Below are 144,179 nucleotides of genomic sequence, written 5' to 3' on the forward strand. Positions count from 1 at the left end.
AACATCACAATTCAAGGAAAATAATATCCTTAATTTCACGGCAAAGATCTATTTATACGGGTTTCAATATCCGCCGAATAAATTGCTGAAAGAAAATTGGTTTCTTTATTACAAATAAATTTATACCTAAGAATTTAACCAATCAAAATATTTTTAAAAATTTCAAAGTGTAAGTTAGAATTAAAAATGTGTTAAACTATTAACATTAAACTTAAATTCTCTTTTAACGTTTAATCCAATTATATTTTCTTCCTTATGAAGCTTAATTTCAAGATCTAAATAATTGGCGAATTTAGCATCTAAATTAGTCTTTATTAAATTAACTTATTATTTTTGATTGAGATATTTATCCTAAATAAGTTTAAGCCGAATTAATAAATTATGCTGTAAAAATGTATGTTAAAAAAATGGTAGAAAATATAAGGAAATGCAATTAAATAACAATATACCATCGAAAAACCTTAATTTTTTTTTTGTAAAAACCTACCATTAATTTTTCGTATTGCTGTGTACCACTAATTAAAAAAATGAATGTATTTCTTACTATAAAAAATTGCCCAAAAGTTAAAAATCAAAACTGGCTGTTGATACCACTCATTATTAACTGTTAACTCTGCAAAAAATAGCCAATAGAAAAATATGTAATCTTAAATTTTCCTAGCTAGCTTTATTTTTAAATAATATTTTTTTAAATTTTCGTTTGTTGCAAGATATTTCGCATAAGAACACGTACCCCGCTAAAATGTTCCCGTACAGCTGGGGGTACGCGTACCACACTTTGGGAAACACTGCATAAAACAAATAACTTTCACAAAATTTTATATTACTTCAATTAATCCAATATTTCCTAATAATACCATCATTAATCAAATATTTATCAAAAGTTTCTAAGCAAATATTCGTCGAATTATTGTATTCTCGCAAAAAAAATTTTCAAAATCACATGTAAGAATACTATTAATTTATTTTAATTTTAATATTTAGTAATGTAATATTTTGTAATTTATAATAAAATGTCTATCATTAGAAATAATTTTACTTAAAATGTTTAATTATTTCAAAAAAAAATCCAAAAACAGAAATATAACATTCAATAATGCGGGTAACAAATCTAGATTTGAACGGGTTTTTGTGGAGTTTAATTATCCTTATTTATTTCCAACAGTTAAAGCTATTGATTTCTAAAACAATTTTCTAGAGAAAAAAAAACTTAAATTCGATTGTCAAGTTTGTTTTTAGAATTATAATTTAACCAAAGTATCATTCTTTACACATTAAATGTATAAGAAGTTTTTTTCAAATGAAGCAAAAATTATTGGATGGTTAGTCAACAACTAAAATTACATATTTCAAATCCTTAATAGATTTAATAATATTAGAATTTTAATAAAAGTCCTGGTATTTTATATTATGGTTCAGAAAAATTTGATTTAAAATTACATAAAACATAAAATTTCCATTCACTAATTACCTCTACAGGCAAATTAAATTTTCTTAAACATTCTGCAATAAAATAATTCAAATCTTCACAAATAGAACCAAGAATAAAATTTTAATTATATTTCTTTTTCTTGTTCTAAACTTATTCCCCAAGTTCCATAATAAATCTTAGATCTTCATTTCTGATTAAGTTAAGGTTACAATGTGTTCAAAGTCTTTGTTTGCAAAATCCTTATAAGGCTCTAGTTCACGTAAACACATATCTTCTAAATCAATTTCATTTTTACTGTGGTAATTACAATTGCAAATACTTTTCTTTAAAGTTTTGACAAAATTTAAAACAAGTAGAAAACCCTATTTTTTCCCCTTTAATTGTGAAACAATAAGTTTATTTAGTCATAGGCAATAAACCTCTTTCAAAATCTTCATCAATAAAATTAACACAAAATTAGTTTTTAATTTTCAAAAACATTTAAAAAAAATCAAAATTTTTTGATTGCAAGTTTTAATTTAATAAAATCTAATACAATATATTTAATCTCTGGTGCAGAAAATTTTATAATACTCAAATATTCTTTAATCATCCATTTCAACAATGATGTTTTATTGCTAAAAATGAAACTCGCAATCTTAATATTTTCATTTCAGTTTTAAAGTATTTTTAAAGCTTTTAATTTGCGAATTAAAAAATATTTTCATAATCTCATCTTAAATTTAAATCTTAAATATTTTTAAAAATATTGATCTCTTTAAAAGAATATTTTTGAAAATGTACAATTTCGATACCAGAGTCCTTACGAAAGTTCTTTTATGACTGATTTATGATTTTTTAATTCGTTTATTTAACTCAGTACCTGTTTTCTTAATATATTTAACTGAAAACATTACTTTCAATAAGATAAATGTTTTTGTTCTTTACAAAAAATAAATTTACTAAAATTTGAGATTTGGTGCGAATGGGACAATTTTGATGTTTTTTAAAAGTGTTTATAACAAAGCAATTGATCATGTAGCCTATTAAACAGACCCTTATTAAGTCTAACTACAGAACCCCTTGTTAACCCATGAGGTATAAAAAAATGTAACATAAATGCATGAATTATTATTTAATATGAATTAATATATTAATTCGTATCAAAATAAATTAAACCTGAAAAGAAAAATTTAATACGTAATGACAATCAATTAAAAAATATTTTTAGAAAAACTAGCCATTACGGGGACATGACCAGAAACTGCATTAAAATATCAATAATTTTAATTTCCTAACAAAATTTGCTCATTGCAGCTTATTCAGATACGAAAATATGAATTCCAATATAAGTATGAAATTGATTTAAACAAATTTTCAGAAAGGCTCCAATGTGTTAGCAGTCCCATGATGAAGGGATGTTTTTGGTAACATACATATCTTTAAAATTTCGCTTGTTTTTGGTTTCGAACTTTTTATTTAAATAGTTAAGAGATATAGTTCAGCCTGTGACTTGGACATCTTCATGGATGAAAAAGTTTGTCTTCTAGTGAAGCATAAATATCTTTAAACGGTGAACAAAGTTTATCAGAGTAGTAGATTTAAAAAAAGAAAAAAAAAGAAATTCCATTTTGATTAAAGATGAGATATCATACTACGAGAAATAAAAGTGTTTCTATTTTTAGTTGAGATAAAAAGGAACGTGTAAAAGATTTTTCCCATTCAGCTCACTCCTGGGGGAAATACGAGATAGAAAACTGGGATTTCTCCCTTCAAGGGGGTCATTGCATTTTTCTTGTAAGTAAAATTCTTAATCAGTGCCATCGATAGGAATTCAATGAGCCATGAAAAACTTCAATTTTTGCTTCCATCTACTTTTGATGTGCATTTACTTTTATTTCATTTAGATTGTTCATTTCTTCTATTACACATTTAATCCAGCAAATGGGATTTTTACTTCATAAAGGATAATTTGAAGCTTACGCATTAAAGAATCACATTTCTCTATACAATTTAACAACTGTTGTGAATCGTTGTTTATTCTTCTTTGGGGGGATATTAGTAGTTCTGATTTTCGATATAGCAAAACATATCTGAAATCTTTGACTCTGGCGCAATTTTGTATCGCAGCTTTATGTGGTTTTTATATAAAAATAAATCTGACGATCAATTGGATGCCTGTTCGACCAACAATCGGACACCCGCTTGACCAACATTCGAAAGCCTAGTTTGGGATAAGAAATGCGTTGAAACATTGAGGCAAAGAAAAAAATTTATTTGAAAAAAAAAATTAAGGAATAATTTTTTTTTCTGAAAGTTTCGATTTCCATACTTTAGATTCACTTTGGAATATAAATCGTTAAATCATATAAAACGATTTTGAAGGATCTTGCTATTTTAATAATTTTGAGAACACATAAAATGCATTCAACATTGTTTCAAAACATTTTTTGTTTGATTATTAGATTTGCGGTGACAGGATGTTTCAAATGTTTTCATGTTTCATAATTGTACAAGTCGAACTTTCAGCTAAAATCTCATCTGTTGTTGAAAGAATAAACACCGTTTTTAGGAGAACAAACAGAAAATGAATTTCGAATGAGAAAACAAGGAAAGCAAATCTTAGTGAAGCCGGAAAATGTCAATGTTGAAAAATAATTCCATTTTTAAAAATTAGTATTAAAAATTTATAACTGTTGACAGCTGCTTCTATAAAAATTTATCAGATATCGCTTTAAATGAAAGCTTCCGAAAGAAAAAGAAAAAAGAGAAAAGAAAATACATTACAGAAATGATTAAGAGTTTTCTGCTCTGATGATTTTAAGTGATTCAAAGTGAAATTTGAAATGCTTTTCAGCGAGATTTAGGGAAAAAGAGAAAAAAAATCAAATTCAATTTAAGCGACCCCACTTTTGTATTCAAAATCACGGCCTCTACTGGAAGGGGAAAAAATACACAAAAAACAAATTCTCCCTACCGTTAATTTAATTGAATTCTACAGGATCGTCTAAGAAAAAACAAAGCAATATAACATGTAACGTTTCATATTTTTCAGTTTTTTTTACCTCCTTCGAGAATCTTATTGTTCGTGCAGAAATCTGCTTTAAGAAGAACAAAGATGGGAGCAAGAAAATTGAACCATTTTTCCTAGCACACATTTGACTTAAAAAAAAATCTCTTTAATTAACGAAATTAATTACGACAGCCATGGATCGTAATTAAATAAGAGGTTCCTCCAAACGAAGGAAGAAAAAAAAAAGTGAAGAAAATGGCGATTTAAAAATTCGTGGCTTGTTGTTTGAAGATGCAAATATCGGATTAATTAGTAAAACACGAGTAATTATTTCAAAAAAGATCTTCTGAGCGCACGGTTTTAAAAAGAAACAATAGAAATGCGTGAACGATGATGTCATGCAATCAGAACAGTAAAAAGAATGAAACCTAATTAGGATAGCTGTGCATATGATATTACTTTTCAGATAACACATTTGATCTTTCTCTCGAAGTTGGCAAACAACCGTATATCAATGTTTCGCGTACAATTTTAGCAAAAGAATTGTTTTCACTTTAACACGCAGATGACAACCCCCTCATCTAAAGAGAATTGTATGTAGTTCGATAATACAGAATAAAATATATTAAGTTCAAAATTTTTATTGCTGTTATGGATGGTTGGCTGAATGTAAACAAGAACAAACTTTCTTAAACCGGAAGAAATTTACATGGAAAATTCACTTCCGCTTACTTACAAAATTTTCTAAGAAATTTACTTCCGGTGTATTCCTCCGCTTCACGAGGCGATGTGTGAGCAGGCTGAATATTCCAGGAAGTTTTAGTATTGTAATTTGTGATTCAATTTACGCGTAATTTCACTCGTCGTAAGGCAGGTAGGTAATTTACGTCACACTAGAGCAGCACGATAGGCTAATGGTTACGGTCCGGGAAGCATCCCTGAAGAATTTTGATCCTCTGCAGGGGGGATAGCTCCCCTACTTTGGTAGTCCGACGAGCGAAGTAGAGCACTTTACGGTAGCTTAACGAGAACAGATACCGCACACCCTCTGTCCCTACGCAGGCTGATCATCAAAGTGGTCACCCTCCCTCTTATTGACCGCGCAGCCAGTTGCTTCGGTATTCTTACTGGGATCTTAACGATCCAATCCACTGCCATTTATAAGAGTTTCCTGCAATTTACAACTGGTTGTGAGTTCAAAACAAGAAAATATATAAAGGTTTGACATGTTGTCCCTTATTTGGCTTTACCTGGGTAAAATCTTTTTGGGTTGCATCATAGCTTACGAATTCATTTGTTGTCTGTTTTGTTGAAAATTAAGATTGATAGAACGCTTTATATTGTGAACGTGATTAGTATAATAATACTGGATGCCCCACTTTTTCAAGTTTAGGCCTAAAAATCAAGCGGAAGTATTTTCAATCTCAGCGTCATCTATGCTTAGCCGTCAACCATCCATATATTTAGACGTTGTGAGTTATATATAAAGCGGGCAACAAAAAGAAAACGGACCACCCTGAATAGTTTTTGATCTAATGATCAGATCTTCACGTTCTAGCACTTTATTTTTTCCTGCTTTAATGTTTGTTTGAATACCTAACTTAAAGATGCCAATTAATACAGAAGACATTTTAAATACTTTAATAAGCACTGTATGCTGATCTGTATAGGAAATATAGAAGTATGGGGAAAAACTCATTCGCATAAAAAGCTAAAAAATCACTTAAAATCGTGGTAGGGAAGATTTTTAAGAAGTTATGGCTACTCAGGGGGCAAAAGTAAAATTCATCAAAAGGTGAGGATATGAGTACTTAGATGAGAATGAAAACACTCACATACCTTTTATTCTAATTTGCTAAACCCTTCCTGTTACGATTTCAGGAAATGCTTACTATGGTCATTATAAGGGTTACCATACTACCTCGAAGGGGGGAATTATTTTAGTCTTCTATTCCTAGATCTCAACATAGTTTTTAAAAAATTTCATATCATTATTAATTATATTCTTCTCAATTTTCCATTGAAATACTGAGATACATTTCCTGAAATATATACTGACGAAAACTCCTCATACTTAATTCTTCGATTCTATTGTAGTTACAGATTTTGTAGGAAGTTGCTTCTAATTTTCAAGCATGTCATCACAAATTTTCTAACACGAACAAAAAACTATGAAAAAAAAGATATGCAAAAAAGAAAGACTTCTCAGTTTTTTTTTTCCTCGGAAAAAAAATTTGTTTGATAAATGCGGATTCATGTTCAGCATCCCCCAAATATACAGTATACTCGATATCTGAAAAGTTGAAGGGGCAATAAAAAAAAAATTAAAGACTGCTAGTTTTCGCTATAAGTTCTGAACTAAATATGCTCTAAAAAGTTGAAAATATATTCTAAAGTATCTCTCTTAAAAAGTAGACTCCTGAAACATAATAAATATGTATGTAATGACAGTTAACTATAAGTCTAAATACAACAGCAAAAATTTTATTTTTAAAAGTTCAGACACAAATAACTATGCATGAAATAGAAAAGATTTAGAGTACAATCAGATTTTTCCAAAAAAAAAAAAAAAAATTAAATTCCTATTTCGAAAAAACTTTTGACGTAACAAGGTTTTGAGAAGAAAATCTTCGACATAGGAATTCAGATTAAAATTAGATTTATACGGGCGAATCTCAGGAATCATTAACCTATATGTCTTCAAACTCTTCTTATAAATATATAACATAATAAGCGAAAATTAATTCTAATAAAATTACAGGAATAACTATGCATTACTAACTTTAAGATACGTACAGTTTTGATCGCGAGTAACTTGTTTTTGGCTTTCATTTCTCACTTCAATCCGACATTTGACAACTTTTCATGAGTGTCGCTTAGAGTGTTTAACACACTTATTTTTTTTTTCAATATGTATTCTGTTTAAAAAAAACTGAAAATCACTAAAAACATAATTTAGTAGCTTAGCTGTACTATCATATTTTCTTGAATGATATTCTTCGTGAATATTGACGTTTGCAAGCACTTAAAGTTTGTCGCAAATTTTGGCACGTCAAACCGTAACCATCGAAAATTGGAAAAAAATGTATACAATCCAATTCTGCGCTTTTTATGTAAGTGATATCCCAAAAGCTTATTTAAAGTAGAACAAACTTGTATCATTATTATAGATAAATATTTTTATTTGCAGTAATTATAAATTAATCGAATTTATCACAAACTGTTATTCGGTGAGGTAACAGTTACGATGTCAAGACCGTAATCAGACGCAGATCTAAAAAGTAAATGTTAAAATCAATCAAAATTTTGATCACACGTTTGTCATTGCCTAATTTATTTTCTGTGTTGTGTGCATCGCATTGCGTTGCATCTGAGTAAAGTTTTCGATCTATTCCCTAGGTTGTACAGACCGTAACCTTGTCAAACCGTAACCACAGGATTAATTAATTGAATTTAACATATCGGAACTTTTGACTGAAAATAATTAAAGTAAGCCGTTTTATACATTTTATAACAATTTAACTTAATATTAAAATTTTTCAATTCATTTATGATACTAATACTTTTTGATGAAAAATAAAGGGTAAATATGGATAAAATTATTAAAAAGAAAAAAATTGCTCAATAAAAGAAAAATAGGTTCAATAAGTTTATATGTTTATTAAATAAATGATACTTTTGTCGTTTTTATGATTTTTAATGAAACGTATAAACCTAGAAAAATTCGTTCAAAAATTTTAATTTTTTGTTTATACTTATAAGGGCATCAAAATTTTCAATGTTCACGATTATTTTCTGATATTTTATACATTTTTAAAGCAATTCTGGAGGATTAAAAATTGCGCCTATTATTTTTATTATCAAAAGTTTAAAGATTTCAGAGATCTGTCCATATATCATGCCAAGGGAAAAAATATTTTTCTGGTGTAGTATGGTTTTCGAGAAATCGAAGTTCGACTGTATGAACAAAAACTGCTAATTTTTCCATGTGGATTCCTATTTCTTAGACCTAGCAGGGAACTCAATATTTTGACCCACAAGTGTGGTAAGCTCATCAGTTTTCAATACACTTCTGATCTCTTCAAGTTCTTCGAACGAACAATAAATACTTGCATCATTTGAATACTGTAATAAATTACTGAAAACGTAAGCAGGACAAAATAAGTTTTTCTTAAACCTATGACAATCACGCGGGTTTTTCTTTTCAGTTTTCTAGGGCAGAAACGGCAATGTTTCTTCCCAGAGCATTAATAATAACCTAAGAATAACGAATGAAATAATGGAATTATGAAGCTTATAATTTCATTCAAATAACGATAGAAGATTATGAACGTTTTATAATATACTAGTGAATAATAACTAGTCGCGTAGCTCGTAATTTTGCAATCTTCGAGAAATTTTTGTAATTTAATGGATAGATAAAAAAAAAATATTGCTCAAAGATTGCAAAATTACTCGAAACGTAAGCAAGACGAAATAAAGAATTTTTTAGAAGAACGGCAAAATTGGTCCATTTGTGAGTTGGACAGGTCGGCATTACAAAACGTTAGCTTGAGGTGAGCACTGACCCCTGATGGATCCATTTGTGAGTTGGACAGGTCGGCATTACAAAATGTCAGCTAGAAGCGAGCACTAACCCCTGATTGTTCCATTTGTGAGTCAGATTGAATACGTCATCGAACGTTCAGCTTGAACGACGACTGACGTCCGAATCAACTGTAGTTGGATTACAACGTAACGTTAACGAAGAAAGCAATAGCGGACGACCTGATTGGTCCATTTGTGATTAGATAGGTCGGCATTACAAAACGTCAGTTTGAGGCGATCCCTAACCCCTGATGGATCCATTTGTGAGTTGGACAGGTCGGCATTACAAAATGTCAGCTAGAAGCGAGCACTAACCCCTGATTGATCCATTTGTGAGTTAGACAGGTCGGCATTACAAAACGTCAGCTTGAAGTGAGCATTAACCCCTGATTGTTCCATTTGTGAGTCAGATTGAATACGTCATCGAACGTTCAGCTTGAACGACGACTGACGTCCGAATCAACTGTAGTTGGATTACAACGTAACGTTAACGAAGAAAGCAATAGCGGACGACCTGATTGGTCCATTTGTGATTAGACAGGCCGGCATTACGAAACGTCAGCTTGAAGCAAGCACTAACTCCTGATTGATCCATTTGTGAGTTAGACAGACCGGCATTACGAAACGTCAGCTTGAAGCGAGCACTAACTCCTGATTGGTCCATTTGTGAGTTATACAGGTGGGCATTACAACACGTCAGCTTGAAGCGAGCACTAACCCCTGATTGATCCATTTGTGAGTTAGACAGACCGGCATTACAAAACGTCAGCTAGAAGCGAGCACTAACCACTGATTGGTCCATTTGTGAGTTAGACAGACCGGCATTACGAAACGTCAGCTAGAAGCGAGCACTAACTCCTGATTGATCCATTTGTGAGTTAGACAGGTGGGCATTACAAAACGTCAGCTTGAAGCGAGCACTAACCCCTGATTGATCCAATTTGTGAGTTATACAGGTGGGCATTACAAAACATCAGCTAGAAGCGAGCACTAACCCCTGATTGATCCATTTGTGAGTTAGACAGACCGGCATTACGAAACGTCAGCTAGAAGCGATCACTAACCCCTGATTGATCCATTTGTGAGTTAGACAGACCGGCATTACGAAACGTCAGCTAGAAGCGAGCACTAACCCCTGATTGATCCATTTGTGAGTTATACAGGTGGGCATTACAAAACGTCAGCTAGAAGCGAGCACTAACCCGTGATTGATCCATTTGTGAGTTAGACAGGTCGGCATTACAAAACGTCAGCTTGAAGCGAGCATTAACCCCTGATTGACCCATTTGTGAGACAGATTGAATACGTCATCGAACGCTCAGCTTGAACGACGACTGACGTCCGAATCAACTGTAGTTGGATTACAACGTAACGTTAACGAAGGAAGCAATAGCGACTCGCTTCGACACAGCTTCCTCTTCATTTAACTAAGCTATAATGTGTTTTTTCTCGGACAAAGTCATTATTTGTTCTCTAAAGCACCGGTCAGCAATTACAAAATCAATACAAATTCAAAATAAATATTTGTTTACGTTATTAACGCGTGCGCAATGAGAGATAATGTCTACATTGGACTGACTGCACACGCTGAGCTAACAAAACAGAATTTTGATTGCGTAAGTCAACACCTGATGACGCCCAGAGAAAACGCTCGTCCTATAAAACCAGGCCTTTAGTTTTTTTTTAGTTTCTGTTTTGCTTCCGCTCAGTTTTTTTCCCAATGATCATTGTCACCGAACATTGACTATTTCTGATCATTGATTTTAAATCAGCAAGTTCGAGAATGAACCCTGAGACGGCCATTTTAATTCGAATTAAAATGGCAATTTCTGGAGATGTTGCGACTTTGCTATCTCGTGATCAATGTTTTAAATTGTGCGTTCAGCTGCTTGTTATTACTACTGCTATAAGAAAAAAAAGGACGAGTATCAATTTGTTGACGTGTCCATGGATGAAAGTTGTACACTAGATGCCATTTAAAGGAGCGTTTAACTGCAACAGGCAGCTCTGGTGCCCCGAAGCTATAAATTTTAATGGACAATGCAATTTGATCCTATCGCTAGTGTGACGTCATCTGAAACGTCATCATGGAGTGAAGTGACCACTTTACCTAAGTGGCAATACTTTTTGAAAAAAGCTTAAAATCTAATTTTTAATTCTTTTTGAATGAAAAGTTTGAATCTGCAATATTTTTGCTTCGTTGAAAAAATACAAATAAATTATGGAAATTTAATGAAAATTGCTTTATGGCTAAGAGTAACAGCGATGTTTCTTTAATACGTATCCATTTCAGCGTCATTGCTCAACTAAATTAATCTAAAAATCCGTTCTTTTCTTAATCTTTTAAATGACCATTAATAAAACATTAAACTTCCCATTAATTTTTTTTTCAAACTTTTGTTATATCTCATTAAAAGCTCATCATTATAGTCACAGGTGTCGCGATTGTTTCGTCATCCCCTGCAGTAAACTTTCAAAAATAGATATTTCTGAGACACTTTGGAACAAACTTTTGGGAATGCTACGCAATTTCCGAACTTATTTTTAGTAAACATGGAAAAATTGGTACAACGTCAATTTACCGCTAAAGAAAGATTACGTTAAATATTGGATCATTAGTAGAAGATCATCAGTAATGAAACAACGATGTTAAAAAGATGCAACGATCTTAAGTTTTCCGTGAACCAAATAAAAAAAAACTTTATCCTTAATGATTTTAAATTATAGGATTGAACAAGCATCTGCTGCAAAATATATAAGGAAAAATAAACTTATTGCTTATAATAGAAATACGAACACCTTTAAAGTTTTAAAACATTCTGCGAAATTCAGGCAAAAATATGAAACTGCAAGAATTATGACGATCTGTGTCTAAGAACATTTTGTATGAAATGGCAGAGTAATGTGTTTATATTGATGCTGTCAATGAAGGAATAAGATAATTGAACTTCAGAGTATTTCCAAGTAAAATCATTTCAAAATTTCAAATCAATTTGAAATTTATTCAAACAACAATTTTAATTTTCTAAGTACCAGCAAAATTAAAAATTTTCTAATTACAAATAGTTTGAAAACTTTCCTAACTTTAAACTTCTGCGATTCCTTATGTACAGGATTTTTCCAAGTAACTGAAAAAGCTAAGCAAAAACTGATTTAAATTATTGAAAATAATGGAAATATATTTTATGTCACAGAAATGATTTTCTGAGGAGAAGAAATCATAATAAAATAAATATGTAAATTAATGAAATAAAATTTCTTCAACCAAAAAAAATTATTTTTTTTTATGAGCAAACAGTTTCAGAATATTTCTAAAACCAACAGATTCGGAATTTTTCAACGTCAAAACATTTTTAAAGTTATTCAAAGTGCAATCAATTTCAGATATTTTGTAAGTACAAATGGTTTGGAAATTTTTCTAACTTCAAATTAACAACCAATCAAAAAAATTTTGGTACACACGTGATTAAAAACGAGATATAGTTATCAAAAATTACATTTATAGAGTGACGCAATGAGTTTACTTAACATTTTTAGGTTATTGTGAAAGGCGCCAATATTTCCAAACTATTTCTTAATAAAACTAATTTTAACGGAAAATTGTTAATGGGTTATAATTACACTATATTACTGATAATGAGTATGCAAATTCATCAAGTTTTATCAAACTCATAAACCATTTTATTCAACTGAATATATATAATTATCACTTGGAATGATTATTACAGGTTTACTATATCAACTAATTAAATATAAACATTGTGACTATGAAATTATTTTAACAGTTTAGAATTATTAGACACATCATTTAAAGTTAATACAAATATATTTAAAATATATTAAAAATATAATAATTGTATTTTAAGTTTTATTTCTCCTACTGCGGCGATAGCCGAATCTGAAATAATTTTATTAAAATCATTATTTACAAACGCATTGTTTGAACACAACTAATACGTACAATCAATCAACCTCCTCTAGAATGATAATTTTCCATTAACCACCAGTTGTTGATAAAATGCAAAAGCTAAACATAAACTGTTAAATTATATCAAGATTATTGAAAATTATAAAATAAATTTCATATAGAAAAATATCTTAAGTCATAGAAATGATTGACTGAAAATAGACATCGCCTGACAAAAGCACCGGAATCACTAACAATTATGTAACATGCAAATCAGGCTGCAGAATCTGAATCAGTCAATCAATCTGAGGTAAGTTACTAAAAAAATAAAGTAATTGAATAATTGTCTAAACGTATTTAGGTATCTCTTAAATTTATATAAATTTTATTTAAAGCTTACGAAAATAAAAACAGTTTCTTCCTCAATCTATTTAGTAAATTAAGACTCCATTACTTCCAACTCTAAACTTAAATTCTAAACTTCAATGATTACAATCATTATATTGTACATACAAATAACTTTCTCTACTTGTTAATTCTTCAAAAATTTGCATATTCAAAGCAATTTGAAATTTATTCGAAGAACAAACAACTTTAGTTTTCTAAGTACCAAAAACAAATTTATATTAAGTTGAAATATTTTTTGCTCATGTTCTTAACTCAAAGATATATCCCCTGAGTGAATGCTAATAATTGATTAAATATTTATAACAGTACCATATGATGCATTAAATAATTATACTGACAATTGAAAGTTCATTTCAGTCAATTTAAATTTTAATTTGGTAGTAGCATATTGTTTCTTTAAATATCTAATTATGATCGATTCATTATAAATACGGATTTAAAGAGCCGAATCGAACATTGCTTTTTTTTTAAATAAAACATTATTAAAGAATTTAATATTTTATTGATGAACATTCCGAAAATTGCAATAATTTTAAGCTGAGGTTCACAAACCAAAGCTTGGTTAAAAAGGTTACAGATATTTATTTAGTAGAGATATATAAAAAAAATTCTTTGCTTACTTACAAATGACTTTATTTGAATTTTTGTTTGAAAAAAATGTTATTGAAATGTCATTATTTTAATCTCCTAAACTGAATACAGTATTACAGACACATCCTGAATTAGAGAAAAAAAACCGCGAATATATCAAAGATAAAAGTGCATAAGCATCAAATTTTAATGAAATTAAATCAACAAATTAAGAAATAAATTTAAGACTATTTAAATGCCCGGTTTTAAATTCCATATTAAACACTGAAATATTTTTAAAAAAATTTGCAATAAGTGGAATTTTGAATTGAATTGAATGAAAATAAATACGATTATTTGTAATAGAATGGTTATATTAACCATATTAAAAGTCAATAAATGACATCGAAAAGTACGACTTAAGATAGTTCTCCTCGTAAACTCTATAACAGTTGTTTGCAGTTTATCATTTGTGAACCGAATTAGCTTTCAAAAATATTATCTTGCGCTTTCTGGCATAAAATGTTACATTGGTAAAAAAATATTTCGGAGAAAATTTTAACTTATTGTTTTCTCTCACAAATAAATATTCTTTTATAAGAAGTGCCGTTTCACAAAAAAATGGTGCCAGACCAAAAGTAATAGCCCAAACAAAATTAATAAACCGAATAATAATTATACACAAAGTAATAAAAAAAAAGTTTAAAAAAAGATTATATTGAAAAATAGAATGTTATTCGAACTTAAAATACATTAGCATGATTAATTGCAGAATAGAAGATAAACTTCAGGAAACTGGAATTTTCTAAGCGGCAGCATTATATTGCGTCTATATCATGCTAAATACCGCTTTGCCTACTTGGGAACTGAAGAAATTATTTTTTTTTAACACCAGCCAAACCTCAATTTAAACAATGAAAAATAAACTTTAAACATGATTCAATGATATGACGTTTTCAGTTTCAACGTTTTTGAAAAGCATGGTGCTATAGATTCATCTGCAGCTAACCGCTTCTTTAAATGGCATCTAGTGTACAACTTTCATCCATCGACACGACAACAAATTAATACTCGTCCTTTTTTTCAGCAGCAGTAACAAGCTACTGAACACATAATTTGAAACATTTATCACGAGATAGCAAGGTCACAACATCTCCAGAAATCAATATTTTATTTCGAATTATAATGGTCGTCTCAGGGTTCATTCTCGAACTTGCTTATTTAAAATGAATGAGCAGAAATAGTCAATATTCGGTGACAATAACACGAAATTATCTTTAACACCGAAATAGCAAAGCAGACAAATACTAATAAGACTATAAGAATACTAACAGTAAGTCATACTAATAATAGTCCAGTAATAAGTCATACTAATAAGGGTAAATACTAGACTTCCAAGGGATAAAAACAAGCTATTAAGCTTTTTAGGTCGCTAATTAATTTTCTCAATTTTAATCAAAATATTGATTAAAGTCTGGCGCTAAAAATAGGAATATCATATGGAAAATCATGTCGTCAAATCTATTCAAACCAGAGACCCTTTTTAAAGTTAATTGTGTTTTTAAGCTTGATGTTAATGGCTATAAACAAATTCATGTGCCACCTTAATGTATTCACAATACTTGTCAGGCTGAATACATGCAATACATAAAATAACAAACACATATAATCCATTCACCTTGAAGCTCTGACAAATCTGTGCTAAAATGGGTCCCTGAAGTGTAGGACAAAATCACTATAGAATAGAAACACGATATCTCATCAATACTACGCGAAAGAAAAACAAAAAGACGAAGATGTCACTCACCCAAATCAACGATGACATCATGAGACGAGTCTTTTTAAATTTGTGTTTATAAAGCGGCTGTACTGTCCATAAACACCGAAAATAAATTAGCACAAATAGTCAATATTCGGCGACAACGACCCTATCTGTTTATATGTAGATAATGAAAGCAGTTCTACTGGGCACTTCTTAAGAGCAGTCTGTGCAAACTCTCAATGCATCCCAATTGTTTACTCTCTTTCATGCACTTCCTCTTGTATGTAGCTTCCAAGCATTTTCACGCGAGAATGACACCTGCACTATTGCGAAAACTGATGGAGTAGCAATATTTAAAATAATGAAAACAAAAATTCATCGCAAATGAAGGAAAACCAAGAAAAAAAGGATCTTTATTGGTTAATGATAAATCCATAGAAAAATATTGAGTAATAGTAGTAGTACATTCAAGTCTCACTAGAGCTGCACAATTGGCTATTGGTGACAGTCTGGGAAACATCCCTGAGGATGATCCGAAGACATGCCATCACAATTTTGATCTTCTGCAGAGGGGATGGCACCCCTGCTTTGGTATCTCGACGACCTGCATGCGAAGTCGAGCACTTTACGGTAAAACAGTTTAACGAAGACCAACACCGCACAGTCCCTACCCAGACTAATCCAAGTGGTCACCCACCTTCACACTGACCGCAAACAGAGATGCTTGACTTCGGTGATCTGCTGGGGAGACGTGTCTTAACGATCAGCCCACTGCGGGACAAATGCGTCACCGGAGTAGATGCTCAAAAGACTAGTGAGTCTTCTTTGTCAAATTTCAATTTGATTTTATTGAAATTACATACATTTGCTGACTTGTGTGCTCAATATAGGCTTATAAGTCATTGTCAAGTAGAAAGTACAGATAGAACAATTCAGAGAAAGACATCACAAAGAATACATGCAGGGTTACGGCGGGATTCGAACCCGCTACCTCCACGCTTAACAGAGCGTTTGGACCGGCGATGCCGCTCGGCCAGGGAGGCCCCTCAAATTTCAAGAACAGATTGTACAAACTAAAGAAGCTGATCGGAAGAATATATGAGATCAGGAGATGCTTCCTTGAATCAAATATCTTCAGTGATCACGGAGAAACGAACCAGCAACCCATTTTGTTGCATTTCGAGTTTCACCCACCCATGTTCCATATGTTTGTTATTGAATTGAGAAAACTACGATTTTAAAAAGGACATCGGGACACAAATTTAGGGACCTAAATCGTAGATTCCATTCTATTGCCCACTCAATCAGTAAAATAATATTGAATATTTTAAGTTGTTCTTATTTTAGAAAACTTTTAACTAGAGTACATTTAAAAGCTTCAAAGCCTTGCCTTCCTAAAGTAGAAAGTGCAGAACACTTTATGATTGAATTAGAACTATTTATATTAAAGTTAGGCGTTTAATTTTTTTTTAATTTTACATTGAGTAGAATGCTCTATAGCATGGAGGTTAGCAAGTTCGAATCCGAAATCAAGTAAGGAAGTATCCTTGCGATATTTTTTTCTACATTGTGCTTCAACTTGATAAGCTTATATAAGCCGTTCTTTATATTAAGAACACAAACCTCTAATGCATTGACTTTCAAAATGCCAAATGTTTAAAACTTACTTTTTAAATCAACCATATAAACATGTAAGTTTGTGCACAGTTTATTCTTCTTTAGTTATGCTTTGCTCTGTACACTTTCATTTAAATATTTACGTATCAAACGTAATGAAACTAAGCAACATAATAAGCTAAAACAAACTAACATACTAAGCTAACAAACTAAAAACGTATCAACGTAACAAAATGCAATATAAAAAAGTCCCGCAATGGACTGATCGTTAAGACACGGAACCCACCCACCAGATTACTGAAGTCATGCATCACTGACTGCGGTCAGTGTGTGGATGGGTGATCACTTGCATCAGTCTGCGAAGGGACCGAGGGTGTGCAGTATTGGTCCTCGTTACCGTAAAGTGATCGACTTCTCTCGCAGGTCGATTTGAATTAGGCTTGCGGCTCTCCCAGACTCCAGTTCTAACGTAAAATATCCTCAGTCGTACTCAGTGGCTTTAATTAGTAAAGCGTATGTTCAAGGGATAAAGCACTTGCCTCTTGGTTAGGTGACTCGAATTCAAATCCCTGAGATGATGATGACCTGGTCGATTTCAATTAGGCTTTTGGGTCTCCCAGACTCCAGTTCTAAAATAAAGCATCCTCAGTGATAAAAGGGATCATGGGTCAGAATCCCTTTATCAGGCTACCAATTGTAGATTTACGTTTCCTTTTTGTCCATTAGCGAATGCGGGTAACTTTACTGTAACGTTAAGACTTAACAAAAGTTCGGTTAGTTCTTCAAAATTTCGGTTAGTTATCACCCAAGACTATTTCAGTGGTTGATAAGCGTTTGTCTTTTTGGTTTGATTCAAAATTACGAGGCTACAAAGTTTAACATTGATAATTAAAACCCCAAAAATTTCATTAAGTGAAATTAGTAACTGAAATTAATAAATTAAACAGTGAGAGTTTTTTTTAATTTTAGTTGGAACACAATCGAAATATCACTTTTCCCTGAGTTAAATTAATAAATTTAGACAATAAAAATTTTTTTTTAATGCATAGAAAACTTGCAATTTATTTTTACTAATATATGTTTAATTCGAAAAAGTGTGAAAAAAAATTCATTTAAATAGATTTTTTTTCTGTTCCCCGAATTTTAGTTTTTGAACGAACTTTAAATTTTAGTTCTTATAAATTAATGGAAAGTAATAAAGTTTCTCCCTAATGATCAGGTATATGTAGTAATGCTAAATTTCATCAAAATTGCATGCAACACTAAATTAGTATTTACTGAGGCCCGGATTTTAAATTAATTTACCTAAATGGAATTTATTGCGACCTGATTTTCATTTTATTTTTTTTTACTCTTTCCTCCTCTAAAACAAAACAAAAAACTTAAGAAGATACAAACCCATGAGCAAGATACCAAAACAGCAAGTATGCAGTTCTTCTATTGCAAGCTGCCACGTAACCATACATAATCGTACATAGTGTTAAACAGCTGACCCAATTTTTGGGTTTACGACTACTAATGCTCAACTGCGTAACCTTATAACTTTGAACCCGGTCCGGAAGACAAGGGAACTCCAGGATCAAGAAATGGGAGAATTTTTTCCTACGTAAGTGTTAGTCATTGTTTCAAATTTTACTATGAATTTTACATTCAGTTTTTCTAAAATTTTAAAAATATCATTTGTGATAATTTCTAACTTATTGAACAAAAATAGTATATTGAGCACATATAAATATTTAATTATTTTATAGTCGCTGTGTCAGATGAATTCAATGAAGAACATGACGTGGTAGCACGTGTGGTCCACTTCACCCAATTGATACTTTTACAGTTGCCCGATACCACGCGGCGTTTTTTTTTCTTAAAATTCCAACTATTAGTTCATCATACTATCCCTATATATTTGTATATCTTGTTCACATTTTCAATCGTTAATAAAATACTATTTATTCAAATACATTCTTTTTTTAAAGTTGTACTGGATGACATTTGATGTTTATATAGTTTTGTTTTTTCACATACTAAATGATTCATTAATTTCAGTTTTATATGGGAGAAATTTTTTTTAAATTATTTAATAAAAAGTAACTTAAATTATATATTTCTTTGTTGAACTAAGTAGGAATTGACTTTATTATTATTACTTGTTTTTATTGTAGGGTTCATCACCCGGTAATCCTTGCATTGATGTTTTATTAAGGTAAAGCGTCCGGTGAACACTTGTCTTCCCGGTATTCGTTACACTGATGTCTTTTTAGTGTAATTGCCATTTGACCGATATTTCTTAGATTATCATTTTTGTTCTAAGAGTATCTACATCCGGAGAAAAAAACATCCCCACTTCAGATGAAAGATAAGTAATTACAAAGAAAGGTAAACTCAAATCGCTTTTGAATACAATTTGGTTTGGAAAGGTAATATTTTATTTTCGCAATTCTGAAATTCGAACCAAAATGACGAAAGATCATCGGACAGAATGGAGTTCATTTTTTGTATAGAAAACAAGTAAAATAAATTTAAAAAAAATTTAAAGTCGATTCCTACTTAAGCACCTTTATTGCACTATGTGAAATTTTTTTATTTTTTCAATACACAGAGTGGTGAATATTGATTTTTCTTTAATAATTGTTTTCGTAAATTGATTTTCTTAATAATAATAATACAAAGCATGAAAATAACTCAGCTTTATGAGTCACTCCTATTGATTACGGCTGAAAATTTGTATTCATTATATGAAACACAAGATTGCGTGTAGACAAACAAAAGAATGTCTTCAAGACAATGAATAATCAAATATTGCTATAAATACTATAACTACTTTGTTTCAAAATGTTTGTTTCATTTATGGCATTCTGGAAATAATTATAGAGTTAAATATTTATTTTTTACAACTTAAATATTAACTGAAGATTGCTATTCAACGAATTTGATAAAGTTATTTTATTGTTTATAAAAATGATTAGAAGTAATTTCAGGCCCCTTGATTTTAACTGATGTGTTTTTAGACATTTACGAACATTCACACTTAAGCGAAACATTTAAGTAAACTTTTAAGCGAACATTTCTGTGACTCTGATATTTTAAAGAGTAATCCTTTGCGAAGAATAGTTGTTTATTGTTTTTTTATTAATAAATTTATTAATGATTAACAATTTTAAGGCAAATAAATATTTAATACATTATGCAGTTAGTAATAACAAAATACAAAATTTCAAAAAGCTGCCTTTTTTTCTAATATCTCAATTAAATTTATATTTTATGATTAAAAATTAAGTCACTCAAGATACTTTTAGTGCAACTATTTCAGTGTAAGAAACATAATTCGAACAAGTGAAAATTTATTTTAAAACAATTTCAGAACACGGCCATTATGTGAAGAAAAAAAATTATTTTTTAAAAAATTCTAAGTGAAACGGAAACTACGATTTTGTAGTTTTAAAAAATTCAAAACAGTATCTAACATGGGTGGGTGTTGTTTGTTTTTTCACCCTATGACAACAACAAGTTTTATGGGTACTTTAAGAAATAAGTTTTAAACATTGCATCATACAAGTGTTCATTTTCTAATTTTTTTTTTAATTTGCAACATGATGAAGCAAAGATTAAAATGTCGACAGTAACATAAAAAAAACTCTTTAAGATAAGTGTATCACCATTGTTTTTTAAAAAATCCCTTTTTCTTATAGGATTCTGCTGTTTTGCTTCCCTTTTAAAGCAAATTTCAAAAGTTAAAGGAATGAGTAGATCAATCAAAAATACATAAATAAATAAACACACAAGTAGATAAATGAATAAAAATTTAATAAATAAAGGATAAAAATGGAAGAATTCAAATCAAGAAACAACAGATCAGTCGATTAATTTTTATTTTATAAAATTAATCACTTTTATTTTATTTTGTAACCTGTGTTGAGTATCGTAAACAATTTTCAGCTGATGACTATCAATGTTCAACTGAGGAATCTTGTAATTTTTAACCCAACCGAGAAGACAAGGGAACTCGTGGATCAAGAATAGGAAGAAACTAGCCTTAGTGGAGGACGTTTTGGAGGGAACTAACAGTACTTTGCAGTACTAACAGTACTCATATTTGCATTACTTTGAGAGGAAAACCACGAAGACGACGCTTAGTTAACCCGACGGCAACGCATTCTAATCCATGAACCGTCCTCTACTGATGATATTTTTTCGTCAGCGCTCTAATCAATGCGTAGAATTCATAGTAATCAGCAGTCGCTTGGATTCGAACCTGAGTTTCTTCATTTGAAGGCGAGTGCTCTATCAAATGAGCCACAGCGGCTCTAATTTTATTACATTTTATGGCCGTCGTTGAACAGCCGATCCGATTTTGGGTTTACGAGTAACAATATTTAACTTCGTATCCTCGTAATTTTGATCCCAATTCTGAAGACAAGAAAACTCCTCTATCAAGTATTGGGAATTTGCCTTCGTACTGGACATTTTGATGGAACTAACCCGCATTTGCGTTGCATGGTGAGGAAAACGCCGAAATCCTAACACAATTAGTCTGACGGCAAGGGAACTCTAACCCATAATCCGTCTACTACTGAGGATATTTAACGTCTGCCCTGTAGTCGGTGCGTGCCGGGTGCGGTATTCGGACCAACCAGCCATTTCCGGGATTTGAACCCGGCTCATCTCATTGGGAGGAGAGTGCGCTATCCCCTGAGTCACTACGTCTCGAGCTCTAATTAATGGATTTAAAAATTTCGTCTGTATTAAATCATGAAAACTGTGTGAGCAAAATTTTACAACAAAATCTATTACAATGGTCGATTACCTACCTATGCACGCCTAAACACTCCGTAACACACGCCTGCGGGAAGCATAAATTCTCACTAATATAACGTAAAGAAATATGAAAAGTCGATATAACAAAAAAAGAATTGAGAAACATGAATAAATCATTTTAATTTATATTTTGCTTTAAAATGCTGTTCTTCACAGTTTCAGATCAGTGTAATATTTTAATTTAAAAAAATTTATTAGCAATTCGTTTCGTTTTAGAAGAAGAAACTTTTATAAATGAAGTTCATTGGCGCTTTAATTGGCTAACACAACGCTAATTAATAATAACAAATAGGCTTGATGTTAATAAAGTTGTTAATTTGTTTTCATCAAAAGCGTAATTTATTAATTTTTTTTTTAAGTTAGCTTACGTTATACACAACATTTTAATAACAAATTCCACACGATATTCATTTTTTTGTATTATGTATCTGATTTTTGTCGCATCTGAAAAATGTTCTCAAATACCTTAAAAATCTGAAAGTGCGTACATGTAAGTGACAAAAATTTGAATTCACAGTCATTTGCGCAATATGAGTATACTTTTATTTTTTCAAAAGCGCTATTTACTTATTATTATTTTTTTAAGCTAGGTTATATTATACACAACATTTTAAAAACAAATTCCACACGATATTCATTTTTTGTATTATGTATCCTATTTTTGTCGCATCTGAAAAATGTTCTCAAATACCTTAAAAATCTGAAAGTGCGTACATGTAAGTGACAAAAATTTGAATTCACAGTCATTTGTAGTACAATATGAGTATACTTTTATTTTTTCAAAAACTTTATTTACTTATTATTATTTTTTTAAGCTAGTTTATATTATACACAACAGTTTAATAACAAATTCCACACGATATTCATTTTTTTGTATTATGCATCTGATTTTTGCCACATCTGAAAAATGTTCTCAAATACCTTAAAAATCTGAAAGTGCGTACATGTAAGTGACAAAAATTTGAATTCACAGTCATTTGTACAATATGAGTATACTTTTATTTTTTCAAAAGTGCTATTTACTTATTATTATTTTTTAAAGTTAGTTTATATTATACACAACATTTTAATAACAAATTCCACACGATATTCATTTTTTTGTATTATCAATCTGATTTTTGTCGTATCTGAAAAATCCCCTAAATTGCCTCAAAATCGGAAAGTGAGTGCATGTAAATGACAAAAATTTGAATTGTCACTTGTCATTTTCGAATGTACGTTTTTATATCTCGAAATGCTTCACAGTCAAATTGTTAGACGCGTTACAAGATTCTATGTAAAATCGTAATTATCAGATTGATATTGACTATTATTTTTACGCGGTTTGTGCTTGTTTACGTTAGTGTATCTATTGGTTAACATTGCAATGCTATACCTTAAAAATAAATACGAAATAGGAAGTATATAAAAAATCTCTTGAATAAAAAATCATTACATGCATGTTTAAATATAAAAGTATTGCCTATAAACTCGTGCAAAACATGTCATCATTAAGAAACTGCAGTACGTCTAATAAATGGATCTAATTATTATACAGTCGAACCTCTCTAACTCGAACTTCGATTTCCCGAATTTTTTCGATATCCCGAAAGAAAAAAAAATTCCCTTCAAATTTCCTATACACTCAATGTTAATAGAAACTTGATTTCTCGAACTTTTTTTTTCTAATCCATCGATAATTTGAATTTTTTCCCCATAAATAGTGTAGATTTTTTTTCTGAAAATGGAAAAATATTCCGATGAAAATTTTGAGATAAGAAAATCAATTCTCATAATCATAACCAATTCTCAAAAAAGCACTTTCTGCTGTGGACACTGTAAGGAGATTTACTGAGAGGCAGCCGAATATATCAGTGGAGACATTTAAAGCTATACTTGGAAAGTGTTATAGATAAACTCTCTAAAGCAAACAACAATTAAATCTTTTCAAGTGTAAAAATTGTTTTGAGAATAAATACGGAATAGTAAATAAGATATCTAAAGAGCATTTTTCTTTATTCTACCATCGATTACACGCGATTTTCGATAATTCGAATTTTCGGTATCTCGAATTTTTTTTCCTGTCCCTTCAAGTTCGAGATATCGAGGTTTGACTGTAATATACTAATATAATACCTGATCTAATAAGTATTCTAAATTTATATAATATATGGTCTCATTTATCCAATTGTCAAATTTATATTAGATATCGTCCAATCTAACCAATTGAAACACGGACGTAAACAAAATCAAACAGCCACATAAAAAACAATAAAGCATTATAGTATCGCCTGATAATTAAGATTTTACATAAAATCTTGTAGGGCTTCTAAGAATGGGAAATGTAAATAGTTCTTTATTTAAAAAGACCAACCAGCCGGTCGTTTGTGCCAACAAGTGAAATACATAAAAGTATTCTGATAAAAAATGCACCAATTTACAGTAGAATTTTTATTCAGTGCTTTTTTTTTCCGTCATCCACCCTTTGTGAACGAATTTTTGTCTTCAAAGAGAGATTATGTGAGGCAGGGAAACCAACTATTAAAATTTTCATTCAAATCTATAATTAGTGTTCTCTAATGATATCGATTTTGAATGAAAGGTTAGAGAAGAGATTTTAGAGTATAAAAGGCGACGGAATATTCCCCGATAATTGGTGGAAGAGAGAGTGGCAATTTGTTCGCTTTTTGTGCATTACTTCGCATGAAACTTTTACAGTTAGGAAAGGGGGTGTAGCAGATCTTGTCTCCATTTCGGAGCTGAAATTCTTGCTCTATAATCAGCTGTCAGGCTCTCCCTATCCATGTTGTCTATCGAAATCACGCCCACCACTCAAGGGACCGTCTATGAAAATACACACTCCTATTTATAGTTCGGAATCCTCTGTTATAATTCATATAATCAGGTGACGCAGGCAGATCCACGTATTTAATATAAAACTTTCAATAAAGAGACTGAAAAATAATAGACATATTTACCCTTTCATTCAATTCCTACTTTCACACTCTCTCTATATATCTCGTTCAAATGATCAATCATTCATAAAATAATTTTTATTCATCCATTTAAGTGAAAATACATTTTCTTAAAATTGTAGTTCAGGACACGAGATGTTAGAAAATTTTTTTTCAAATATTAATTCATTCATTAAAAAAGGGATGAAGGAAAAACGAAATGGTATTTTCTGATTCGTTAAGCGTTAGTCATTGTTTAAAATTATTTTACTAAAAGCGATTCAGTTTCTCACCTATTTTAAAAATAACATCAGTGATTTCTAACTTATAAGTCTATTTGAATAACAAAACAAAACAAAAAGCTTATTGCGAGCATTTAAATATTTATTCACTTTTAAAGAAATACACTTTAGTGCACTTTGCAAATATTTTAATAGAATAATTTTAAAAGAAATACACTTTAGGACACTTAGGAGGAGCACTTTGCAAATATATTAATGGAATCACTCTCAAAGAAATACACTTTAGGACGCTTCGCAGGAGCACTTTGAAAATATATTAATGGAATCACTTTCAAAGAAACACACTTTAGGACACTTAGCAGGAGCACTTTGCAAATATATTAATGGAATCACTTTCAAAGAAACACACCTTAGGACACTTAGCAGGCACACTTTGCAAATATATTAATGGAATCACTTTCAATGAAACACACTTTAGGACGCTTAGCAGGTGCACTTTGCAAATATATTAATGGAATCACTTTCAAAGAAACACACTTTAGGACACTTAGCAGGTGCCCTTTGCAAATATATTAAGGGAATCACTTTCAAAGAAACACACTTTAGGACGCTTAGCAGGAGCACTTTGCAAATATATTAATGGAATCACTTTCAATGAAACACACTTTAGGACGCTTAGCAGGTGCACTTTGCAAATATATTAATGGAATCACTTTCAAAGAAACACACTTTAGGACACTTAGCAGGTGCACTTTGCAAATATATTAAGGGAATCACTTTCAAAGAAACACACTTTAGGACGCTTAGCAGGTGCACTTTGCAAATATATTAATGGAATCACTTTCAAAGAAACACACTTTAGGACACTTAGCAGGAGCACTTTGCAAATATATTAATGGAATCACTTTCAAAGAAACACACTTTAGGACACTTAGCAGGTGCACTTTGCAAATATATTAAGGGAATCACTTTCAAAGAAACACACTTTAGGACACTTAGCAGGTGCACTTTGCAAATATATTAATGGAATCACTTTCAAAGAAACACACTTTAGGACACTTAGCAGGAGCACTTTGCAAATATATTAATGGAATCACTTTCAAAGAAACACACTTTAGGACACTTAGCAGGTGCACTTTGCAAATATATTAAGGAAATCACTTTCAGAGAAACACACTTTAGGACACTTAGCAGGTGCACTTTGCAAATATATTAAGGGAATCACTTTCAAAGAAACACACTTTAGGACACTTAGCAGGTGCACTTTGCAAATATATTAATGGAATCACTTTCAAAGAAACACACTTTAGGACACTAAGCAGGTGCACTTTGCAAATATATTAATGGAATCACTTTCAAAGAAACACACTTTAGGACGCTTAGCAGGTGCACTTTGCAAATATATTAATGGAATCACTTTCAAAGAAACACACTTTAGGACACTTAGCTAGAGCACTTTGCAAATATATTAATGGAATCACTTTCAAAGAAATACACTTTAGGACACTTAGATAGAGCACTTTGCAAATATATTAATGGAATCACTTTCAAAGAAATTCACTTTAGAACACTTAGATAGAGCACTTTGCAAATATATTAATGGAATCATTTTAGAAAAACTCTTTAGGACACTTAGATAGAGCACTTTGCAAATATATTAATGGAATCACTTTCAAAGAAATACACTTTAAGACACTTAGAAAGAGCACTTTTCAAATATATTAATGGAATCACTTTCAAAGAAAAACACTTTAGGAAACTTAGACAGAGCACTTTGCAAATATATCAATGGAATCACTTTCAAAGAAATACACTTTAGTATACTTAGCATTTACACTTTGCTAATATATTAAAGGAAATACTTTCAAGGAAATACACTTTAGGACATTTAGATAGAGCACTTTGCAAATATATTAATGGAATTACTTTCAAAGAAATACACTTTAGGTCATTTCGCAGGTACACTTTGCAAATATATTAATGGAATTACTTTCAAAGAAATACACTTTAGTATACTTAGCATTTACACTTTGCTAATATATTAAAGGAAATACTTTCAAGGAAATACACTTTAGGACACTTAGCTAGAGCACTTTGCAAATATATTAATGGAATCACTTTCAAAGAAATATATTTTAGGACACTTAGATAGAGCACTTTGCAAATATATTAATGGAATCACTTTCAAAGAAACACACTTTAGGACACTTAGCAGGTGCACTTTGCAAATATATTAATGGAATCACTTTCAAAGAAACACACTTTAGGACGCTTAGCAGGTGCACTTTGCAAATATATTAATGGAATCACTTTCAAAGAAACACACTTTAGGACGCTTAGCAGGTGCACTTTGCAAATATATTAATGGAATCACTTTCAAAGAAACACACTTTAGGACGCTTAGCAGGTGCACTTTGCAAATATATTAATGGAATCACTTTCAAAGAAACACACTTTAGGACACTTAGCAGGAGCACTTTGCAAATATATTAATGGAATCACTTTCAAAGAAACACACTTTAGGACACTTAGCAGGTGCACTTTGCAAATATATTAAGGGAATCACTTTCAAAGAAACACACTTTAGGACACTTAGCAGGTGCACTTTGCAAATATATTAATGGAATCACTTTCAAAGAAACACACTTTAGGACACTTAGCAGGAGCACTTTGCAAATATATTAATGGAATCACTTTCAAAGAAACACACTTTAGGACACTTAGCAGGTGCACTTTGCAAATATATTAAGGAAATCACTTTCAGAGAAACACACTTTAGGACGCTTAGCAGGTGCACTTTGCAAATATATTAATGGAATCACTTTCAAAGAAACACACTTTAGGACACTTAGCAGGTGCACTTTGCAAATATATTAAGGGAATCACTTTCAAAGAAACACACTTTAGGACACTTAGCAGGTGCACTTTGCAAATATATTAATGGAATCACTTTCAAAGAAACACACTTTAGGACACTAAGCAGGTGCACTTTGCAAATATATTAATGGAATCACTTTCAAAGAAACACACTTTAGGACGCTTGGCAGGTGCACTTTGCAAATATATTAATGGAATCACTTTCAAAGAAACACACTTTAGGACACTTAGCTAGAGCACTTTGCAAATATATTAATGGAATCACTTTCAAAGAAATACACTTTAGGACACTTAGATAGAGCACTTTGCAAATATATTAATGGAATCACTTTCAAAGAAACACACTTTAGGACACTTAGATAGAGCACTTTGCAAATATATTAATGGAATCACTTTCAAAGAAATACACTTTAGAACACTTAGATAGAGCACTTTGCAAATATATTAATGGAATCATTTTAGAAAAACTCTTTAGGACACTTAGATAGAGCACTTTGCAAATATATTAATGGAATCACTTTCAAAGAAATACACATTAGGACACTTAGCAGGAGCACTTTGCAAATATATTAATAGAATCACTTTCAAACAAATACACTTTAGGACACTTAGCAGGAGCACTTTACAGATATATTATCGGAATCACTTTTAAGGAAATACACTTTAGGACACTTAGATAGAGCACTTTGCAAATATATTAATGGAATCACTTTAAAAAAAAACACTTTAGGACACTTAGATAGAGCACTTTGCAAATACATTAAAGGAATCACTTTCAAAGAAATACACTTTTGGTCATTTAGCAGGTGCACTTTACAAATATATTAATGGAATCACTTTCAAAGAAATACATTTCAGGACACTTAGATAGAGCACTTTGCAAATATATTAATGGAATCACTTTTAAGGAACTACACTTTAGGACACTTAGATAGAGCAGTTTACAAATATATTAATGGAATCACTTTCAAAGAAAAACACTTTAGGACACTTAGAAAGAGCACTTTGCAAATATATTAATGGAATCATTTTCAAAGAAATACACTTTAGGTCATTTAGCAGGTGCACTTTGCAAATATATTAATTGAATCACTTTCAAGGAAATACACTTTAGGACACTTAGCAGGAGCACTTTGCAAATATATTTATGGAATCACTTTTATGGAAATACACTTTATAACACTTAGCAGCAGCACTTTGCAAATATATTAATGGAATCACTTTTAAAGAAATACACTTTAGGACACTTAGCAGGAGCTCTTTGCAAATATATTAATTGAATCACTTTCAAAGAAACACGCTTTAGGACACTTAGCAGGTGCACTTTGCAAATATATTAATGGAATCACTTTCAAAGAAACACACTTTAGGACACTTAGCAGGAGCACTTTGCAAATATATTAATGGAATCACTTTCAAAGAAACACACTTTAGGACGCTTAGCAGGTGCACTTTGCAAATATATTAATGGAATCACTTTCAAAGAAACACACTTTAGGACGCTTAGCAGGTGCACTTTGAAAATATATTAATGGAATCACTTTCAAAGAAACACACTTTAGGACACTTAGCAGGAGCACTTTGCAAATATATTAATGGAATCACTTTTCAGGAAATACTCTTTAGGACACTTAGCAGGTGCACTTTGCAAATATGCAAATGGAATCACTTTCAAAGAAATACACTTTAGGACACTTAGATAGAGCACTTTGCAAATATATTAATGGAGTCACTTTCAAAGAAACACTCTTTAGGACACTTAGCAGGAGCACTTTGCAAGTATATTAATGGAATCACATTCAAAGAAATACACTTTAGGACACTTAGATAGAACACTTTGCAAATATATTAATGGAATCACTTTGAAAGAATGCTCATTAGAACACTTAGCAGGAGCACTTTGCAAATATATTAATGGAATATCACTTTTAAGGAAATACACTTTAGGACACTTAGCGGGTGCACTTTGCAAATATATTTATGGAATAACTTTTAAGGAAATACACTTTAGGACACTTAGCAGGAGCACTTTGCAAATATATTAATGGAATCATTTTAAAGGAAATACACTTTAGGACACTTAGCAGGAGCACTATGCAAATATATTAGTGGAATCACTTTTAAGGAAATACACTTTAGGACTCTTAGATAGAGCACTCTGCAAATATATTAATGAAATCACTTTCAAAGAAATACACTTTAGGACAATTAGATAGAGCACTTTGCAAATATATTAAAGGAATCACTTTCAAAGAAATACACTCTAGGACACTTAGATAGAGCACTTTGCAAATATATTAATGAAATCACTTTCAAAGAAATACACTTTAGTATGCTTAGCATTTACAATTTTGCTAATATATTAAAGGAAATACTTTCAAGGAAATACACTTTAGGACATTTAGATAGAGCACTTTGCAAATATATTAATGGAATCACCTTCAAAGAAATACACTTTAGGACACTTAGATAGAGCACTTTGCAAATATATTAATGGAATCACTTTCAAAGAAAAGCGCTTTAGGACACTTAGAGCACTTTGCAAATATATTAAAGGAAATACTTTCAAGGAAATACACTTTAGGACACTTAGCAAGAGCACTTTGCAAATATATTGATGGAATCACTTTGAAGGAAATACACTTTAGGACACTTAGTAGGTGCACTTTGCAAATATATTAATATAATCACTTTGAGGGAAATGCACTTTAGGACACTTAGGAGGAGCTCTCTGCATATATATCAATGGAATCACTTTTATGGAAATACACATTAGGACACTTAGCAGGAGCACTTTGTAAATATATTAATTGAATCACTTTCAAAGAATGCACTTTATAACACTTAGCAGGAGCACTTTGCAAATATATTAATGGAATCACTTTCAAAGAAATAAACTTTAGGACACTCAGCAGGAGCACTTTGCAAATATATTGATGGAATCACTTTTAAGGAAATACACTTTAGGACACTTAGCAGGTGCACTATGCAAATATATTTATGGAATCAATTTTAAGGAAATACACTTTAGGACACTTAGAAGGATTACTTTCCATATTTATTAATGGAATCACTTTTTAGGAAATACACTTAAGGACACTTTGCGGGTGCACTTTGCAAATATATTAATGGAATCTCTTTCAAGGAAATACACTTTAGGACACTTTCCAAGAGCACTTTGCAATTTTATTAATGGAATCACTTTTAAGGAAATACACATTAGGACACTTAGCAGGAGCACTTTGCAAATATATTAATGGAATCACTTTTAAGGAAATGCACTTTAGGACACTTAGGAGGAGCACTTTGCAAATAAATCATTGGAATCACTTTTAAGGAAATACTCTTTTGGACACTTAGCAGGTGCACTTTAGAAATATATTAATGGAATCACTATTAAGGAATTGCACTTTAGGACACTTAGCAGGAGCACTTTGCAGATATATTAATTGAATCACTTTTAAGGAAATGCTCTTTAGGACACTTAGCTCGTGCACTTTGCAAATATATTAATGGAATCACTTTTAAGGAAATACACTTTAGGACACTTAGCAGGAGCACTTTGCTAATATATTAATGGAATCACTTTTAAAGAAATACACTTTAGGACACTTAGCAAGAGCACTTTGCAAATATATTGATGGAATGACTTTGAAGGAAATACACTTTAGGACACTTAGCAGGTGCACATTACAAATATATTAATGGAATCACTTTCAAAGAAACACACTTTAGGACACTTAGCAGGAGCACTTTGCAAATATATTGATGGAATCACTTTTAAAGAAATACACTTTAGGATACTTAGCGGGTGCACTTTGCAAATATATTAATGGAATCACTTTTAAGGAAATACACTTTAGGACACTTAGTAGGTGCACTTTGCAAATATATTAATGGAATCACTTTGAAGGAAATGCACTTTAGGACACTTAGGAGGAGCTCTCTGCAAATAAATCAATGGAATCACTTTTATGGAAATACATATTAAGACACTTAGCAGGAGCACTTTGTAAATATATTAATTGAATCACTTTCAAAGAATGCACTTTATTACACTTAGCAGGAGCACTTTGCAAATATATTAATGGAATCACTTTCAAAGAAATAAACTTTAGGACACTCAGCAGGAGCACTTTGCAAATATATTGATGGAATCACTTTTAAGGAAATACACTTTAGGACACTTAGCAGGTGCACTATGTAAATATATTTATGGAATCAATTTTAAGGAAATATACTTTAGGACACTTAGGAGCACTTTGCATATTTATTAATTTAATCACTTTTAAGGAAATACACTTAAGGACACTTAGCGGGTGCACTTTTCAAATATATTACTAGAATCACTTTCTAACAATTTGTATTTCTTAGAGTTTCTGAATGTGTATTTAACAAAAATTAATGTGTAAAAAATATTTTTTGCGTATTAATTCTATTTTTTGCTTATTAAAATATATTCCAAACATAGTATGTACCATATATGATTTTAAGGTACTTAGATTTAATGGTAATTTAAGTTGAAAACATAATTAGGCTAAAAAAAAAAACTTTGCAGGTCAAAAATAAACAGTAAGCACTCTATAATACCAAAAAAATTAGAATACGCTAACCTTTTAAAATTTTATTAAAAAAAAATAGAATCTAAAATGATTTATTTTGTTTTTTTATTTAGATTATTGCTAATATTCGATTATAAACCTTCAACAAATTTAATAAAACTGTATTTCTGGAATTTTTACATCATTTTCAACATAGGATGGTAATGACACTTTCCTACAAATTTACTAATTTAAACCTCATTTTTGCCAAAATAAATGAAGATGTTTCATGGATATTAGTATTTTTTGAAAAATACATATATTATCTTGTTAAAAAATGCCAAACTGCACCCTTTGTGGAAAGTTGAAAAATTAAAAAATTGGAAGTGCAAAATCACACCTTCCCAGATAATTGCCCAAATACACTTTAGTACGCTTAGCAGGTGCAGTTTGCAAAAATATTAATAGATTCACTTTTAAGGAATTGCACTTTAGGACACTTAGCAGGGGCACTTTGAAAATATATTAATGGAACCACTTTCAAAGAATGCACTTTAGAACACTTAGCAGGACAACTTTGCAAATATATTAATGGAATCACTTTCAAAGAAATACACTTTAGGACAATTAGCAGGAGCACTTTGCAAATATACTAATGGAATCACTTTCAAAGAAATACACTTTAGAACACTTAGCAGGAACACTTTGCACATATATTAATGGAATCACTTTTAAGGAAATACACTTTAGTAAACTTAACAGGTGCACTTTGCAAATATATTAATGGAATCCCTTTTAAGGAAATACACTTTAGTGCACTTAGCAGGTACACTTTGCAAATATATTAAAGGAATCAATTTAAAGGAGATACACTTTAGTACACTTAGCAGGTGCACTTTGCAAATATATTACTAGAGTCACTTTCTAACAATTTGTATTTCTTAGAATTTCTGAATGTGTATTTAATAAAAATTAATGTGTAAAAAATATTTTTCACACAACCAGCATTCTGTATTAATTCTATTTTTTGCTTATTAAAATATATTCCAAACATAGTATGTACCATCCTTCCTTCCATTTCACTGTGATTACCATCCTTCCTCAATCATTACCATCCTTACCAAAGAATTTGCTGTCCTTAATTTATGTTTGAATATTTAAATATATGCTTTTAAGGTACTTAGATTTAATGGTAATTTAAGTTGAAAACATAATTAGGCTAAAAAAAAACTTTGCAGGTCAAAAATAAACAGTAAGCACTCTATAATTCCAAAAAAATTAGAATACGCTAACCTTTTAAAATTTTATAAAAAAAAAAATAAAATCTAAAATGATTTATTTTGTTTTTTTATTTAGATTATTGCTAATGTTCGATTATAAACCTTCAACAAATTTACAAAAACTGTATTTTTGGAATTTTTACATCATTTTCAACATAGGATGGTAATGACACTTTCTGACAAATTTACTTATTTAAACCTCATATTTGCCAAAATAATTGAAGATGTTTCATGGATTTGAGTATTTTTTGAAAAATACATATATTATCTTGTTAAAAAATGCCAAACAGCACCCTTTGTGCAAAGTTGAAAAATTAAAAAATTGGAAGTGCAAAATCACACCTTCCCATATAATTGCCCAAATACACTTTAGTACACTTAGCAGGTGCACTTTGCAAATATATTTATAGAATCACTTTTAAAGAAATACACTTTAGCGTAGATTCAGAATCCATGAATTCCCGTTAAATATTTAGTAATAAAAAAATATATAAATACACCTTGTAATTAAAATTCTAATGAGCGTGGATCAGAAGCCATGTTCACTTTGCAAATATATTAATATATTAATAGAATCAGTTATTAACATTGCAAAAATATTAACCAAATATTCTAAATAATGCAATTAAAATAAGTACTTACTTGAATTTCTTGATGTATTCTTTTTAATAATCCTCCCATAATGGAACAACAGAGAAAGTAGAACGAGAGTTAAACTAACAGAAACCTTTAAACTTAAATAATGAAATTGTTACTAATAATACAAGCTGATAAGGATAATAGTAAACACTAATAATAGTCAAGACTTCCGAGGGGAGAAAGACAAAACTGTAGATATCTGCTTATTAAGAGGCTGTACTGTCCTGATCCAGCAGAGATAGTCTGAAATCCTCCCACTGAACACACGACACTAAGAAAAATAGCACTTTACAAAGTAGGCGGCAAAATGATATTTTGAATTGATAACGGTGAAAATAAGTGGAGTTGAGTTGTAGTCGGGATGATGAAGAGAGATCTGTGCTATTCGCTTTAAACCCCTGCGTCACGATGAAAATGATGACCGTGAAACAAACTTTCACTTTAATACCAGCAACCAATCAGACGAAATCTCGATGCCAGTGGCCTTCACAGAAAGCAGTTCTACTGGGCACTTCTTAAGAGCAGTCTGTAGAAAATCACAATGCATCCCAATTGTTTACTCTCTTTCATGCACTTCTTCTTGTATGTAGCTTCCAAACATTTTCACGCGAGATAGACACTTGCACTATTGCGAAAACTGATGGAGTAGCAATATTTAAAATAAATAAAAATTCATCGCAAATGTGGGAAACGCAAGAAAAAAAGGATTTTTATTAGTTAATGGTAAATCCATAGTAAAATATTGAGTAATAGTAGTATTAGTAGTTCATTCACGTCTCACTAGAGCTGAACAATTGGATATTGGAGACAGTCTGGGATACATCCCTGAGGATGATCCGAAGACATGCCATCACAATTTTGATCTTTTGCAGAGGGGATGGCATCCCTGCTTTGGTATCTCGACAACCTGCATGCGAAGTCGAGCACTTTACGGTAAAACAGTTTAACGAAGACCAACACCGCACAGTCTCGGTCCTTACCCAGAGTAATCCAAGTGGTCACCCACCTTCACACTGACCGCAAAAAGAGATGCTTGACTTTGGTGATCTGCTGGGGAACCGTGTCTTAACTACCAGCCCACTGCGGGACAAATGCGTCACCGGAGTAGATGCATGCATCGATGCTCAAAAGACTAGTGAGTCTTCGTCAAATTTCAAGAACAGATTGTACAAACTAAAGAAGCTGATCGGAAGAATATATGAGATCAGGAGATGCTTCCTTGAATCACATATCTTCAGTGATCACGGAGAAACGAACCAGCAACCCATTTTGTTGCATTTCAAGTTTCTCCCACCCCTGTTCCACATGTTTGTTATTGAATTGAGAAAGTTACGATTTTAAAAGGACATCGGGGCACAAATTTGGGGACCTAAATCGTAGATTCCATTCTATTGCCCACTAAATCAGTAAAATAGTATTGAATATTTTAAGTTGTTCTTACTTTTGAAAACTTTTAACTAGAGTACATTTAAAAGCTTCAAAGCTTTGCCTTCCTAAAGTAGAAAGTGCAGAACACTTTATGATGGAATTAGAACTATTTATATTAAAGTTAGGCGTTTAATTTTTTTTTATTTTACATTGAGTAGAATGCTCTATAGCATGGAGGTTAGCAAGTTCGAATCCGAAATCAAGTAAGGAAGTATCCTTGCGATATTTTTTTCTACATTGTGCTTCAACTTGATAAGCTTATATAAGCCGTTCTTTATATTAAGAACACAAACCTCTAATGCATTGACTTTCAAAATGCCAAATGTTTAAAACTTACTTTTTAAATCAACCATATAAACATGTAAGTTTGTGCACAGTTTATTCTTCTTTAGTTATGCTTTGCTCTGTACACTTTCATTTAAATATTTAAGTATCAAACGTAACGAAACTAAGCAACATAATAAACTAAAACAAACTAACATGCTAAACTATCAAACTAAAAACGAAATGGACTGATAGTTAGGACACGGAACCCACCCACTAGATTACTGAAGTGATGCATCACTGACTGCGGTCAGTGTGTGGATGGGTGATCACTTGCATCTGTCTGCGAAGGGACATAGGTTGTGCAGTATTGGTCCTCGTTACCGTAAAGTGATCGACTTCTCTCGCAGGTCGATTTGAATTAGGCTTGCGGTTCTCCCAGAATCCAGTTCTAACGTAAAATATCCTCAGTCGTACTCAGTGGCTTTAATTAGTAAAGCGTATGTTCAAGGGATAAAGCACTTGCCTCTTGGTTAGGTTACTCGAATTCAAATCCCAGAGATGATGATGACCTGGTCGATTTTAATTAGGCTTGCGGTTCTCCCAGAATCCAGTTCTAACGTAAAATATCCTCAGTCGTACTCAGTGGCTTTAATTAGTAAAGCGTATGTTCAAGGGATAGAGCACTTGCTTCTTGGTTAGGTGCCTCGAATTCAAATACCAGAGATGATGACCTGGTCGATTTGAATTAATCTTACGGCTCTCCCAGACTCCAGTTCTAACGTAAACTCTCCTCAGTCGTACTCAGTGGCTTTAATTAGTAAAGTATGTTCAAGGGATAGAGCACTTGCTTCTTGGTTAGGTGATTCGAATTTAAAATACCAGAGATGATGATGACCTGGTCGATTTGAATTAGGCTTATGGCTCTCCCAGACTCCAGTTCTAACGTAAAATATCCTCAGTCGTACTCAGTGGCTTTAATTAGTAAAGTATGTTCAAGGGATAGAGCACTTGCTTCTTGGTTAGGTGACTCGAATTTAAAATACCAGAGATGATGATGACCTGGTCGATTTTAATTAGGCTTACGGCTCTCCCAGACTCCAGTTCTAACGTAAACTATCCTCAGTCGTACTCAGTGGCTTTAATTAGTAAAGTATGTTCAAGGGATAAAGCACTTGCTTCTTTGTTAGGTTACTCGAATTTAAAATACCAGAGATGATGATGACCTGGTCGATTTGAATTAGGCTTACGGCTCTCCCAGACTCCAGTTCTAACGTAAACTATCCTCAGTCGTACTCAGTGGCTTTAATTAGTAAAGTATGTTCAAGGGATAAAGCACTTGCTTCTTTGTTAGGTTACTCGAATTTAAAATACCAGAGATGATGATGACCTGGTCGATTTGAATTAGGCTTACGGCTCTCCCAGACTCCAGTTCTAACGTAAACTATCCTCAGTCGTACTCAGTGGCTTTAATTAGTAAAGTATGTTCAAGGGATAGAGCACTTGCTTCTTGGTTAGGTGCCTCGAATTGAAATACCAGAGATGATGATGACCTGGTCGATTTTAATTAGGCTTACGGCTCTCCCAGACTCCAGTTCTAACGTAAACTATCCTCAGTCGTACTCAGTGGCTTTAATTAGTAAAGTATGTTCAAGGGATAAAGCACTTGCTTCTTTGTTAGGTTACTCGAATTTAAAATACCAGAGATGATGATGACCTGGTCGATTTGAATTAGGCTTACGGCTCTCCCAGACTCCAGTTCTAACGTAAACTATCCTCAGTCGTACTCAGTGGCTTTAATTAGTAAAGTATGTTCAAGGGATAAAGCACTTGCTTCTTTGTTAGGTTACTCGAATTTAAAATACCAGAGATGATGATGACCTGGTCGATTTTAATTAGGCTTACGGCTCTCCCAGACTCCAGTTCTAACGTAAACTATCCTCAGTCGTACTCAGTGGCTTTAATTAGTAAAGTATGTTCAAGGGATAGAGCACTTGCTTCTTGGTTAGGTGCCTCGAATTGAAATACCAGAGATGATGATGACCTGGTCGATTTTAATTAGGCTTACGGCTCTCCCAGACTCCAGTTCTAACGTAAACTATCCTCAGTCGTACTCAGTGGCTTTAATTAGTAAAGTATGTTCAAGGGATAAAGCACTTGCTTCTTTGTTAGGTTACTCGAATTTAAAATACCAGAGATGATGATGACCTGGTCGATTTGAATTAGGCTTACGGCTCTCCCAGACTCCAGTTCTAACGTAAACTATCCTCAGTCGTACTCAGTGGCTTTAATTAGTAAAGTATGTTCAAGGGATAAAGCACTTGCTTCTTTGTTAGGTTACTCGAATTTAAAATACCAGAGATGATGATGACCTGGTCGATTTTAATTAGGCTTACGGCTCTCCCAGACTCCAGTTCTAACGTAAACTATCCTCAGTCGTACTCAGTGGCTTTAATTAGTAAAGTATGTTCAAGGGATAAAGCACTTGCTTCTTTGTTAGGTTACTCGAATTTAAAATACCAGAGATGATGATGACCTGGTCGATTTGAATTAGGCTTACGGCTCTCCCAGACTCCAGTTCTAACGTAAACTATCCTCAGTCGTACTCAGTGGCTTTAATTAGTAAAGTATGTTCAAGGGATAGAGCACTTGCTTCTTGGTTAGGTGCCTCGAATTGAAATACCAGAGATGATGATGACCTGGTCGATTTGAATTATGCTTACGGCTCTCCCAGACTCCAGTTCTAACGTAAAATATCCTCAGTCGTACTCAGTGGCTTTAATTAGTAAAGTATGTTCAAGGGATAGAGCACTTGCCTCTTGGTTAGGTGACTCGAATTCAAATACCAGAGATGATGATGACCTGGTCGATTTGAATTAGGCTTACGGCTCTCCCAGACTCCAGTTCTAACGTAAAATATCCTCAGTCGTACTCAGTGGCTTTAATTAGTAAAGTATGTTCAAGGGATAGAGCACTTGCCTCTTGGTTAGGTGACTCGAATTCAAATACCAGAGATGATAATGACCTGGTTGATTTGAATCAGGCTTACGGCTCTCCCAGACTCCAGTTCTAACGTACAATATCCTCAGTCGTACTCAGTGGCTTTAATTAGTAAAGCGTATGTTCAAGGGATAGAGCGCTTGCCTCTTGGTTAGGTGACTCGAATTCAAATCCCAGAGATGATGATGACCTGGTCGATTTGAATTGGTTGATTTGGTTGATTTTTTTTTTCTATTCCCCGAATTTTAGTTTTTGAACGAACTTTAAATTTTAGTTCTTGTAAATTAGTGAACCGTAATAAAGTTTCCCCTTAATGATCAGGTATATGTAGTAATGCTAAATTTCATCAAAATTGCATGTAACACTAAATTAGTATTTACTAAGGCCCGGACATTTGCATTTTATTGCATTTTTGGAAATTTTTTGTCCTTTAGAGCATTCTTTTTAGATTTATAGGGCATTTTATTTTTAAATTTTGTGGCGTATTTTGCAGTTTAAAGCATTTTTTAAATCTTTTTGTTAATCTTTTCCAATTTTATTATTTTTTGAGGCATTTTTATTACATGAAATGCAAGATTTGTCTTATAATTTGTCTTAATTCAGAAGATGCTGCATCAATTACGATAGGGCAAAACGTATTGGCCTCTGATAAAATCGAAGGAAACTTTTCATTTAGCAAGTCTAACTTTGCTATTGAGCCCTTGACAATTACAAGCTTGGAGAAACAAGAATTGGAGCTTTGCGATGCAATAAATTATATTGACGTACTGAGTCAAGTGTTGCAAAAAGCAAGGGGAAAGATAGTACAAAGATAGTACAAAGTGTAGCAGCTAAATTGAACAAAGTTTTGAAGAAGAACACTGGCTTCCAAACAATGAAGAAAATCTCTAGGATATTAACAGGTGAAGCAACATCTTTTCAAATTGAAGAAGAATTGTCAAGTGAGTGTCAAAGTGAGATCGTCTTTTTCAAGTACACACCAATAACATCAGTAGACGTTGAAAGAAGCTTCTCCAGGTATAAAAATTTACTTTCAGACAAGAGACGCTCGTTTACATTTCAAATTATCAAAAATCATTTAATAGTCCAATGTAATTCTGATATTTAGTAATATTATGAGATGGAAGTTGTTATATTCATTAAAGTTTCGATACAAAATGAAAATGTTTTGGAGTAAATACATTTTCCTTTTTTTTGTTATTTTAGGTTATAAAACACATTTTTCAAACTTTAATGAACGTAGAACAAATATTGCATTGCTTTATATTTTTTGAAATGACTCATAATAATTTAAAAGAGTAAAACATAGTTTTAGTTCAATATTTTTTTTTTATTTAAATCATGTCATAAGGCCTTTTTAGCGCAATTTTGGCATTTTTAGAGGGCATTTTTTGCACTTTTTAAGGGCATTAGTTGAGATTTTTCGGGTCATCAAAATCCGGGCTCTAGTTTTTACAAATGAGTATTTTAGTTTGAACTCTGTCAATAGAATTTTTTTGAGCATTGTAGTAGTCTTGAATATTATAACTTGTATGCTGGAATTTGTGAGCGGTTTATTTCGATTTGTGACAGAATGTTCTCTTGGTTTTGATGCTCATTTAAAATGAGGGAACTACAAATTAATCTTGGATGTATTGATTTGTAATGAATGTCAGACTATGAATTTCAATGAACAAGGTTCGAGTAAGAGTAAGAGATCACGAGTTCGAAAAACCTCTGAAGGGGAGGGAGTTCGAACATTTAAAAATAATTTAACGATAGAATTCGCGTAGTATAAATTTTGAGTGTGTAAGTACCCTCACTATGCAACTGTTATTTTGTATATACATAACAAATCAAGATTGAATTTGGAGTTTTGTTTCTTTTGATTTTCATGACTGTATGTATTGAATGTTGAGTTAAAATTTTTCTTTCTTAATAAAAGTTCTGATTAGTTCAAAGATGACTTATGCTTGCCAAGCATTTTCCACAACGCACTGAACTCTGCCAGCAATTAATGGTTTTTCTTAATAAAGCATTTAAAAATCTTTCTTCTGTAGTTTTTAGTCTTTTACTTTTGTCCTCTTAGTCTAAACTTATTTTCCAATTCGAAATAATAGTTGCTATGTACACTGAGCAAATATGAAACTGCTAATCTTGACTATTGATCGGATTTTTCTCGTTAATAAGCAATACTATTGATTTACTCGGCTAATCTTAATACGAACTGCGAAATTCGTTTTAAACTATGTTCTTATCAGATTTCTTTACTTAAATAAGCTAACGAGTATAAGCAACTTTTCATTGGGTTTTCTTAGCCATTTATTGCTCTCAAAATTTATGATGGTAAAGGAAATCTGGAAAGTATGGAAGGTCATAAATTGCTAAATTTACTTTTGCTCATTTACCCCATATCTTATTTTTAGGACAATCAAAATTTTGCAAAAAATTATAAAATTAAGTTATTTAAAGTTAATACGTTGGCTATATAAAAGTTAATACCATCGGTGGCTGACACTGGATTTTCCATTTAGGCCGCGTCAGTCACCGGTGGCTGACACTGAAATTACACTTAGTTCACGTCAACCACCCGTGGCTGACACTGAAATTACATTTAGGCTGCGTCTGCCACCGCTTACTGACACTGGCCTATCACATAGTGCGCGAAAAACATTTGGCTGACAGCGTATAACATATGTAGAACTATAAAATTTACACTCTTTTATGGAATTGCAGAAAATTTATTCAAAATTTACTTAATTATCGTGATTCTTGGTTTAATAAATTCAATTTAGTAGATTTTATCCACCACTATTTTTAAACAATTCGTAGGCTTATATAATTCACCACTTTCGTCAGATATGTCATGATAAACTTCTAAATAAATAGCAAAATCCGTTTAATATTTGCGAATTTAGTTTGTAGTTATTTACCGTGGTCAGATGGGCAAGTTATGTAAAATTAGCGTGGCTTTTCAACGTGTTAATAACAAGTGTTACATGTAACTTTAATTTAATACAGGAGGATTTTTAATTTACCATTCTCTTAATTTATGCACTTTCAGAAAAGTTGGTTCAATGTTGAGCCAGAATATTTATACTTCAACCACACACTAATTTGAACTGTAAACGGATTAAACTTGATGCCACGAAAGATTTCGTAAATTCTGAGCTTTTTGAACCCTTCATGCGACAAAACATGAAACATGCTAGAAAATTATTTACTGTGAATCTGCAGTATTTTGTTGACAGGTTTGAATCTGTATTTGAAATGAATTTCTAAAATTGTATATACTTTAAAAAAGCTCTTGGAAAACATAAATTTGAATTGAAAGTTTTTTTTCTTCTTCGAAATGCATGTTAAGTCAATGAACTATTTTGTAATTACTCTAAGAATTTAATCTAAAAATTTAAGGGGAATAAACTTTACCCTGAATATTTAAAAAATTCGAAAAAAAATTTTATTGCATTTTTCGAATCTTTGTACCCTTCCTAATGACTGTCTAAAGCGATTTCTCGGTACCTAACTTTGTTTGGAAGTTATACCGTAAAATAGAGAGTCGTCGCTAAGCAGGTAGAAAGGCACGTTCGACCGGATTAGGTGGGGTGACATTCTTTTTGCGTCTCATCCATTTTGTTGACAGTATATAGAAACCTTTTGTAGGCATTTCATTTATCGACCACTATATATATGAAATTAAATGTTTTCCCCTTACCATAAGTCAAAACTATACACGCGTTTTTCTCAAAACGCTGTTTTTTGACCTGGCCTAACGTTTTTCTCATGATCTATACAACGAAATAAGATGTTCTTTATTTTAAATTACGTAAAAATATATTCTTTAGAAAGTAGCTTAGGATTTTTTTGATATTTTTATATTTCAATTTTATATTAGAATTTTAATGAATATTTTTTTAATGAATTTTTAAGTCACCCCCATTTTGTTAATTTTGCGAATATCAAAAAACCGATGTGCTACATTTTAGAGAATGTCCTTATGTTTCAGAAAATCTAAACAAAATCGTTTTCCTATGTTTCAGGACTTCTAAATCCAGGAGGCCAGTGAGGTGCTACTTTTTGATGACCAGCCACACACGGAGCAGCCACCAACTTATTTTTTATTATTTTGTAAAAGAAAAAAATTTAAAATAGACTTAAATTGTAGCTAAATAACATTGAAAAAAACAAGGAGTCTCTGCATTGTCTCTATTACTTAAAAAAAAATTAAGAAAAACGTTAATATTTTCCTATTTCAGTGTGGGGTCCTCCCTTAAATTCCTTGGATTTTGTTTTCTTACAAAATAGCAATTCAGTAATCAAAACATCCCATTTCTAATTTACATAAAGAAATCTACGAAATTTAAACTACGAAAGGAGTAAAACATTGATGATATCGGATTAACAAGTTTAGTCAAAATTGTCTAGGGAAGTCAAAGAAGCAACAATCCAAATTGAAAGGGTCTTACGATTGTTGAACTTCCCAAGTAACACATGTGACAGATAACATTAGAAAACCAGTATAATCTAACATTATTTTGCACAACTTTCTAATATCAGAAAGATATAAAAGATCGCTGTTTTCTCAGCATTGTATAATGATAGATTCTATACATACCAATATTATATAGCGATCGCCGTAATGTCAGTTCGCATCGGTTTTGATGCTATAAAATATTAGATTTCATATTTTAGGTCATTATCTTACGTAGTATTTTATTTTTGGAATAAGCAAAGGGGAAGATTTAGATGCCAAAGAATAATTTGGCGATATAATTTTGCTTAATTTTGTGTACTGTTGTGACGCAGTGAAACATCGAACAATCGTTTAATAATTGGTTTAATGGTACGCATACATTTGCAAATTTTGTCAAGTAGGACTGATAGCACAATACAGGGAAAAACATCACAAAGAATACATCCTGGGCTAAGGCGGGATTCGAACCCGCCACATTCACACTTAACAGAGCGTTTGGTGGCCATGAGAGCGCACCGCTCGCCCAGGGAGGTCTCAATATTTTAATAATGCCCCTTTACTCATTATATACTCAGAAATACAGTACTCTCGATAACTCAAAAACCTTGTTATGTCAAAAAATATATTATTCCCCTCGGCTGTTCTTGTTGTAGTTCATTTACGTCGTGCTAGATCAGCACAATGGGCTATTGGCGACGGTCTGGGAAACATACCTGAGGATGATCCGAAAACATGCCATTGCAATTTTGATCCTCTGCAGAGGGGATTGCTCCCCTCTTTAGGTAGCCCGACGGCCTGCGCGCGAGGTCGAACACTTTACAGGAGAACAGTTTAACGAGGACAGATAGCGTGTCCCTACGCAGGCTGATCAAAGTGGTCACGCACTCGCTTACTGACCGCAGCCAGTGATGCTTGAATTTGATATTCTACAGGGAATCAGTACAGTCTTTACAATCAGTTCACTGCGGGGCTATTAAGGTTGGTTTCTTTGCAAATGCAACTATCAAACTCTTTTCCGTTTGAAAAACAGATAGCACAATTTCATGAAATTTTCAATTTTATACTCATTCACTTTTATACACATTTATTTAAATTCAAGTAACTTTATACTGATTGAATGTGCAGTTATGGTATCTACTTGTATATAAAGAATAAAGACTTGTTCTGCAAAGAATAATTTATTTTTATAGATGTTTCTGTTCTTAAGTAGTTCACTTTTCATTCGCTGGTCATTCAATTGTTTATTCTTTGCAGTTTTTAAGTAATTTCATACTGATTGAATGTGCAGTTAAGGTATCTATTGTTAACAAAGAATAAAGACTTGTTCTGTAAAGAATGATTTATTTTTATAGATGTTTCTTTTAATTAATTCACTTTTGATTCACTGGTCATTCAATAAGAGGTAATTCAGTTTTTCTTTGCATTTCATCCATGTTTTTTGTGTGATAAAATAATAATATAAACCTTTTTAATATTAGTGGTATGATAGATTTTATTTAGAGTATCATATTATTATCAAGTATTATTTATACATTTTGTCAGAAATTTAATTGTTACAAAAGAAAATATATATATATATTTTTAAATTTGATTGAAATAAAAAATGTCTAATACATACTTCGTTAATACATAACTTTTATTAATCATGATAAAATGCCTCAATGGGCGCTGAGACCCTAAGAATCCAACTGTATTTCATTTTAATTATTAATTTTTTATATACTGCTTTCTTGTTAAAGTTTTGACGCCTTTCATTTGTTTTTATCGGAGAAAAAAAATTAAAATGTTTCTGCAGTTCTGACTAGACCGTATTTATTCTGTTACATGGAAGTCCCTTTTATATTTAAGAAATGGATGGAGGGAAAAATCTCTGAAGTGTTTGAGAAACAAGTATTTGAAAAAATACCGATGTTGTATTCAAACATTTTCAAGTATTGGATGCAAAAGGAAATACAATGACGGATTTTTTTGGAGGAGGTGTTGCAGCAAAAATTGATTGCTTCGCTGGTGAAAAAAAAAAAAGATACACACTTTCCTATTAATTCCAAAAATTCCCTCCCTCCTTCGTTTCTTTCCTATTATATGTGTTGCTGCACCTTTTTTTTCTTCCCTGATAGGGCAGCGGAAGAAATACACATAGATTTTTGGTCCATTTAAATTAATTTACCTAAATGGAATTTATTGCGACCTGATTTTCATTTTATATTTTTTACTCTTTCCTCCTTTAAAACAAAACAAAAAACTTAAGAAGATACAAACCCATGAGCAAGATACCAAAACAGCAAGTATGCAGTTCTTCTATTGCAAGCTGCCACGTAACCATACATAATCGTACATAGTGTTTAACAGCTGACCCAATTTTTGGGTTTACGACTAATAATGCTCAACTACGTAACCTTATAGTTTTGAACCCGGTCTAGAAGACAAGGGAACTCCAGGATCAAGAAATGGGAGAATTTTTTATCCTACGTAAGTGTTAGTCATTGTTTTAAATTTTACTATGAATTTTACTTATATTCAGTTTTTCATAAATTTTAAAACAAACATCTGTGATAATTTCTAACTTATTGAACAAAAATAGTATATTGAGCACATATAAATATTTAATTATTTTATAGTCGCTGTGTCAGATGAATTCAATGAAGAACATGACGTGGTAGCACGTGTGGTCCACTTCACCCAATTGATACTTTGATAAGTTGTCTGATACACCACGTGGCGTTTTTTTTTTTTTTTAAAAATTCCAACTATTAGTTCATCATACTATCCCTATATATTTGTATATCTTGTTCACATTTTCAATCGTTAATAAAATACTATTTATTCAAATACATTCTTTTTTAAAGTTGTACTGGATGACATTTGATGTTTATATAGTTTTGTTTTTTCACATACTAATTGATTCATTAATTTTAGTTTTATATGGGAGAAATTTTTTTTAAATTATTTAGTAAAAAGTAACTTAAATAAAATATTTCTTTGTTGAACTAAGAAGAATTGACTTTATTATTATTACTTGTTTTTATTGTAGGGTTCATCGCCCTTACATTGATGTTTTATTAAGGTAAAGCGTCCGATGATCACTTGTCTTCCCGGTATTCGTTACACTGTTGTCGTTTTAGTGTAATTGCCATTTGACCGATATTTCTTAGATTATCATTTTTGTTCTAAGAGTATGTACTTCCGGAGAGAAAAACATCCCCACTTCAGATGAAAGAATATGAAAGATAAGTAATTACAAAGAAAGGTAAACTCAAATCGCTTTTGAATACAATTTGGTTTGGAAAGGTAATATTTTATATTCGCAATTCTGAAATTCGAACCAAAATGACGAAAGAACATCGGACAGAATGGAGTTCATTTTTTGTATAGAAAACAAGTAAAATAAATTTAAAAAAAATTTAAAGTCGATTCCTACTTAAGCACCTTTATTGCACTATGTGAACTCTTTTTATTTTTTCAATATACATAGTGGTGAATATTGATTTTTCTTTAATAATTGTTTTCGTAAATTCATTTTCTTAATAATAATAATACAAAGCATGAAAAAAACTCAGCTTTGTGAGTCACTCCTTTTGATTACGGCTGAAAATTTGTATTCATTATATGAAACACAAGATTGCGTGTAGACAAACAAAAGAATGTCTTCAAGACAATGAATAATCAAATATTGCTATAAATACTTTAACTACTTTGTTTCAAAATGTTTGTTTCATTTATGGCATTCTGGAAATAATTATAGAGTTAAATATTTATTTTTTACAACTTAAATATTAACTGAAGATTGCTATTCAACGAATTTGATAAAGTTATTTTATTGTTTATAAAAATGATTAGAAATAATTTCAGGCCCCTTGATTTTAACTGATGTGTTTTTAGACATTTACGAACATTTACACTTAAGCGAAACATTTAAGTGAACTTTTAAGCGAACATTTCTGTGACTCTGATATTTTAAAGAGTAATCCTTTGCGAAGAATAGTTGTTTATTGTTTTTTTATTGATAAATTTATTAATGATTAACAATTTTAAGGCAAATAAATATTTAATACATTATGCAGTTAGTAATAACAAAATACAAAATTTCAAAAAGCTGCCTTTTTTTCTAATATCTCAATTAAATTTATATTTTATGATTAAAAATTAAGTCACTCAAGATACTTTTAGTGCAACTATTTCAGTGTAAGAAACATAATTCGAACAAGTGAAAATTTATTTTAAAACAATTTCAGAACACGGCCATTATGTGAAGAAAAAAAATTATTTTTTAAAAAATTCTAAGTGAAACGGAAACTACGATTTTGTAGTTTTAAAAAATTCAAAACAGTATCTAACATGGGTGGGTGTTGTTTGTTTTTTCTCCCTATGACAACAACAAGTTTTATGGGTACTTTAAGAAATAAGTTTTAAACATTGCATCATACAAGTGTTCATTTTCTAATTTTTTTTTAATTTGCAACATGATGAAGCAAAGATTAAAATGTCGACAGTAACATAAAAAAAACTCTTTAAGATAAGTGTATCACTATTGTTTTTTAAAAAATCCCTTTTTCTTATAGGATTCTGCTGTTTTGCTTCCCCTTTAAAGCAAATTTCAAAAGTTAAAGGAATGAGTAGATCAATCAAAAATACATAAATAAATAAACACACAAGTAGATAAATGAATAAAAATTTAATGAATAAAGGATAAAAATGGAAGAATTCAAATCAAGAAACAACAGATCAGTCGATTAATTTTTATTTTATAAAATTAATCACTTTTATTTTATTTTATAACCTGTGTTGAATATCGTAAACAATTTTCAGCTGATGACTATCAATGTTCAACTGAGGAATCTTGTAATTTTTAACCCAACCGAGAAGACAAGGGAACTCGTGGATCAAGAATAGGAAGAAACCAGCCTTAGTGGAGGACGTTTTGGAGGCGGGAACTAACAGTACTTTGCAGTACTAACAGTACTCATATTTGCATTACTTTGAGAGGAAAACCACGAAGACGACGCTTAGTTAACCCGACGGCAACGCATTCTAATCCATGAACCGTCCTCTACTGATGATATTTTTTCGTCAGCACTATAATCGATGCGTAGAATTCATAGTAATCAGCAGTCGCTTGGATTCGAACCTGAGTTTCTTCATTTGAAGGCGAGTGCTCTATCAAATGAGCCACAGCGGCTCTAATTTTATTACATTTTATGGCCGTCGTTGAACAGCCGATCCGATTTTGGGTTTACGAGTAACAATATTTAACTTCGTATCCTCGTAATTTTGATCCCAATTCTGAAGACAAGAAAACTCCTCTATCAAGTATTGGGAATTTGCCTTCGTACTGGACATTTTGATGGAACTAACCAGCATTTGCGTTGCATGGTGAGGAAAACGCCGAAATCCTAACACAATTAGTCTGACGGCAAGGGAACTCTAACCCATAATCCGTCTACTACTGAGGATATTTAACGTCTGCCCTGTAGTCGGTGCGTGCCGGGTGCGGTATTCGGACCAACCAGCCATTTCCGGGATTTGAACCCGGCTCATCTCATTGGGAGGAGAGTGCGCTATCCCCTGAGCCACTACGTCTCGAGCTCTAATTAATGGATTTAAAAATTTCGTCTGTATTAAATCATGAAAACTGTGTGAGCAAAAGTTTACAACAAAATCTATTACAATGGTCGATTACCTACCTATGCACGCCTAAACACTCCGTAACACACGCCTGCGGGAAGCATAAATTCTCACTAATATAACGTAAAGAAATATGAAAAGTCGATATAACAAAAAAAGAATTGAGAAACATGAATAAATTATTTTAATTTATATTTTGCTTTAAAATGCTGTTCTTCACAGTTTCAGATCAGTGTAATATTTTAACTTAAAGAAATTTATTAGCAATTCGTTTCGTTTTAGAAGAAGAAACTTTTATAAATGAAGTTCATTGGCGCTTTAATTGGCTAACACAACGCTAATTAATAATAACAAATAGGCTTGATGTTAATAAAGTTGTTAATTTGTTTTCATCAAAAGCGTAATTTATTAATTTTTTTTTTTAAGTTAGCTTACGTTATACACAACATTTTAAAAACAAATTCCACACGATATTCATTTTTTTGTATTATGTATCTGATTTTTGTCGCATCTGAAAAATGTTCTCAAATACCTTAAAAATCTGAAAGTGCGTACATGTAAGTGACAAAAATTTGAATTCACAGTCATTTGCGCAATATGAGTATACTTTTATTTTTTCAAAAGCGCTATTTACTTATTATTATTTTTTTAAGCTAGGTTATATTATACACAACATTTTAAAAACAAATTCCACACGATATTCATTTTTTTGTATTATGTATCTGATTTTTGTCGCATCTGAAAAATGTTCTCAAATACCTTAAAAATCTGAAAGTGCGTACATGTAAGTGACAAAAATTTGAATTCACAGTCATTTGCGCAATATGAGTATACTTTTATTTTTTCAAAAGCGCTATTTACTTATTATTATTTTTTTAAGCTAGGTTATATTATACACAACATTTTAAAAACAAATTCCACACGATATTCATTTTTTTTGTATTATGTATCTGATTTTTGTCGTATCTGAAAAATCCCCTAAATTACCTCAAAATCAGAAAGTGGGTGCAAGTAAATGACAAAAATAAATGACTTGTCACTTATCATTTTCGAATGTACGTTTTTAAATCTCGAGATGCTTCACAGTCAAATTATTAGACGCATTACAAGATTCTATGTAAAATCGTAATTATCAAAGTGATATTGAACAGCTCTATTATTTTAACGCGGTTTGCTCTTGTTTACGTTAGTGTATCTATTGGTTAACATTGCAATGCTATACCTTAAAAATAAATACGAAATAGGAAGTATATAAAAAATCTCTTGAATAAAAAATCATTACATGCATGTTTAAATATAAAAGTATTGCCTATAAACTCGTGCAAAACATGTCATCATTAAGAAACTACAGTACGTCTAATAAATGGATCTAATTATTATACAGTCGAACCTCTCTAACTCGAACCTCGATTTCCCGAATTTTTTCGATATCTCGAAGAAAAAAAAATTCCCTTCAAATTTCCTATACACTCAATGTTAAAAGAAACTTGATTTCTCGTTTTTTTTTTTTTTTTTTCTAATCCATCGATAATTTGAAATTTTTTCCCCATAAATAGTGTAAATTTTTTTTCTGAAAATTAAGAAATATTAGGATTAAAAAATATTGTAGGACTTCTAATAATTTGACCTAGGAAATGTAAATAGTTCTTTATTTAAAAAGACCAACCAGCTGGTCGTTTGTGACAACTAGTGAAATATATAAAAGTATTCTGATAAAAAATGCATCAATTCACAGTAGAATTTTTATTCAGTGTTTTTTTTTCATCATCCACCCTTTGTGAACAAATTTTTGTCTTTAAAGAGAGATTATGTGACGCAGGGAAGCCAACTATTAAAATTTTCATTCTAATCTATAATTAGTGTTCTCTAATGATATCGATTTTGAATGAAAGGTTAGAGAAGAGATTTTAGAGTTTAAAAGGCGACGGAATATTCCCCGATAATTGGTGGAAGAGAGAGTGGCAATTTGTTCGCTTTTTGTGCATTACTTCGCATGAAACTTTTACAGTTAGGAAAGGGGGTGTAGCAGATCTTGTCTCCATTTCGGAGCTGAAATTCTTGCTCTATAATCAGCTGTCAGGCTCTCCCTATCCATGTTGTCTATCGAAACCACGCCCACCACTCAAGGGACCGTCTATGAAAATACACACTCCTATTTATAGTTCGGAATCCTCTGTTATAATTCATATAAACAGGTGACGCAGGCAGATCCGCGTATTTAATATGAAACTTTCAATAAAGAGACTGAAAAATAATAGACATATTTACCCTTTTATTCAATTCCTACTATCTCCCTATATATATCTCTCCCTATATATCTCGTTCAAATGATCAATCATTCATAAAATAATTTTTATTCATCCATTTAAGTGAAAATACATTTTCTTAAAATTGTAGTTCAGGACACTGGACGTTAGTAAATTTTTTTTCAAATATTAATTAATTCATTAAATAGGGATGTAGGAAAAACGAAATGGTATTTTCTGATTCGTAAAGCGTTAGTCATTGTTTCAAATTATTTTACTAAAAGCGATTCAGTTTTTCACCTATTTTAAAAATAACATCAGTGATTTCTAACTTATAGTTCTATTTGAAACATAACTTTTATTAATCATGATAAAATGCCTCAATGGGCGCTGAGGCCCTAAGAATCCAACAGTATTTCACTTTATTTATTAATTTTTATATACTGCTTTCTTGTTAAAGTTTTGACGCCTTTCATTCGTTTTTATCGGAGAAAAAAAAAGTAAAATGTTTCTGCAGTTCTGACTAGACCGTATTACATGGAAGTCCCTTTTATATTTAAGAAATGGATGGAGGGAAAATTCTCTGAAGAGTTTGAGAAACAAGTATTTGAAAAAATACCGATATCGTATTCAAACATTTTCAAGTATTGGATGCAAAAGGAAATACAATGACAGTTTTTGTTGGAGGTGTTGCAACAAAAATTGATTGGCTTAGCTACTGAGTTTGAAACACAAATAACTACAAACAGTAGTTTCGTATACTAACGTGTTTGTTTGTGCACGCTTAACATTGGTATTTATTGTGTTGATGAAGTTTTACAGTTGTGATAAGTCACTTTGTGTTATACACCTTTGTTAAACTAAATAACTAATAGAAAATATAATATTATTTATATTTCATTAAATGAAATTTTAAAATATAGCTTAGATATCTGCCAAGTTTGTGCATGTTCAGTGTGCATAAGAAAGGAATCAAAGATGACTCAGAATTCGTTGAAAAAGTTATAAACAGGTTTGGACAGCAAAGAAGACGATTTCAATTCTTGTTTGATTAAAAAAAATTTTAACTGTTACGTATCAATAATTACTTAATTATTTTTTTTTCAATAAAAATATTTTTAATAAAACAGTTTTATAACAAAATTGTTCTTCTGTATCTCTTTAAGTGTTTAAAAAAAAAAAAAAAGGTAGGGGGTGCAAGCGCACCCTCTTGCACCCCGCTGCCGGCACCCTTGGGTAGTAGAATAATTGGGAGAAATAATTTTACTTAATTTTCTGTATTGCCGTGAAGCAGTAAAGCATAGAACAATAGTTTTATAATGTCATACCATGAATTATTTTCTTAGCGATACAGAAATGATAAATAAAATAATATTAGTGAATTCTGCTGACCATCCATTTTCCTCCTTCTTACTCCAAAGTATATCTTATGTTCAGCTGATTTTTTTAAATATTTCAAATTTAATTAAGAAATACTATATTGCAGCTTTTATTGCTATTTTTTTCCTTTTCTTCATACAATGGGTTTTTTGATGAATTTTGTATCATTAATAATTTAAAAATCATTAATTTAAAAATGTATTCTTAATTTTTTTTTTTAGAAATGAGCCTTTCTTACCAAAATTTTAATTGAATTTGTTAGCTTGTAAAACTTGTTTATAAAAGCTGTAACTTAAGCCATTTTTAATCTCACAATTAACATTAATTATTTATATTCTGAAATTATGTAATAAAAACCACACTACATAATTATAACGTTATATATTTACATTTGAACTGAGTGGAAATTTAAACTTAAAATTTTTTTCTTCTTATAATATTAAAATAAAATTGTTCAATTTTTAAGTGGTCATTTCTTGTAATAATTGACACAATAAAGAACAAAATTTAAAAATATTCAAATTACTTACTTCAACAAATTTACACATTTTCTGCCCCTTCTTCTTTTACAGAAATTAAATGTAGAAATACTTACGTAGTTTTATTCTTTCAGTATCTGAAATTTTATTTAACAAAACACCTGAAACAAAACCCCAAGCGCAACCTAGAAATTTTTCCACGGAGAGAAACCAGGAAAGCAACTAATACTATGAAAATTGTTAATATTTTTTTATAATGTAAAAATAACTTTTATGGGCACTTCAGAAATTTTCATCAATTCGATAATTATTTAAAGGTGTTAACTAAACCAACAATCTTTGCAAAAAATTCACATTACATTTTAATTTCAAAACTGTCAGTAAATATTATGTTTTATCTAAATTAAATTTGCACTAACATATACTTGCATACAAGAATGAGACGAAAATATAATAAAATTTTTTACATTATTTTTTAAAAGTTGCTTTCAGCATGAATGATCTAAATTTGACTACAATCCATTACTCTTTTGCGAACGTTGCTATAAAAAAATTCAGATTTTTGTTTGAAAATTCAAATTAAAAAAAAATTCAGATTTTTGTTTGAAACAATTCCATTGCTTTTATTTTAACAATAATGTAAATAAATGTTCAGCTAAATTTTAAATATTAAGCCAAAGAAATTTTTACTATTATCATTATTTTAAACATCATAAAAATATTCACTTCTTATCTTAAATTTGAACTAAATAATTCAAAATTAAATTAAAAATACAATGCTAGTAGTATAAATGCTCATAAGCTAGAGTTAATGTTTAACAATGATGTTAAAATAAAATTGCTTCCGATATGTTGCAAATTTTAAAGAAACCGAATTTTAACTTCATCTAATTTCAAAATACTTAAACATTACTATCATGACTATAAAAAAATTTCCAACATTGTATCTTATTAAGTTTTATTAATGAACACATATCTGCCTACCCCATTTTCAAAAATTTTGAAGATTTATTATAAAGTTGCTGTATAAATTATCCAATGCAGTAGTTAAGAATAAAAAAATTAATCAAACAAAATCATGACAAACATTATTTCACAATTTAATTATTTTCATTTAAAACAAAACACAATATAAACTTCACTCAACTATAAAAGCAATATATTCTTACCGTCATTGTTTAATATAAGAAAAACACATATTAGAACACTTAAGACTATATTAGTCATTAAATAAAATAATTTTTATTGCAAAAAGCAACAGTTGGACTACATGTTATCATTTTTATTATTATTTTCCAATAAAAAGAATTCCAAAACTTTACAGTAATTTATTTCATGCAGTTATTTTCTCTTTAATTGCAATTTTTTGTTTATGTGCAACTATATTTCAGAGCAATAAACTGATGAATCTGCTTTATTGAAAGATTTTATAAAATTGTCAGCAACAGTAACCACACAAACACACAGCAGGGATGAATCACACAGAGATATGCCTTTCTTCAAACTTCTGCACAACAACAAGAGGACTTTCAGCTCCGGCAGATTTAAAGAGAATCTAACAGCATATACACATCAGTTGTTTTGTTTTCTGTCAGGATTGAACTTACGGGCCCTTGTATTCTACCAGAATGTCATTTTCCATTTGCATTATCCAGCAGCTCAGACGAAGCTAAAATTATAAGAGAGAAAAAGTTAAACTTTACATTGAAAACACTAAATTTACCCTCCAGTCTACTCCAAATCTACTACCTATTAGTATTGAATATTTCTTTAAGACTTAAATCATTTAAAAAAATTTTAATAGGTCTAAAATTTAATAAGTAGATTTCTGTAACAATACCTAAACCAAAAAATCTCAGTATCACAGCGCAAGAGTCAAAAAATATTTCATTTATAACCACTCTCAAGTAATAATTTTATTCTTTCCTAATTATTTTTTATTACAAAGAAATTATAGTTCAAAACCCTTAAGCCCTTCTGAATCACTGGAGTTTAAAAGATAATTCCTTCTAGAAATGTTGTTCTTTCTTTCATTTTTTGAAAGAACACCATAATTTAATAAAGAACAGGAAAGGAAAAAAAAAACATTTTATATCTTATTGAAATCTGACTGTGAGTGGGTATTCGAAGCATAGGAAATCTGTGAAATTGGGGAAGGGGGATACCGTTTTAAAAAATACGATTTTTTGGCCACCTAAATTTATGAACTTTCCATGATTTTTTTCTTTTAAATAGTTAAAATCATGACATTTCATGACTAATTTTGTTCAATATTGAAATCCCAGACTTTCCTTTATGTAAATTGACAGAGAGCTAGTCTAGAATGACCGGACACAAGATATCAGGGCAGTACTATGAAAAGTTTTAACTGAGTACAAATACTTTAGGATCTCAGCTCAAGTTATCCATAACCAAAATTGTTCACAGTCAATCGTTTAAAATAAATAAATAAATAAAATAAAATAAAAATGAGTATTTTCATGTACAACGATGGCTATTGAATTAAAGTGAGATATTATACCTTTGTTTCGATTAAAGATGAAAGTTATTTTAATTAATTAATATTATTTAATAACGTAATTATGGCTCATTCTTAATGATACAATTCATGGATTCAGTTGGCTGGAGTTCAATTAAAATATCTTAAAATATATTAAAAATAGTTTGCAAATTCAAATATATATATATGGATCACACTCTAGAACAACGGTTTCCAAATGATGTTAGGGGTTCCGTGAAAGAGTTCTGACAGTTGAAACTTTTTGAACAGTTTTTGAAATCTACAATTATATTTAAAGTAATATGCCAAAAAATGGGAAATGAAAATTTTTAAAAAAATATATAATTTTTCTAACAACAATTTTATAAAAGTATGAAAAAAACATGCATTTATAAGAATTTGCAATAGTATTTAACATTGCGCTTTTCAAATCAAAATAAAATAACAGAATTTTTTTTAATAAAGAAATATGTTTCCCTATTAACTATTTTCAACATTTAAAAACAGTTTTTAATAGCAATATAAAAACAAATTTTCAATTATACTAGATTCATCTCTAAGACAGTGTATATTCAACTGTTAAACATACGAGTAAAACCTAAATTAAGATTATTAAATATAAAACGATGAATAAAATTTATTTCTCCTTATAAATATTAAAAGTTTAAAATAAAAATAAAGTTTTTTACCCTAATTATTACCGGACTATTTTATCATTTAGGGCTCCATAGCCAAAAAAAATTTGGGAACGGCTTTTCTAGAATTGTGCTATTTAATGTCCTGTTAACAGAAGACACAGAAAGAAGTATTTTAATCTAATTTCTGTTTGTATTTATTCGTCATTTGCATGCACTTTACAGAGCTACATGCTACCTTCCTTTAATCAGGATAAATATAAATACTAAAAGGTCTTTCATGCTCTATCCATTCTTTAAATAAAAATAAAAATTGATCATGAAGGAAAAAAAAAAATATGATTACCACAAATATTAAAAAGTTTAAGTCTTTTCCTTATGTTTCACTGCATTTTAAAAATATTTTTGCACTGAGTTTAACTTCCTAGCCTTTTCAACAGTTTCATGGCCACTAGTAACTCATATAACACTTATTCTTAGTAGCAGCTGATTTAGAATGAAAAAAGAATATTTGTATGAAAATATTTAGCAATCCTGCTTAGGTATATTGAATAAAGTAAGTTGAACCATTTTTATTGCTGCCATTGCCATCCTGACCCTTTATGAGTTGATTTTAACATTATTGAAAATTTTGTTCTTGATTAGTTTATATTAGATAAGTCTTTGTACAAAATATATAAAAGTTTTTACAACAGTAACAATATTTTGTTTCCGGCAGAACAGCAATCAAGATGGATAAGAAATATTATAAATTTCACGTAACTGCTGCATAATATACTAAATATTTTACATATAGAGAATTTTAGGGATTTTTATTGTCATCAAAATACAAAAACTTTATTATCATAATGTCTATAAATGGTCTGCAATATTTTTTCTTTATGATTGGCATTAAATGAATTCGAAATTTTTTTATGTTAACTCATAATTTTAAATAGTAGTAGACAAGTAAATAATTATTGATAGTTAAAAGATTTAATTTAAAAAGGGAGTTCTGAAAAAAAGAAACAAATTTTTAGAGCAAAGAAAAAGAAAAGCTTTAAACTGATTCCTGCGAGGTCCATTTCATTATGTATTAGTAATACTTTTTAAAATATTCAACCCAGCAATAAATTGAGTAAAATCTCTATTTTAATGGGGATTTTTTGAAAACTCAATTATAGATCTAAAATGTACAAAAATCAGGAGAAAAGCCAGAAGAAAATGGCAAAATCCAGTAGTCTGCTGATAGATCCAGTAGAGTTGGCAGCTATGCTGCAGGGTAAAATAAAAAAAATGTCCATGCATCTTAAACCATACTATTACCATTCATCTTAAAATTTGTAAACATATGAAAATACATCTTAAGCGCATACATCTTAAAATTTGTATAAAAATTGTAATGACAACTTGAGATTCCTAATGACAGAAATGAAAATAGAATAATACAATGTAGTTTTTATTTATTTTACAATCTTAATTTAAATTTAGTACATTGAATTGTATACACAATTTTAGATGCTAAAATTTTGGCCGTTTTTTGTGTAATAATTTTGAATTTTAATATTTTATTTAATGTTAAATGGAAATTCATTAAAAATGTACTTAAGTATTTTTAATACCTTTGCATTTTGTATCATTTTATTTTTTAAAATCGCTACAATAATTTACAAATATGTCTTTCTTTCTTGAGTTTATGATTATAATAACTATTTACTGATAAAAAATGAATATTAATCTTGAATATAAGCTTATAAAGTAGCTCTCCTTACAAACAAATAAAGTAAACTGCGTTTTTAAGTTCCACCTTTGAAAATTTGATTTTCCGAAAACTTTTGTGATCAATGATTTTTTGAAACATCTGAACCTTTGATCTCTGGAAACTTCCGAATCACAGTTTGAGAAATATCCGGAATTTTTCCGAAGCACAATCAACCCTGATTAAGTTTTAGGGTATTTTTAAAAGACTCTGTCGTCAAATGAAATAAAGCTATTTTTTTCTGAATAACAAGCTATTTTTATAACTGCTGTGAGGTTGCAACAACTGAAATTTCAGTTCTCAAAACATTAGGTATAGTAAAACTTATATATTTTATTTATTTATTATATTTCATGTAATAAATAATATATGTAAATCTTGGTTTAGAGTTAAGCAATTAATTAAACATCTTTTAAACACAGAAAAAAAAGTAGTTCATAGGAAGAGGTTTTTTTTAAAAAGGGAAGCGTAACAAACAATTAAACTTGACACGCATGCTAGCATTAGCATATATTTTCACTCTATTGAAAATCTATTTAATATTAAGCTCTATACTTTTTAATCAAATACTAATAATTATACAAAAACTCAAAAATTTACCACCAATTTAAATTATTAATCATTATTGTTCAGATATCATCACAGCACAGCTAAATATGGAGTCGAGAAGGGATGAATAATATTCATAAGCAGTGGAAGTTTTGTATGATAAATTTTCTAAAATAAATACTTAAAATCTGAAAAATATTTTACATTTTAAAAATATATATCTGAGATCAGAAACCAAATATATTAGGAATTATGAATAAAAATGTAAACATCAGAATGATTAAACCATAGCCACACTCAGTGATTTCAATAATTCATAAGTTCAAACGAATGAGTTTTTCTTCAAAGTTAATAATGATTGATAATGTAAGTAAAGCATAATTGTACCTTAAATATATATATAATTTTGTAACACCAAAACGAAATTGATCATTAAATTTTCAATAAAATTCATAAATACTCAGGTATTTATGAATCTCAGATATTAACAATAATAATATAATTACCAAGTTATAAAATCTAAGTACATAGGATAGCATACCTGCCAACATTGAAGAAATAAAATAACGGAGATTTTACTAGCAACATTTTTTAGGCTATAAGTAAAATTTTGATCCATCAAGCAAAAAGAGAAATTCAAAACTGGAAATTACATAAGCTCTTACATTTAGTGTGTGTGTGTGTGTATGAAGTCAAAAATATGCATATAAATCTTAATCTAAAGAAGATTTTTTTAAACCATTTAATTACTTAAACTATTAACACTCAACATACAGCAGTATTTGCAATAGCACCATCTGTTGAGGAATAAAAGAAGTATTTGTGACATATTTTTTGGCAGATATTTTATCGCCAAAAAAAAATTTTTTTTTTAAATTTCTCAAACCAATACAGAGAAATTTGAGAATATACCAGTAAACAAGAGATAGATGTAAAATACAGGTGTCTTCGTTAAAAAACTGGAGACTTGGCACGTATGTATTTGAGAAAGAAAAATAGTTGAACTAAAAATTAAAATGCTAAAACTTCATGTTTAAATTAATTACATACTTGATTAGCTAATCGCATAATGAGAAGTTAAAAATTTAGCACATAACAATAGTACTATTGATTATAATCTATTAAAAAAAATAGCCTAAACCCAGGCAACCTCATCAAAAAATATTACACTACAACTTTTCACAAATGCCGATCGGCCTGTGTAAGGGGGCAGGAAACTGTCCTTGCCTCAGAAAGGTTCTGGGTTCGAATCCCGGGCAAGGCATGGATGTTCCTTCCTTCTCTGTACTATCTGTCCTCACTGTGGTAGCGATGTTGGCCCACCTAATATGAAAGAGAAGCCATTGAAAGAGAGGCCAACAAAATCGCGCTGTAAATGCCTGAATTGACGGATGTTAACACAGGTGGGCATTGGAAAAGAAAAACTTTTTACATATTTAAGCATTAACACAAGTAAAAACAAAATTTATCTCGGCTGGGATAACCTAGTTGGTAGGGTATTGGGCCCATGTCCAGAAGGTTGAATCTCTGTCAGCCGAAGTGTCAATCCGTGTAGCAAATATTAATTGGTGCACATTAAATCTGTCGTGTCACAAAGTCCTCCACGTTCCCATAACAAATCAATACGTGAATTGGAGATTGATTCTTGAAATAATGAATTATATGGGAAAATTGCTTGATCTAAAAATATATATCTCTTTTCTGATTTGTAACTTTCAAAAATTGGAGAAAATTTTAGAACTGACAAAAAAGAAGGGAGTATAAAAATTTCAGATCAATAAAAATGTAAAATGAAAATAGTGAAATAAAATTGAAACTCACGTTATTATTCATCACTAGCATTCCATGCAACACATTTTTTTTTTGGTAGTAGTTGTGACAGCTAAGAGTATAAAAAAATAATCTTTTTTATAATCTAACCTGTTATAACCCATACAAATTATTGTTTATCAACTTAAGTTTTTATATTTAAAATCATTTAAGGAAATTCTGTTGACTTTTAGTTGAAAAGTTACACTTAAACAAATATTTTTTCTGGCCAAATGTATTTGAAAAAGAAGGTTGTTTCATTATAAAAGGAGTATATTGGCTGAAGTAAAATATACAGTGGGTGATAGGTTAACGAACAGATCGGTTAATGAACAAATCGGTTAACGAACACTTTCAGGAAAGATTTTTGTGTTCGGATAACGAACACTTTCAGGAGAGATTTTTTGTGTTCGGACAACGAACACATATTCGGATAATGAACAAAACGAATTCTAAAGAACACTTCTCGGCCTGAAAAAAATTAATATTAAACACTTCTTATCATTTTGGACGCAAAATAAGATCACTGAAAGGAGAAATGTTTAAAGCATGCTCAGTATTGATAATCACTAAATGAAACTTGAATTAACAATGAATTTAAAGGTCATTCAATAATTATTATTATGACTAAAATCAATCCTGAAAAAGAGAGAAAGACAATCAACATTGGACATGTTCTTCAACGCCCCATAAGAAAGATATGAAAAGGACTGATTAATATGCAATGCATTATTTTTTAAAATGTGTATGTAATGTAAAAGTAATATGTATGTATTATTTTTTTAAAAACTTACTAAGAAATTATACATTTTTTAAAATTTAATTTTTAGGGACTCCAGAACGAATGAATCGATTTCACATAGAAGTCTATGGTGAATCTATGATCGGTTAACGAACAATTCGGATAGCGAACATAGTCCTGGAAAGGATTATGTTCGTTAACGATCACCCACTGTATTATATTTACATATGTTGCAATATACAGGGTTGCCACAAGAGAATGAACAAAATAATTGCTTTTAGTAGCATAAAGCATGAAAATAGTAGCCAAAACCTAGGAAAAAAGTTGCATAAATAAGAAGAAAAATTCATCAAAAATATGACTAAAATTTTGTTAATGACTTAATTGTCATATACAATGATTCATTTATTCAAGTTGGTAGCAAATATGATCATTTTTATATAAACGTAAATATATATATATATATATACACTCATGAAAAGTGATTACTCAAATTCGAAATTCAAGCATCGTAACATTGTATTAAAAATTGTTTTTTTAAATTGCGCGGAATTTCGTAGCGGCGATCGAGAAATGAAATAGACTTACAATGGAATCTATGCAGATTGAATGAATTAAAAAGTGAAGACTCAAATTTGCAATTGAAAATTTTTTACTTTTTTATTTTTTAAGAAAAAAAACTTTCAGTGTGTTCAAAAACTATCTTGTGCGGTGCAGGTTTTCCACTCAATTTTTGCTTAAAAATATATATACATATACATATATATCGCTAGGAGTACAGAAAAGTCTCCCAATAGTTTCCTTTTCCTGTAAATAGTTGCTTTTTTAGCCTTTTCAGGCAAAAAAAGTTGCCATAGTTGCCTCATGCCAAAAATAGTTGCAAATAGTTGCATTTTAGTCGCCTATGGCAACCCTGAATATAACATTTTCATTTAAATGAGTTAAAGCATTAAGAACAAAATAATTAAATGCTACAGAAATTTAAAAAAACAAACACCTGTGAATAATTTTAGTACATACTATTCATTTCAAAAATTGCAACAATTTTGAAATTCCAATTTTCTTTTTCTTTTAACTTTTTTATTTTTTGTGCCTTGAGAGTTTAGGACAAAATTAATAGTCACCCCTGATCACAAGGCAACTAAATATATTGAGTGGTGATTAAAATATGGCCTGCTAGTAGAAAATATACTCCGGTGCATTCTGCTATTATTTGTTAGCCTTTTTTCATAAGTATAAAATTAATATGAATATTTAATAATATTCTGATAATTAATTTATTTCACTATAGTTTCTTCATTTTACAAATGAACCTTGTAGAACCACAACAAATAAAAACATGTTACATGGAATGAAGAGTTATACTTGAACTTTAATGATTAAGAAAAATGATTCTGATATATATGACCATTGAGATTATGTTTACTAATATTTATAAACAAAAATAAATAAACAAATAAAGCACTAACCATGTTATTTTCATTTTGAATATTTGAACAGATAATCCAGAGTGCAACATTCCTGCAGTTTCAAAAACAACCATAGTACCAGGATTATCTATATAAGCACGGTCAAAGGACTGAAAAAGATTTATGCAATTCAAATTATTAACCCAAAAAAAGTAAGTAAATGTTTAAAAATGCAACCAAAAAAGATTTTTTAAATTCCTTAATTCAAGTTAAAATTAAATAGTTTAAGTACATAGATTCCAAAATCTGGCAGATAATCTATCATAGATTTTGAGACAATCAGTAGATATTTTAACCGACCTAAAACCTCATCTTTTTTTCAAGTCACTTAAAAACTTGCCTTATTATAAATGTAACTATCGTTGTATTTCCCTACTGTAACTATCATTTTTTAATCAAGAATTGATTTCATTCTCAATGATACAAGTATTTACAAGTGTCACAGATAGAACAAAGCTATTTGTTCAAAGCACTCTTGAGTAGGAAAATATTGACAAAGCTCTTTGGCATTTACTGCATTTCTGAAAGTTTATACAGGCGGACCTGTTTACGTCGAATATCTCGAGGAAAGCAAAATATTTGAAATAAAGTGGTTTTGAGTTGTACAGGTACTTCAAAAAATTCAATTTAATTAAGAAATTTGATTAAAAGCGCTTTAATTGTTTTTAGTAGAAATATGTAGGCATTTCTGTAAATTAAGTATACCACATATATTTATTTACATAAAAAATTTTAACGTACGGAATACAATCAGCCCAACAAAGAAATATAAAGAAGGGAGAAAAAATTTTAAATTATTAATAAAATTTTAAAATTGGAACTATGTGAAATTATAAGAGGAGTTATTATAAAGCAAATCACCAAATATATTGAGATATTTACATTAAATAAAAAAAAACACTAAATATTATTGTAAAAAAATGAATACTTAAAGTGCTACACTCGATAAAATTTAAAAATACTAAAATTAGATACTCACAATGATAAAATTAAAATATTTTTAATGAAAGAAAAGACAAAATATTTTATTTGCTTAAATCAACTAACTTGATATGTTTGAAATCAAACATATTACGGTGCACAAATACTTTCTTGATTTTTTTGTTGGTCCAAATTATGAACATCTTACAAAAGGTGGTAGCCTAAATGAAAAAAGAATATTAAAGTGAAGAATTTTTATTTACATTTTAAAATCAATAATGTAGGGTTTTTTTTATATCTATATATTTACTTTGACAGTTAGACCAACAGCAAAATAGATGGGTATTTTAAGATTCATCTTCTCTTAGTAAGTTTCAAGAAGAATACACATCTCTTGAGCATGACCCAGTGTAAAAACTGGAATTAAAACCTAAATGAAAAATAATAAACACTTATGCACAGATAATAAAATGCTTTCAAAATTTATGAGTAAAATGGATTTAAAAAATAATTAACACTAATTTAAACCTCTTTAATAATGTAAAAACTAACCACAGAAACGTAAAGATTTTTTTTAACAATCTAGTAGCGCAATTATAATAGTTTAAGTATTTATGAATATATATATATATATACCTATATATATGTATATACCTATATATATATATATGTAATGTTATGTCTTTAAAGGCTAGATAATTGAAGAGACTTAGGCGGCTTCTGTTAAAAAGGCATTTTATTCCGTTAGATGGAGTATTGCAAACATTATGCCTGGGATATTTGCATCAGGTTTCCCCCTTTGCAGGGATTGTTTGGATTTAGCCAAGCTTTATCTAGCCATTGAAAATATGAAAAAGACATGCAATTTTGCCTGTCCTGAGCTTTTAAAGTGAGATTCTGAGAGGGCGTGGTTGCAAGGATCTTCTTATCTCAATGAAACGTCATTCAATTTATAAAATTTGAAGGTTTTGATTTGCTAAAAGTATCTCGCCACTCTGACGGTGGGAACTTTCTGGGACTATCTTCATTGACGAATTATTGCCCATTAACTTCAGAAAATAATTTTTTATCTGGTTCATCTTGACTTTTTATGGCTCTTTGTGAGAGACCGACTTTTACATCTTAAACTTGATAAGAAACATATGTTTTAAGCTTATCAGTTAATATAGAATGACTCGCATGAGAAATTCTATATTACATATACATATATATATAGAAAATGCATGCCTAGTATTGAAATTACCATATATTTGTCTCCTCATATCTATTTCATTATTTGTATTGTAAAAATAATAAAAAATTTAAACTGAAAAATCTGTAATAGAAACTTTTTTTATTCTGTTAATCCCTCCATAACTTATGCTGATAAACTTCTTTCAAAAATCAAAAGACGATAATAAACATATCTATATATTTCTTACTATATAGTAAGAAATATATAGATCAACTTATTGCTGTTTTGAGTACCAATAGTCGTTAGCAGCAAAATAAGCATGATGTTTCCAGGGAACTTGCAGTTTTATGTTTAACTTTGCAAAAACTAACATTGACATTGTTCTATTTAATTTCCATATCTAATCGTCTTGTTCCTGTTATGTTCCTAATTGTGATTCTTAATTAAAAATCAAATACAAAAGTGAGGTCGTTATTACTGAGATAACATATTATTGAGAAATCCTCAATTCCAGCATATTAGCACTGAATAATGTTTTTATTCGCAATCAAAACACTAAAGCTATGCATTACAGAAAACTGTCTTGTCTTTTTTCCCCTTTCTGTTTTGATTTTGATGAGATTTAAGATATTTGACTCTTTCACAACACATTATAATAACATTATTTGTACTTTACAATGTGTTGCAAATATTTTAATTATTGACTTGCTCAAATGTGTAAACAGGCTAAATAACAGGCCTGTATCTCCACTGGCTGTGATCGAAAAAAAATAAAACATTAAATTATAGCTTACATAGTACTACAGTTAAAATCTCTGCAATGCGTTATAAAGCCATAAGCTCATAATTTTGCAGCATAAAGCTCAACAAACACAAATGTAATTGAATTCACAAGCATGCAAAAAATAAGTGAAACAAACAACTTAAATTGCGGTAAAGACAGCTTTTATGGCAAAAGCGAAATCTTAAAACTGCATTGATTATAATAACTCCACTTTATTATGGACTTCACAAAAGCGGAAACACGAAGATTTGTTTCAGTGCCGAAAAGATAATTTTGAACATGGGTCGAAGAATTTTCGCCGCCAAATGTTGTAAGATTAAACATTCTACAACTCGTCTGCTTTTTATTTGAAATTAAAACTATTCATTTCTTTTTGTATGTCTATGTTATAAGTAGATTTATATCACAGCAAATCTTGAACTCCTGTCTATTCTTGATCTTGCCTATTTTAGAATTTTTGAGCTTTATTCTTGTGAAAAATATAATCTTGTGGTTTATTTTATGTTTACTAATTTTTGATCCAAATGGAGTCATATAAAATTTCTAAGAAGTATATTGCAATATCAAATTAATTTTAATATCTATAGTAGTTGAAACTATTCTTACAGCTTTATTTTACTCTATTTGTTTGTTTCTAGCAGTTCAACCTTTTACCAATCCTTTGTTTTACCAATCAGCTATTTTTCAAAGTAGTAAAATTTCCTTGATTTTTTTCTTTTCTTTTACCCTGTATTATTTCAAATTTTAATAAATTTTTTTCTTTTGTTTAAAAAGATTTTCCAGCAATTGCTCATATTATTCCTCAGTGTTGTGGTTTCTCATTATCCCTTTATTTGCATAAAAAAATCAATATCACTTAATTTGGTTATTGTATTATGGTAAAAGATAATTAAATTTGATGTTTGGTGAACTATTTTTTTTTTTAAGAAGAGCTTGCAATTCATAAAAAAAGAAGTATCTGAAGTACAAGTGGGGATTCAGAATGTAACTAATAAACAGAATAAATTTGCTCTCTTGTTGAGTAGATTTTCGTGCTGTAATCTGTGGCAGAATAATCGTCAAGTCTTGGGAACTTCCAGCAGTGGCTTGCGACAAACTTATAAAAACATCACAAAAAGGGATCAACTCGTAAAGTATAACTCGTAGCAATCCCTGGACAAACATCCACATGTTTTTTGTTTTGTTTTTTAAATTGCTAGTTTCAAATCTGTTTGTCACCTTGTCAATTGTAGTTGGCGCGACAGATCATGATACGGAAATATCCACCTCTTGTTTTTATTGAAAAGGCTTTTCCTTTCATTCAAATGCAGTGAAGCAAATTTTAAGTTGTGACATTTTTAATTAAATTTATGTTGGGAGGAAAAGGGTAAGATCTGATAGTGAGGTTAGACCTGGTAGCTCGATTGTGTTGAAATTAGTTCCGTTTTCTAATGAACGAACAATGAGTTACACTTTTTTAGGCAAGAAGAAGAACCTACCATTTTTTTGAGTTGTTGTTGATTAATTCAAGTCATCTTTGATAAATAAGTTTGTTTTATTTTGGACTTACATTATTTAGAAACTATTGAAAAATTTTATGTATTCAAATATATTTTCTGGTTTTTCATTCTCCAAAATTATCTTTAAGTTTGAAGTGTACTCAGTCATGCACATTAAATTATAAATAAACATTTCTCAGAGGCATAAGTAAGCAATTGCATTTTCATCTGTTGCTATAAGAAAAAAAATAGAAATTCAAACTTTCACCAGTTAAAATAGTTTTCTCAAAAAGATAAAAGAAGAATCTACCCTGACCTACCTTTTTTTCTTAGCTTTATCAAAAGCTTTCTTTTTATAATATTCATTTAATTTTTTGCATCAAAAATGGTGATAAATCAAATTAACCAGAAAGTGAAGGTCCTATCAATAGGTTGTTGCTTAAGAAATAAGTTACATGTTTTTAAAAAAAAATTTCTTAACTTTATTGTTATTATTTTATTTGGTAAATGATTTATACTTTTTGCGGTGAGACTTCTTTATTTCAATTATTTAATTATCAAACAATGACATTTAAAAGACCGGGAACTGGGAGCTTTTTTAAAAATTAAATTTCTGTATTAGTTTTTTTTTAATGTCTCAGCCTTTTGTTGGGACTTTTTTTATTGTAAGGAAATAAATTTTTTTATGGATTGCTGTCTTTTTTTTCAAGATGCTTCTTAATGATCTGGTGTACTTTTTAAAAAATTAATTTAGAGAATGATGAAGTTAGTTTAACTCATTTTCTGGTTTATGTAAAGTGATCAAATATTGTTAAAAGTAAATAAGTGTTAGAATTTTTAGTAAGTTAACTTCCCATACAAAATAGTTCCTTAAATATTGATTATTATTATAATTATTTTTTTTTAAATTGCATTTTTTTTTCTAATAATAAACATTAGTACCTTAATGTTAAATGTTTTAAAATAAATCTTTTCTTTATCTTTCACCCTTTAAGTCACTTTTTTTTTCTTTTTAGAACACAATTCTACAAAATGTAATGCATTGAAACAAGGAACACCACAAAGAACAGGGATAATTGTTTGTGGACACAAGAACAAGCATTTTTATTTCACCTTCAAGTTTGACTGTTTTAAACTTTACTTATCAATGAGATTATAAGAATTTAAAAATTTAAAGTGACCTCCCTTTTTCCTGAAGTTGCTTTGTAGTCCATGGGGAGTCAATACAGCATTAAAAGATTATCATTAGTGTCCACTGGAATGATATGGAAGTTTCTAAAAGTTTAACAGAAGATTAAAGGAAAAAGTATGAATAAAATAATGTAAAGAATTCACCTATGGCTGGTGAGCCAAAAGTGGCTTATAGCTTTCTCAATTTAGCTCCTGAACTGTCTTAAATAAAAAATACTAAGAAAATAAGCATACCAGAAAAAATATTTTTCCAGCTGTATTCTGCATCATTTACTGATATAATTTGTAATTTTTCTCTAATATTTGGATTGCAACAATTTTGTTTTCAAAGTCTTGTTTATTATGATAGATATGATTTCAAAAATTCAAATTCAAAAACAAATAAAAATAATTATAGGTGAGACCATCACATTCGTCTCATACTGATTAGTAACAATTTTCAATTTTTTTTATTAATAGTTTGAAGTTAGTGAAAATTTTAATTTTCCAACTTTTAATTTTTTCCAACTTTTTGCCTTCCTATGAATTTGTTATAATTGTTGTTTTTTTAATCTACTATTCAAAAATGGTTTTTCATTCATGGTACGTGAAAATTAATTTTTTGGCATAAATTATTTTTAAGAAATTTTTTTTTTTTTATAAATGTTATCGATGGCCACTTGTAACAAGCAGTTATATAAAACAGTTATTGAGTAAACTTTTTTATATTGTTCTTACTCAAAAAAGTATCGAGTTTAATACTTTAAAAATACTTTGATCTCTCAATTAATTTGTATTAAAAAATAATTTTTGAGTAATAATAAGTTTTAAGTAAGTTTAATTGTAAGAATATATTTTTATAGGAATCTCATAGCTTTGAATTTTGACATGCCAGTTTTTTCCATCATTCATACATTTTTTGTTTGCTTATTTATTTTTAAATATAAAAATATTTTTGAACAGTATTTTTTTTTTTAACAATTTTCTAGTTGATTCAATGAAAGCTTATGTAAAAAATGTTTGCTTGGAAAATATTGAATTCCTCTTTAAATCATGTTCATTTTTTAAGATTATGTTTCAGATAAATATTATTGTGCATTATTAATTTTATTTATCTATTTTTTTCTTTCAAGTGTATCAAATACTTTTTAATTTTTTTTTCCTTTATCAGGAGTTCCCAAATGGGAATAAGAGATCCAACCCTTATTCATTGCATTCTAAGGTATGTTTGTTTTTACTTAATATTGAAAAATTCATGAAAAAATATTTTTCTTACAAATTTGATTTAGTTCTTTGAACAACTTCATAATATCATACTTTGAATATACTTTTATAAGTGGATAAATGAATGGATCCGCCTTATAAGCAGGTGTGATGCATGGGTGTGGCAGAAGTCGAATTCTTGGCCGTAGATGGCCCACTGAAAAACAATCACATCACTGAGTGCCCTAATGGCACACGACAACAACAGCATGGAATTTAAAAAAAAATTTACAATGAGAATTTATAAGAAGTGAATAATTTATTTGTTTTACCAGCATAAAATTTTTTTAATGCATATATGAGCCTTTAATTGCTCAGACTATCAGTATTGTATCATGAAAATGATTTGTCATCTCCCACTGTTACATCTGATTTCCAATTGGTGCTAGTGTTACCATTTTCCTATGTGATGTCATATTTTGTGTCATACAATGCATTTGTTATGTGAGATTTGTTTAAGACAATGTATTATTGTCTAAATGTAAGCTTTTTCCCACCTAACAGGTTCTGATTTTTTGACTCACAAATTTTTGTGCCTTCTATTCTAAGCTGCTGCTTCAGGTCGAATATATAGGTACATAACTATAAAATTGACACTCAAAATGTCCCGCATGGTCTAAATGAAATTGCACTTCTGAACAAGAAGTCGCTGCATCGTAAATATATAGACTTACAGCAAATATGAACTCATAAATGCAGAACTTATTTTGACAAAAATATTCTTCTTCTATCTACTCAATTCTAAATTTTTAATTTATCTACTAAACATATGATATTATGCTGATAATAATATATTTCCGCTGCATAACATATGTCCAGAAAGCTCTTAAATCTGAACAAAAATAAAGTCAAGAAGAATACATGATTTATCTCCAAAATAAGTTATTCATTACAACACTTTTTAAAAAGATTAAGTGCAATTTTTAAACAAGAAATATATGATTCATGAAAGAAATGTACTAATGTTATTAATGTATTGCAAGCAGAAAACTCCACATAATAATGTGTTACACGTTTTTAATTTTTAATAATGAAGAGTAACTGATATTCCACCATCCTTTGTACCATAGATTACGTCTGGGTTAAGAAATGATGGTTCTTTCGTACTTTCATGTGGAATTCAAGATGCTCTATGTTCTTTGAGCACTAACCTCAAAAGAATAGGTGGACTCCCATGAAACTTTTGCTATCTATTGAATTTTCGTCTATGGAAAAATGTTTGTTTTGAAAGAGCAAAAATGCTTAACTCTTGTTTTTGATGTGATTTTCTTAGTGTGATTTCATGTTATATTGGAATGAACAATTCAATATTTATCAAAAGTAAGGTTAGCTTTCATATTGAAAATGTACCAAAATGTTGCGTGTATATGAAAACATGTGATATTTTTGTTGTATTTGAAAATATGATTTTTACTACTACTGAGCACTTTCATGTTTTCCTTAATTTTAAACCAAATGTTTGAAACAGCGAAAATTTTTAACACCTATATTTGATGTGATTTTCTTATAAAAAATGAAACAAAAATTTCATACAGTTCAATTCAGATTTTCTAACACACGTTAAAATAACATTGTGTCTATGAAATCGATGTATTGGTCGCAGTAATGACTGTATTTAATAATTATTGCCTTTATTCATTTACTGGTGTCTTCTAATCTTGTGTTGTATTGTTTTTAGAGGTGTTTGATAAGACATCTATTTCTGCAGAATCTTTTATCTTTTTTGAAGGAGAATTTATTCCCTAGATTGATGACATTGAAGCTAACTTTGAATGTGCACTTTGGTTAAGTGATGCTGATTACGTGAGTGCTCTACGGATTGTATGTATAACTTTCTTTTTTAAAACTGTTAATAATATAATTAAAAATTTTGAAAAATAGTGATCAAAGCTCTATATCTAATGTATCTTTCAGTTCACAAATTTTTGTGAGAGGGAATAATTACCCCCAAAATAATTCTTTTCTTAAAGACAAACACTCTGTTTTTATAGTTACTTTTGCTTAAATTTCAATGGAGGACCCATTAGCTTTTCCAAACTTTCTTCCACCAAATGTTACTCAATTAGAAAGTAATGCAAGAATTTCAATACCCAAAGGCTCTATGATTGAGACTTTCAATGTTCTATGTTCATTAACGAAATAATTTTGCAGAAACTTTCTTGTCAAATTCTTGTTTCTTAATCAATTTGTTTCCTGTTAAAAAAAAAATTTGCGACTGAAAGTCATGTGACATTTAATTTATTTGCAGTACTCCACTCCCTAATTTTAGAATCACTTGTTTCAGTTGAATTTTTTTTCTGTGCCATTTAATTTAGTTAAGAAAATCTCTGAGCAGTATAATAAAAAGTTTTTAAAGTCACGTATTAATATGTCTGAAGATATGCATTGCATTTTTCTTCCTTTTTAAAAATTTCAAATTGGTCATATAGTTATTAAATTTAATTTAATTGTTATTTTCTAAAGAAAAACTTATCTTGATCATAAAAAACTTATCTTGTCATATCAAATCATATCACAATCAAAACTTATCACAAAACTAATCACATAAAAATTATAATTTCCTACAGCCATGTACTCTTTTGTCTGAAAACTAAATTATCTTTGCCTTTTTTAAAAAAAATTTCACAATATTTAAAGAACAACTAATCTTAATATTTACTTCATTTATTCATTTCTTTTTTTTTCGGGGGGGGGGGGGGGGTTCTCAAACTCATTTAAGTAATTTTGAAAAATTAGCAGAAAATTCCTTTTTTCCATTTTCGTAAGTTAGCATAACTAGTATACGGTCTACCTTCAATATGAATTTTCTTGAATTAGTTTAATCAGAAAGCTAAATCATTTATATTTCTTTAAATGTAGAGAGATTTTTAGCTTATCAAATAGAAGGATTATTTTGTTCTGACCTCCCATCACCATAACATTGCATTAGTCACATGTCAGCTGATAACAGAAGGAAACTCATTTTATTTCTACCAATCTATCTTCTTTGTAATTTCTCTATATATTTAAAAACAACTCATCTGTTCATGTAAGTTACTAATAACCAGAGTTAGTCTTATTCCTTCAATTTATGAATTATACGATGTGCTTTGCATTCACATTGTTTTCAAATTACACATCATGATTTTTATTCTAGGAAATTTAGGAATTCATTGTGATTTGTATTTACATTATCCACATTGCATTTCATTTTGACATGAATTACAAATAGCACATATCATGCTTGAGAAGTTATGAATCAGTGATATAGCTGATTATAGAAAACCATAATAAAGATTAAATTGGTTTTCAATGAAATCTTTCAACAATTATAGAGTATGTCATATAATTTGAGTCAAGATAACTGATTTTTTGTTATAATCAAGCATCTCCTTTTGTAACTGTTTTTATTAACCTCAATGTGAAAATAAATGAACTCCCTTTTTTTAAATATTTTCCTAGATTTAAAAAAAGTAATTAGATTTAGTTGGTTAATATATATACATTACCCTAAAATAATGGTAGAAACACTTTCAATTTTTGACATTTTTTAAAATTTCTCAGTAAATGCTTAGAAAATTATTTATTCAATTTAGAGGTGTTTAGTTCATGTGATTTTTCTTACTTAGCAATAAAGGTTAATGCTTTCAGAGATTTGAGGGACCAACAATAAATTACACCCTATGACACCCTATGACAGATAATCAAGAAATAAGCTTGTAACTTGTATAAATTACTTTGATTGTTATTTGAAATAGCAACACAAATTTTCGTAAACTTAGCTTAAATATTTCTGGAAATATGGACATTTTTATAAAAAATATATGTTTTTGTTTTACATTATTATTTTTAGAATTATTCGATAAAAATAAGCAAAATTTTTGGAACATTTTAAAATTAATTACAAAATTATAGTTTTAAAATTTGAAATAAATTAGGCAGAAACTGCATGAAATATGAGTATTTAAAGTAATTTTATTTATACTGTGCAAGTGCAGAAAAAATGTAAAAAATTTTTTTAATAATTTTGTAGGGAATCGTATTTAGCTACTATGGGAAAGAGTATTTCAATAACTTAAAAATTTAAAACGTTTTAAGCAATTTTCTAAGTAATTTTTGTACTTTTTAAAAGAAATCTCAAAAAGATTAAGGTTTTTCACAAATTTTATTTTGTAGTCTTGGCTGTTTTTTCCTGTGTCATTTTTAATAAATCTTGTTTCATATTACGAAATTGAAACTTGTAGACAAACCCTTAACGTTTTGAGCTTTCTTTTAAAAAGTACAAAAACTACTTAGATAATTGCTTGAAACTTTTTAAATTTTGGAGATATTCAAATCAGGATATTTTCATTTATTTTGAAACATTTAATCAATATTTAATAAGTTTTTTAAAATATTAAATCAATATTTTTGTAAATAGTCTGAAATATCTCAAAATTTTGTTTAATTGTGTTGAATATTTTTAAAGTTACAGCAAAAAAACATAGGTCAAAGAAATAAGTTTTTTATCTCCTTATATATTTAGCATAATAACCAAAATAATCAATACAAATTAAAAGCTTCTTAATTGATTTACAGGCATAGGGTGTTCAAAAATACTTTTTTTTTGTAATTTATTGTTGGTATCTCAAATTTCTGAAAGCTTTAAATTTTATTGCTAAGTATGAAAAATTTAATGAACAAAAAACTACTGAAGTATATATATATATATATATATATATATATATATATATATTTGTTTCAGAATCGTGACACAATGAATGATTATATGGTGTCTTTGGCATCTAGAAGTCTGATGCTTAATTTATTCTCTGTGAATAATAGGAGGTGGAGAGCACTGCACAAAAATTTTACATCTGCTTTCATTTTTTTTATTATTTTTTTATTTTTACCTTACAGCAAAGGCAGTTGCAAAAATCTCTGAAGCATGCTTTTAGAGGTGAAACTTTATTTTGATAGTTACTTTGTTCCCCTTTTTTTTTCAGGAAAGCAAAATTATAAACCCAAAGTGCTTCCAAAGGCTGTCCCCCTTAATAAAAATATCTTAACTTCATTGTACTTATGTGAGTGGTTGAAGGTTGATTGTCGTTTTGTATTATGAATTTTATTATTTTTGTTTTGATTATATTGCAGTCAATGCTTCCTTGCTTGAAAATATTCATTAAATTTTTGCAAAATAGTTTTTTTTTCCTTGGAAAAACATTTCTAGTTTTATTTTTTCTACTACTGAAACAGATACTATGTCATAGTGCCTCAAATCAAAAGGAACCAAAGCTCATTTCAAAAGCTACTAAATCTTCTGTGCATTATAGTTGATATAAAATTTGTATGGGCATAAATAACATAATTTTTTTTTTAAAGTATCATTATGCTCAAAATCTTTTAAAATATCCTAACAGCTACTATATCTTGAAATTCTGAGAGAAAATATTTCTGGAGTTTTTCATAATAAGGAAGCATTGATCTTTCTGGAAAGCTTTAACTCTTTTAGACTTGGGAATTTTATTCTAGATTCCTAGATCCAGCGAAAATATTCAAAATTTACATTTATATGTTTTTGAAATGGGTATTTATGGTTTTGAAATGTTGGTAACTTTTTAATTTTGATTTTATTAGACAACTTGGATTTTTTGTAGCTTATAAATTAAGTGTATTATATATTCTTTTCATGTTCTTCTCTTAATATGAGACACCTACAAGTTCACTTAGTTCCTTAGCTTTCAAAATTGCAAGTAAAAGATTTAAACGCTGGTATTAACACTTTAATTTCTTTTTTTTTTAGCTTTGTTGGCACTAACGAAGAAGTTAGGAATTATGAAAGTAAAAAAGTTTTTTAGGTAATTAATTATCATTTTATGTTCTAATTTTTTAATTTTGAAACCTTGTAGTGATACAATCTACTAACTAACTAACTAACTCAGTGGCGCGACAGCCCATTAAGAGGGCCAAGGCCGACTGTGCCCATCTCAGTTTTCTTGACCTTGGGCTCTGGGGTGCAGGAGCATATGTTCCGGTCAGGTGGTCAGCCGAACGCGGAACCCCCAGTGTTAGTTCCCAAGCATGCTTGGTACTCATTTTATCGACCCACTGAAGGGATGAAAGGCTGAGTCGGCCTTGCCCGGCCCAAGGATCGAACCAAGGACCTGTGGCACGACAGCGCGAAGCGCTACCGCTCAGCCACCGGGCGTCGATACAATCTACTAATTAAGCTATATTAAGTCAATTATTCTTTGAAACAATTAAATTCTCTTCAATTTGGTTTTTATCGTTATTTATTTAGTTTCACAACATATCAATTATATATTTTTTTTAAAATTGTGAAATATGTTTCGAAGAAATATGCATTAGTTATTTTGACTTGTCTTAAAGGTGAACACATATGATTGCTATTACGTTGTACTTGCATACTTACTATCTTTCTTTTATTCTCTAATGTAGTATATTTGCTTGTTAGACCTTGTAAAATATCGTCTTTTTTGAGGAATTTGTTTTTAATTAGTTTTTTTTTCTCAATTTGATGGACTAGTTATATCTGTCAATACACTCTCAAGAAAATGTTTCACAATTATTAAAAATGATATCTTCTGAAACACAGTTTTTTCTATTTTGGGTTATAAAGGAAGTTCTGTGCAAAAATTGTGAGCACCATTACAAGGGTTGGTTAGTCCCAATGTTTGATTCAGGAGTTGTCTTGTTTTCTGGATTAGGTTCAAAATTTACAAGAAAGCGTAGTCAAGCATTGATAGTTGTAAACCTGAAACTGGATTGACTGCTCAATGCCAGTTATAAAATAAAATATGATATAAAATGATATGATATAATATGATAAATATGATATAAAATAAATTATGTGTTAAGTTAATACTATCTTTATTGGGAGAAGAGGATTGTACCATTCTTTTATTCAATGCTGTACAAATCTCAGAATTCCTTAACACTAAATTTTTCAGCAACAGTTTCATTGGAGATCATGGCTTTTCTTTGATCTTGGCATTGAATATGAATGTCACCATATTTTTGAAATCCATACAATTTTGTAACCATTTTAACGAAAACACTGTAAAAAAAAATTATGTTAAGTTATATTATTCATAAGGTGTTGAAGTAATCATAGTAAAACATTGTTTGCACACATTTTTAGGAATTACTATAAAATAACATAAATTGATTATATGAGAAGACCTCATAGGTTAAAAAGTGATTAATCCATTTTGCTCAAGTAATGTTCTGCAATTTCTAAACAATTAAGTCTTCCTTGCAGAAATATGTTGTAATAAATATATATTTTAGAAAAATCTGCTTTATCTCTAAACTATTATTACTTTTTACAACAGGGTTCACACATAATCAGTTTGTAGCAAAATAATAAATATCTGTTATTAATTTTCAGACTTAATCTGGAACAGAAGCAACTATGCAACTACTTCTAAATTATGTTGACAGGCTAACTACTTATGAGGTAGCATTAGTTTTCTTTTATTTCTACATTTATTCTTAAACTTTTTTCTCATAATGTTTTGTCTCTTAATTTATATATTTCTAAAGAAGTAATGAGTTTCATAAATTTTTAAGTGTCATTTAATGTTTGATTAAAATGAAATTTTATTGTTTTCATTTAGCATTTTTTTCTCTCTGTGGTTTAAAGGCAATTAAACACATGTTTACATTACTTAACAAATTATTTCTACTTTTGTATACTAATATTTATGCTGATGTTATAATATGTTATCATGTCTAGAGCCTAATGCAAGAATAATCAATGTCAATATTTTAAAATTAAATAAACTAAGGATTTAAAATTCTTAAAAAAATTAACGAGCACTACAAAGTTGAATGATATAACTTTTCTTGTCTGACTTTTAAATTTGAATTGTTTTAATGCTCTTATCAATAAAATTTAGCCCTTTTCTACTGAAAGACATTACACTTTGTCAAAATTTAATATTGATATATACTTTGTTTGTTGACTGTTTATCTAACGACGATTATTAGTATGTGTAAGTGTTACAACATCAGAGAAACTGGAAGGGAATATATTCAAAACTTACATTCTGTGCTTGCAAAGAAGAAAAAATAGGATTTGTCACAAGATGTTTGAAGATGGACTAACGACTAAATATAGCAAACATAAAAGATATAGCAAACAAAAGCAATTACTTAAAAAGGGATTTAATTTTTTTTTTGGAAAAAGAGTTAATTAACTCATCATCAGAATTTTATTCATAATTGCTGTTATTTATGCTATAAAATGCAAAATTCTTATCAAATAAAAAACAATTATCTAAACAGTTGCTGATTGTCATGTAATTTGTCAAACTAAAATAGCAATTTTTGTATGTTAAGGAGTTACTATATATTTTTACTTCACTGTTATTGATATGTTTAAGAGGGCTCTAGTTAGATTAGACTATAATATGAACATAATGACTCGGTCCATTGTTAAAGTTTTTTTTCCCAATATAATTTAAAAAGTAATATTACTGATATATTTGCTATAAATCACATAACAGTATTTATTAAAAGAAATGAAATATTAATGTATATTCTCAGTAGTTTTAATTTGCTAAACCAGGTAGTTTTTCAAGTAATAATTGTCTCTTATGTGAACTGAGGAAAAATATAATTTCCAGCTTTATTTTTTCAATTGGTAATTTTTATTTTTACTAAATGTTAAGTATCAATGTACTCACTTATAATAATAGATTAGTACACAATTGTATGTCAACACATTATTTATTACCTTAAACTGTCTGGAATTTATTATTAAAGGGTTGTGCTTGCGTAAAATTTAATATCGTGGAAATTCAGCTTTTTTGTCTTTTGGCTAATCTCATCCCTGTAACACTTAAGAAATTATTTTATTTCACACTTGTTTTTTGAAAATTTTATTCATTTTACAATTGTAATATTTACCATATTTTGAGAGATGCTTTAAAAGAAATGCCTGATATTATTATTTATTGACAATTTTTAACCATTTAAAATGTTCTATTTTTGAAAAAGTTTCTACTGTTAAAAATGCTGCAACTGGCTGTTGCCAAAGTTTCCTAATTTTGCCCTAGACCATCTAGCAACTCCTGAATATTTTATGCGCATGGGCCTCAAGAATTAAAAATTATATTGCCCTGCATATCCTAGGTTTAATAAAATTTTAATTTTGAAGAAAAATTTCATTTAGGTAGAAAATATATGTCTAGGAATGTAAATATTTTAGACTAGATAGTTCAATAAGAATACCATAAACCTAGGATTTACCTGACCGAGGAATAATACCTAGGATTCAATCAGGATACAATAAAATATCAATTAAGGGTGCTTCAAGTTTTCAGCTAAAATTTGCAAGATGCTGCTGTGGGGATGTTAATTATATTTTAATTAATGAATGTGAACATCGTCAAACTTTTAACTTTGTTAAAGTTTTTTTTTTCTCTAGATAATCCTAGGTGGTGCTGTTGCAGCACAACAGCATTTTGATCCCAAGTTTATCAAACAATTCTGATCCCGATGTGGCCTGGAAGCGACCATTCAGTTTTCTTTTTACTCTAATTTGTAAGCGGTAGCAACGCCTTTCACTTATATGGGAGCAGAAGGGAATACTCAGTTATTTTCCTGAGACCACTTCACCTTCCGAGTCTCTGTTACCTCTTTACAAGTAAGTTCCTATTGTGGATCCTTCATAAATTTATAGATTAAATGTTTGTTAATAGTGTGGTATGTATGGTATGCAATATAAAGAAGCAAGTACTTTAATAACATTTGATCTAAAGGTTGGCTCTAAGGAGCTATCTTAATCAAATCATTAAGATAATCTCTACAAGGCCATCTAATTAAGATAGCATCTTAGTAAATAAAGATCCAATCATTAAGTCAAAAAATATTGAAGTGTTTGCTTTCTTAATATTGTTACTTTAGGAATGAAGCTGCAAATATTGGTCTAAGTCCTTTAAAAAAAGTAAAAATTACAAGAAAATTCCTATTGTGGATTGCTTATAAATTTAATGTTTATTAATTTGTTTGTTACAAGTGTGTTATATACAATGTGCAAAATAAAGAAACAAGCACCTTTATAGTCTTTTATGCACTAAGTTGTTATCTTAATAATTCTATTAATTTAGCATCTTAGTACATGAAGATAAAATCATTAGGCCAAAAGATATTGAGGTGTTCATTTTTTTTTTTTTTTTTGCACACTATACTGTTGCTTTTTGTATGAAGCTACTAATGTTAGTCTAAGTTCTTTAGAAGAAGAAAAATTAAGAGTTTAGTTACTGATTCAAAGGACCATCGACTAAAAGATAGCATTTGTCTAAGGAGGCTCTACCAAGCTGTAGGCCAGGGGCCAAGTTAGCCTATCTGCCTTAACAAGTGGCAATCATTTTGTGCTTTCAAGACAAAAAATGCTTCGATTATCCAAATATTTTGATTTCTTAAACTAGGTACAAGCACAATTACTGCAGATAATGAGAACTTAGTGAATTTTTTATTAACATTTAATTAAAAAAAGATTAAATTAAAGCTTTTTCTAATTTCTCTGATGTAATTAATTTTATTTTATAGAATTCTAACTAACTTAAAAGTGATTTTATTTTTATTTCCAGAAATTATTCCTTATCATCTGAAGTAGTTACAGAATGGTTTATTGATAGAGCACAGCAAATTGAAGCAAGATCTGGACTTGTAGATAATGCTCTTCAACTTTTGAAACTTGGAATGCAAAGGAGCATACAAGTAAACATTTTAATACACTCTTATGTTTTTATTATCAATAATGTTTAATTTTTAGGGAAATTTTTCCCTCGTAACTGCCCTCAAAGGTGTGCACAGAAGGGGTGAGGAGTCTACAGCCAAATAATCTACATAGGAGAAGAAGGCTAGCTTCTATAGACACAATATAAACCAGTCTCTTTAGGGTTGGTACAGTGCAGAGGAGAAAACATTTTGGTTTACAACAGTAGGAACTCTTCTAGAAACGGGTTTACACCCGCTTCTACCCTTAACCACTGCTGATTTTTTGAAGTTTTCTCTTTTTATTTTTGGTTTGTTGCTGCATTTTTGCATTTTTTTGATAAGCAGCTGTACTTTTTGTTAAATTATTTCTTTTAAAATTCTGTTATATCATTCATGCTGTTATATCTGCTAGTGCATATCGAAATAGAATAAAATGGTGGTTAGTGGGAGGCACCGTACCTAAACAACAAACGATTCAGGTGACATACACGCTGGCATTTTGCCATCTTAGTAAGTAGGATCTTAGTACATTTGATGCTTTGCTTAATCAGTGTATGTTGCTCTGCCTCGAAGTTGATGTTCTGGTATAGCATACCGTACCGAGCAGTTTCATGCTTTAGTTAGGTATTCGAAGAGCTCTCTTTTCTATTTTGCTACAGCCTCAGACATGTAGCCAAAGGTGGCATCTTCAATTAAGGATATTAAGTCTTTTACTTTTATTGTTACAAAATTGAATTTTTTTAATGGTAAATATTTGGTGTGAGCAAAATATTTTGTGAAAGACAAGAATAAAGCATTGAAATCTGAGAATAAAACATAGGGCAGTTTTACTATCACTAACAAGGGATAATTACGAAAAAGCATTACAATCATGCATGCTTTTATGAAAGATTTACCATACTCATTGAAGCCCAATCATCTTATATTTAGACAATTAAGTGTAAATATTTACTTTAAGTGTGTAACTAGATCAAAAAAGAAATATGTGAAGCCTGAACTTGAGACCTCTCAAATTTTAATGGGATACCTTGATGAAGATTCCATTGAAGAAGGTTGATGTAAATGTGTTAGTTACATACTGATAATATCTTTCGGAGTTATTATTTAGCATATTGTTTAGATTCATCATAATTTGTGCACATGTTAAGCAATATTATTTACATTAGCGTTAATTCTATTCCCATATTTTATTTCTTTAACTTTTATTTTGTGTAGCTTGTGAAAGTAGATTATGAATCGTGTATCATAATTTCTTTCGAGTTAATTTTTTAATTATTTTTTTAATTACAACCTTGTATTTGCTTATGAAGCATAAGTTCTTCAATTGAATGCCAAAAGAGATTACTCAAGGTTGGAGTGTTTCTTGAAATATAATAAAAGCAAGCTTCCTGGGTGGCAGAACCGTTCTAAAGATCATTCATGTCAACATGTTTCTCACTCAAAATGCAGTTAGGAGAGTCTACAAGTCCAATATAGTGAATCTGTAGAAACTTGTGTCCAATCTGAAACATAAAATCCTGATAGCCCTAGGAGGGGTCATATGATATCAGACTCCTGTAAAAAGTTTCTTGTTGTCTTAGAATTTTTTGTTTTGCTAGCAGTTTAATGTTTCTCATGTCTAAGAGAGGTGCCTCTTATTTTATAATTATAGATCAAATGTTACATGATTTAACATTTTTCTTGTTATCTACTTTAAACAACTGATATAAATTTTAGTTATGAAAGCTTGAAGTGTTTTTGAGAAAAAAAATGGTTGTTTTAATACTTCATTGAATGTTGATTTTTAAAGCATCTGAATTGTGGTCACATTTTTGTTCTTAAATTCAGTTTAATATGTAAAATCTTTTTTTTTTTTTTTTTTTTTTTTTTTTTTTTGTATGAAAACATATTAAAATATGTTTTACGTGAATTTCGTGTCACATTATATTTATTACTTTTACATAATATTTAATAGCTTTGTTACTTTTTTATGCTTATAATATATTTTGTTTTTTTAATGTGCCATGTTATTTGTTATTATTTGATATTTTTTCATGATTAAAAAATTTTAGATTTTAAACTTCAAGAGTAACTAAAATATCTTTGTAATTTATCTGCACAAATAAGGCAGAACGGGAAAATCAATTATAAAATTTATCATCAATAATAAAAATTAATGAATATTGGTCTGAAGAAATGAAGTAAAAGTCAAGGAAATTTTTTTTCTGGGTGTTTGTAACGAGATTGAAGTAAAACCATGTTGATTTTCAGCAGTAAAACTAAAAAAAACACAAGTGGGCGACCTTTGTGCTAAAATACAAACTAAGGCAAACAATGTTAAAGAACACAAAAATATTTTTGTGCTCTTTAACGTTGTTTGCCTTAGTTAGTAAAACTATAGTTTACTTTATTTTTATATTTATTTTTAATGGTTTATATGCTATGTATTTTTTTAATTTTAGACATCAAAAGAAAACTTCATTGCTCATTTGTATTCATGGTTAGTACCTTACTTCAATTAGTGTGAAAAATATAGTTCAGGATCTGCAAAACCTCTCCTCAAAAATTACATTCTCTATATGTCAAGTAATGATTTCAGTTACTGCAAGCTGTTTATAGAAAGTTTAAAATCAGAGGTAATTTTTGTTTTTAATATTTCTTTTAATGATTATTACTGGTTCATTGAACTTGATGTATTTATGTTTATTTTAAAACTGTTCATGCTACTGTGCAGGTTTCAAGATAACTCTTCCAGACTAAAAGTCTGGAGCAGTCTGCTGCTATGGTAACATGTGAGAGCACATTTCCAATGGGGTGCAGTGGGGAAACATAGGTGTCAATTCTGTGCCAAGATCAAATTAACAATATCCATCCCACACCCCTCTTGGAAGTGACTTTCTCTTGTAGCCATAATACCATCCACATTGTGAAACTTGACTGGAGAAATTCTCCTGAGATCTGTACAATAGTAATGAAGTGAATATTTTTTTTAATTCTATATCTGGTGTTGAATAGCAGGTCCAATTCTGAGTTTATGACTTTCAATTTTCAACTCCGTTATTTTTATTTTTTTTTGTTGTAATTTTAAAACTAATTCAGAAGATAAGGGTTTGGATCAAGAATTTGGACAAATTAGCTTTCGTGGAGGACTTCTTGATGCAACTAACCCATGTTTGCATTGCACGGAGAGGAAATGATTGGTCTACCATCACTGTGGATAGTTAATGTTTGTACCGTAGTTGGTGCATACTAGAAGCAGTACTCGTATTAAATTTCTGATTCTGAGATTCAAGGCTGGGTTACCTCATTAGGAAGCGAGTGATCTATTATCTGAGCCACCACCATTTTGAAAACATTATTTTACATTACATTTGTCTTAAAGTAATAAATATAATTCTCAGTTAACCATGATCTTGATTATTCAAATGAGTAGTTATTAGGGATGACCTTAAAGATGAGGAATGTAGGATAAAGAACCCACTTTTTATTTTTACCCATTGGCAAAGTGGGTGTTGTTTTGGGTTTGATAGCGTGCGCACCTTATTTGGACGTCATCACATTTTTCAACTGTGTTCAAGAGTAATAGTGAACATGTTGCTATGGCGACTGCTGATGTTTTTTACAATTGTTTTTTTCCCTTTAAATTTGAAATGCATTAAGTTGGTGAGTTTAATTTTGAGATATGGGACCAGAGAGATTCCATAAATACTTCTTGAGTTGTGAATAAAAGAGAATTTCATAATTCGAATGATGTTTTTGTTTTTATTATTTTAATTAAGAATCAGAAATTCTAACCTACAGTTCAAAGTGGATCGTTTTCAATACTAATTCAGGTGAGTATAAAACATAAAGAGGGTCCCAAACTGATGGAACGATTCCAAAGGTTAGAGTTGAAGCTAGAAAAAAAATGATGCCAACACCATTTTGCCAATTTGTGACCTGTGATCAGGTTTCGGCGATCGCAATTTTTTTTTCATGGGGAACTTTTTCAAACCGATCAGAGTGGATTTTTAATTGTCTCTCACCAACCAAAACTGACTTGTTTCAATGTGTTTAAAAATTGTTATGAAAAAGTTATACACATTTTTTTTTTTTTTTTTTTTTGCATTGGCTACTTCTTCTGCATCTCGAATAAATGTTTGCTCTAGAAAATATAAATTACTTTCAAATTTGTATTCTTTTCTTTTTAAATTAATTAAATTATTATTGTCCTAATGCATAAAAAATGTTGTATTTTGTGTAATTCATTTTTTAAAATTTTTTATACAATTACATCCTTTGGTATGTAACTTTATCAGAGAAATGGCATTCCCCGATCATCCCCGACAATTGAGAGTCTGCCATACAAAGTTTTTAAATGCTTTCTTATCTTATTTTAGTTTAAGAAACTTTTTCAACTTAATGTAAGGTAATTTTTTATGAGTTTGCAAATGTTTTTTTTTTACCTAAAAATGCTTATCTTCGAATACTTTTTTAGACATGTTCAATTTTGTGTGAATTGGATGACATGGTTTTTTTTTGGACTTCACTGTGTTTATGCATGCGAGAGGCAAGTATTTTTTCTTCATATCGTATTTATAAGTTTTCATTTTAGGTGTTTGATTAAGACAAGTGTGGTAGCTCTAAAAACAAACAGTTTTGTGCAAGTTTTTTTTAACCTTAAAATAAAGTTTAAAACATTTAATGAAACATTTTAAGCACTTTATGAAATCATTTAACTTATTGAAGATGGGTATATACTACAGTAGCTGAGCTGTGTATCCTAAAAACCAAATGATCACTAGTACACCTAAAGCACTTTATGCTTGAAACATTTGATTTTAAATAATTATTAACTAGCAGTGGCGAATTAATATGGCTTTCGAGTTAGCAGTTTTTCTGCAAAATTTATCTATATTGCGAGTTAGTAGTTTTTCTGCAAAATTTATCTATATTGCGATGAGTTCTTAGTTGCAATTAGTTCTAGTTTCATTGTTCTCAATCAATCACAATTGTTTACAAATGTATTTTGTCAATGTCTACAAAAATATTTGACAGCCTAATGATGTAAAATTTGGTATTGTTCCTGAAGATGACTTTTTCAGGTTTTTAAATTTTTTGATAAGTTTGCATATGCCACTGTAAAAACTTTGTCATGGCACACAGTGGTTAATTATGTAATAGCATAATTAAATGTGTTACGACATTGACAACATTATTAATTGCACCACTCGAAAGAAATGCATTAAATGTTCATTTCTGAAGTAATTTACTTGTTAAAAAATTACATTTGAATTTAGTTATTTTTAAGGAGATTCAGCTTGAATATTACAATAGTATACGATAAAATTAACAGTTGCTACCGGCCAGAAGGCAACTAAATATAGCAAATGACAATTGAAAAATTGTCTACCGATTGCAACTTTATTCATCAAAACTACATCCTATGTGCATTTATTATGAATATATTTTTCTGAAAATTACTTTATATTTTGCTTGATTCTCACAATTTTTAAATATTTTTAAAAATAGATTGTGTACTACTTACTATATTTTGAGAAATGTTTCAAAATGCCTTTCTTTATTAACATCACCATCATCCACCCATGACCATTCACCCATTTTCAGGGCTTTATCTTTTAATGCCCATGGTAGGAATAGCACGTAATTTTGTCCTGATCAGGCGACTTTGGCATTTTCTGAGCTGGTACCCTTTTCACCCAACTTCCTCTTGACAACCGACGAGCGGACTTTCAGCCTCACTAGATTTAACTTGCACCTTGCTACATATATACGTCAGTTGTTTTGTCTGCCTCCAGGATCAAACTCAGTACACTCAGCTCTCCATTCACACTAATATCAACAGTTCTTTTTATAGTTAAACATTTTGAGTTTTTCAAGAGTGATCACGTGTTTTAAAAAGAGGCCACTGATAAAAATGCTGCAATTGGCCAGTAGCAGAATTTTCCAATTTCACTCTATAAGCATAAAAATGTGTTTGTATTAATGTAGTAGACAGCAGAGCCAATTTCTCATTAAAAAAGAAGGTTCTGTGGAGTGTCTTTTACTAAGTAGCAAAAACTAAATTTAAAAAAATATAGGGATGTTTATTAATATTATAAAACTTTTCACACATTTACAGATGATAGATGTTTGTTAACTAATTTTTAAATTTATTTTATCGATCAATACCTGCTTATTCAGAGCTTGTATAAGAATTACTTGTCTTTCTAGAGACAAATCATAATTTATCTCTGAATGATCTGTGTGAGAATTTATATTTAAATTATCCATAAATAAATTCTCACTTGTATAATATAGAGTTAAATTTGGTTACAATTTATTGTCTGTAGACTGAACTGCATATGTGTAGCATAATTAGGTAAAATTTTTGCACTTTAATTAAATATGTGTTGCACCTATTTATTTAGAGTGGGTCTGATTATAACATGTTTCATCAGAGACAAATTTTAGAGATATCTGTAAATGAAGCAAAATGTTTTTGATTTGTCGTAGATAAATTTACACATATATTATAAATATGTGATTAGAAATTTAAATTAGGAAATAAAGAGGTACATTACAGTTGTTTGCAAACAAAATTGCAAATGCATGTAATAATTATGAGTTTATTTAAAAGTTTGTAAATTAACTGAATATTTTTAACACTTAGTTATTTAGTGATTGATTAACGATAACTAGTTTTATCAGTGATAAATTTTAATGTATTTCTATGCTATAATTTGTGAATTTACATTCAGTGAATCAGAATGTTTTTTTAAAATTATGTATGCATAAATCTGATATCAATCTTATTATTTTTTCCCTAGAATTGACGAGTTAAATAAAGCTGCAGCTGTTTATGAAATTCTTTTAACATTGCCTGATTACTTCAACAAGTAAGTATCTTAAAGTTTCATCATTTTTAAAAGATCTCTATCATCAAGTCCCCCTTTCATATTTATTTCTTTGTTTTATTTTGTAAAAGAATGAAATGTTTGCATTTTTTAAAGTTTTTTTTCTTCATACAATTGTGAATGAAATGTCTATTTAATATTCTGTAAAAATAGTTTTAAAAAAAATTAAGATATTATAGTCAATAGGATTTCTGTCTCAAGAAATGTAGTGGTGTAATGAGTTCATAAGTTTCTGTCACTTTTGTCAATTTTCTAACCTCTTTAAATGATACTTTCCTTTTCTCCATTCCTATCGGAGGAATTTTTTTTCTTTTAGAAACAGCTTGTATACTGAATGGACCAATTTGCTGTCTGAAGTGCACAAAGTTTCGTTTAACTTATGAAGACTGTTGTTATGAAGGCATTTTAAATTTCTCTCCATTATAAAGGATACTCTACTGTAATTCTTTCAGTAATTACACTACCCACTGACCATCGATTTTAATTCATTCGATTATGACTTATAATTTTTAAAAGCTGCCGATTTTATAACTAGCTTTTGAATGATTTAGAAATATATATATATAGTGGCAGTGTGGCGTGGGTAATGCTGCTCGCCTCCGTGACTTAGGTTCACAGGTGCCCACCGGGTAAAGTTGAATAAGCAACACTTCTAGCCTCTTCCAAGGTGAAGAACGAATGTTCAGTGCCTGCCGTAGGAAATATATATATCTATATTTAAATATACAGGGATAACACTGATAAAATAACTGGATTATGCAATTGGCTGATTTTTAATAGCTAATTTCAGAGAATAAAATCATCACTATTTTATTAAATCAAGCTTTAAGGGAGAATATATGTTTTAAAGATAAAAAAAAAATTGTTTCAAGATATTTGGATTTTTTCCACTTAAATTTAGAAAGATGCATAGCAAATTCAAGTATGCCAAGTGACACAAAATGAAAGTGCTGTCTTATAAAAATTAGGGAACATTTTTTAAAAATATCCTGATAAACTCTGAAGTCATATGCAAAAAAGGGAATTATTATTTTTTGTAGCTGGATCAAAATTATAATTATATTACAAAATAAAATTCTAAGTGACATTTTATTGAGTTTGCGTAGAAAGTAATGTTAAATCTTTACATGGACATTAAGAAGTAAAGTTTATGCCTTACCTTTATTTCCTGTCCTGCAGCTTCCAATTGACAAAATTTTTGTAAATTCTTAACATTAGTTTTAACTATTCAGTTCACAGACTTTATTCTTTTGGCATATTAATTTGCTACAATAAGATAAACTTTTAATGGTTCACTGTTAGTTGCCAAATACACTTGGAATTTCTTCAATTCTGTAAAAACTCTTAGATTGTCAATTAGTGCCTTCTTCCAATGAGATTTTCAAAATTTAAGGATCACTAATTAAAATTATAAATTAAAATAATGTTGTACAGTTAGGTAAGACTTAAATAAGCTCTTTCTCTGAAAAATCTCAATTTCATTGAATGTGTAACTTAGAACTTTTCTTACACTAAATTCTTCAATTGAAAGAAGAGTTGAATTTCGACTCTTGAAATAGGCTATATATTTTGATGCAATAAACTTTTCAAAGTTTTTTTTTTTTTATGCTTAAACTTTTTTCTATTTCAATCCTTAATTTTACTTAATTTAAAAAGCCTTAACACTTTTATATAAATTATTATATAATAGTTTAAATACTAAGTTATTGTCAAACATGAGGATGTTATATGCACTATGTTATGTGCTTTAAATGTTCACTATTTATGCAAAAATACCTTTCTTTTTTTAAAAATAACCTAGAATAATTTTTGTTATTGCATTTTAAGACGTCAGATTATTGTGAACAATAAACTTATAAAAAATTATCGAAATAGCAGTCACATCTAATCACTTTATTATGAAATGTGAATTATGTGATTTAGACTATGTAAAAGTTACTAATCATTACACGATTAAAGCTATTAATTTGCCATGTGTAAGTAAACTGCATTTTGTTTCAAAAATATTTCATAAAATCATTAAAAAATGCTTTAGAATGTTTGCAAATTATTTTGAGGCTAGATAAATATGTTTGAAACACTTAATCTTTTTTTTTCTTTGTTAAAATAATTGTGCTGTTTCAATTGTTACATTTTAACATGCATTTTTCCTTTTTCTTAAATTCATTCTCACAAGTAAAATATAACTTATCTAGTGTTTCATTATAGTGCAAATTAGTGAAGCTAAAAACTATTCCATTTTTAAAATTTATTCTTAGATTTTATCCTTAGTGTTAGTAGATTAAGCAGAGCATTTTTTTAATGACTGATCTCGTCAAAATAAAGATTAACTGTATTCTGAATCATTGCTCAAGGTCAACTCATTATAGTCAAAATTTACCACAATCACACAATTTTCTCTGTGTCTTATCCCTTTAGAGAGACTGTAAAAAACAGTTTTTTATAGTATCTCATAGTTACCAACTCTATTGGATTTTTCCAGTTTTTCCTGGTCTACTGGTTTAATAAAAATTCTCCTGGTTTTTTACCTTTTAGAAAATTCCCTAAAATTGAGTAAGTTTCGTAAAAAATCCCAGTTGAAATAGATATTTTGCACATATTATTGCTTGCTTGAATATTAAAATAAGTATTATATATAATAAAGGTAGCCTCATATATAAAAATCAGTTTAAAACTGTTTTTGACCTGAAATATTCAGTTTATTTTTATTCAGAACTCTCTTTTTAAATTAATTGAAAAATATTTTAACTACCTTTGATGAATTAAATGCCTCTTACTATTCAATATTGCGTGTAAACATAATACATAGCATTTTAAGTTCCTCTAATGTCAATCCCAGCTAGATAATATTGCATTCTTTCTCTTTTGATAACTATAAAAATCTCTAAAACTCCCTATGCGTAAAGTATTTAGTAGATTATGCAACAATTATCATGAAATTTATATTTCGTAAAATCTATTGGATTTTTTCCTATCCATGTTGGCAGCTATGGTATCTATATTAAAGCTTCCTAGTATTGTTGTAGTCTACTGAACAAAGTATTTGAAAATTTGGAGTGAATTTTAGTATTGGGGGCTAAATTTGCCTTTGTAGACACTTTCCAAATTTCAGGATGATACATTCAATGATTCTTGAGTTATGAGAGAGACAAACGCTCAGACAGACAGGCAAACTCTTCCTTTCATTATTATAGATAATACAAAGTATACCCCTTTTTAAAAGAACTTATACCTGCCAAGTCTCCGGTTTTGTAACGAAGACTCTTGTATTTTACGACCACCTCCTGTTTACCTGTATATTCTCGAATTTCCCCATATTTATTGAAGAATTTTTAAAAAAAACATGTTTGATAAAATATCCATTGATAGCAAAAATACTTCTCTTATTCATCAACAGAGGGTGCTAATGCCAGTACTGCAGTATGTTGAGTGTTAATTGTTTAACTTGAGCCGTGATGGCTCCAGGGATAGAGCATTCACCTTCTAATGAGGTGAACCCAGCTTTCAATCCGAGTGATGACTGGTCGATACGCATTCCGCATCCGGCTGGCACCAACCACAGTTCTGACGTGAAATATCCTCAGTGGTAGACGGATCAAGGATTAGATTCCCCTTCCCTGATGGGAGGCTCTCGTGATCTTCCTCTCCATCCAGCGGGTTAATTGCATAAGAAAGCCCTCCTTAGAGGCAAATTTCTCCCACTACTTGATCCACGGGTTCCCTTGTCTTCTGGATTAGGTACAAAATGGAACATCACTAGTCGTTAACCCAAAATTGGGTCGGTTAGTAAAATCTCGGTTATTTTATTTCTCCAATGTTGGCCGGTATAAGAACTGTCTTAAGGACCTTCCTAACGCATAAATATATTACTTAAATTCAAACATGCATTACTCATTCCTTAACATGCAAATTTATTATTTAAATATATTTTTTATATGAAGTGTTTTCTTTTTAAAGGGTACAGAATTGTGCAGTGGAGAAATAGATCTATGTCATCCCTCACCCTTTTCCCCATTTTGGAGATGATTTCCTTTCTTGTGGATTATCAGTGCAGCATTTATTGGATAGTATCATCCAATTTTTGAGTGGAGTATTTTCACATTGTAATTTTGTCTCAAGCAAGGAAAGTTCCAGACAATTTTATTTTCCATCTAGAGAAATCTATTTTAATAATAGCATTAAGAGTGTTCAAAAGATATTCCAAAATAATTGGCAATTTCTGCTCTTAATACTACTTGAAAATGATAAAATACTATTAATATTTCTTTCAAAGTAGATATTATGCTAGTGGAATCAAAACCTTCAAGTACTGATACAATCACATTAACTAGCAAGAGAAGAATTTTCTATGTTTAAATTCTCGTTTAACTTTTATTTTATGTATAAATAGAAAACGAAATTTTATTAGAATTACTAACTGATTAGTTGAAGTTATTTTAGGATGAATTTTTTTTTTCTTTAAATAAATTTTAGCTTAAACTGGAAATTTGTGCATGTTAATATAAGTATCAGTTTAACTTCCTATCATTTCTTTAAATAATCTCAATATTTTTTTGTACGATGTTAGAAAAGATATAAATTCATTAATCACCGATTATTACTGTCATTCTCATTGTTTAACAATCTTTGAACATTGCTTGCCTTTATTCGTTAAAATTAACTGAAATTTAATAATTTTAGTGTTTGAGAAGTTATTGCTTAAATTAAAATTTAGTTAAATATGATAGTTTGTTACGGTTTTACTTCAAAAAATCTCATTTGTGTTTATGGAGAACAGTTGCTCTATGTAGTTATTAAATTGTAATTTATATTATACAGTTATTAATTGATGAGAAACATCCCTGTATTTTATTCAAATTCTTGTTTTAATATTTTATAAGCAGTACAGACAGGTAAATTGCAATTTATTTTGGAATATCTTTTTATGTGTTTTAATCTAATCATGTCTTTTTATAGAATCTCATTTTATTTTTTAAGAAAAATTTTATTTTAGTAGATTGAAATGTGATTTTAGTAACTATTTTGATTTTGTTTATTCTCTGAATTCAACTTGTTTATATATCTTTGTATTTACATATTTTTGTTAACCGTTTTTCGAATGTGTTATGTTATGAAAAAGTCATTGAAGTTGTATAATTAGGGTTTCAAGTTTGTCAGGGAGTGAATTTTCATGCTCATTTCCATGATTTATTATTTTTAAATCCAGAAATGTTTTAAAGTGCTGTGATTTGTGCAATAATTGTTTAAGCAGAGAAGGTTTTTCACCTTATTCTAATTCAACAACACTAATTCTATCAACAATTACTACTTCTGTGCAGCTTTAAAATTGATAATTTTTTATTGATAAAATGTTTAGGAAAATAGATCAGTAGCAGTTTCACATGAAAATAGTTCAGAGGTAGTCCAAATCTTATTAAGTAAGGTGGTCTTACTATCTTTTCAATTATAAATAAGAGCAACATGACTTCCAAATAGTGCAATAAGCTCTTACTTTGCCAGAAATTAATTGAAATGACAATTAACTGAGTGAGGGGGTTACACAGGCTATATGGCCAGGACTGTGAAATTTATAAAAACTTTGCATTTAGAAATGTTAGCAACCAAATATTTGATGAACGGAAAAATATATCAAGAATAATTTAACAATTTGCAATATTTCTTTGAAATTCTGTTTATATGAATAAATTTAATGTTACATAAAATTCAATTAAATCGAACAATTTTTTTCTGCTCTTTTACTTGCTTATATTTGTATTCCTCGGAAATTTCTAAATTTTATGTGAAATTTGACGACAAACTTGCAGCCCTAATTATGATCAATTTAAACACATTATCAAAATTCATTGTTAAATAATCAGGAGAAATTCTTGATCTTTGAGAATCAATTTTTCAGCAAACTGGTTTTTAGTATTTGTGTTTTGCATGTCATGTTGTTCTATTTGTTTATTATTTAATTAAAAGTTTCAAACTCATAAATTATTGACAAATATATTTCATTTATATGCAAAATACAGTAGAACCTCAGTTATCCTACACCTCTTTCAACGCTTGTTAAACTGTATTGCATTCTAGCTGTTGTATTGTTTATTTTTAGTCATTAAACTCCTTAATTACTACCATGATCATAATTCTGAAAAACTCCTAGGAAATGACCAAAAAAAAAAAAAAAAATTGAGAATGACTTATTTTTCATGCTATTGTGTCATAGGATTATTTTATTTATGACAGGAAAAAAAAACACGGGTAAGACAGACATAGGATTATTCAAAGTTTCTAAATTTTAGAAGAGAGAAAATGCTATATTAACTATTGATTTTTTTAAATAATATTCCTACATTATTTTGCTATTTTACTCTAATATGATTTTATTCTCCTTAATCCATATCTGCTGCCAACTCTCCTGGATTTTCCAGTAGTCTACTGGATTTTGGCCAGTTTCTCCTGGTTTAATAAAACATCTCCTAGTTTTTGTACATTTTTAGAAAATTCCCTAAAATTGAGTAAGTTTCCTAAAAGAAATCCCTAATGAAATAGTATTTTTGCACTGATTGCTACTTGCTTGAATATTTAAATATGTATTACTGAAACGTTATGAAGCGAGCCTCATTTATAATAATCAATTGAAAGCTGTTTTTTTTTTATTAAAATGTACTGTTATTTTATTTATTCTGAACTCCCTTTTTCAATTAAAAGACTTTTAATTATCTTTGATGAATTAAATGCCTACTACTATTCAAAATTGTGTGTAAACATAATACATAGCATTTTAAGTTCATCTAATGTCAATCCTAGTTGGGCAATATTGCAGTGTTTCTATTTTGATGACGTTAAAAATCTCTAAAATTCCCTATGTGTAAAATATTTAGTACATAAAGCAACAATTATCATGAAATGTATGTTATTTCATAAAATCTACTGGATTTTTTCCTATCCATGTTGGCAGTTCTGTTAATCATGATTTATTTAAAAAAAACTTTAAGCAAGTATCTAAATAATTTAAATATTTGTTTTTTGTGAAAATAGTTTCACATGCTTTTTTATTGTGTTTTCAGTATTTGAATTGATAGATATTTTCAAACTTTTAGTTTTTTTACTACTCCCATGCCTGATAAGGGATTCTATTATCATTATTAATTGCTTTGACATAAAAAGGTCAAAAAAGGATTTCAATTTTCCAACACACCCCTAGTCCCCTGGGTGTTGTATAATTAGGGTTCTACTCTAATATTATTTATCATTGCATTTTGAAGTGCCTTCCCATTGTATTTCAGAAGTTATTTTGTTTTTCCCAAAAATAATGAAAATAATTTTATTTCTTGGTTGCTAAGTTTTATTAAAATAATGACTGATTCTGATTCTGATTCTAATTTACTAGTAAAATTTTGGAGTTGAATAGTTTAAAAAAAAGTAAAAATTGTTTTAAATATTATTCTATTATGATAATCAATGTTAATAACATACCTAATTTTTTAAAATTTAGCAATTAGTTAATATAAAATGCATGAATGCCACTCTTCAGTCCTGCGGACTGAAATCAGTTTTGAGAAAAATCAATAGACTAATAAATTCTATCAAATTTTTAAAAAATTTCATTAGAAATGTAAAATTTTTTTTGACAAAATAAAAAAATATATCTTAATGAAAACATATGATATGGTAATGATGTCAGGACTTTTATTAATCTTCTTTTCGTCAGCCTCACTAAATGTTACTCTTAAAGTCTTGACAAATGGGTAATTGTGTAATTAAATTTGTACTATTGCTTAATCTAAATCTGCTCGAGTTTGCTTCCCCTACCCCAACCTATTGTCATGCTGGCCAAAGTTAAATCAAGATTATTTTTTTTAAAAATAAGAAATAAATTATAGTGCTAGAACAAAAAATAAATAACGGTGAAGTAAAAAATAGAGATATGAATGGTTTCAGTTTGTTCAGTAATAGTTGTAAAAAAATATACAAGGTTAGCTGTTATTTTCCTTTTGCTTGTTAAAAAAAATTTAGAAAAAATAATCAAATGATTGATTTAATGTGTAGGCTATAATGAAGGAAAGGTAAATTTTGGTGTCAGTGAGCTATAAATTTCTAAAAGTTAGGTTAACAATGATAGACAGTATTATTTGGTCAAAAAATAAGTTCAGTCTTGAAATTTTTTTAGAGTGGCACCCCTGTAAAATGTACCTTTTAAAGTGATCCTCTAGTAGGTAAAGAAAATTTACTTAAACTTTCTTTTTTTTATATTACATTAAAAGGAATGAAAAAGTACTATTATACAGTACAGAACCCGTTATCCGGAAATCAGAAAACCGGAAAACCAAAAAACCGGAACAAAATTCGATTAGTTTTCCCGCCATTATAAAAAAAAAATTTTTTTTTCCTCATAGGATTTTAGGATTTTTCGTTCTTATTTGAAAGATGTTTACCTTACCATCATTTTGGAAATAATCATTAGTGTATTACTCCATCGTTTTTTCTTCTTTTGAAGATTATTTCCAACTTTTTTTTTTTTTAGTTGGGTTTAACTATAAAAAAAAAAACGGGTTTTTGTAGCGATTCAGAAAACCGGAAAAATCAGTTATCCGGAATATCGATGGTCCCGATCGTTCCGGATAATCGGTTCCCTACTGTATATTAATTCCAATTAAAATCTGATCAATTACTACCCTTAATACAATCTTAAGGCATTTTATTGAAATATTTACAATGAATGTGTATCAAAAAATTGTGTACTTAATTCTTAAAGATAATGATGAAGATTGTCAGAGTGTGTAGAAATTTGATAACAGTTGCAAAAAACTTGTTATGTGTTATCTTTATCACATGCTTAATTTTTAAATTTTTGACATTTACATAAAAAGTGCAGGTCTTAGTATTTATTTTTAATTGACAAAGTATATATTATTTTTATTTATTTTTGGTGTCATTGCATTAATTAAACTAAATACAAGCACTATTTACCCATAAAATATTTTTTAAGATTAATTATTTTATGTGTAAAATGTATTCAATGTATTTAACCAACTATGAAGTATTTTTGGAGAAAAATTTTATTATATAAGGTATGCTTAATTTTTCAGGGTGGCCACCCACCTGGAAAACCTGGAATTATCAGGGAATTTTTCTATACTGGAAAAATCAGGGAATTTTAAAGAAAAGATGGAAATTTTTTCTTTGATAATGTTTTTTAATTTCACTAATTTAAATTATTTACTAATTTTCTTAATTTAAATTATTTCATTCATTATACCCACTTTTTTAGGCGGAAATGTACCTCCAAACAGTTGAAATATCATCAACTTAGCGATACTTTGCTCGCATCAAAATTTGCTCCATTACAGTTCTTTTAAACTAGAATGCCACATAAAATTTTCCCACGGTTGCTACACGAATGTAGAAACCTTTGACCGCTATGGGACTGTGCAATTTAGGAAAGATTGTGGTGGAGGTGGAAGAAGGGATTAGGATATTAGCTTCTGTTTTTAAATTCTGTCATTGGGCTGAATCCATTTATGGCTCAATTTTGTTCCGATGCTTTCGTGGTAATTTTTTTCCATTTTGACAAAATGTTTTTGTATTTTTAACTTTATAAAAATCTCCAAAAATTAGTTGGTTATAATTTAATAATAATAGATTTTATATTGCACTCTTTTTCTGAAAGCTTTTGTATTCCCTTTCAAAGAAATCTGTGAATTATTTTTTCTCAGCAAACCAACAAATCACACATTTTTTTACAATCGCTAACAGCAATGTTTGTCGACAAATTGTTGCATTAATGCTAATTTTTTCTGTTTCATTTTAACCTTTTATAACATATTTTAATTTTAAAAAAAAGAGGTTTTTTTTAAGAACTAACTATATATTAATATTTAATTTTACTCTTTTGTTGGTCAATATATGATTTTTAATTCAAAAATTTGTACAAAAACATTAAAAAATAAATAAAAAATCTTGCCAAATTGTCAAAATAAATTAGTTTTTCAAGATGATATGTTAACAAAATAACATTTTAAATAAAATATTTTATAATATAAACACTTTTCTTGTACACATCCTACACTTTATAAGAAAAAAGAGACAAAAAACTGGAAATTTTAAGAATTTTATCTGGAAAAATCAGGGAAATTTGAAATCTGATTTGAGTGGCCACCCTGTTTTTAATAACATTTACTGCCAAGAAAAAAAGTTTTTTTATTTTAAGTAAAAGTTATTTTATTTCAGTTGTGTGATCATTTATTAAGATTGTGTGATCTTATGTTTTTTATTATTTTGCATATTTATTAATGCTTTTTATTTAAGTTGTGGCTTACTTTTGTTATAATTTGTGTCTAAATAATTAGTAAAGAAAAAAGAATTATGCTCAATTTTTCTAAAATTTTAATTCAAATATACATTAATATTGAAGATAAAATATGACGGTCTCAAAATATTTTCTAGCATGTTTAAAGCTTTTTAAATCTTGTAGTTAATGTAACATATTTCTGAAAATAAGCTTATAAGCTTGATAAAGCTTATTTTGTACATTAAAGGTTAATTTTCAAAACAATCATACCCAATTAGAAGTTTACATTTTAACAGTTTTTTTATTTGTGTTAGTGTTTCATGCTAACATGTTTATTTGTACGTAGATTTCATGTTTGTAATGTTTTAACCAGTTATTTGAAAAAAAGAATGAAGTTTTATCATCTATGTTAATGTGAAACTGTAGTGTTGTTGTAGAAATACTTCACAAATAGGGATAAATTATAATTGGTTATTGTGAATTGTTTCTGTAAAGGTGCAGATGACTTACTTGACACAACAGAATTTAAGGAAAATTAAAATATTTTTTAAATAATCGATTTATATGTATAAATATACCTAGTGATCTTGTATTTTGTGTGACGTGTAAAAAAATTCTACTTTGGATATTAATTTTGAGTTTTATAAAAATTTCAAAAAATGTCTTTATTTCATTTCATTCCAAAAAAAAACTTAACCCTGTTAACTCTTTTATTAAAAATAATCATTCATTATATCATTTATTATTATAGTACTCATTTATATTATGTTATATAATAGTTATCATTTATATAAGAATTATCATTTAGAAAATAATATAATATGATTAATAATAATGATTATTATTTAGTAATCTTTATTATTATTAATCATATTATTATTACAAAAGTAATATATTTCTCATAATATTTTTCAGTTTGTTTTAGTTTAGCATTTCTGTTTATTGTCTCTTACTAATCTTTAATTAAATTACTTATTAAAATGTTCAATATTGAATTTCTGAATGCATAACACAAAGAATTTAATTTTACATGCCTGATTTTTGCAATGTACTGCCCGTTATAAATATGCACAATTTCGAGGAGTGCATTTAAATTAAATCTGACTTATTTGCAATTTCAGTCTTGTGTATTTTTGTTGTACTCATTTTTGTTTATTTGTTTTGTCATAAATTTGATTTATTAAGTAAGAAACTAAACTTATAATGGAATTATTATAGCTTTTGAAATTTTATTTTCCTGTGTTTAAATTTATTTTTTTTCTTTACAAATTTATATCAACTTTTGTAAATAAGGAAATGGGAAAAAAACTTAAATGTTGCTATTTGATTGAAATATATTTTTTAACTTATATATAAAATTTATTAAAGAATTGTATCCAGAAATAATAATCTGACCTCATGAGCAATTTGCTCATTTAAATTAATGTTTTTTTTCTTTCATTTGAAAAAAAAAGGTCTAATTTTGCTTTATTTTATAAACATGAGATTTTTTATTGATCTCTTTTTTTATTGAAAGTGCTTCTTTAATATATTACAGGATTCATGAAGTCTTGGTTAAAGTCCTGTTTCAAGTGACCTTGTTATTATGAAGTCTTTTTAAGAAAATAATTTTTTGAAAAATGTAGTTAAACTTGTCATTGATAGAAATTATTTATCTACAGTCAATTTGTAATAACTCAAGTCTAAAATGACCAAGAGAAACAAATTGATCTTTCAGAAGGTTTGACCTTTCAAACATTAACTTTTCATATTTATTTATTTTTCTTCACAGAGAATTGATTCTTCAGAGGCAAAAAAAAATTCTCAAAACAAGAAATGTTTTTTTTTTTTTTTTTTTTTGGATTAAAATTACCCTTAATATTATCTTTTTTTAAGTTACTATGGCTTTTTCAAAATATTTTTGGAAAGTAAAGTTTATACATTGTTAAAAGTTTTTCGTTAATAATTTGAATTTATACAATTCATGAATAATATATAATAGCTTATGTTCTAAAAAATAATCAAAATTTTTTGAAATAGTTATAATTTATGAAACTAAATTTCAGTTGCATTTCATAAACTTAGGAAATCCTTAGTAATTATCAAGTTGACTTATAAAGTTATTTATTATGTTTAACATGACAGAAAATGTTACTGTTGATTTTTTTGCAGGGAATTTTAACTAAATATTGAATAGCGAATAATTTTTATTTTATTTTATTATTATATAATTTTATTTTATTATTATTTTTATAAACATGTATTAAAATGAGTCCTTTTAAAGATGTCGCAATTCGATAGTTTTACACAATGTCTTCATTTAGTTGCGTTTTTCTCCACTCTCAAAATACGTTAAAACATCAAATAATAAAATAAAAAAAACATTTTTTTTCTGACGAAAAACTACCATATATAGATAAAATATAGTCTGGAATTCTGGAAAAGTCTAAGAATTTTATTTTTGAAATTTCATAAACTCGATGATAAAAAAAGTTTGAAAAAACAGAGGTTGAAATTTCATAAACTCGATGATAAAAAAAGTTTGAAAAAACAGAGGTTTAAAAAATCATTTGCTCTAAAGATTACGCCTTTACTGATCTCTACAAAAAAAAACAAAAAAAAAAAAAATTAAGTATGTTTTGCATATTGGCTTTTAAAATATTTTACACGAGCAGTTTATTAACAATGTAAAATATAAAAGCTGAATTAATCATATTTCTTATTGAAAATGCATATTTACTAAATCCTCTAAGATTTATGCATTATCAAGACTTTATGTATCTGACAGAGCAATCAGATTGTTAAATGAAATCATTGATACAAACAAAAGGTTCCATTTTAGTACAATTTTTTCCCCCGTCAATTCTATGGTGTTTCTAGTCTAAGAAGATATAAAATTTATGAAAAGTTCCATTTATCTCTTTTGATGTGTCGTAATACATGTACCGTAGTTGACAATAAATTCTATTTCCCTTTAATGTAATAAAGTAAGAATTCAGTTCATTGTTCTTGTACAGAAAGGTGCAATAAAAGTTGTTATTGTAAATGCTTGCCTCATTGTTTTTCTTTACTACACTGCTGGACAATTGCTAAGGACGGATAACACTATCATCCATAGCAACCACAAAATGAAAGGAAGCAAAATGTGGAAAATTAGAATAAGTGCGGGATATAGTAAGATGAGGTATGCGTATGCAAATTTTTTTTCCACGTCTGTTCATCTCGTGATAGCGCTGATAAAAGGTTTTGACGCGTGTGGAGAGTTGTTGTTTCAAGTCAAAGTTTTACAGGAAAGATTTAATTGACGAACTTGAAATTTTCGGCATGTCTTCCCGATATCACTTTGATGATTTTAAGCGTGGCCGAATTATTGGAAAGATCGAAGAAGGGCGAAAAATAACAGATGTTGCCAGGGAGTTCGACGTCGCTCACAGCGTTGTTTCACGGCTGTGGAAATCATTTTATAACTACTGGAATGTGTAGTAGGCGGCACGGGGAAGGTCGTGTTCGAAGTACGACGCCTGCAGATGACAAATACATCGTCCTATCAGCATAAAAGGAACAGGCGCACCACAGCTTAGCAGGTGGCAAATCAGTTTCTTGCTGCCACTGGAAAGCAGATCTCCCGAAAAACTGTTGCCAGACGTTTGAGGGGAAGAGGACTATACGCCCGCAGACTTGTTGTTGTTAATTTTTATGTCGCACTAGAGCTGCACAATGGGCTATTGGCGACGGTCTGGGAAACATCCCGGAGCATGATCCTAAGACATGCCATCACAATTTTGATCCTCTGCGGAGGGGATGGCACCCCCGCTTCGGTAGCCCGACGACCTGCGCGCGAAGTCGAGCGCTTTACGGTAGCACAGTTTAACGAGGACCAATACCGCACACCCTCGCTCCCTACTCAGACTGATCCAAGTGGTCACCCACCCGCACACTGACCGTAGCCAGTGATGCTTAACTTCGGTGATCTGCTGGGAACCGTGTCTTAACGATCAGTCCACTGCGGGACCAGTACCGAAATGTTAAGTTATTGTAAGAATGGGTCTAATGTTTTAGATTGCAAATTCCCCGTTAATAAGGAGTGTCATACAAAAAGGGAATCATTCAATTCTCTCTCTCGTATGCCTGTTGAGGCAGAAGGGTGCGATTGTTCTTGTTTTCCAAAAGCGCCATCTATGGACAAGAATTCGACTTCTGCCACTCCATACGTCACACCCGTTTATAGGGCGGACCCATTCATACATCCATTCATTCATCCACAGATCGTAATTTTGACCTAAGGCAGAGAACGATCAATCGCCAGTTCTGTACCCTCAGAGGTATAATTTATTATGAGAACATGGAGGACTTCGTGACCCGGCAGATTTAACGTGCATCAGTCACCATTTTCTTCGGCCGGCGAAGTTCGAACTCTCGGACGTGGGCCCAGCGCCCTACCGACCAGGCTATCCCGGCCTAATGAAGAGTGCTTAAGCCAAGTTGTTCGGGAAAATTGGCAGCAGATGAAACCGTCACAGATAATATCCCCATTTTAAACATTTCAAAAAAGGATCTTTTCGTTAATTACGAACTCTGTATATTTTAGATGATAAAAAAAAAAATGCTGATTAGAAATTTGGAAACTTTCACACATTCTTCTATTCAATGCTTAAATTTAAAGAGTTTTTTTTTCAAATGGCAGGCACTGAACTTTATTTTTTGCCTTAGAAGTTGCTGGAATTGTCACTCATTTTACGTTACCCAGTGGGCACCTGTGAACCAAAGTTACGGAGGCGAGCAACATTGCCCACGCCACACTGCCACAAACCCGTTCTTAGGGTGGGCCACATTCACACAACGACACATAGAGAGAAACATACATGCCCAGAGCGGGATTCGAACCCGCAGTCATTGGCTTCCCATTAAGGCGCGCTAACCACCTGGCCGGCGAATTTAAAAAGTCGGAATTAATCGGAAAAGTCAGAATCGGCTTAATTCTTAAGGAAAAAAAATCTGCATGAAGTCTTTTTCATCTTGCGATTTCAGACCTGCTAAAATGTATTAAGTCTGCATGAATTATGACAATATGAATTAAACTCACATTTCTTAAGAGTTTCAGCGCTACATATTTCTAAGTAAAAATCGCCTTTTTTTCGTCATTTAAAGCTCTGGTCCCTGGAGTATTCAGTCATTAGATCTTCATATAAATTGATAAGATTTTCCGTTACAGTTTTCAATTTCTTTTTTATAGTTTTAATTACGGAAATATTGTAAATATATAATATTTTAAAGCGAATAAAGTGTTCTATATGTGAAAAGAAATATTTTTCTTTGTTAAAGAGCGAATAATGGCTGAAAAAGGGACAGAAGTCATATCAGGAGGCACGCACACATCACACCCCGTAACTCCCTATAATATTAACCTATAAATTTCAAACTCCGCCCAAAATTAGAATTTAATGTATTGAACAATTGAACCGAAGGATTTTTTAATAGACCAATTAGTGGGCCCACAATGGGCCAGAATAAGTTTTGTTTACTAACCGGGAGGAGGTGTTTTAAGCTAAATATTCGCGGGGCAAGTATGTGAAGCATGGCGCAGTTGGAAAAGCTGTGAGGCAAGTTAGATTTGTTGTCCCGGGGGCCATGGCTTCGAAACTCGGCGACGGTCGACATTTAAATTTTTTGTTTTTTTATATATTATTTTTTTTAATATATTTTTTAATATTTTCACGTGAATCAAGTGTTCTGTATATAAAAAAAACAAACTATTTTTTCTTTGAAAAATAGCGAATAATAGCTAATAAACGGATAAATTTCGGATAATTTTTATTTATTTATTTATTTTAATTCATGTTATTTTTTTATCTTCTTTTCAATATTTTAAAGCGAATAAAGTCTTCTATATGTGAAAAGAAATATTTTTCTTTGCTAAAGAGTGGATAATGGCTGAAAAAGGGACAGAAGTCATATCAGGAGACACGCACGCATCACATCCCGTAACTCCCTACCATATTAACCTATAAATTTCAAACTCCGCCCAAAATTAGAATTCAATATATCGAACAATTGTACTGAAGGATTTTTTTATAGACCAATTAGTGGGCCCACAATGGGCCAAAATAAGTTTTGTTTACTAACCGTACGAGGCTCCTTTACGTCAACTTCGCAGAATGACTGAAATCAAATCACTTTTTTAAAAGCCAAACACGATTGTTCTGTTAATCATTCAGTGAATGATTGTATTTTTTTTTTTTAATCTTCTTATTTGAGACACGTTATGTAATTACGTGAAACCTCCAGGAATAGACCACCTCTATTTACGAGCACCTTGGGGAGGCACGGAATTTTTTCCATAGACTTAGTGTTGAAGAAAACCTTTAAGAGAGATCATTAAAACCTCTTCCAGCTACCGGGAAAACAACTGAACCAAATGTGGAAAAGGTCAAATAAGGAAACACGAAAAAAATATAAAAACGGAAAATTTAACTAAACAAATAAGTAGATTAAAATGTATTCAAAATATTTGTGTGAGACTCTTATTTAGAGATCTCTTCTTGACGATACAGTTGCAGTCAAAGTGCACGAAAGTTTCAGTGATTTACTTTTAGAGTGGAAAGTTGAATTAGGAAAAAAGTTTTTTAGAAGAAACAAGCATTTCAAATAAATCAACCTCTTCTCACCTTTTAAAGCTAACTAATTTTCATGATATAAAATTAGAAGAAAAAAAAAACATAGTTGTTTATTTACTTAACTTGATCATACAAAATTGGTACATTTGTTTTTACACGTTTTTATATCAGTTGGGATCAATTTCATATTCACTAAATTTCATTTATCGATCCGTCTTTTCATGACGCGAACAGAAGTGGCATTGCCGCACCAAGAAAATGACAAAAATTAATATCATTTGCGATAAATCATGTACCTCTGATAACAATTTTGAAGTCAATGGAGGTAACTTCTAAGAACGACCCACCTACATCAACGACCATTTTAATGTGGGAGTGATCACTACCGAGAGGTTACTCTGTATAAATAAAGCATAGAAGATATATTAACACAGAGGATAAGAAGCAAATAATGGCAATTTTCTGTTAAAAAAAAACCTATTGCTACTTTTTTTTTAGATATCTTCCCGTTGTTCATTCATACCTAGTCCAAAGTGTACCTTATCTTCCTTTGGATCATCATGTGTTTATTTTGAATAAATAAAACATGGGGCAAAAACAGTTTATTATCCGTTTATTTTAGAATGAGATAATGCTTTTATATCTACCACATCATAGGAATGACCAGGGAGCCGATCAGTTTTTGATGCTCCAGTTTCGCACTTAGATAATGAGCCAAAGTTCTACCTCCGCTAAGGCTTCAGCATTTTTACTATTTATTTATGCCTTTTTTTTGAATTTCAGAATTTCATTTAAAATTTATTTTATAAAATGGAACAAGGTATTTTAAATGCAAAAATGAAAACGAATTTTAGATAGTATTAGGATTCTTATGATATAGTTATTAAATATTAGAATGAAAATTAATACTGCATAACCCAATTGAAAACAAAATTAAATAAAATATTTCTGAAAGGCAAAAATTGTCTGTAAATAAAATTAAAAAAATCAGTATTAAAAACACGAAAGAATTTTTTTTTTTAAAGTTAATCCTGAAAAATTTAAAAGAATGAAAGTAGGAAGAAAAAAAAAAACTAAAGGTGCCTAGAGCTATATGAGAGCTCCAGATTGATTGCTTTGGTTCCAGGTGTGTGTAAATGACAATGTATTTATTGTAAGTATGACGTTCGGACACAATTATTTCACCTAACCATGTATATGAAAAGTGCAAGACAGTAGAAACTTCTCATGTGCTGGAGGAATGGAGTAAATATTGTGGTGTCAGCGCTGAGATTCGAACCCCTCTTTAGCTGGTCATGAGATTGACAGCTCGCAGCTAAAGTATATACCCAGCTTCAAGGAAGCTAAGTGGCTTTATAAGACGTTCACCAATCATTTACCTACAGCCGTGATTGTTCAGGGGGTAGAGCGTTCTCCTTCTAATGAGGTGAACCGGGTTCGAATCCCAACGATGACTGGTCGATACGAATTTCGCATCCGACTTGAACCGACCACAGTGCTGACGTAAAATATCTTCAATGGTAGACGGACCATGGCTTAGAGCATAGCCACCGAGAGTCAAGGCATCTCAGTAGGTTTGTGACGTCATCCTCGGAAATGTTAGCTAATCAAAAGAGAACGCGGTATTCAGATTTGTATAAAGAGAAAACTATAATAAATAGTTTAAATTTTTGAGCGACGAAAAATATGTTTGCTTCAGCTAATTTAATAGCAATTGAGTATTATTAAGTAGTAAATTTTTAGCTTTTTATTAGAATAAATCATTGTTATTTATCACGTTATCAATATATATATATATATAAATGAAAGTCTGTGTGTAGGTGTGGGTGACCTTAATAGACTCCTAAACCATCCAACCGAAATCGATGAAGCTTGGCATGCAGATAGTTTGAAGCACGAGGAAGGTCACTGTCGATACTAGTACATTCTACGACAAACCGTTCGAACGGGATGACCAAAAAACGAAATGGAATCTTCTGATTAGTTAAACGATAGTCATTGTTTTAAATTTAACTATAGATTTGGTCTGTTTGAATTCCTGAGATCTTTAAGGCCTCATTTCGGAGTTTAAATCCGTTGCCAAATTCATAGTTCGATCGTAATGTCACAAAAAAGTTTAATCGGTTCAGTTGTTTTGGAATCAAAGAAAATTTGGGTGCCTTAGAAAACTGGGAGTCAACTATATTCACTAAAAATTTTAAACCGATTTCGATTTTGAATAGTTAAAAAAGCTGTTTGATTTTTATGTATTGATAAAACTTAACAGTTGAAAAAGTTCGGTGTGAAGTATTTCCAACTTACTATCTATTTGATCACAACATAGCAAATTTTAAATATAGATATCCTTCTTGTTCAATTAACTCAACAATTAATTTTAAGCAATTGGATGTATATAAATTTCTCCCCTACAACGTCATCTATAAAGCAAAATAAATAAACCTATAGATAAGGGTAAAACAAAAATATAGGAGTAGTTTTTTTTGGAGAATCCGCAATAAAGAAAAATGGGAGTTCATAATTAAGATTTCAAAGTTTACCCTCATCCTGCACTCAGGGACGGAAGATCAAATTTGTTATCTTAGACAGCTTATTTAAAATATTGCTTAAATCGTGTTGAAATAAATTTTCCTTATATGATTATTATTTAAAACAATCCATTTTACAGACAAAACACAAGTGGACTGATAGTAAAGACACGGTTCCCAGCAGATCACCGAAGTCAAGCATCACTGACTGCGGTCAGTGTGCTGGTGGGTGACCACTTGGATCAGCCTGCGTAGGGACCGAGGGTGTGCGGTATGGGTCCTCATTAAACTGTTCTACCGTAAAGTGCTTGACTTCGCGTGCAGGTCGTCGGGCTACAGAAGCGGGGGTGCCATCCTCTCCGCAGAGGATCAAAATTGTGATGGCATGTCTTCGGATCACCTCAGGGATGTCTCCCAGACCGTCGCCAATAGCCCATTGTGCAGATCTAGTGCGACACAAATGAACAACAACTATAACTGAAATAGACAATAGTGTACTTAAAAAGTAGACAAGAAAGAATTTTCTTCACCCTTCTCATATCATATTTGTGTCACTATCGATTTTAGCGACACCTGTGCTAATAATCTAAGTTGACACTGACGAGATAAATTTTTTTTAAAGATGTTTAAATAATATTTTCCTGCATATGTATATATTTTTAGAAATTTTGACACCTGAGCAATAACTTAAAATTAATGACAAAGTTCTCGCGTGAACCAAAAATATATCAAAAATCATTTAAGTGTCCGCCAAATGATCCCTTCAGATGCAGTTTTTAATATTAATTGGAAAGCAAAGGAGAACAATGTCAATAACTGAAATAGACAATAGTGTACTTAAAAAGTAGGCAAGAAAGAATTTTGTTCACCCTTCTCATATCATATTTGCGTCACTATCGATTTTAGCGACACCTGTGCTAATAATCTAGGGTGACACTGACAAGATATTTTTATTTATTTATGTCTAATAAATATTTTTAAGCATATGAATATATTTATAGAAATTTTGACACCTGTGCAATAACTTAAAATTAATAACAAATTTCTCGCGTGAACCAAAATATTATCAAAAATCATTTAAGTGTCCGCCAAATGATCCCCTCAGATGCAGTTTTTAATATTAATTGGAAAGCAAAGAAAAACAATGTCAATAACTGAAATAGACAATAGTGTACTTAAAAAGTAGGCAAGAAAGAATTTTGCTCACCCTTCCCATATCATACTTGCGTCACTATCGATTTTAGCGACACCTGTGCTAATAATCTAGGGTGACACTGACAAGATATTTTTTTTTATTTATGTCTAATAAATATTTTTAAGCATATGAATATATTTTTAGAAATTTTGACACCTGTGCAATAACTTAAAATTAATAACAAATTTCTCGCGTGAACCAAAATATTATCAAAAATTATTTAAATGTCCGCCAAATGATCCCCTCAGATGCAGTTTTTAATATTAATTAGAAAGCAAAGGAGAACAATGTCTATAACTGAAATAGACAATAGAGTACTTAAAAAGTAGGCAAGAAAGAATTTTCTTCACACTTCTCATATCATATTTGCGTCACTATCGATTTTAGCGACACCTGTGCCAATAATATAGGGTGACACTAACAAGATATTTTTTTTTATTTATGTCTAATAAATATTTTTAAGCATATGAATATATTTTTAGAAATTTTGACACCTGTGCAATAACTTAAAATTGATAACAAATTTCTCGCGTGAACCAAAATATTATCAAAAATCATTTAAGAGTCCGCCAAATGATCCCCTCAGATGCAGTTTTTAATAATAATTGGAAAGCAAAGAAAAACAATGTCAATAACTGAAATAGACAATAGTGTACTTAAAAAGTAGGCAAGAAAGAATTTTGCTCACCCTTCCCATATCATATTTGCGTCACTATCGATTTTAGCGACACCTGTGCTAATAATCTAGGGTGACACTGACAAGATATTTTTTTTTATTTATGTCTAATAAATATTTTTAAGCATATGAATATTTATTTAGAAATTTTGACACCTGTGCAGTAACTTAAAATTAATAACAAATTTCTCGCGTGAACCAAAATATTATCAAAAATCATTTAAGAGTCCGCCAAATGATCCCCTCAGATGCAGTTTTTAATATTAATTGGAAAGCAAAGGAGAACAATGTCTATAACTGAAATAGACAATAGTGTACTTAAAAAGTAGGCAAGAAAGAATTTTGCTCACCCTTCCCATATCATATTTGCGTCACTATCGATTTTAGCGACACCTGTGCTAATAATCTAGGGTGACACTGACAAGATATTTTTTTTTATTTATGTCTAATAAATATTTTTAAGCATATGAATATTTATTTAGAAATTTTGACACCTGTGCAGTAACTTAAAATTAATAACAAATTTCTCGCGTGAACCAAAATATTATCAAAAATTATTTAAATGTCCGCCAAATGATCCCCTCAGATGCAGTTTTTAATATTAATTGGAAAGCAAAGAAAAACAATGTCAATAACTGAAATAGACAATAGTGTACTTAAAAAGTAGGCAAGAAAGAATTTTGCTCACCCTTCCCATATCATACTTGCGTCACTATCGATTTTAGCGACACCTGTGCTAATAATCTAGGGTGACACTGACAAGATATTTTTTTTTATTTATGTCTAATAAATATTTTTAAGCATATGAATATTTATTTAGAAATTTTGACACCTGTGCAATAACTTAAAATTAATAACAAATTTCTCGCGTGAACCAAAATATTATCAAAAATTATTTAAATGTCCGCCAAATGATCCCCTCAGATGCAGTTTTTAATATTAATTGGAAAGCAAAGAAAAACAATGTCAATAACTGAAATAGACAATAGTGTACTTAAAAAGTAGGCAAGAAAGAATTTTGCTCACCCTTCCCATATCATACTTGCGTCACTATCGATTTTAGCGACACCTGTGCTAATAATCTAGGGTGACACTGACAAGATATTTTTTTTTATTTATGTCTAATAAATATTTTTAAGCATATGAATATTTATTTAGAAATTTTGACACCTGTGCAGTAACTTAAAATTAATAACAAATTTCTCGCGTGAACCAAAATATTATCAAAAATTATTTAAATGTCCGCCAAATGATCCCCTCAGATGCAGTTTTTAATATTAATTGGAAAGCAAAGAAAAACAATGTCAATAACTGAAATAGACAATAGTGTACTTAAAAAGTAGGCAAGAAAGAATTTTGCTCACCCTTCCCATATCATATTTGCGTCACTATCGATTTTAGCGACACCTGTGCTAATAATCTAGGGTGACACTGACAAGATATTTTTTTTTATTTATGTCTAATAAATATTTTTAAGCATATGAATATTTATTTAGAAATTTTGACACCTGTGCAATAACTTAAAATTAATAACAAATTTCTCGCGTGAACCAAAATATTATCAAAAATCATTTAAGTGTCCGCCAAATGATCCCCTCAGATGCAGTTTTTAATATTAATTGGAAAGCAAAGAAAAACAATGTCAATAACTGAAATAGACAATAGTGTACTTAAAAAGTAGGCAAGAAAGAATTTTGCTCACCCTTCCCATATCATACTTGCGTCACTATCGATTTTAGCGACACCTGTGCTAATAATCTAGGGTGACACTGACAAGATATTTTTTTTTATTTATGTCTAATAAATATTTTTAAGCATATGAATATATTTTTAGAAATTTTGACACCTGTGCAATAACTTAAAATTAATAACAAATTTCTCGCGTGAACCAAAATATTATCAAAAATTATTTAAATGTCCGCCAAATGATCCCCTCAGATGCAGTTTTTAATATTAATTAGAAAGCAAAGGAGAACAATGTCTATAACTGAAATAGACAATAGAGTACTTAAAAAGTAGGCAAGAAAGAATTTTCTTCACACTTCTCATATCATATTTGCGTCACTATCGATTTTAGCGACACCTGTGCCAATAATATAGGGTGACACTAACAAGATATTTTTTTTTATTTATGTCTAATAAATATTTTTAAGCATATGAATATATTTTTAGAAATTTTGACACCTGTGCAATAACTTAAAATTGATAACAAATTTCTCGCGTGAACCAAAATATTATCAAAAATCATTTAAGAGTCCGCCAAATGATCCCCTCAGATGCAGTTTTTAATAATAATTGGAAAGCAAAGAAAAACAATGTCAATAACTGAAATAGACAATAGTGTACTTAAAAAGTAGGCAAGAAAGAATTTTGCTCACCCTTCCCATATCATATTTGCGTCACTATCGATTTTAGCGACACCTGTGCTAATAATCTAGGGTGACACTGACAAGATATTTTTTTTTATTTATGTCTAATAAATATTTTTAAGCATATGAATATTTATTTAGAAATTTTGACACCTGTGCAGTAACTTAAAATTAATAACAAATTTCTCGCGTGAACCAAAATATTATCAAAAATTATTTAAATGTCCGCCAAATGATCCCCTCAGATGCAGTTTTTAATATTAATTAGAAAGCAAAGGAGAACAATGTCTATAACTGAAATAGACAATAGTGTACTTAAAAAGTAGGCAAGAAAGAATTTTCTTCACCCTTCTCATATAATATCTGGTCACTATCGATTTTAGCGACACTTGTGCTATTAATCTTGGGTGACACTGACGAGATAAATTTTTTTAAAGAGGTTTAATTAATATTTTCCTGTATATGTATATATTTTTAGAAATTTTCACACCTGTGCAATAACTTAAAATTAATGACAATGCTCTCGCGTGAACCAAAAAAATATCAAAAATCATTTAAGTGTCCGCCAAATGATCCCCTCAGATGCAGTTTTTAATATTAATTAGAAAGCAAAGGAGAACAATGTCTATAACTGAAATAGACAATAGTGTACTTAAAAAGTAGGCAAGAAAGAATTTTCTTCACCCTTCTCATATAATATCTGGTCACTATCGATTTTAGCGACACCTATGCTATTAATCTTGGGTGACACTGACGAGATAGATTTTTTTAAAGAGGTTTAATTAATATTTTCCTGTATATGTATATATTTTTAGAAATTTTGACACCTGTGCAATAACTTAAAATTAATGACAATGCTCTCGCTTGAACCAAAAAAATATGAAAAATCATTTAAGTGTCCGCCAAATGATCCCCTCAGATGCAGTTTTTAATATTAATTAGAAAGCAAAGGAGAACAATGTCTATAACTGAAATAGACAATAGTGTACTTAAAAAGTAGGCAAGAAAGAATTTTCTTCACCCTTCTCATATAATATCTGGTCACTATCGATTTTAGCGACACTTGTGCTATTTATCTTGGGTGACACTGACGAGATAAATTTTTTTAAAGAGGTTTAATTAATATTTTCCTGTATATGTATATATTTTTAGAAATTTTGACACCTGTGCAATAACTTAAAATTAATGACAATGCTCTCGCGTGAACCAAAAAAATATCAAAAATCATTTAAGTGTCCGCCAAATGATCCCCTCAGATGCAGTTTTTAATATTAATTAGAAAGCAAAGGAGAGCAATGTCTATAACTGAAATAGACAATAGTGTACTTAAAAAGTAGGCAGGAAAGAATTTTCTTCACCCTTCTCATATAATATTTGCGTCACTATCGATTTCAGCGACACCTATGCTATTAATCTTGGGTGACACTGACGAGATAAATTTTTTTAAAGAGGTTTAATTAATATTTTCCTGTATATGCATATATTTTTAGAAATTTTGACACCTGTGCAATAACTTAAAATTAATGACTATGTTCTCGCGTGAACCAAAAAAATATCAAAAATCATTTAAGTGTCCGCCAAATGATCCCCTCAGATGCAGTTTTTAATATTAATTAGAAAGCAAAGGAGAACAATGTCTATAACTGAAATAGACAATAGTGTACTTAAAAAGTAGGCAAGAAAGAATTTTCTTCACCCTTCTAATATAATATTTGCGTCACTATCGATTTTAGCGACACCTGTGCTATTAATCTTGGGTGACACTGACGAGATAAATTTTTTTAAAGAGGTTTAATTAATATTTTCCTGTATATGTATATATTTTTTTTTAGACGCCCGGTGGCTGAGCGGTAGCGCTTCGCGCTGCGGTGCCACAGGTCCTTGGTTCGATCCTTGGGCCGGGCAAGGCCGACTCAGCCTTTCATCCCTTCAGTGGGTCGATAAAATGAGTACCAAGCATGCTTGGGAACTAACACTGGGGGTTCCGCGTTCGGCTGACCACCTGACCGGAACATATGCTCCTGCACCCCAGAGCCCAAGGTCAAGAAAACTGAGTTGGGCACAGTCGGCCTTGGCCCTCTTAATGGGCTGTCGCGCCACTGAGTTAGTTAGTTAGTATATATTTTTAGAAATTTTGACACCTGTGCAATAACTTAAAATTAATGACAATGTTCTCACGTGAACCAAAAAAATATCAAAAATCATTTAAGTGTCCGCCAAATGATCCCCTCAGATGCAGTTTTTAATATTAATCAGAAAGCAAAGGAGAAAAATGTCTAAAACCGACATAGACAATAGTGTACTTAAAAAGTAGGCAAGAAAGAGTTTTCCTCACCCTTCTCATATCATATTTGCGTCACTATCGATTTTACCGACGCCCTGTGCTTGGGTGACACTGACGAGATAAATTTTTTTTAAAGAGGTTTAATTAATATTTTCCTGTATATGTATATATTTTTAGAAATTTTGACACCTGTGCAATAACTTAAAATTAATGACAATGTTCTCACGTGAACCAAAAAAATATCAAAAATCATTTAAGTGTCCGCCAAATGATCCCCTCAGATGCAGTTTTTAATATTAATCAGAAAGCAAAGGAGAAAAATGTCTAAAACCGACATAGACAATAGTGTACTTAAAAAGTAGGCAAGAAAGAGTTTTCCTCACCCTTCTCATATCATATTTGCGTCACTATCGATTTTAGCGACGCCCTGTGCTTGGGTGACACTGACGAGATAAATTTTTTTTAAAGAGGTTTAATTAATATTTTCCTGTATATGTATATATTTTTAGAAATTTTGACACCTGTGCAATAACTTAAAATTAATGACAATGTTCTCACGTGAACCAAAAAAATATCAAAAATCATTTAAGTGTCCGCCAAATGATCCCCTCAGATGCAGTTTTTAATATTAATCAGAAAGCAAAGGAGAAAAATGTCTAAAACCGACATAGACAATAGTGTACTTAAAAAGTAGGCAAGAAAGAGTTTTCCTCACCCTTCTCATATCATATTTGCGTCACTATCGATTTTACCGACGCCCTGTGCTTGGGTGACACTGACGAGATAAATTTTTTTTAAAGAGGTTTAATTAATATTTTCCTGTATATGTATATATTTTTAGAAATTTTGACACCTGTGCAATAACTTAAAATTAATGACAATGTTCTCACGTGAACCAAAAAAATATCAAAAATCATTTAAGTGTCCGCCAAATGATCCCCTCAGATGCAGTTTTTAATATTAATCAGAAAGCAAAGGAGAAAAATGTCTAAAACCGACATAGACAATAGTGTACTTAAAAAGTAGGCAAGAAAGAGTTTTCCTCACCCTTCTCATATCATATTTGCGTCACTATCGATTTTAGCGACGCCCTGTGCTTGGGTGACACTGACGAGATAAATTTTTTTTAAAGAGGTTTAATTAATATTTTCCTGTATATGTATATATTTTTAGAAATTTTGACACCTGTACAATAACATGAAATTGATAACAAATTTCTCGCGTGAACCAAAAAAATATCAAAAATCATTTAAGTGTCCGCCAAATGATCTCCTCAGATGCAGTTTTTAATATTATTTAGAAAGCAATGAAGAAAAATGTCTAAAACCGAAATAGACAATAGTGTACTTAAAAAGTAGGCAAGAAAGAGTTTTCCTCACCCTTCTCATATCATATTTGCGTCACTATCGATTTTAGCGACACCCTGTGCTTGGGTGACACTGACGAGATAAATTTTTTTTAAAGAGGTTTAATTAATATTTTCCCGCATATGTATATATTTTTAGAAATTTTGACAGCTGTGCAATAACTTAAAATTAGTAACAAACTTTGCGCGTGAACCCAAATATTATCATAAATCATTTAAGTGTCCGCCAAATGATCCCCTTAGATGCAGTCTTTAATATTAATTAGAAAGCAAAGGAGAGCAATGTCCATAACTGAAATAAACAATAGTGTACTTCAAAAGAAGGCGATAAAGAATTTTCTCGACCCTTCTCATATCATATTTGCGTCACTATCGATTATAGTGACACCTGTGCTAATAATCTAGGGTGACACTGACAAGATAAAAAAATTTTTAAAGATGTTTATTACATATTTTTCAGCTTATGCATATATTTTTAGAAATTTCGACACCTATCTAATGACTTGAAATTAATACCAAAGTTCTCTTGAGAACCAAAAGAATATAAAAAATCGTTAAAATGACCGTCAAATGATTAATAATAATTATTAGCAATAGAAGATTAATTCCTTTTACCCAAATAGGCAATAACTTACATTAAATACCAGTTTTTTCAGAATTTTTAATCTTTCTCATATCATATATGTATTATCAGGTATTTTTGAGACAGCTGGCCTAAGAATATATTGAAAATAAAAACAAAATTTAAAAAACAAAACAAAAATTAATTTAGTCTTTTTATGTTTTAGGGAACTCTTCCCTCTGATATTTGATCATGGAGTGGTATTTCTTTGAACTATTATTAAATAATATATGTTTATGAATTCTTTCATTTTATAATAAGTATACATCTCATGCTAAGAGAATTTAAAAGAATAATAAATTGCTCTCCATATGAGCCCCTTTAAATTCTGTTATATACGTGCTGAACTTTAAAATCTACATATAAGTAGAACTTTTTGCGCATACGTGAATCTGATTTATTTAAGATTTTTTTTTTTTTTTAATTTACATTTTTGTCTAAATTTGCACTTTGATTACATTTATGTCGAAATGAGCATCCTCACTGCACGTGATGCTCATGTGCTATTGCAAGTCATGCTCATGCATGTGATTACATATGCGTAGCACGTAAACGCGTTTTGCTCATGCGTTAGAAGTTCATTTTACATGTATCTCTTTAATATTCACACGCTTTTCTCGGGCAATCGATTGCAGTATAAATGACGAGCGAGAAATTCGTATGATTGAATTAGGAGATGCAAAAGAGAATCTGAGTGGTTGGATATATTTACCCGCGTAATCTCACTAACTAAGTTTTTGTTGAATATGTTTTAAGCACTTTAATAAGTGTAAAACTAAGATATGATATATTCAAAGAGAAATCGCAAAACTAACTAGTAATTACAAAACCACCTTAATTAACCAGACTGCTCATCACGAAAATGTTTTTTTTTTTTTTGTAAAATTTTTTTTATATTCTTTCTAATATGGTGATGGTACTTTCATTTATGTCACCTGCATAATGGGCAATTGGCGACAGTCTGGGAAACATCCCTGAGGACTATCCTTGAATTAGGGAAATTAAATCTCATTATTAGGATATTAAATCTCATTTAAATAACTGAACTAAAATAATTTCTTTCTGATTTGTTCTCGCTTCATTTAAAGTATTTATTGTGAAAAAGTCAGTTTAATTAAATGTATTAAAAGTCATCAGTATTGTTCTTAATTGTTGCAGTCTTTTTTTTTTTTTTAAATCTTTACCTAGGAGATAAGAATGTCTTCAATGGGTATAATTCGGTTCAGAATTAGTTTTCCTCCACTTTTGGGTAGTTTTGGTGAAAAACAGCTTAAATATCTGTAAACTTGATCCGTTCAATAGTTAAAGGCAATATGTTGCTCTTAAATAATGGTGGTAAGATGTAGGATTGCAGTACCTAATACATGATTTAGGCAACTACGTGACATTTTAAACAAAGTGTCATTCCTAACTTCAAACAATTTTTAATTACTAAAGGAACCAATAGAATATGAAAAAATAAGTTTATTAACAATTATATGATGTAATAACTAATAAGTACATTATTATATTTTTACTATATCACCAAGCAGGATGATTAAAAACTTACAAAACCGATTAACTTTATAAAAATTTAACGCCAGTACGTAAGGACTTGAATGATTTTGCATAAATCTTCATGTGAATCAGAATTTATTCTCTGAATCGTTCTCTATTCATTGCTTCTTCAGAAATTGGTGGTGGTACGATTTAGGAGAGGCACAATTTTGGCAACTCTTATCTTTGTTAATAGATGTTGCCCTATAAAAAATTCAGTTTAACATGAGGTTTTAACACAGGCTATCACTCTACAGGCAATGTTGCTTTGATGAAAGTGGACATATATTTAAGCCTGTTTAAAATGTAACCCAATATAATATGTAGTTGTTGCTTCTATATTATGTGGTCATAAATAAAAGTATTTACAGAAATACTTGCCTAGAGGCACTCTTATTATTTTGAGCACATTGGCATGGAAACCCATTACATCTGTGTTTAAATATAAAAGTGAAGGTTGTACATAAGGGTTGTGGTGATCTGGACTGGTAGCCAGACCAGACCTTTCGTAAACCTAGATATGTGTCCACGTCTGGTGGAAAGGAAAAAAAAATTAAATTAAAGGGAAAAAAAATGTGAAATTTGACCACTTATATGGCTCTTCTAAATGCCATTTATATATTGATAACATACAGCACTGTTGATCAATATTTGATTTTCGTTTTGAAACTTGTTCAGGCATTCCTCTCTTAGAGCTACGAATTCCCTCCTCATGACTTCACGCCGTGCACAAATCTCGGAGATCGCAAGCAAAGATACAATGAAAACTCTCTGTAAAAATAAGTTCGACGTTTTCTTGATATTAACTTTCAAACTTTGCACTGTTGATGTTATTTATTTACGTTGCACTAGAGCTGCGCAATGGGCTATTGGCGACGGTCTGGGAAACATCCCTGAGGATGATCCGAAGACATGACATCACAATTTTGATCCTCTGCAGAGGGGATGGCACCCCCGCTTCGGTAGCCCGACGACCTGCATGCGAAGTCGAGCACTTTAAGATAGAACAGTTTAACGAGGACCCATACCGCACAACCTCGGTCCCTACGCAGGCTGATCTAAGTGGTCACCCACCCGCACACTGACCGCAGCCAGTGATGCTTGACTTTGGTGATCTACTGGGAACCGTGTCTTAACGATCAGTCCACTGCGGGTCTCAAACTTTGCACTATTTACACACTACTTCCGTTCAAAAAGCATAGTTCAAAATTTTTTCTCTTGACCATAATATGAAAATAAATACCATTTTAAAGTAATAAAAAATATTTTACTCGTTGTCCCAAATGACGCTATAAATGCTTTATTTTAAAATTTTCAGTTTTAACTCTTATTATTAAAAAAGTTAAAGCATATATCGACACTTTTGTAGCTACACATTGTTCGATAACAATAATTTGTAAAGTTGGGTTAAATTTAGAATCCTGATTTTAAAATATGCTGTTAATGGCATTTTGTTTATACTTATTATCATGAGGAAACAACAGCCTTAAACGCCAATTTCTGAAACAAAATAATAATTTAAGTTCATAATAATATTAGAAATTTTACAATTGCTTATAGATATTTAAATTTAAAAGAATTTAATTAAAGAAATCAAATATTTAGAATAACTACATTAAGCACTATGTTATGAAATTAGAAGAAATTTAATTATTAATTATTTTGACATTTATTTTCCTCATTATTTTTATTTTTCAAGTCCTTTTCTAAAGTTTCAATTCTCTCTTACAGTAATTAAATTCTAATTTAAAGCCTTTATCAAAATTTTTTATACTTAAAAAATTTTCATTCATAGTATTTAAATTGCTTTCTTTTGAGCTTAGAGTTCTTAATTTGTCAAATGCGCGAACCAATACTTTGCGTTTATTCAATCTTTCTTGCCGGATAGAAGAAAATGGCAAATTTACTCTCGGTATTGCAGTAAATTTTAAAATCATTCTAATCGGCAATAGAAGCAAACGATTTCTCATATCATCTTCGTAATCTTCCTTCAAGAAATGCTTGCTGCATATTCGTGCATATTTTATATTAAGTGGGTCATTTCGTTTGCAACGTTGTAGCCATTTTTTATATAGTTATTCATTTGCTTTAGGGAACACGTGAAAAATTTCCTTATTCCTTTAGTGTTTTTATCAGAATTGCTGCAAGTTGCAATCACACAAACTGGAATTTCGTTAATAATTTTAAATTTTTGTAATTCACTTAAAAAAACTGAGGAAAATCATTGTAGAAAACAACGAATGTCTTATAATATGTTACAAAAAAGAATGCTCATATTTTAGTTAGAGTTAGTAACACCGAAAGCTCCGTTCTTGAACTAAAAGTTCAAGCTTTCTGCCTCCGTGACGTCACAGGCGAAAATCGGAGGTTTGGCGCTGCGAGAATTTCCTCAAAGGAGGGAACCTTTCTTTAGCCTTTTTTTTTTATTCTTTCCTTAGCCATGTCATCGACGTACCTAAGAATTCGTCCTGATTATAAAATACAAAATGTAAACTTTGCTTCAAAAAGAGTGTAAATTGCTTTTTCCGTTTTAATTTTTATAATATTAGTTGATAATATTTAAGGGGAATATATTATAGATAAAATAATTTTACAAGCATATAAAATTTTAGTCACAAAAAGATTAAAAAAATCAATTATTAATTATTAAAATTAAGCATTGTTCTTCTGACTAGCTGCATCGTACAGCTTTTAAACTAAGTCTCTAACTTAATAAAAAAAATATATTCTACTTGTTTGAGGTTTTCAAAGTCACTCTGTGCTTGCCTTTTGCTACACTTTATGCTGAAACTACTTGGAATAACATAAGAGAATCTTTTTTTATTTAATCAAAACAATAAATTCTACAAGCTTAATATATTTTTTCAAAACCTCTAATTTTTTTAAAACTAATGTTGTACCAAGACATTAAAATTTTAAATAATGAAAAACAAACTTTCGTTGAATTTTTTAAAATAAATTATGTAACAATATGCATGTTCAGAGAGTGTAAAATACACTGTTCTTATATAAAGAAAGTTTTAAAGCTTTAGTAAAAAAGGATTTAAGACAAAGTGTACCACAAAAAAAATTTAAAAAATTCACTTAAAATTCATTCAATTGAAAAAATTAATCTGAATCTTATATAAATGGACTTTTTTTTTAATGTCAAACGAAATTTCAAATATTCATTTATATGAAATATTTATTTTTCTTCATAAAAATTAAACTGATATCTGAAATAAAAAGAACATAAATATCATTGTAATAAATAAAGGGGAAATATCATATTTTCAAAGAAAATCAGATTATTTTCCGTAAGGTAGCAAGCAATTCTAAAAAGGTTCATGAAAGTTCAAATTTTTGCGGAGAGGAGGACAGATTTAAATTTTCTATCGAAGTCAAATTTCAAATATTTTTACAAAAATTGTTTAAAAAAAACTCGAAAATTATTAAGACGGAAGTATCATGTCCCCACATCATAAAACTATATAGTTGTCATAGTCTGAGATTGCTGAAGGCTTTTAGGCCCTGAAGTGGTGTTTTACCTTTTCATAAATTAACAAATCATCTGATATGGTCATCATGATTAAGGAGGGAAAAAACGAGATTTTAATATCTCTAAATAAGTATTATAGTATAAAAATTTGAAAGTACTTATAATAAAATTAAGTAAAGTGTTTTAGCATACAATAAACCAGAACGAACGGGAAGGCTATTGTAATAAACAGACAACTGCTTTTGTTCTGATTCGTCGAAGTACGTTTCTCTTCGGATATTCTCAGGATAAATTCCGAATTTGTTAAAACAAAACAGTTCCTTATTATTTTGATAACTATCGATTAATAGAGAGTTAGAATTCGGGGAACTTTTTAAATTTATGTTTCTCAGTCAAGATTATCTCTCAAATGTCAGAATAAAAATTAGTTTAGAACTATTTTTGAGACTTCGGCCAACGGACTATTAGTGCTTTTTAATATCTGCCTGGAAACAATACGCAGAAACAGTTTCAGGTTGTAAAAATACCGCTACTTAAAAAAAGTATAAATGCTCTTAGTCCTTCTATTTTTCTTACAAAATTTCCTTTATTATAAAATTGCAGAAAGATCAAGTTTTATGAACAGGTTAATTTACAATATGCTTTACGTTTTTAATTTAATGTTTAAATTACAACAGGAAAAATAGCAAATTATTGAGACTTCTATGTTTTATTCATAGCATGCACAGTAGTACAAAAATATTCCTAAACAAAATTTTCTGTTGGCAGAAACTTTTTGAAAATGTAACTTAATTTTGAAAAGTAAAATAACCTATTATCAAAATAAGTCAAAGTATCACAGAACAATTGCTTTTGTATAGCTTTTTTTCCTTACGTTAAAAAAAAGTCATTGCTATTTTGGAAAATATCACCGACCAGGCTTCTGACTGTCATAACGGAAAAGCTATTTCATGATCCCGGCCGCAATTGAAATCCAAATTTTTTGTTTTTTGAAAAGTATATCTTTTATTGATATTAAATCGTACTTATTCAAAAACAAAACCTTGGCAACAATTAAAGTTAGCATGTGAATAAATGCAAAACGCGCCAAATTACATTAAACGATAAAGATGATAGCGTGTCAAGCTGAAAGGAATAGTAGACAAAGAATTTAAGATTTCAAAAATAAAACTTGCAGGCGATTCTAAATTACTTTGGCAATTTGCCAGATGCTGCTCTTAAATGAAAGTAAAACAAAATCAGAATTGAGAATTCAATTCTTATTTTTTATTGCTTTGATAATTAATGTTTGTCACATAATTTTTTAAGCTTCTTAAATTTTAGGAAAGCTTATCGCTTACGCCCTTGCAAAAAGGGACATTTTATGCATTTGTAAATTGTAAAGTTTAGTGACCATTTTCTCTCTGATAAGAGCCAGCTTTTGTAAGAATACGAAGGCTGCACCTTAAAACCCTGATTTGGTGTCAATTGGCTTACTTGGTCAAACTTGGTATCAATTTAAGATAGTAATAATGCGAATTTTCAATAATTTAAAACTCAAATGCTAATGTATGGACGCCGACCCCAAGACGTTTTACCAGGATATTTCTGTTAACCATTTTCCAGTATACACTTTAATTCATGATTTTAATTATTTATTTGCAGAACAAATTAACAATTCAAAATGTCTTATTCTACACATTAAATCTTTTCAAAATAATAGTCTTTTTTTCGTTTAGTATATTCGCGGATAAAGATTTATTATTATTATTATTATTAAACTCCCGAACTGAAACTTAAAAAAATAAAATTTCCACAATAAGCTCAATCAGTTAGGATTCCTTAGCTTACAAATATTGGAAACCGTTGCGTCTATGTCCTAAAAAATAATCTTCGACAGTCTCTTGGTATCAAGTGTTTTCTCAGGAAAATAATGCATTCACAACGTAAACCGATATGATTTCTATTTTATTTCCTATTTTTGAAAATACGTTTCATTTTCTTTATAGTGCCCTCTCTCTCTCTCTGGTTTGCCTGTTTAGGCAGATGATTGCGATTGTTCTTGTTTTCCAGTGCCGCCATCTATGGCCTAGAATTCGACTTCTGCCACACTCATACGTCACACACGTTTATTAGGCGGACCCATTCATATATACACAGATTGTAATTTTGACCTGAATCACAGAGCGATCGATGTCCCATCCAGTACCCCCAGAGGTATTGATTTGTTAAATTATTGTTTTTGTTTTAAATTAACAATTTTTGAAAATTTTTTACAGCCTTTGTAGGAGACCAGATATTTTAATATTAACTATTCCAGAATGCATATTTGTGAACTCATAACTATTCAATCTAGCATCTTGACTTTTAGTTTCTTTATCGGTAGTAGCTTCGTAATTATATCAAAATATGGAAGAATAAATTCTTAAGGCACTTAACAAAGGAAAGCAAGCTGAAAGGGACTTCGAAAGAAGTACCGAGATTCATGACTGGTAGCGAGCAGGACTTAGTGCTCTCTAATTTATAAAAGAATAAATCCAGGTTTTAAATTCAGTACCTCTCCTTTTAAAGTAAATTTCTTCAAATTAAATTTTTTTGGAAGCTACATTATTGGAGAAAAAATAAGATTACATATCATATTGATAGTTTCATTATTTATTCATTGCAAAATTATATTTTCGTTAGTTTACCCAAAATGGAAAATTAATTTTTATGATATTAATTTAAAGAAAAAGATTTTAAATTAAGTTTAAGAAAATTTTTTCAATGTAGGCCAAAAAAAAAAAACAAAAAAAAAAAAACGAGATTTTAAGCAAATAAACAATCCTCACTATGGATTCTGGGACGAAAACAATGAAAAGAAGAAAATTCTAGGAAAATGCAACTTTTCGAGGGTAAAACCAAACGGCTTGTGTGGAGAATATGAAGATAATTTTAATTTGCAACGCATGCCTTAGCTTTCATTCCCAGCTCCGGGAATTAACATGCGAGAAAAAAAAATCTTTTGTGGAAATAATAAAGTAGTCACTAATGGTAAAGGGGAAAATTGAGATTTTCTTAGATGGTCTAGAAGAGATTTATCTTCTTCTAAAAATTATATAAAAATAAAATTTTTGGAATCAAACATTTCAAGGTTGAGCCGAGGAATTTTTAGGCCATAAACTAGCCTGTTCGAAATATTGAATTATAATTTGTGAAATTTCCGTTATCGGTATTTTCACCAAAATAATTGCAAAACTAAAATTCTAAGATTTTTTTTTTTTTTTTTAATTTTTTTTTTTTTTTTTTTTTTTTTAATTATTTTTTTCTTTTTTCTTTTTTCTTTTCTTAAATTGCTGATTACCATTTTTTCTGTTTTGACATTTAAATTTTTCAGCAATTCACTTTTTCCGTATGCTTTCAAGTCAAATTATTAACTATAAACATAAATAAATAACAAATGTAGACATTTTAAAAACTCCAAATAGCTCAATTCTTTCTTAAAAAAATACCAATTAATTCAATTCTTAAAAAAATACCAGAGGTGCCAACATTCCATCAGAAGTACGATAATTCAATAAAATATGTAGTTAGCGTTTAAGGAATGCAAATTTGCGCAATTTTAAAGTCTTTATTATAGTTAACTCTTTAAATAATAAAAATTTACATTAATTTACTATTCTACAAGACACTATAATTATTATTATACACTATAATTATATTAATTTACTATTAGACTATAATTATTATATTGATCCTCTACTAATTGCAATTTTTGTTTAAAGAAATTATTGGCCGTTTTTTGGTGAGAAATAGCAGGCGAAGAGAGCAATGCAGGGGTAGAGGATACTGACGACGACATTTCGCTTGAAGATTAGCAAGCGGTCTATCTAAGCGTTTCTCTACACTCTTAAGTTACAGTAAATCCACACATCCAACAAAATATCTCAAAAGGTAACAGCATCTCGATGGTGGATAAAACACTTCGGTGTAGGAACCCTTCAGTTCCACATTTTTAAGAGGAGATTTCCAGAGATAATAGCGAATGTTCGAACTGCATGAAAACAAAAGGTTTGGTGCGAAAATACGCAAGAACCACAGCATTTTAGAGGGCATCTGCACCAGTTGGCGATCAAACAGTTCTAAAACCGGATCAATTATGGCGAGTAGCTAAAGAAGTCGCTGTCAGCCGACATTTAAACTAAATTCTTTACCATTCTGGGACCAAAGTTCTTAAAACAGCAGAAAAAAAATTATCGTAGATCAGTTGCAAACAACAAAGTTTTAATAACGCTTGGTGGTTTAAGAGGGGGAAAAAACGTATTTTACACTGATTATTACTGAGATTCTAAAAATGTAAATTTTTATTACTCAACCATAAAATCGAAATTTTGACTGTGAAATTATAATTATTATATATATATATAAATGCAATAGTTGGCCCCTCTGGTTTCAATCCTTTTTGAATAGAACTTTTTTTATATACACTATTTGATTGAATATAAAAAATTCAGTGGGTATATGAAAATTCAAAAATAAATACAAGTTGGCACTTTCGTTATGAGATTGAAAAAGACAATCTTTTTTTTTAAGTTTCCAAAACCTAAATATTTCTAAAGGAAATCCTCAAGACATGTAGCAAGTCAGACATTTAGGAACATAAATTAAAATTTAAATATAAATTTAATAAGTAATTTTTAGAATTACTTCTCACACAACAAAATATCAAATATAATTTCAAAAAAAAATATAATTGTCTCCATTAAGAAAAAACTTATTCAAAAAACATTAAATTCATTATAAATATTGAGTTCAATAGTTCTAACTTATATTGAATATAAATAATTTATTTTAAATATTAAGTACGCGGAGTTTCAATTTTCTAAGCATTTAATATGAAGATTTAATATTATTTTAAATTTTGTTGAGGTCTCTAAACTGTAAAAAATACACCTGGTCAATTTACATAGAAATATTAATTATTAAAAAAAAATTTAATATTTGTAGATTGGTTTACACTTCTTTATATGAAAGAAATATTGGTAGTTTAAAGGTTTTTTTCAAAAAAAATTTATATAAAACATAATTAACAAATTCTTGAAATTAAGTTTGTTTCTTAAATAAATCAAAGTATTTGTAATTCAAAAACACAATTCACTTTTTTTATAATTTTGTTTCAACTTTGAATTTAAAACATGCAAAATCGTTTAAAGTACAATGCTTTTCCATTTTATTACAAACTGAAGATAAAAAAAAAACTCGGATTTTTACATTCAAATCAAGCAAAGGTTGAACAGCCTTCATTTCGATTCATTTTATGTTAGCGTAGTAACGCGTGCAATAGGATCAATTAACTAAAGTTTGGGATTTAAATACTTGGTTCTGAAATTCCTTTTTATTCTGTATAAAGGTAAACTCTCTAGTTTTGAAGTGGTTTATTCGACAATTTATATGAAAGTATCTCTCCGTGTGATGATCTAAACTACTTGTTTTGCTAGATAAAATTACGTCAATTTTCAAACATTTTCACTTTAATTTGAAATTATGAAATTATATTTGTGAAAGTTCGAGAACTGAAAGTTATCACAATTTTTATTCATAGAAATATCTACAACTGATCTTTGTATTAAAAGCTTTGCTAGTTACAGAAGTATTTTTTAGTATTCAGTTAAAAAAATATTGTTTTTTATTTACTTTGAGAAGATATTTCTTTTGAAAGAAATAATCGTTCAATACTAAATTGATATCTTTTGCGTTTAAGTAAAAACATTACTGACTCACTTCGGAAGCACAAATGCTGCTTCATAAATATTTTTTTACGAAAAAAAAAAAACATGTTTCTGAATTGTTTTTTCCATTTTCTATATTAGAAGCTGTCAGGATCCTGATTCCTCTCCCACGCATTTGATTGACCCCTGACCTGAGGGTCAGAAGGAAAGGGACAGTGTCGTCCTCTACATTGGGGGTGGAACGAAGAACTTGTGAGAAAGAGCATTTTTAGTTAGTATTAGCTAGTATTAGAAAAAGGATTTTTAGTTAGTATTAGCTAGTATTAGAAAAAGGATTTTTAGTTAGTATTAGCTAGTATTAGAAAAAGAATTTTTGGTTAGTATTAGAAAAAGGAAGATCTGATAGCTCTAGCTGAGGAGCTGGGGCTAACGGGTCCCGAGAACGTCAAGCTTGTTGAGTTAAAAGCAGTGATCACCGGGAGTTCGGATTACGATGAGCAATATACTAAAGAGGTTTTGAGGGGAATTAAAGAGGAGTGGAAACGGAAACAGAAACGGGAGCATGAGGTTAGTATGAAGGAATTACAAAAATTAATAGACGATAGGAAACGGGGAACAAGAAAATTAACGGAAGATAGGGAAAGTGAGAAACAAAAATTAAAAGAAGATAGGGAAAGCGAGGATAGAATAAAGAGGAAAAAAGAGCAGGAACGAGAATTAAGAGAAGGTAGGAAACGGGAGTTGCATAGAAGGATACGTGAACTGGAATGGTTAAAACGAGAACGGGAATATGATCAAGAGTGGATAAGATGTACTATACTAGGGATTGAGCGGTTAACAGGATGAGGAAAGTAAAACCCAGGATTTTAAACCTTTTGTCAATTTAAATGAATCGGTGGGATGTTTAGGCGCCGGGGAATCAGCGGAGAGGCCGGAGTCCCGAAAGTTTGATTTTGGATTTGAAGGAAAGGAGGTGAATGTGAAGGGTGGAGTGAGAAGGTTCTGAAAGGAAAAATAGAGCAAAAGAGTTAGCTAGCCACTTATGAAATCATAGAGGGAGTATTACGGAAAGTGATTTGTTCGAGGGGATTAGGTCGATGCACTTGAAAGAGTGGACGTTTGGGCAGTTTGGACGTTTAATTTTGTATGCTAATTACTATTTTTTTTTTTTTTTTGGTAGGGATTTTGGAAATGACTTTAAGGATTTTATTTTTATGGAATGTGATAAAGAGATTTTGTCATGGATATTTTATTTTTGGCCCGATAAAAGTGATTTTAATGTTTTGATTGTAAAAATGTTAGGTGCTTTTATACTATGTTTTGACTTTGTATTTATTAGTTTGTTAAGTGTACTTAGTGTAATTTTGGTGTTTATTGATGTACGATGAGGCCAATCTCTTTTGCGCGCGGAAATGTGTGCGTCTTATTGTTTTTTTGGTGCAGGGATGGGCTAGCATTGTTTTTAGGTTTCACTCGTACGACCAGGAAAGTAGGTCCAACTAGATGAGGGGAGGTGTCAGGATCCTGATTGACCCCTGACCTAAGGGTCAGAAGGAAAGGGAAGTGCCGTCCCCTACATTGGGGTTATATTCAAATATATCAATATTCATATTCAAATATATTTATAAAATCTATAAAACAAAAACACATGACGAGCATTTTAAAGTCTTAGAAAAATAAAAATTACTAAAATTTAACATAATTTAGTTGCTGAATCTCACTAATAAGTTAAAATGATAAATTGTCATTCGAACTTTCGAACCTTAAAACTTTTGAAAAAAAGAAAGATAACGTCCACTTTTAAAAGGTTAAGCACTTATAATTTTTAAGAAAAAACTCAACTATGAAAGTTGAAACTTTCCTAACAGTTTAACTAGTATTTACTTTTACTAACCATTCAGCTGCATTTTCACCAGCTAACTAAAAATATTCTATCTGATTAACTAACAACAAATGTTGAAAAATTAAACTGATTCAAAGATTCTAATAATTCTTATGCATTTTTTTATTCATAGACCATATAATATTCGCAGACATTTTTTTAGTATTCAAATGTCTTGATTTCATGTTTTATAATATTCTTTTTACGAAATATATTTCAGTACAAGTATTAATGATTTAAAATGATAAACCTGAAACTCATAATTCTGTAAAAAAATTATAAATAATTGCAATTAATATTTTAAAATTAGATAACAAAATTTACAAAATAATAAAGAATTAAATAATTAAATTTTAGATGTGAAACCAATTAACCCTTAACGGACAGCTCTCTAAGTGGAATGGCAACTGGGACAAAGATACTAATTTGGTGGTAAAAATTACTTCAAAATCTTTACAACTCCTTATTACTTTTAAATATTTTTATAAGTATAAGAATTTGCATAATTAATATTACAATTTATCTTTACAATAATAATTAAAAACAAATTTTAACAATAAAATTTTTATCTCCGCAATTGGTGGAGAAGAGTAAGCTTGAAATATTTTTGGACAGTTAAGGGTTAATATTCAGTTTTATCCAGTCTATATAAGCAATATTTGAAATTGAAATTCAAAATATATATTATAATTCATAATTTTTTTTATTAGAAATTAAATGTTTACAGAAATTAAATATTTATATTTTAATGGTGATGAAAAATAAAGTAACATGTTGCTTATTCCTACTTTGATTATTTTCTAAGAGCATTTTTTCTTATATAATACATATTTGAGTAAAATTAATTGATTTTTGAAAAAAAATGAAGAAAAGAATTTTTTTTATAGAGAAAGGAAAAAGAAATTTTAATATTTATGATTCAATGAAATAAATTTATGAATCTTCATGAAAAAAAAATCTTTAAAACTGTTGTTCTGCAATTTGCAAACCGTTAATTCAACTTAAATTAATGCATTATTAATGAATTGAGAGTTAAAAAAAATTCTGAAACTCTCAATGACTTGCAAACATCACATTTTTTTATGAGAACAAGAATATACATTTGAAGTTATTTGCAAACAATTAGAAGCTTAGACAATTCGAAGCTTCAAACTATAGAGTTAGAAGCTTGAAGGTAAGACAATATAAAATTAATTGTAACATAATTTGAAAAGAAAAACAATTATATCCAGTTTGCATTTTTTTTTCTTTTTTTTTTTTTTTTTGCATATTTTTTTTTTTTTTTTTTTTTTTTGCTTATTTTTTTTTTCATTTTTTTTTAAGTATATATATTACTTTTTTTTAATATATATATATATATATATATATATATATATATATATATAATTTTTTTAAAGTTTTTCTTTTTTTTTCTTTTTTTTTTCAATTTATTTTATTTCATTCAATCTTTTTTTTTCTTTTTTTTTCATAATTCTTTTTTTTGCAAACTGGTAATTCTATACACAGTGATTTCAATAAAAAATGCATCACACAAAATGTAATATTGAGTAGATTTTAAGAGTACTATAAAATTTTAGCTATCATTAATAGTTCAATCAAATCTATCCAGAATTGAGATGAGGAGGAATCGTTAAAGTAAAAAAAAAAGTTAACAGCCACAGATTTGTCATGAGAAAAAAGTATTCTTAAAAAGTAATGGTTCAGTTCACCATTCATTTGCTGCTGTTTTTATTAGGCAGAGGAGGCTCACATTAATAAGATCCTTGGCAAGTCTTATCTTCCTGTTTTTTACATCATGAATCGTAATTCACTCCATGGCAATGTCTCATGCTTTATTTTACAGGAATGAACCTGTGCAATCTCATGGTAATTGAAGAATCGATCAATTTTTCTTCATCGGCACTGCAGCCTAGAAGAAACCAGGGCCGTCCTGGTTAGCTCCGTCATCACTCTCCATCTGAGACCACTGTTTCTGTCAGTTAACACTGTTTCTGTCTAGTTTCTGTGAGCTAGCACACCATGTGGGTTTTTCTTTAAAACTCAGCCACCACCTGGCAGGTCTTATCTTCCACCTTGGCAAGTCTTATCTTCCTGTTTTTTACATCATGAATCGTAATTCACTCGATGGTAATGTCTCATGCTTTATTTTACAGGAATGAACCTGTGCAATCTCATGGTAATTGAAAAATCGATCAATTTTTCTTCATCGCCACTACAGCCCAGAAGAGACCAGGGCCATCCTGGTCAGCTCCGTCATCACTTTCCATCTGAGACCACTGTTTCTGTCAGTTAACACAGTTTCTGTCAGTTAACACAGTTTCTGTCAGTTAACACTATTTCTGCCAGTTCTGTCTAGTTTCTGTCAGCTAGCACACCAAGTGTGTTTTTCTTTGTAACTCAGCCACCTCCTGGCTGGCTCTTTTCCTGGTGCCAAAGGGTTGACAAGTAGCCTCTTTGCAAGGTTGGAGTCATCTAATCTTTTCAGGTTTCCAAGCCATCTCATATGGCATGCTTTAATGATTTGAGCGATGCAGGGCTCTTTAAAAGTTTTGTAGAGATAACTGTTAAAAAAATTTTGCCATACGCTACTTTCCTTTCCAGGGCCACAAACTTCGCCTAAAATGTTTCTTTCAAAGACCAAATGACAATGATAAATTGATATTTATCAATCAATCAACTGGGTAGCTTATATGAAATGTTCATATAAAAGTTATGAAAGAGATCCAGGCGAACCACCAACATTACCTGATCTCGAACCAAATTCAATTCCTGTTATCTTCTGACCTCCTCCAGTGAACATTTAGATAAAAATTCAAACTTTTCTATCGGGCAATAAATATTAACAAAATAAGACAAAATTCTTGAAATTGAGTTAGAGAAGCAATTCTTAAAAATAGCAAAAAAGGTTATGGCAAATACAATATTTTAAAAGCCTGATAGCTCAATAAACACAATTAACATTTCGTACTCTTAAAAATATGAAACAGTGTTATACAACAGTCAAAAGTCATTTATTAAAATGACATTGTTTGCAAGTCATTAATTAAAAAATAATGAAATAAATGAATAATTTTTGTTGCAAAGTTGTGCAATGTATAAAAAAAATTTTCTTTCTGAAGCTAAATGCAAACTATTTAAAAATATTCTGAAGAAAAATTAAAATTATAGAAAGAGAAAATTTTAAAAAAATTCTAGAGTCTACGGAAGAAATTATCACATTCATCAATACAGACGTTTTATTTCGTCTAACAATTTTTGTAACAAAAATGAAAAAGAGTTACATTATTTAAAGGACTAAAGTCCTCCAAATATTTTTCTTCTTTTTTTAAAAAAGGAGAAAATTATATTATGACAAAAAAATTTAGTTAATTTTTTTCTTTTCTTTTTTGCTGAGAGAAATTTTTTTTTTTGTTTCACTCAGAGCATTTTTCTTTTTAATGCTATGCATTTTTTTAACAAGCTAAATGAATGTGTTAATTTACATGACTGCTTCTGAAAGGAATATTAAGTGTACTGAAATATATTTCAATTTAATTAAATATATTATATTGAAATATATAAAATAGCATTTAAAGTTTTATGATTGTCCTTGAATCAGTTTTTCATTACAATTCAACATCTGGTAATAAGGAAAATATATTTTAGAATACTCATATACATGTAAAGTATAACGGTACTTAACCTTTACATAGTTTCTGTTACCATTTTAAAAGATTGTCGCAACTGAAAAAAAAATGTTAAATTCAAAAATCTATTCTTTCTTGGAATGCTTTTTTTTATAAATAAAATAACATTTCTTTGCTCTTTCTCTCTTCAAAATAAGATTGTTTTAAAACAATTTGACTGGCTGAAATACATTTAAAAATATTAAATGGATATCAAAAACAATAAAAAAAATTTCATTTATGAAGTTCTTTTTAAATCCGTGAGAATAAGTGTTATCCAGAAAAAGCATGTAATTTGTAAAAGCGAATTTAGAATCAAAAAATTAAATGCGATTAAAAATCGTCAATGTTGGCAAAAAAATTTATATAGAAATAGTGAATGCCAATATTTGATCAAGATATTTCATTCAGTTGATGCATCCTGTTCTATTAAACCCCTCATTTTTAATAATAATCTGAATCTATTATTTTCAGCGTATACCAGCCATACCAGCCATTTTGAATGTGTTACGTTATCAACTTATTTTTTCCCCCCTCTCTTTAGCAAGAGCTTGTAAAAATTAGGTTTTATATTTAATGAGCTAAAAAAAAATTTTTGATTTTCATTGGTTAAGTTTTTTTTTGTTGCTTTTTTATATAGTTGTAAGGAACTGGAATAAAACAAAAACTTCGTGCAAAGCTTCGTTTCCATCTGGAGACCACTTCACATTTTTCCAAAATTCATTATTTCATGAAACATTCTTTGTGAGAATAAACAATGTTGGAAACACGTTTTTTTTCCTTCTTTTTTTTACGTAAAGTACCAAAAGTGAAATAAATAAAAGCAGTTGTAAACAACTGTCTAAATCAAATTTTTTTTAATCTAGATTTTAGTTTTGGACAAAGAAATATTTTCCATTTACTGATTCTGCACTTGAGTATTTAGTCGTTTTTTGTATTAAAATATTAGATTTCTAATTCAGAAAAATCTGATATTAACTTATTTTTTACGTTATATTTTTTCTTATAATGTTCACGATATGAATACTTTAGAAAGATAATTAACATAAAACAAGGTAAACAAACGAGAAGATAATAAATATAAAACAATGCTTCGTAGTACAAAATTCCATGAAGGAAAGTAAGACTGTTCAACATACTTCAAAAAAGCAAAATAGGGATCTTGTGTGAGTGAAATAAATTATGTGATATCTGAAAATGGTCAATAATTTCAATAATTCAATTTCTTTTGAGGGCATTTGTAAGAATTCATCAGAACACTTTTGTTTAATACAAATAAATTCACAGCTCATATATCTGATGCTAAATACTAAATGGAGACAATTATAGAAAAAACTTATAAAACTGTTTCTAATATTTTCTTTTCTTAAAAAAAACGAAAACCAATGAATGCCTAAAAAGTTGTTTTGTTCACTATTCAAGGTGCTGAATCTAGGTCTTTTAAAAGAAAATCAATAAACTTTAAATTTTTTTTAAATCAGTTTTTCATAGTAATTCTTAAGCAAAAAAACTTTCATTTTTTTTAAATGTAATAATTTTTTATTTCTACCACCGACTAAACTTCATGTAAAAATTAAGCTCCTTATCATACTGTTTGATGGTTTCCGGCTGATTGACACAATAAAAGTCGTTAAATTTATAAGTTAATCATAATATTAATTTTGAATTAAATGTAAGAAAAATAATTTACATAAATTTACTTACATTTTAATCACTCAAAAAATTAAATTTTGATTTCTAAGAATATTTTTTGTGTAAACGGGAAATCAAATACCTAGTAAACAAGAATATTTCCTTAAAAGCAAAGAAAAAACTTATATTGCATTTTAAATCAGTCAGGTTCTTTACAAAACAATTAAAAAATGTTCATTTGATTAAAAAAAAAAAAAGTTTGCTTAGAATTTTGACAAAGGTAAAAATGAAAATGAAAAAAAAAAAATAGTTAATTTAGTAATTAAAATGTAAGTAATTTATGATTCAGCACCCTCATTAAAAAAAGTTTAATTTCACTATTTGGAGTTTTTAAAATGGAAAAAAAAAGACTTACCTGTTCCGGCGGCGGAGCGGACGCAGCCTTGGCTCACGGTAAACCACAGAGGGATTTGGACGTCGAAGTCTGGCAGACACCGGACGTGCATCGTCCAACTGACCTTGAGACGGCGGGGCCGAATACGAGAAATCGGATAACAGCATGGCAAGCTGGGTACTCCTAGGATTCCTAGGACGTCTGCGGGGAGGTGGTGTTGGAGTTCGAGGGACAGGTGCAGAAGGTGAACTGCTGGCGGGTGAAGATGGAGAAGACGAAGGGCTGGGATTTGAGCCACGAACTGAATCTGGCTCGCTCACCTGCCTCACTTCATCTTGACCACTTCTCCCACCAGGTCCATCACTTACCGCACCATCGTCAACCCCGACTCCTCCCACACCCAGAGCCAGCTGGTTTCTCAAATACTCAACTTCCCGCTCTGCCCTTTCAGCTCGTTCAAGGGCAGCTGCCTCGTTACGACGAGAGGTGTTTAGCCTCTCGCGCAGGTCATCGAGAGATGCATGTCGTCCAGGAGAAAGACTCTCATCAAGCTCCCGTATGACGGAAAGGTCCACTCTGCAGACATCACAAAGATTCCCCCTGTCTGCAAGAGGCAGAGACAACCTCTGCGGCGTCCGCAAGAGGGATGACCTTTGTCCACCGCCATGAGCGGGAGTGACGGAGCTTCTCTGCGACGAAATATCCCTCATGTGTACCGGGCCCCCTGAAGGGCCAGCTCCAGAAGAGCCAGCTCCCGAGGGGCCAGCCAATGAGGCGTAGAATGCCGCCTGAAAAAGAAACCAATCATAAATAACAATTACAGCATATCATATTTTTATTTTATTTTCATACCTAACTTATTGGAAATTCTCTCCTAAAACCGAAAATCTGATTTTTTTTCCGGCAAATGTTAATTTATTTAGTTATTAAACATTTAAATTGCCCCAGAAGGCCTCCATGAGGGATGCAATCAAAAACGATCCCTGATTGGTTATGACGTCACATGTGCCGAATGGAAACGTGTCGTCTCCATCCGCTAAGGCTATTTCAACGCTCTTTTAGTTTTGATATCACGTATAACGTATATCGTATGAAAATTTAAATTTGTAAGTAATGTTGTAAATTATAAGTAAAAATTTTGTGAATTAAATTTACGGTTTTGAGAGTGTGTGCAAAATGAAAGAAAGGTTTTAAAATTTCAAACGTTGTTATTTATCACTAAAATATCTGAAGAAATGATTATGCAGCTCTTTACATCTATATTATCTTACATTCTATATATATCACATTCTTTATTATAATTAAAATAATTAAAATGTTGATAATTTTGAACCAGGCCCGGACTGGCCAATAGGCAGATCGGACAAATACCCTGTGGGCAGGTTGGGCCGAGCCAGCAGAGTGAAGAAAAAATTTATACATTGCATGAATTTCAAATAATATTGCGCAAATAATAATAATATTAAATAACATATACATGATATATGTAGTAATAATATTGTTTTAATATACAGTGTGATTCAGACCATGCGTGCCACCCATTTTTTCGAGAATGGAGCAAATAATCGATTTGAAATAAAAAATCTAATAACTAAATCGACAAATTGGAATTCAATAGTGATATTGTTAATTCCCGGAAGTACCGGAATTTGAACACAATTTTGATTTTTTAATTGGAAACCTATATCTTATTTGGCATCATTGGAGAGGGTTTTTGAAAAAAAGTAACTTTTACTTGAAATTTTTTTTAATATCTCTTACTGTTCTCAAGATAATAGATATGAAAAAATTCGGATTTCAAAAACTCTCTCTAATAATGCCGAATAAGATTTAGGTTTCTAGTTAAAAAATCAAAGTTGTGTTCAAATTCCGGTACTTCCGGCTACTTGCGGGAATTAACAATGTCACTATTGAACTCCTTGGGGTCGATTTAGTTATTAGATTTCTTATTTCAAATCGATTATTCGCTCCATTCTCGAAAGAAATGGGTGGCACGCATGGTCTGAATCACACTGTATTTTATAACTTAATATTAAATTAGTTCCTGGAGATACTGTTAGATGTCGTTGTTGACACATGATAAAATCGAATAAATAAATACCCGACTGTGAGTCTTTAGTGCTGTGTAAGATTCTCTTTATTATTTTTTGTACTGCACAAACGTGAACTTTTATTTTATCCAGTAGAATTTTCTACAGTGTGTGACTCTTCACTAGACTTTTGATATAATGTATTATTTGCTTTTGTGTGTTTCTTAAATTCCATTTGGTAAGTACCTATTTTTAGTTTTTATTTCTATATTATATAGGTATTAAGTTCCAGGGGTTTCCCACAGGATCGGTATCGATCCCCAATAGGTCTAAGGACTTTTAAAGGGGCTCTATAATGACGAAGGGGTTATGGGGGCCTATTGTCGAATTTGTACCCTACTAAAACATTAAAAGTAAAAACTGGTTTAACCTCATAATTCAATAGCATACCTATTTGAATAATATTTGAATATACTAAACACTTCATTGTCTTCTAGTAAAAATAGTAATAAAGTTGATATTTGTTTGCATAGCAAATTGACTAATACATATTGCATTTATTTATACAATATTTTTTCATATTTTGATTGGAAAATTAAGGAATTTTTATGAAACAGCTATTCTTAATGGGCTCTTAATCTTGTAAACTGCTAAAGATAAATGTCTGTTATTTTATACAAGAGAAATATAAAAGTCTTTTCAATTTTGTTAGAATTCTGTATTAAAATACATAAAAATCATATTCTTAAATTGTACTTTCTTTAAAATTTTCCTGCGACGTTGAGAGGGACATGAACATCACAAGTATTTAAATAGGGGTCTCTAGTCTAAATCAAAATAAAGTTGGGAATGTGAATTCCTGAGTTGCTGACATTTTAAATTTTCTAAATATCTTTATCAAACATTCTTACCGAAATGATCTTAAGAATTTATGTAACTTTTTTAGCCTTTTGGATTTCAGTTCCTACATAACAAAAGAAGGCGTCAAATTTGATCAACACTCTGAGGAGCGGCTTTTAAATCAAAGTTCACTTTGGTCTTGAGTTTGGTGGCTGAGTAATGGATAAAAACAAGAAGCGCAAAGTAAAAGGAGGAGCAGAAAGATTGGAGAAGCAGAATCTTTTAGAAGTCCAAAAACGTGTTAAACTGATCTTTGCATGTCCGCAATCGCACTCCTCTACATCAAATGATGCAGTGGAGGAAACATTGGCGGCAGCTGAGGAAGTTGCTAATATAGTTCATATCGAGATCAAGAACAACAGGAAAATGATCAGAAATTGAACAACAGGAAAATGATCAGAAATCAGAAATTGAGCAACAGGTGGATGATCAAAAATCAGAAATTGACCAAAAGCACATTAAGAGTAACGCCTCTGATCTTGCTATAATCGAACTACAAACTGAGCAAGACAGCAATTTAATTCCCTTGTTTAATTATTTAGTACATACTGAAAAGAATCAACTCAATTTATTTTTTAAGTATCATCCGAAACAAGACGTCAGTGACCCTGTGTTGAAAAAGGCAATGTATCGGAAAGACGGTTCTAATAGGAAATGGCTGACATATAGCGACAAACAAAATGCTTTGTTTTGTTTAGTATGTTTAGTGTTTGCTTCACCTTGGGTTGGTTCATTTCCGTTTTTACGAGGCATGGAAGATAGAAGGCATGTTCATGACATAGTCGATGAACATAATCGAAGTGTTTCACACCATAATTGTGCTGAAGCATATTTTTTAAGAGATAAAGAAAATCTTGTTAATTTGCTATTCTGCAATCAAATGTCTTTACATCGAGCACAAGTACGGAAAAGAAGAATCTTGCAACGAATAATATATATTATTAAATTTATTGGGAAAGGAGGATTAAGTTACAGAGGCGATAAGCTAGAAGCTGCCTGCCTATACTCTGGAAGACATGTCCGTTGATCAGGGAAACTTTTTGGAACTTGTTGTTCATCTTAGCAAATATGATATTACTTTTAAAGCCCATTTGAAAGATTGTATTGAGAGCAGTAAAGACCTTCACGAGTCACAAAAGAGTAAAAACGGAGGGTCTTTGTTAACGTTTCTTTCTAAATTCACCATTAATAAAATTATTCAATTAATTGGACAACTTATAACACGGAATATTAATATGGAAGTACTAGCAGCTGGTTTGTTTTCTTTACAAGCAGATACAACACAGGATATTTCATGCAAAGATCAATGCTCAATTATAGTACGATATGTGAAAGACGATCGTGTATATGAAAGACTTCTCGCTGTTGTAGAGTGTAAATCTTCAACAGGACAGAATATGTTTTCTTTAGTGGATTAAGTTTTAAAGTCTTGTAATATAGATATAACAAAGTGCATCGGTAATTCAACTGACGGGGCTGCAAATATGCAAGGTGAATATAAAGGATTTTCTTCATGGCTTTCAAAAGAGTCCCCTGGTCAAATTCATGCTTGGTGTTATGCTCATGTCTTAAATTTAGTTTTAGGAAATACCACGAAGGCACTAATTGAAAGTGCATCGTTTCTCAGCCTACTAAATTGCGCCGCAGTATTTTTCTGTTAATCATACCAACGTATGAACATCTAGGAACAAAGTAACAATCACGGAAATAAGAAAAAGGCTTGCAACTATTAGAGAAACACGTTGGTGGTCCAAAGATTCTGCATTAAAGAAAAGTTTTGGTTCATTTTCAAACTGAGATTCAACTATAAAGCCGTTATATGTCACATTGATTACAAGTTTATAAATTATACAACAAAATTTAAATTTCAAGCCAGATATCCTTGCAAAGGCAAAATTATTTTTAGAATCATTTTGCAAATATGAAACAGTAATCACCACCAAATTATTCTCAAGAATATTTTAATTAACTACACCGCTCTCCCAATATTTGCAAACCTCCGGTTTAGAAATCTTAAAAGCTTTTGGAATGGTATCACAAACGTGTTCAGAACTAAAAAAAAATAGTGAGAGATTTTGAAGGTGTACAAAAAGTTACAGATTATTTTATTATTCGCGCAAATAAGGAATTTGAAGAAACTGAAGTTTCCACAAAAAAGATTGAAGCAAAGAAAATTGATGCCGGGTGAGACAGCGTCGAATGAAACAGTTTTTGATGAGGAAACCACTGCATTTAAGATAAACGTCCATAACATTATTTTCAGTACAGTTGTAGCGTCCATGTAACGCTGGTTTCCTGAAAATGGTCCTATCTAGTTCCGAAACATTTCCCTGAAATACGTTTGAACAAGCTTCAATCTGACGAACTAAATGAGTTAAGCAAACTCTTGCTAAAATTTGACGAAGCAGCTATAGGTGAAAAGTTGCGGATTGAACTAAGAAATTTAGCTTCACATTGGGAAAAACTGAAAAATTCAGACTTAGAAGATTATAAAATAATCAGAGAAGATCATTCAAATGAAGATGATAACGACTTTACTTTGGAAACAGAAGAAGTAAGTCTAAAGTGTGAGACACGCAGTGCGTGCAAAAATTGTGTTATTTGTTGCTACAAGATATTACAGAGATTCAATTTATCGACCAATTCTTATAATTTAATTGGTCCAGCATCAAAATTTTTACTAACATTGTCAATAAGTCAGGTGGCTTGTGAAAGATCATTCTCCCCATTTAAAGTAATTAAAAATCAAATGAGGAGTACTTTATCTTCGGATAATTTGAATGCTCTCATGGTAATGGCAATAGAAAAAGATCGATTAATGACATTAGATAGCGACGACATAATAAATAAATTGGAAAAAAATAGTGAGCTTCTTCAAAAGTCATTAAATTAAATTTTAATTTAATGACTTTTGAAGAAGCATTAAATCTATTTTTAAAATTTTTTTTATATAAAGCATTCATGCATGTGTAGTATAATAAATATTTTTATTTACTCTTCATCTTTCACCTTCTTTTTGATTTTATCAACCTATGTTTCCTCATAAGAACTATGTATTTTAAACTGAAATATATTCTATGAAGGATTATTAAGCAATTTTTGTCTACTTTCTTACTTCGATAAATGAACTTACGTTCATGAGAATTTATAAGTAAAAAATGCCCAAAAGTGATACATTAGGAGCCGCGTACACTTCGCGCACGCGGTGTTTATGTGAAGTAGAGGGCCAATATCTGTAAATTCCGCGGGCTTATTTTAGATCCCAGTCCGGGCCTGTATTAAACCCCCATTTTTATTAAGTGATATTAGGGAGCAATTTTTTATACGCATAGTTTTTGACCATCTGACATAGTTGGATTTAATTACGAAAATTCAAACGAAAGCAAGAACGCATTGGCTCTCACAGCAAAGCGATTGTAAGTGAACGGCAGATGGACACGTGTGACGTCATGTCGTGAATAATCACGTGACTCCCAGTTTCAAGTGAAAGCGAAAGTAAGCGTTTTTTTTTTTTATTTAAAATAACTATATAAATAGCCTTCTTAGGAGAGTAATAAACTGTTTCCTGGGAGTTTTGAGATATTCTGAATGCATTAAAATTTTTAAAAAAATTGACTGTAATTGTCCATTGTCCTAGAGATAAAGTTCTAAAAAAAACTTACTGCTTGTGGTCTCCGCTCCGCTGTGATGCGCTGGACACAGGCGCGGTCTATTGTTGCTGTTTGTGCAGCCAGCAACTGCACATCTACATTGGAATCCGAAGAGGATTCAGAACTGGGGGGCAGACCTCTGAAAAGAAATTACATTCTATTAAAATACATGGTCAGGATTGTGACAATTCAATTATTAATAACATAAAAAAAATTCATGCGCAACAATGCTGGATTATGAACTTGGTAAAATTAAACGAACCCTCAGTAATTGTGAAAATTTTAAGGTTATAGCATGCAGAGTCTCTATTTATACGAAATTTTCAAAATCTTCCAATAGGAAGGTTACTTCTAAGTTCAATTAAAATATATTAAATTAAAACTTGAAATTAAAATATAAAAATGCTCAGAAAATATAAACTTTGAAGTTTATAATAATTTTGGAATATACAATGCGAATCGGCATTAAAAACATAAAAGTTAATGTTTGCTAAAAAGATTTTTAAGAGTTTCAATGCTTCCAATATTAATAATAAATCAGATATTATATTAATAATAAATCAGATATAATATTAATAATAATTGATAATAAATCAGACATAATATTAATAATAAATCAGATGATTACTTACTTGTACTCAACATTCTTCTTAAAGCGTTTGACGCGCCTCTCCTGAAATATAATTTAAATTTTTTAGATAATTAAGCAAATCCTTTAATGGTTTATTTTTTTACTACTAAAAAGGGAAAAAGAAAATTAAACTCTTAAGTACATTTTATTCAGTTGTTGCAACAACTTATAAAATTATTTTTGTTAGAATTAGTTAATTAAATAAGAATTATAAATGTACATAATGATTGAGGACGGTTGATGTAATGTAAGCAAAAAAAAAGATATCGCCTTGTATAACTTTTGTTCTAATGATCAAATTTTTACGAACTTATTGGTTCCTGGGGGTGTCCTTTAATATCCTGCAGTGCTAACTATTAATTAAGTGACGAACATTGGGAACAAAACGTACTTTCTTTAAATAAAAATTTTTTTTTATACATATTTGGGTCTTCAAAGTATAGGGGGTTGTCTGGGAATTATGTTCCCCTTATTTTGGTGAAGAGGGCAATCCAAGGTTCGGTCACCTTCATGTTAATTTCTTTTGCTGTATTTTAAGTTTTTAAATCTAATTAAACAATTAAAAAAATTGCATAAAACCAGTTTACCCAAAGATATTTTCATGCAAAAATAATTTATAATAATTGTTTTTTATTTTTTATAATATAATTTAATTGGAAATGAAAAAATTTTGAATTAAATTTTAACATTTCTCATAATTTTCTACGCTACGCTAATTTTCCATTTATATACTAATCAATTGTTTTAGTACTTTAATTACTAATTCTCCTTTTAAGTAAAATTCCTTTTCAAGTTATTTTCAAATTTTTATTGAAAGAAAACTTAAAATTATTGTCATCTAGCTGAGAGTTAAATCTTGTTAAAAAGTTAAAAAATATTCCGCTGATCAAATTTATTCTATTCAAAACAGCTGACTATTTACCATGCATACTACTTTTTTGAAAAATCAAGATTAATTGATTGACTTTTTTATTGTTTATGTTGTTAGTTAAGTAATAATTCGAGTAATAGCCGGCCTGGTGGCCGAGCGGTTAGCGTGCCTGACTGCGAAGCCATCGGCTGCGGGTTCGAATCCCGCTCTGGGCATGGATGTTTCTCTTTCTCTTTGTGCTGTCCTCTGTTGTGTGTGTGTGTATGATGTGTGAATGTGGCCCACCCTATAAACGAGTTGTGGCAGTGTGGCGTGGGCAATGTTGCTCGCCTCCGTGACTTTGGTTCACAGGTGCCCACTGGGTAACGCGAAATGAGCAACAATTCTGGCATAGTATAGGCAAGAATTCAAAATTCAGTGCCTGCCATTGGAAAAAAAAATTCGAGTAGTAAGTAAAACGAAAAATAAATGCTTGTGTATGCACAGCATTTATTTTTCGTTTTGTTTTTTAAATAAACAAAAAATTATGGACATACAATTATATTTTGAAGTTTAAACTTATTCTCGCTCACTAACTTTAAGATAGTTGCACTTTTCAAATGTTCAATAAATTTGTCTAAAAAGTTGTTTCTATTATTTCTCAATTTAAGCAAAATTCAAAAAATATTTTTATATCTGAAAAATGCTCGATTTGTCTTATTTTGTTAAACAGAAAATACAAAAAATAAGAAAATATTAAAAGATTCCAAAACCATGCTATTTTTAGAATCATCATCTCAAAAAATTATTCTTTTTCCAACTTTAGAATTTCCTTAATACTACAATAAGATATATTAAGAATATTAAAAAGATATATTAAAAATAGAAATTGTTTTTTTATTTCACCGTAAAAAGACAAACATGTTAACGTTTTCTTAGGCTCAATTGAAATGTGACAATGATATAGTTAACCCCATAATTGAAATCTGTTGGAACCTTACATTTAATTGCTTGAAACAGTTAGAAACAATTAAATTTATTAAATTATTGGAAATTAAACTTGTTTTATTATTTTGCTGAGAGCTGCAGGAAAAACGAAGAAAAATAGCCTGGTTTACCTTACTATTCATACATTTAATATAACTTGAGTTGTTTAAGCAAAAAAATAAAATAAAGGGTAAAATATAAATTCTACTGAAATATGTCCTTAAGCATGCACTAAAACATTTGTACGATAGATTTAAGAATCGATGAATAAAAATATATATTTTCCAAAAACTTCGAATTAGCAAGAAGACGATAACTTGTTCGAAATAATTGATTTGTAACTACTTAACTTAGATTCCAGGGGAGAGGGATCATTCCATTAATTCATTAGACTTTTTAAATTTTACTTGTAGACGGAATTGTTTAACATCCTAAAAAATGTTTTTCAGAGAAGCAGTAAAAAAAAATAAATGAATAAATAATTGAAACAAAATAAAAATATTTTTAAAAAAAATTAACAAATAAAAAGGTATTGCTTTGAATTTTTCAGAAAGTTTGATAAATTACATATGTTTTTAGGAGGTTCCAAAGGAGCCATAGCCATTATCTTACCTAAAACTAATTTTAATATCACATAAAATATTTCAGAGGGACATAAATGAATAATCCCCAAAAATAAAGTGAGAAATTGCGTTATCTTAAAAAAATATAAATAAAAGTCGACATGTTTTGAACATTCATGAGGACAGTCATTATTTTCCACCGAGCTCTGAGAATGGTAACGTTTGAAGCAAATGTTTAGCGCGCTCTAACTAGGTCTAAAGGAGTCATTTAGAGTAAAGGAACACATTAGATAAGTCCATTCACAAGAAATACGATAAATCAATTGCCACAAATTCGAGTAAATTTAATCTCGATAATGTTAAAATTCTAACCACTCCAGCCATTCTAACCCAAATTCTAACTACCCTAACCATTCCCGAGTATCAAGCTGAGCTGATGTGCTCAACTTGATAACGGGGAATCTCATTTTGTTCATATGAATGCAGATTCTCTTGTAAACTCTATTAGTTTCACACCATCTATCCATGGAACGTGAAAATACATTTCGCCCTGATTTGCTTTTCCCGGAAGTGAAATTTTTACCATAAATTATAAAGGATCTCACTAAATCATTATTTTGATCAGAATATTATATTGAAAAAAGTAAATGTTTGTATATTACTATTTCAATAAGGTTCATTCGGTCCTTAAAAAATTTAAACTGTGGCACCTATCTTGAAATAAAGAAGTTATTTTTAATTTAAAATTTCAAAACTTAAGATTTTGTTACCAATCTGTGAAGTTATATATTCAAAATGATTATTTAATACTGTGGAGAATATAACCGTAATAAAATAAATTTATCTTCTTAGTTTTGCTACCACTATTACAGTTTCTTAAGTTACCTAACGAATTCTGTTTAAATAGAGGCTATCGTATCAGATATATATGTATGTAATGGCGGTAAGAATCGTAAAATAAGTTTTGAATAGTTAATAAAGGAATTAAGCTTTATTGAATTAGCCTTATTTGCTTAATTAAAGTCAATAAAGGAATCAAGCAAAGAAACCATATTAACAATATTTAATGATTGTAACTATTGAACATGTTGAGCGACATTTTA

At 29.9% G+C, this 144,179-nt stretch overlaps 1 protein-coding gene and 1 long non-coding RNA gene across 17 annotated transcripts; one reads left to right on the forward strand and one right to left on the reverse strand.

Moving 5' to 3' along the window:
• Positions 1–54,697: 54,697 nt before the first annotated feature.
• On the reverse strand, positions 54,698–65,753 carry LOC147816244 (uncharacterized). 6 transcript variants are annotated; one of them, XM_087158426.1, is made up of 6 exons: positions 65,581–65,752; positions 64,145–64,264; positions 63,961–64,055; positions 62,914–63,023; positions 60,715–60,775; positions 54,698–55,140 (listed from the first exon to the last, which is right to left on the reverse strand). In XM_087158426.1, the coding sequence occupies exons 4-6, from the start codon at positions 62,985–62,987 to the stop codon at positions 55,075–55,077; spliced, it is 201 nt and encodes a 66-aa protein (XP_087014552.1). In that variant the 5' UTR covers positions 62,988–63,023; positions 63,961–64,055; positions 64,145–64,264; positions 65,581–65,752; the 3' UTR covers positions 54,698–55,074. The 6 variants fall into 6 exon arrangements, 3 of the variants coding, with proteins under 3 accessions (XP_087014552.1, XP_087014551.1, XP_087014550.1); XM_087158425.1 differs by having other exon boundaries at positions 65,487–65,752; XM_087158424.1 differs by having other exon boundaries at positions 65,302–65,752.
• A 97-nt stretch (positions 65,754–65,850) lies between these two features.
• Positions 65,851–100,586, forward strand: LOC147816245 (uncharacterized). Of its 11 annotated transcripts, none has more exons than XR_015431929.1 (13): positions 65,851–66,102; positions 68,287–68,576; positions 69,612–69,662; positions 71,382–71,524; positions 74,427–74,621; positions 75,465–75,519; positions 77,073–77,141; positions 79,116–79,334; positions 80,281–80,410; positions 82,852–83,025; positions 84,867–84,938; positions 87,199–87,267; positions 91,243–100,586. It is a non-coding gene; the product is annotated as an uncharacterized LOC147816245 (long non-coding RNA). The 11 variants fall into 11 exon arrangements; XR_015431924.1 differs by lacking the exon at positions 74,427–74,621 and having other exon boundaries at positions 91,243–100,048; positions 100,097–100,586; XR_015431930.1 differs by lacking the exon at positions 74,427–74,621 and having other exon boundaries at positions 91,243–91,403; positions 99,099–100,586.
• Positions 100,587–144,179: the final 43,593 nt, after the last annotated feature.

The sequence above is a fragment of the Parasteatoda tepidariorum genome, chromosome 2 (genome assembly GCF_982258835.1).
Source record: "Parasteatoda tepidariorum strain Cologne lab strain chromosome 2, Ptep-v5.0, whole genome shotgun sequence".
Taxonomy (NCBI): Eukaryota; Metazoa; Arthropoda; class Arachnida; order Araneae; family Theridiidae; genus Parasteatoda; species Parasteatoda tepidariorum.

Bases quoted from the DNA above. Each gene is read 5' to 3' on its own strand.
- LOC147816244 (XM_087158426.1), bottom strand. From the start codon at position 62,987: ATGGTTGTTTTTGAAACTGCAGGAATGTTGCACTCTGGATTATCTGTT. The intron at 60,776-62,913 runs GTTAGTGCTTTA...TTATACTCTTAG, and splicing joins TTCAAAATGAAAATAACATG to CTGTCACAACTACTACCAAA. The intron at 55,141-60,714 runs GTGAGTTTCAAT...TTATAATTTTAG, and splicing joins TGCTAGTGATGAATAATAAC to CTTCGTCTGAGCTGCTGGAT.